Source organism: Eucalyptus grandis, chromosome 2 (genome assembly GCF_016545825.1).
Source record: "Eucalyptus grandis isolate ANBG69807.140 chromosome 2, ASM1654582v1, whole genome shotgun sequence".
Taxonomy (NCBI): Eukaryota; Viridiplantae; Streptophyta; class Magnoliopsida; order Myrtales; family Myrtaceae; genus Eucalyptus; species Eucalyptus grandis.
In genome coordinates, this window is record NC_052613.1 from 48,365,501 (window position 1) to 48,487,396 (window position 121,896).

Genomic DNA, 121,896 nt, shown 5'->3' on the forward strand with positions numbered 1-121,896 from the left:
TTCGAAACAAGATGAACGAGAAAGGAAAAGTTGTACGAAATAAAGCAAGACTCGTGGCCAAGGGATATACGCAAGAAGAAGGAATAGACTATGATGAGACTTACGCTCCAGTGGTAAGGTTAGAAGCTATTCGACTATTACTTGCGTTTGCTTGTTATAAGAATTTCAGGTTATTCCAAATGGACGTCAAAAGCGCCTTCCTAAATAGATTTATCCATGCGGAAGTTTATGTGGAACAACCACCGGGTTTGAAGACCCAAAGAAGCGACTCGCCTTCGACTGAAAAAGGCTTTGTATGGGTTAAAGCAAGCACCCCGAGCTTGGTACGACAGATTGAGTAAGTTTTTAATTCAAAATGGTTTTGTCAAAGGTAAAGTAGATACGACTTTATTTATCAAGAAGGAAAACAAAAGTTTCTTACTTGTTCAAATATATGTGGATGACATTATCTTCGGATCCTCTAATGAGAATCAGGCAAGAAATTTTCTAAGTCTATGCAGATGAATTTGAAATGAGTATGATGGGAGAATTAACATTCTTTCTTGGTCTTCAAGTAAAACAATTGGAGGAAGGAACTTTTATTTATCAAGAAAAATATGCTAATGATCTTGTCAAAAGGTTTGGACTGGAAAAATGCAAAAAGGTCGATATTCCAATGTCAAGTTCTTTAAAGATAGACAAAGATGAAGAAGGGAAGAAAGTTGATCAAAAGCTGTATGCAGAGCATTATTGGATCACTTTTTATCTTACTGCCTCTAGACCTGATATTTTGTTGAGTGTTTGCATCTGTGCTAGGTTTCAATCGATCCTAGAGAATCTCATCTCGGTCTGCCGCGAAACGCATCATTAAATACGTCGCTTCATCATCAAGCATCGGTCTTTGGTATCCTAAGAAGGAGACTTTAATCTTCCGGGATATTCGACGACGCAGATCTGGCCGGTTGCGAGAGTTGATAGAAAGAGCACTTCAGAACTTGCCGCTTGCTTGAAGCATGACAAAGGTGTCTTGGTTTCAAGGAAACAAAGCACCGTGTCTCTTTCAACAACGAAGCGAGTATATAGCTCTTGGAAGCTGTTTCGCAAATTTTATGGATAAAACAACAGCTAAGAGACTTTGAAATTGAAGACTCATGCACGGAGATTAATTGCGACAACACCAGCGCTATCAATCTCACCAAAAATCCAATTCTCCACTCAAGAGCAAAGCATATAGAGATTCGACATCACTTTATTAGAGACCATGTTCAAAATGGAGATGTTTCAATTCAATTTGTTGACTCAAAGAATCAACGGCGGATATATTCACAAAGCCTTTGGAGAAAAATCAATTTGAGTCTATACGATCCAGACTCAACATTTTGAGGTATGAGGATATCAAAGTCTAAAGACTTTCAGACTCAGGCTTACAAGACTTTATCTACTGTCTTGGCTCGACCGTCAGACTGTAAGTCTTTCTCTCTCCAATCTTATCTTGAAAAGGTACGATCATCGATCAGTGTTTAAATTGTTGCTATATTTAATTAACGTAAATATTGCAACGATTCATTTTCAAAAGGGAAGTTATTTTTGAAATAACTATTTTTGCGGATAAAGACAGATTATTTTGAAAAGGCATATTTTTATTTCCTTTGTGACATTCGTTTACTCTTCGTTTTAACCGATTGTGCACCGTCGATTTCTCTTCACTTTTCTATTCACTTTTCTCTCAAAAACCCTAGAAAGCATCGATCCTCAATTCCCGTTTGTCTTCTTCGTTCAATCTTCAAAAAGTTGTCATCTTTTCTGGGAAAGACAAGCAAGGAATCTTCTAAACACTGAGAAAGATGTCATCTTCACGAAAGTCCTCAAGAATCGCAAGCAGGGGACCACAGAGAATGAGTGAGGGGCCTATGCACTTCGATCTTACTTGAAGATGAAGTTACTCCCGGATCAGAACCGAGCCCACAACATTCTCGCGCGTCGCTTCTCCATCTAGTCCTCAAGGCGGTGTTCATCAGCATCAAGAAGAAAACATCGAGGATGCGGACTCGTAAGAGTTCAAAAGCCCGCTTTTATTTACAAGCTATATCGTGCTTTAAAAGGAATTCGTACTCCTTTGAACTATGTTGATGAGTTTCTTAGAGACAAAGGATATAGGAACGAATATATCTTTCGCAAAATGGAAAGTTTGGGAATCGCTCGTAGAGGGTGGTGAGGAAACCCTTGCGAATATCCCAAGTGATCCTCGTGGATGGGGACCGAATCCCATAGATGGGAATGACGATGACAATTTGTTCAGTCTATTTCAACCAAAAATGGGTATTGCGGCTGAAATTCAAGGAAAAAGGGGAGATTTGTTCAAATCAAAGGAACAAAAGGATCTCGTACTCAAATTGGCAAGCGTGGGGTAATAAACCTAGGAGTGTGGACTTTGATTTTCTGGATGCTTGTGAAAGTGAACTTGAGGGAAAAGTTCAGTTATCTTCAACTTGAAAAGTTTTGCTCGACTCAACCGAGGCTTATGCTGAATTGATCGCATATTTTTATTCAAATCTTAGCTTTTTGGATGTGAATAGATTCTCCTTCAAAGTTAAAGAACAAGACTATGTTGTGGATATGAATATGCTAGCGATGTGTTAGAAGTTGAGAGAGCGGATATCAACCAATCAAAGTTTCCATTGCTTTGGGCCACACTTGAACCGGTGAAGGACAGGAGAACAGATGAGAAGATCACCTACTCACGGATGAATGCATTCAACATCTTGCTTCATAAGATTGTGATCAATTGCCTTCGGCCGAAATCAACTTCCAAAACTGATGTTTCAAGCTCTGAGGCAAAGTTGATGTATGCCATCCTCTGTGGTAAGAAGTTTTCTCTCCCTCATACTGTTATGTTTCACATGTATAGAGCAAAGTGATGAAGGACGAGAGTCAACTCCTTACCCAAGCCTTGTTACGAAGTTATTCGGACATCCGAATATTCAGCCTCCACAAATCTTTTGTGTTCGATCATGCGATCATATGGTGGTAGGACTGAAAATGGTGACCAAAATGCGTCCGAAGGAACTAAGCAAGGAATTGGAGAAATTCAAGGAGAAGACTCTGCCAAATCTCATCAACTCTCTTCGCTAAGAGAAAAGGGAAGGAGCCCATGGCTGCTTCATCAAAGAAGAAGAAGAGCTCTCCTCGTTGAGGATGAAGATGATGACGAAGACATCACCATCTTTGCACTGGCTTTGAAGAATTTAGGTCGTCCTGTTCCACAGAAAGAATCGGAACAAAAGACGAAAGAAGCAGAGGAGAAGGAAGAAGAAGAAAGAGAAGCAGAGGAGAAGGAAGAAGAAGAAAGAGAAGCAGAGCAAGAAGTAGAGGAAGAAAGACCAAGAAGAAAGAAGAGAAGAAGGACAACTCGAGGAAATCTCTTCTCCACCTGTAGGCATGGAAACGGGGGAGATCGGGAGAAAGGAATGACGTCTTCATATCCCGATGCAAGTGAAGGAGTCGGTCGTTCGCTGACGGGCACCCGAAGATGTTTATACATCTCGGTTTCCAGAAGAAGGTCACGAAGTGTCATCGCCAAATCTGCAAGATTATGCTGATCTACCATCTTCTGCAGATCGAGCCGAAGCAAGTACTCAAACTGATAATGGAGCAGATTTTCGCAGAATCATGGATATTCTCTTGGAGATGAAAGGTCAGATTTATGCCTTGGGAAGTGAAGTTCAAAGTTTGAAGAATGAAAGTAAAGCTTCTTCCCCGTTCATTGAATGATAAGATGCAAGCCCTCTCTATTCGAATCGAGGCCAATGCCAAGAGTGAGGAGGTTGTGCAGTGAAGGAAGACTTTAAAAGGCCGGAAGGCATCGTTCGTCTATGGAAGATTTCTAGCTTGTCCGCATTCCCAAGACTTCATCTCATCCTTTTTAATGATGACAAAAAGGGGGAGAGATGCATGATTTGATCAAAAACTTTCAATCATTTTTTAACTGTTTGTTGGATTGTGTTGTTGTTTAACTGTTTTTGACAGACTTTGACTTTGTTTTGTGTCTGGATGAGATCTGAACTAGACTTGGATTTGACTGCTTCTATTAACAAGTATTGATATCTTATGGATGGTTTTATTATATACTAGACTAACCTATTTTCTGTGGTTGCAGATTCTAGTGTTAATCTTTTAGCCATTCATCTCTATAAGATATGCATATGTGTTTGAGAAATGTTTTGCGTCAAAGTTATCCAAATCTGCAGGAAGGTTTTGTCACCATCAAAAAGGGGGAGATTGTTGGAGAAATCTTCATGAAGTGTTTTGAAGTTGTCAAAACGTTTCCATCGAGTCTAGTCGAAGGTCGCGGACTCGTCGGCGGACTCGTTAGTTAAAGTCCAAGACTTCCGGACAGCCGACTCAAGACTCAAAGTCTATCCTCATTGACAGTTTCTAATCCGTTGAAGAAAGGTTATCCCGAACTGGATGTTTTGTTCAGATTTAACCTTATCATCTGGAGAAGATCTCGTGGTTGGAGAAGACGTATAAGAATCCTTTGATTGATCAAGATTGATTCAATGATGAAGATTCGATGATTATCTAAATATTATTGGAAGGTTCTACTTATGGAAACCGAGATCCCGATTGTATGGGCGAACAGATTGATGGGCTATCAACACGTTCCTTTAATAGCTCGAACAATCTTCCTAATTGATTCCGTCCAACGGGTAGATTGGAGGAATTCCTTTGGTAAGTGCCAACGGATATGATGGCATAAAGGAGTATATAAGGAATACGTTCTTAGTTGTTCGAGGTGTGCGATAGAAGAATTCCAAAGTCTCAAGCTCCTATTTGTTTAGATAAATCTTTTGAGCGAATACTTGTTTACAAAAGAGAGAGTCTATATTTGTGAGAGACCTTGAGGAGGTGTGGTAAAACATCTACACTTTGTGGAATCAAGGCAAAGGCGTGCTGTAACTCCTCTTTTGATCATAGTGAAATCCAGCCGGTGGGCTGTCGGTGCGGAAGAGTGGACGTAGGCTTGGAATAAGCCGAACCACTATAAATCCCGTGTTCAATTTTCTCTTCCTCACTCTCTACCTCAATCGTATTTCATTTTGTTAATTAAGAGAGAATTTACTTTCTATCATATGTTAAGAATCGCTTCCGTATATCGATAAATTGTTTCGGAACCTATTCACCCCCTCTAGGTACTCATACTAGCAATATCACCTACCACGCCCAGCTTCGCTTGGGCGTCTAGTCCATCGAGTAAGGCAGCAGTTCTCTTTAGGCACAACAACTGGTTTCAGCCTGCCATGACCTTGTCAGGAGAACGGCATCAGCTCCCGACCAGTTTGTACACGGGAGGCCTACCCCGTATTCAGAGCTCCTAAGTGATGTAATCCTTCTATCCTAGAACTCCTAGCACCAACCGTCTTGACGCCACTCCCACGGACCAGTTGTGTTCTACCCTTCTGCCTCACACTCTTCACCAGATAATCCCAAGCGCCACTCACAAGTGTCACGAGTACGGGAGGATTCACGGACCGTGACACCTCCCTCTCTCCCTCTCTTTCTCTCTCTCTCTCTATCCATCCCCCATATATATATATATATATATATTTATTTTATGATAACCCGAAATCCCCGTATAGCCGGTAGCTGGTGAGGTAAATCAGGGGCGGCACTAGCCCATGACTCACCATCAGGGCACCACACTCCCCTCTTTTTCTCCCTCTCCCATATGAGAAGTGAAAATCATGAAGAAGGGGTCCCACCACCCAGTCGGAAGAAGAGAGACCACACTACCAATCAATCTGCTCCGCTTCCCTCACTCCACTTCTCCCATAATTAGCATAAGACAGATTTTGTACCTTGTGCTTTTGTGGAGGATCGCTCCTGTTCGTCCAACCTACCGAAGGAGACGTCGTGGAAAGAGCAGATCCTGATTCTTTCTTTGGCCGTGGCTGCCGCCCGCGGATTCGGCTCGTCGATGGCGACTTTCTTACTCACGGTCGACGTTATGGACATCTGCTTATCCAATGACAATGCTTCGGAGGAGGCGATGGCTACGGCCAGTCTTGAACATGGCTCCAACCATGACAGTTAACCTATGTTAACCTATGTTATTCAATCCATGAAAGCATGTAGAATTATATATTTATTTTAGTGGGTTATCTCAATGAATGACGTGCAGCATTTGTTAAGCATACTTAATATGTAATAGTTCGACAATAGAATATTAATTACCCATGACACAAAAAAATTTAGTGTTGAGAATTGTAAGATTTTTTTTTTTTTTAATAATCTTTGAATAAATACCTTAGCACGCAGTGAACAAAATCCATCCTTAACCATTCATTGTGCACGTTGCTCAATCAAGCCATCTAAACTAAAACAAGCATAGCCTTTGCAACAATTAATAAGCTTTGATGGCGTACGACTTGCCCAACAACTTGCGTGGTGATAATCATGTGGTTATCACAAAAATATATTGGTCATGATCGCGCACGACTCGTCCTCTTTCTAGAAGATCAGCGGACATCTATAGCAGCGCTGCACGGGTTCCGCCAACATCATAGGCGGAGCTCGTTTTTCCGTCGCCAGCGACCTGGCGCTCCACAGGAACCATGCGGCATGATTTGCTTTTGATTTATGTGTATCCTATGTTTTGGAGCTATTGAGTCACAGCTCTGGCTGGTCGGTCCATGAGGAAGGAAATAAGTGCTGAACGATAAAATCTCCTTCAATTAGTGAAAGAGAAAAAAAAAAAAATCTCGATGTCCTAACTGTTTCCATGATAGGCACAGGCAAAGCATTGAATTGGTGATAAGCCCTAGACTTTTCAGCACATCTTTTTGGTCCTACGTGTGTCTTCATGTACTGAAAATGAAAGGAGAGAGCGCACGTGTCCCCTCATCGTCCCTAATATAGCACCGGTTCGGGCACTTATCACCGAGTTCGAACAATTGCTAGTGGACTTCACGGATCTGAAACTGGCTCATTACAGCAGAGAATCCAATAAGGTCGCAGACCGGATCGCCAAAATTCACAGAGGAATAGGCTTTTGCTTCCCAATTTGGTTGCTTAATCCCATGAAGCCTTACTATATTTTGAATCCCATCTCTTCTGTTGAACACTTTGAGTTAGCATGCGAGAAACCTTTTTTCCGACAAAAGAAGAAGAAGATGTCTACACGATCGACAAGATTCGTAGCGGCTCATCACCTTTGGAATCGAGCATGCTTTGAGTTTTCAATTGGCATGTTTCAATGCCACTCGTTCGTTCGCATTTGTGATCTTTTGAACAATTGGCATATGTCAATGCCCCCGTTTGGATCATTGAGACAAACAGGAATCTTTTAAGTCTAGTCATAGTGATAAATAAAGTCATTGACCGAATGAGGTCGGGACTGATTGTGGGGATTGATCGAGTAAGAGAAAATGTTGAGCTAAATAGGGGAGTAGATAATGCGGGCCAACCGTGCAATCCGATATTGACTGTGAAGTAGTCAAATGCTAGCATTAATTGTGAGAATCTTATAGAATCAAGTCGGCCGCACAATAACATTTATCTCAATTGATAGCCGAGTTGACGTTAGTTAAGTCAATGTTAGTCGAGTCGAAAAGAAATGATATCACCTCACCAAGTTTGATTGAAATCAAATTGAATATAAGTAGGATAAAAGAGCGGGAAAGGTTATTGCAATCAAACTGTTAGGCAAGAATATTTATCGCAGGTCTCCATTGACAGTTGCTGTCAAGCAGTTGTCGCAATTGAATCAAGCCAACATATGGAGACACGAAAAATTCGTCCTCCTCCTACGAGAGATCAAGCCAACATCTCTAGCGTTGCAAAGCGTGATCCACCGGCATTAAAGACGGAACTTGCTTTTCCGTCGCCAGCGACTCGGCCCTCAGCAAGAAGGACACAGTTGTGCCTTATCATCGTCACATAATATGCTTTCTATTCATGTGTATCGTAGGTTTTGGAGCTGTTAAGCCACACGACTGACCAGTCGTTCCATGAGGAAGGAAAGATAAAATGTTGATTAATCAATTCACCCTCCATTATCATACATAGGTAAGATAAGGAAAATATGCAAAAACATCCATATTTTGATGATTAATTGATACGAGAAGCATAATCAAAGTGAATATTTATATAGACTTCGACTAACCATTCGCCATTAACTAGCTGCAATGCTTTAAAACAGAATTCCCGGAGTGGTCCCCCCCCCTCTCTCTCAATTCCTGGCGATTCTTCACCATGCCGAAGTTGTTCTGGAGTCGCCTAGTCCTATCCGTCGTCCGTGCTTGCCGGCCTCGTCTCTCACGGCCACCAGCGAACTTCTTGATTCCATCAGAGTCTCTACTGATCCACCGGTTTCCGATTTGCTCTAATCAACGATAGGCCCTCTCCATTGTTGACCAAAACTCATAGGATCGTCCTATGAGTCCTAGTAGTAAGTCGAAGGGTTATTTTCAACCGATGATTGATAGTTTTGGAGAGGATGTGATGAGTTCTTATGGGATCCTGGCTAGAATTTGTTCTAGAATAATAAATGAAAATAAGTGTCTAGCACAACTTAGCTACCCTCAAGCTTGCTAGGTGATATATTGTTTTGAATTTCCTATTTTGATTTGAGTCCAATTTTGATGATCAAACCTCTTGCATGCTCCAATTAGGTTATTAGAGTGAATTGATTTCAATGTGGTATCACGATGTTCCAATCCGTTCATGTGCTATGATAATTGATGTTTGAGGGTATCGTTTTGTAGTGTTCCAAGCTTGTTCGAACATGATGTGATGGTTAGAACACTTGTGGATGAGTTTAGATGCAAGTTAGAGAATTCTAGAAATTTGGAAAATTCTAGGGTGGAAATGGAGGGTGACGGATGGGGCTTCAGGAGGAGGCGGCAAAGTTCGTCCGACGAATCGAGAGAAGCTCGAGGGAAGAGGGAGAGGTCTTCCCTCTGTTAAATTCTTTTAGAAAACGTAAAGAGGAAGATGAAATTTTCTCGCAAGGGAGGGAGAGCAGAGACTGGAAGGAAGAGAGTTGCCTGCCTTTCTTCTCTAAAACTTCTAGAAAACGTGAAGGGGAGGACGAAAGTTTTCTCGGGAGGAAGAGAGGAAGGGCAGTGAAAGTCAGGAACGGAGGAGATGATGGAAAAGTAACGAAGGGAGAGAGGAGAATGTTTTGAAATTTCTGCAAAATGGGACCCGTATGGTACCCGTGATGAGATTTAAAGCTGAGTTGATCGCATCAAGATAAAATTTAGAAGTGAATAAATTTATCATATTTTGTTTTTGATACTCGCTTAAAACAAGATAAAGTTAAATATAAGATAATATAAGTTGGATAAAATTATTCTAATGAAAATGTGGGACACAGGTAAATAAGATTTTTAATATTCATAATGGAAAAAGTTATTTTTTCCAAATGACAAATTTCTTAAATTAACAAATTCAAAATTATATTGCAATATTGAATTCCAATATAATAAATTCAAAATAACAAAGAATAATAATTTAGTATTTTTAATTTAATCTTATTTTTATTTATGTATTCGAATTTATCTTATAATATAAATTCAAAATATAAATAATGTACACGCTACCAAATAATGTACATTATATGATGTGAATATATCCTATTTTATTACTGGAATCACCAAACATGAGATAGCAAAATCTTTTAATTTCATATCTTATCTTATGGTGTCTAGATAATGATATCTTAACTAAAAATTCATACCACAATGTTGCGGATTTGGCAGGACACTTCTGTACAAAACTCCTAAACACCCATCTCTCCGCCGCCCATAGACACTCCCCTCTTTTTCTCCCTCACCAATCTGAGAAGTGAAAATCATGAAGGAGGGGTCCCACCGCCCAGTCGGAAGAAGAGAGACCACAGTACCCATCGATCTGCTCCGCCTCCTCCACTCCACTTCTTCTCCCATAATTAGCATAAGACAGATTTTGTACCTTGTGCTTTTGTGGAGGATCGCTCCTGTTCGTCCAACCTACCGAAGGAGACGTCGTGAAAAGAGCAGATCCTGATTCTTTCTTTGGCCGCGGCTGCCGCCCTCGGATTCGGCTCCTCGTCGGCGACTTTCTTACTCACGGTCGACGTTATGGACATCTGCTTATCCAACGACAACGCTTCGGAGGAGGCGACGGCTAGTCTTGAACATGGCTCCAACCACCTCTCGGTCAAGGGCATCCACCGTCGCAGCCACAGATCAAGCGACGCGAGCAGCGGTCGCTCTTTGGGAACGGTATGCCATGAACCTTTTTCTTTTGTTTTCTTTTCCTTTTCGTTTAAAATTATTAAAAAAAATAAAAATAAAATCTCACTGCTGCAGGCCATCGGCCGCGACGAAGATGAATTGCATTCTACTTATGGCGCTAATACAGACGAAGAGGACCTCGAGTCCGACCCCCAGGTGCCGAGAGTGGGGATGGAGTTCGATTCGGAAGTGGCCGTGTATAATTTTTACAGCAGCTACGCTAAACAAACCGGTTTCAACGTGAGAAGGGGAAAAGCAGAATACTCTGGATCCGCCAAGGGCGTCGTCAGGGCGAAGTCCTTCTTATGCTCTTGCGGAGGCCACAAGTCCAAAGAGCAGATCGCCAACGCGATGTGGTACAAAAGACGGGACGCGAGAACAGGTTGTGACGCTAAGATCGAATGCGCGGTCAATGATGGAACGTGGAAGATCTCCGAGGTAGTTCTCGAGCATAATCACGTTACGACGGCTCTTTCGACGGGCAGGATTGCTTACCAAGTTAGGGCGGTCGGAGAGCGGGCTCTTGATTCCGACGCGGACCCCACATGGGAGGATCGCCCAAGACCCGCGCCTGAGGAGACTCAGGACTTGATTGATCACTTCAGGCGTCTGGCGAGGTTAGATTGTTGTTCCTGTTACTCGTTGCGAGTGGCGGAGGCACGCGGCATGGAGAATTTTTTCTGGAGAGATAGCCGGTCCAAGGTCGATTATGAGCATTTTAGCGATCTTCTAGTCCTGGACACAAGAACTTGGATCAGCAAGTATGGCATGATATTTGCAATGTTTTGGGGACTCAATCATCATCGGAAGCCCACCATATTCGGACACGGTCTCTTGGTCGATCGAACGGTGGGTTCATTTCATTGGTTGCTCGATACTTTCCTTCAATCCATGAACTGGCGGAAACCACAGACAATCATTACTGAAGTCGGCGAAGAAATCGCCGAAGCCGTCTCTCTTGTGTTGCCAGAGACTCGCCATTGTCTGCCCGCTTGGTCTGTCTTGAACAGTTTCCGGAAGTACCTGTCTCCTTTGAGTGACCAACTCGACGTTGTCGAGCTCTTCAGGAAGTGCGTGTTCCTCCGCTCGCGAGAAGAATTCGAGTCGAAGTGGAATTCGTTTATAGGAAAGTACAAGCTGCGGGACAACTCGTGGCTTGCTTCTTTGTATAAAATGCACGAGAAATGGTCTCATGCGTTCACGAAGAACGTCTTCTCTGTCGGCCTACTCTCCATACAAAACGTCGAGGACGCTGGGAGTCTCTCCAAGATCAACGTCTTCTCTGTCGGCCTACTCTCCATACAAAACGTTGAGGACGCTGGGAGTCTCTCCTCCGAGACCATGACGCTAACCGAAATTGCATGGCGGTCTGAACAGGTGGCCAAGGAGGTGCGCGCAGAAGAATTTCGCGATGACATGCTCTGCGAGAAAAACACGGTGAATTTGAAAACCAGGAATCCGACGGAGAAAGAAGCTGGACGACTCTATACTCCAAGGATGTTCGAGATGTTCCAAAAGGAGTTCATCAATTGCCTAGGGCTGGCAATGGAAGAAATTAAGTGCTCGGAGACTCTCCGCATGTTCCAGTTGACAGAAGCAGGCGATACAAAGACACATACCGCCAGCAGCAGACAGATCGTCGAGTATGATTCTTCGGATTCGACATTGGCATGTAGCTGTGGGAAGTTCGAGTCGGTCGGTATTTTATGTGATCATGTCTTCAGAGTACTCAACTTCACGAATGTCGTCTGCGAGATACCGCCTCGCTACTTCTTGAAACGATGGACAAAATCTGCCAAAGACAGCGTGCCCGTGCCCGTGCCCACCCCCAGCGCAGCTGCGCGTGACAAAGGTCCGGTTGACTCGTTTACGGGCGAGTTCGTGCGAAAGGCTTTGCATGTGGCCCATATGTCTGTAAATAAGAAAAGGGAGAGAATAGCTACGAGCTTCATAGACTCGGCAGTGGAGCACATTGCAAAGGTGCTGAAAACGGAAGAAGTGGCAGCTGCTCTTGACCATCCAGACGTTACGGATGATAAGGATCGGACTATTTGTGAGTATGCCCTCGAAACACAACTCGACCAAGAGAATGCAGCTAAACCTGGGATGGGATGTCCGAGAGTGAAACGCAAGGTTGAATTCAGCTCTCGACCAGCGGGGAAACGGGTTAGTCTCTTCCTCACCGCACTTCCACATTAGAATGCATTATCTATCGCACTGGGATTAGTCTTCTCTCGTATTAACCATTATTACCGTTCGCCGCGGAAGTGTGGGGGAAAACTATGGCTTTAGATTTAAATGCAACATATTTAGAGAACGAATCTGACGCCAGTAATGTGACGTGTGCCTCGCAAAATACTAGTGTTGACATCCCTAACTTGAACTCAGTCTTGAATGAACGCAGGGACGTATTAGCTGAATTGCACCAGGTGAGGATTAACGACTGAGCCCGTGTTCAGGGAACCAAATCAGTGTGCGTAAAGCTAGCAAAGATGAGACTGATGGCATCTCACGATATATCTACTTTCAAGTGCATTCCTTCTGAATTTGAAACTCCGGTTGTATTGGATAAGCAAAAGAGCAATACCCTCGGAGATTCAGACTAGGACTTGTTGGCCTTGATTTGTACTTCCTTATTCGGACATTTATATAAGAATTGTTCCAGTTGAACCGCGTCTACGTTATTCAATTCACGAAAACACGTAATCCTACCCTTTGGTAAATCAGTAACCAGTTTCACGTGTAGAATTTCTATCACACAACGGTTATGTATTTATTTTGATAAATCAGTAATCGGTTTCGCGTGTAGAATTTCTATCGTACAACGGTTATATATTTATTTCGACGAGTTATGTCAATGAATTTCTCGAGGCAATTGCCGTGCATGCTTAATATGCAACAGTACGCGAGGATTTTTAGTGTCGGCAGCAGATAGAATTTTTTTTTCAATTGATCTTTAAATAAATATCTTACCTCCGTTTTAACCATTCTCCTTGCTTAATCAAGCCAACGACCTAAGCTAACACAAGCATATCCTCCGCAATAACTAATCAGCTTTAATGACGTACGACTTGCCCGAACCTACATCTGGGTAGTCCAAAATATATTGATCGTGATCGCGCACGATTCGTCCTTCCTCTGAAAAGATCGGCAAACATTTCTAGCGCCGCCGCGCGGGTTCCGCCAACATTATGGGCGGAGCTCCCTTTTCCATCGCCGATGACCTAGCCCTCCACAAAAACGACGCAGCACGATTTGCTTTTGATTTGTGTGTATTTTCGTTTTGGAGCTATTAAGTCACAGAACTGGCCAGTCGGTCCATGAGGAAGAAGCTAAATGTTGATTAATAAATTCACCTTCCTTCAGAGGAAGACGAAAAATATAATCTCGATCAAATATTCCCCCGTAATTAATTCACATTCAATATGAACCGCACCGGAAATTGATGGGTGAGGCAAGAGCAAAAGAGGAGATTATTGGGACGAATCGATGGGAATTTTTTTTTAAAGGTATATTATGCTTAAGAAAGATAAGGAGTTATGCAAAAATATCCATATTTTAATAATTAATTAATATGATAAGCATCGTGTATTGAATGCATATACGTACATATATGTATAAATGTGTGTATATACACACACACATATTTGTATGTGTATACCACTTGAAATTTGCTTGACGGAGGTTGTGCTGGAGTACTAAACGTTGGCGAATTAATTACGAATTATTAAGTAATGGAAAGACATTATTGGCACGGTACTTGAAGAAATTGCGCATACTTGTGCGAAAAGAGATAATTTGTTAAAGATTGACTTTTTTTTTTTGGGGGTAAGATTCGAACTTTAAAACAATTAAATTATGTGGTGTGAAATAGACCTCTAGTGTCACTTTTTATCGAGATCATCTTTTAGTGTTGCAGCACAACCATAATCAATCAAATTTCAAATATAAATATATATATTTTCAATTTGACCATGGAGGCTAGGTTAGCCGAAAGATGGTTATCGGTTCAAGGACGCAAGGTGCCCTTGCCTTTTCAAGGTAAGAAGGGGTAGAGAAAATGCCCCGAGCCAATGTTCGAGTACCAGGCGCTACGGTGCTGAAGTAACCCATGCTATACTCCCAGGAAAAGCTCGAACGACCTTCAACAAAAGGGTACCTGTACCCGAAACCGACACAGGTGGGTAGGTAGAGAATACCTAGGGGCGCGAGACAACTCTCTCTAAGGAACTCGGCAAAATAGCCCCGTAACTTCGGGAGAAGGGATGCCTCCTCACAAATCGTATTAATTAATTAGTAATATGTGGATTTTTTGCATATCACCCTCGTCTTACTTTTTGTCAAATATTCCTTCTTTAAAAAATTAAATCTGTTCGCCACCATAATTTCCTCTTTTTGTTTATGCCACACCCGTCAATTTCTAGAGGACGGAAGAATTCTATTGATTGGGATTTTACTGTACCCCTTCCCCTAATGGAAGGTGAATTAGTTAATCAACATTTATTTCCTTCTTCGTGGACCGACTAGCAAGTTGCGTGACTTACTAGCTCAAAAACATAGGGTCCATGCTGATGAAAAGATTTCTCCAGTTTGAGATCGAAGAGGAAAGTTCTCTAATTCAAGCGGGCTTCCTCTTTTGAATAGGGTTTCCGGTTGAATGGTTTCCTATCTGAGAAGATTTCCTAAAAAGTGATTTCCTCTTACAGTTGTCTCATATATATATATATAAAAGGAGTGGATGTTGTTTGTGAATGTTATTAGAGAGGAACTTCTACTTGTGAATTACACCCCGAAGAGACGAAAGAGAAAGTCTTGTCAGAGAGGTGAGGTCCAAGAGCCACCCAAACCCTCGAGGTAAGCTCCCCTTTTAATTGTGTATTTTATACTTTCATCTTCTGAGAGGAAATCAAAAGGGATTGTTGTTATCATCATCATCGCCGTTGTTGTTCTTATTATTATTATTTTTATTTTTATTATTACTACCCCTTTTTCTTTTGGAAATCAACAGTTTCATATTTTAGTTTTTTTTTTATTAATTGAAATTTCACAAACCTTTTCCAAACCCAAGTTATTAAAACCATTCAAATCACTCGAATATTAATTATATAGATTCTTCATGTACTATTTCCAATTTTCTCTGAAATTGAAATAATAGTATAAACTTCGGGTAAGTAAAAATATACTACTATCCTTTTACTTATTTTTAAGCATAAAAATAAACCGGCGAGGTGATGTGCAAGGTTTCTAATAAGGATCATAATTAGAATCCAGATAGTTTTCTTTGATTAGAATTAGTCTTTTCTTTTTTCCTCTCCCCCGAAACACACCGGTAGTTCATTGTGTTCTGCGCTCAAGTTTTTCAGGATTTTCAAGAAATGAATTCCTTGGACTCCAATCACGGAGGCGACGAGGTGGAAACGCAGCCTCATCCTTCTGGGGCCGCATTCCCCCAGCGGCGGCGGCGGCGGCGGCCCAAGCATTAGATCAGTGCGACTTCTATCTGAACGACATGGCTGTGTGGGACTTCCTTGTGGGAGGGAACGTCGTGGAAAGAGCCCAGCGGAGTCTTCTGCAGCTGCGGCCCAGAGCGCTCTCCGCCTCAGCGACTGCATATTGCCCCCCAACCCGGCCAATGTTATGGAGGCCGCGGATCCACGTCCCAATTCTCAATGCCTCAACACTTATCCAAGGACGACCACCCGAAGGAGGCGACGACGGATCTTGAACACGGGCCCTCAATGGGCCTCTCGGTCTCCGGCACCCACCCTCCCGAGCACGCAGAGGTGAAGCCGAGGCGATGGCCTCGAGGCAGCCAGGCAGCGGTCACCCTTCTGTGGTATGTGATGCCGTTTCTTTATTATTTTATTCCCAAGATTTTCCGCATTTACGTATGAATCTAATTCAATCTTGTCCACAGGAACACGACTGGACCAAGAACAAATCGAATCAGGGAGCGTCTTGCTTGACATTGCCGCAGGATATAGGATACAGAGATGGAATACAGTCTACTTCTGGTGCTAATATAGAAAGAGAGGAGCTTGAGTCCGACCCCGGGGAGCCGAGAGAGGGGATGGAGTTCGATTCAGAAGGGGCGGTATATGATTTTTATAGCAAGTACGCGAAACAAACCGGTTTCAAGATGAAAAGGGGAAACGCAACATACTTGGCATCGAACAAGGCCGTCATCAAGGAGAAGTACTTCGTGTGCTCTTCCCAAGAGCACAAGTCCAAGGAGCGGATCGACAAGCCGACGCAGGACAGGAGAAGAGCTTGTGAGGCTAAGATCAAGTGCACGGTCGGGGATGGAAAGTGGAAGATCTCGAAGGCCGTTCTCAAGCATAATCACGGTCTCAAGGGATGTCTCGCTGGCGCCCAGGAGGGAGCGGAAGATTCGACCGCCACGAGGGCTCTTTCGACCGGCAAGAATGCGGACGAACTCACTCTTATATCGAACGTGGATCGCAGTGACGTCCCGCGAGGCGCAGGGAAGAATCACTCAGTGCCTCAAGACTTAATCGATCACTTCAAGGATATGCAGATCTAAGATCCTTCCTTTTTCTACACAGAACAAGTAGAAGCGGCACGAGGCATGGCGAATTTTTTCTGGAGGGATGGCCGGTCCCTGGTAGATTACGAGCATTTCGGGGATGTTCTGGTCCTGGACACAAGAACTAGGATCGACATCTACGACATGATCTGCACAGCGTTCTGGGGTGTTAAAATTTTTTGGATGTGCGTATACGGAAGCATGGTTTTGATATTAGTCGTAGATTTTGGTTAGTGACTTTGTGTGCAAGTGTATAGTATAATTTGTAGTGGATGGACAAGAGATAAATTGAGATAATTGAATGATAAAGAACATGAGATATGGAAAATAGTTTTATTAATTTATGAAAATAATTTTACAATAGTTGAAAGAAGTAGTTTGATGGAGATTGGTGGAGGTCTAATTACAACTTTGTTTCTTTATCTCCTGCTCGTGCGGCTTCTTCGGATCTTCCGGTGGCTTCTCCATTTTTCTTCATTTTTCTAATCTCAGCAGCTTTTGTTGACTTTTCTTTCAAGATTTCCCATGCACAAATTTCCCATGCACGTAGAGCTTGTTCTCTTGAAAACTGCAGCAACTACTATAATATTATTTTATTGTGTGCTCCTCTTTTCTTGATCAACTTGGGCTTCTTCACGTAGTAGTAGAAGCTTCTTCAACATTTAAGAGTCTTCAAGTTTATTCTTCATTAAGCTAGTAGCTTCTAGATTTTGTTGAAAATGGATCACCAATTTCCAACACTCCCCCTTGATCCATTTTCGAGATAATTCGGACTTGTGTTGTAAAGTATCGGACATACCTTGAAATTTTCACGTGTGAGGTGAACCCTCCACCATGAGAGGTCATAGATCTTTACCATACCTCCATCAAACTATTTTGTTCAACTAATGAAACTATTTCCCCCATGTCCTATATCCCTCAATTATGCTAGTTGATCCATTGTCCATCATCTATAAACTACACCATACATTTGCACACAACATCACTAACAAAAATTATAACTAATACCAAAACCATGCTTCCGCAGCGCACACATCCAAAAAATTTTAACAGTCTGTCTTGAAGAGTGACCAGATAGGCGTCGGCAACCTCTTCAGCGATTGCGTCTTCCGCGTCCACTCGCAGGAAGAATTCGAGTAGCAGTGGAATGCCCTTGTAGCGAAGCACAAGCTGCACGAAAATGCGTGGGTGGCTTCTTTGTATGGAGTGCGCGAGAAATGGTCTCGTGCGTTCACGAAGAACGTGTTCTCGGCCGGTCTACTCTCGATACGAAACGATGAGGACGCTCGTGCCGTTTTTGGGAATCTCTCCTGCGAGACGATGACGCTATCCCAAATTGCACGCCGATGTGGAAAGGTGGCCGAGCACATGCGGAGGCAAGAATTTCTGGAAGACGAGTTCGGTGAGAGGAACGCGGCGGATTTGATAACGAGGAGTCCGCTGGAGAAAGAGGCCGGATGCCTGTACACCAGACCGATTCTCAAGATGTTCCAAAGGGAGCTGATGGATTCCTTATCACCGCTGATAAAAGAAAGCGCGGGCGCGGCGACTCTTCGTGAGTTTAAGTTGACCGATAGCATGTAGCTGTGGGAAGTTCGAGTCGGTAGGTATCTTGTGTTCTCATGCCTTGAGAGTATTCAATTCGACGGGTGTCTCCGAGATACCGACCCGCTACGTGCTGAAACGATGGACGAAATCCGCCAAAGACAGCTTGCCGGTCGACACCCCCAGTGCGGAGACAGCACGTGAGAGCGGTCCGGCGAGTTCGTTTATGGGGGAGTTTATGCGAAAGGCTTTGCATGTGGCCCATAGATGTGGAACCAAGAAGAGGGAGAGGATAGCATTGAGGTGCATAGATCGGGCGCTGGAGAACGTCGCGAAGGCTTCGAGAAAGGAAGAAAAAGAAGGCCATTCGGAGGGCATCGATGATGATGCTGTCGAACCAGGACGAGACTGAAACGCCAAGGTCCATCCGGAAACCGGCCACTTATCTCTCTCTCTGCTTTGTTTTGGTTGCGTGGTAGGGTAAAAGAGATGGACGTACAAAGTCATACTTGCAAGTCATTGCGATATGGTGTTTTTAGTATGTTCGAACGCGGTTCGTTCTTTTAAATCTCTAGTTGAAGTATTCTTTTACATCGGGTTGGACTTCCTGCGACCACATTCGGCAAGTGATTTGCGTGCTGTTGTGCGATTTGCGCTTCGGAAAACCGCGAGTGAGAAACCATCAACGCACATCTTGGTGCATTACTTCGCATCCTCGACAACCTGTGAGGGTATGGGTTCCAATGCGATGGTATGTGCGGCCTCGTTTCCGCCTGGTTTGTCTGTCTTTTGCCAATGTCTACAACTCATATTTGGCAAAGTAAATTAATGCGGCGCGGCGTTTATACTGCATAACGGGAATAGTGCACTGACAGAGGCAGCGTTCTTGAAGCCTCCCTGTTTTAGTATTCTATTAGGATCCGATGAAATTAATCGAGTAGTTTCGGAGACTTAACGTTCGGCCTCCATACAGATTCAAGAAAGAAAAAAGACTATGCCATATAATATATAAAGGATGTGCATCTTTGCCAGCATCGGTATTACGATCGTCCGTACTATTCACGAGATGGCGACATAGTCATTTTCAAAATAGCGTTGAATATACCTATTACTCGTAAAAATCTCCCACGCACTCTCTCCTCCAATCGGGCCTACCTACACAACTCCTAGTCCGGCCCGTGGCATGTCCGAGGGTGAAAGGCAAAGCTGAAGGCCATCGACCAGTTGGGAAACCGAATACAGGGTCAGCCTCTTCCTTAAACCGTTTCTTAAGCTCGCTGCAACGTGTGCGCACTTCCACATTGGAATGCATTCTCTCAGTAGGATTAGTCTTCTCTTGTGGCAACTATTATTTTCGATTACGGACGACAAATAGAAATATTGCTCCTTAGTCCAAAACATGAACTCTTTCTTTTGCGTTAAACTAGATATGCTCGACAATCGAACTGAGTGCCTATGTATGCTCGACAATCGAAACATGCAAATTGACGCAAAAGAGGTAATTGGCATATCGATATTTAGCATCGCGGTTAGTGCAACAATTCAATAGCCAATCATTAAGTTTCTGTGGCCGCCCTCAACAAATCATCCAACTTCATAAATCGTGAATCATGTCCTAAACACTTCTGGCCCTACCCAGGGCCGTCAAATAATGTAAATGAGTTGATGTGCTTTATTACTGAAATCATCAAATAGTAAATGAGACATTAGCCAAATCTCGGATTTTATAGTTTATCCTATCCAGTCAAATCTTGATTAGAAATCTAGAAGACCAAAGATAGCCTAACTGGACTGACTTCTTACTGACTTTTTTTCGACCAAACTCTTGCTGACTTGGCAAGACAAGCCTATACAATATTGTCTCTCTCTATTCCGTTAGACACACGGACGGTCTCTCTCTCCTATCTCTCGCTTACTTTTCCACCGTCTCCCTCTTTTCTTTTTAGGAAATTTTAGAGAAGGAAGGCCATTGCCTCTTCCCTCTTGCGAAGGCTTGTCTCTATTTGTCGGGCGAACCATGCGGCCGCCTCCACCCCGCCGTCTCCTCCCCGAGCCCGCCGATGGCGCCAACCGATGGAAAAAGAAGAAGCAAATGTCAGAATAGATAGTTGCACTAGACTACCGATATAAATTTGTTCACCCTCTAAAAAGGAAACTATTTAAATTTTCATATGTCTGAAAATTGAAACATTTATGACCCAATATATAATAAATTTCTATTTAATGGTCGTTAGTTAGATTGTCTTAAGCCAAATCGAAATATCGTTTGTTGTTTAATTTTATTAGGAGGATCTAGAATATTTGAGGTGCTCCGATTGGAAATAAAAATTGTAAATTTAAGACTCTAGAGTAAGAATAACAATAATTAGAAGTGGAAATCATATAATCACTCGTTCAGATTTTCAATATGCAAATTCAATTAACTTAAAATTAATATTTTCCGACATGTTTGGATTTATTATTTCGATCCGCCTTCCCAAGTAAGTCGATTTTAGCGGTGAATCTCTTGTTTGGCTATTGTCTCAAATTTTGGCTCGCATTTTATCCGATCTCCTATGAATATCTCCTCGATTATTTAAAGAAGCTAATTCATGTCTTTTGTGAATTAAGAGTATTTTAAGTGTGCATCGTTCTAGTTGAAACATTTAACCTATGTTATTCAATCCACGAAAGCAACATAATTCCATCTCTTGGTAAATCCTTAATCGGTATCACTCGTAGAATTATATATTTATTTGAGCGGGTTATCTCAATGAATGTCGCGCAGCATTTGTTAAGCATACTTAATATGTAATAGTTCAACGATAGAATATTAATTACCCACGACACGAAAAAAATTAGTGTTGAGAATTGTAAACTTTGTTTTTATTTTTATTTTAATAATCTTTGAATAAATACCTTCACACTCAGTGAACAAAATCCTTCCCTAACCATTCACTGTGCACGTTGCTCAATCAAGCCAATAATCTAAACTAAAACAAGCATAGCCTTTGCAACAATTAATAAGCTTTGATGGGGTACGACTTGCCCGAACTTGCGTGGTGATAATCATGTGGTTATCAGAAAAATATATTGGTCATGATCGCGCACGATTCGTCCTCTTTCTAGAAGATCAGCGGACATCTATAGCAGCGCTGCACGGGTTCCGCCAACATCATAGGCGGAGCTCGTTTTTCCGTCGCCAGCGACCTGGCGCTCCACCGGAACCATGCGGCATGATTTGTTTTTGATTTATGCGTATCCTATGTTTTGGAGCTATTGAGTCACAGCTCTGGCTGGTCGGTCCATGAGGAAGGAAATAAGTGCTGAACGATAAAATCTCCTTCCATTAGTGAAAGAGAAAAAAAAAAGAAAATCTCGATGTGTTTCCGTGATATGCACAGGCAAAGCATTGAATTGGTGATAAGCCCTAGACTTTTCAGCACATCTTTTTGGTCCTACGCGTGTCTTCATATACTGAAAATGAAAGGAGAGAGCGCACGTGTCCCCTCATCGTCCCTAATATAGCACCGGTTCGGGCACTTATCACCGAGTTCGAACAATTGCTAATGGACTTCACGGATCTGAAACTGACTCGCTACAGCAGAGAATCCAACAAGGTCGCAGACCGGATCGCCAAAACTCAGAGGAATAGGCTTTTGCTTCCCAATTTGGTTGCTTAATCCCATGAAGCCTTACTATATTTTGAATCCCATCTCTTCTGTTGAACACTTTGAGTTAGCATGCGAGAAACCTTTTTTCCGACAAAAAAAGAAGAAGATGTCTACACGATCGACAAGATTCGTACCGGCTCATCACCTTTGGAATCGAGCATGCTTTGAGTTTTCAATTGGCATGTTTCAATGCCACTCGTTGGTTCGCATTTGTGATCTTTTGAACAATTGGCATATTTCAATGCCCCTGTTTGGATCATTGAGACAAACAGGAATCTTTCAAGTCTAGTCATAGTGATAAGGTAAAGTCACTGACCGAATGAGGTCGGGATTCGGTCAGTGACTGATTGTGGGGATTGATCGAGTAAGAGAACTTGTTGAGCTAAATAGGGGAATAGATAATGCGGGCCAACTGTGCAATCCGATATTGACTGTGAATATAGTCGGTAGTCAAATGCTAGCATTAATTGTGAGAATCTTATAGAATGGAGTCGGCCGCACAATAACATTTATCTCAATTGATAGCCAAGTTGACGTTAGTTAAGTCAATGTCAGTCGAGTCGAAAAGAAATGATATCACCCCACCAAGTTTGGTTGAAATCAAATTGAATATAAGAAGGATAAAAGAGTGGGAAAGGTTATTGCAATCAAACTGTTAGGCACAAATATTTATCGTAGGTCTCCATTGACAGTTGCTGTCAAGCAGCTGTCAAGCAGCTGTCGTAATTGAATCAAGCCAACATATGGAGACACGAAAAATCCGTCCTCCTCCTACGGGAGATCAAGCCAACATCTCTAAAGTTGCAAAGCGTGATCCACCGGCATTGTAGACGGAACTTGCTTTTCCGTCGCCAGCGACTCGGCCCGCAGCAAGAAGGACGCAGTTGTGCCTTATCATCGTCACATAATATGCTTTCTCTTCATGTGCATCCTAGATTTTGGAGCTGTTAAGCCACACAACTGACCAGTCGTTCCATGAGGAAGGAAAGATAAAATGTTGATTAATCAAGTCACCCTCCATTGTCAAAGTGAATATTTATATAGACTTCGACTAACCTTTCGCCATTAACTAACTGCATTGCTTTAAAACAGAATTCCTGGAGTGTGCCCCCCCCTCCCCCTCTCTCTCTCTCTCTCTCTCTCTCTCTTAATTCCTGGCGATTCTTCACAATGCCGAAGTTGTTCTAGAGTCACCTAGTCCTATCCGTCGTCCATGCTTGCCGGCCTCGTCTCTCACGGCCACCGGCGAACTTCTTGATTCCACGAGAGTCTCTACAGATCCACCGGTTTCCGATTTGCTCTAATCAATGATAGGCCCTCTCCATTTGTTGACCGAAACTCATAGGGTCGTCCTATGAGTCCTAGTAGTAAGTCGAAGGGTTATTTTCAACCGATGATTGATAGTTTTGGAGAGGATGTGATGAGTTCTTATGGGATCCTGGCTAGAATTTGTTCTAGAATAATAAATGAAAATAAGTGTCTAGCACAACTTAGCTACCCTCAAGCTTGCTGGGTGATATATTGTTTTGAATTTCCTATGTTGATTTGAGTCCAATTTTGATGATCAAACCTCTTGCGTGCTCCAATTAGGTTATTAGAGTGAATTGATTTCAATGTGGTATCACAATGTTCCAATCCGTTCATGTGCTATGATAATTGATGTTTGAGGGTATCGGTTTGTAGTGTTCCAAGCTTGTTCGAACATGATGTGATGGTTAGAACACTTGTGGATGAGTTTAGATGCAAGTTAGAGAGTTCTAGAAATTTGGAATTCTAGGGTTGAAATGGAGGATGACGGATGGGGCTTCAGGAGGAGGCGGCAAAGTTCGTCCGACGAATCGAGAGAAGCTCGAGGGAAGAGGGAGAGGTCTTCCTTCTGTTAAATTCTTTTAGAAAAAGTAAAGAGGAAGATGGAATTTTCTCGCAAGGGAGGGAGAGCAGAGACCGGAAGGAAGAGAGTTGCCTTTCTTCTCTAAAACTTCTAGAAAACATGAAGGGGAGGACGAAAGTTTTCTCGGGAGGAAGAGAGGAAGGGCAGAGAATGTCAGGAACGGAGGAGACGATGGAAAAGTAACGAAGGGAGAGAGGAGAACGTTTTGAAATTTTTGCAAAATGGACCGTGTGGTACACGTGATGAGATTTAAGGCCGTGTTGATCGTCGAGATAAAATTTAGAAGTGAATAAATTTCTCATATCTTGTTTTTGATACTTGCTCAAAACAAGATAAAGTTAGATATAAGAGAATATAAGTTGGATAAAATTATTCTAAGGACAATATGGGACAAAGGTGAATAAGATTTTTAATATCCATATTGAAAAAAGTTATTTTTTTCCGAATGACAAATTTCTTAAATTAACAAATTCAAAATTATATTGCAATATAAACAATATTTGAATTCCAATATAAGAAATTCAAAATAACAAAGAATAACAATTTAGTATTTTTAATTTAATCTTATTTTTATTTATGTATTCAAATTTATCTTATAATATAAATTCAAAATATAAATAATGCACACGCTACTAAATAATGTATATTATATGATGTGAATATATCATATTTTGTTATTGGAATCACCAAACATGAGATAGCAAAATCTTTTGATTTCACATTTTATGGTGTCGAGATAATGATATCTTAATTAAAAATTCATACCACAAAAGCTAGCCTAAGTAGGCTAATCTCTCGCTGACTTTTTTTGACCAAACTGTCGCGGATTTGGCAGGACACTTCTATACAAAGTTTTCTCTTTTTCATCTATTTTCAGTTGGAATATTTTTTAATTTTCATGATCTCCTAATTCCGTACATTCTCTCTTTTCTCTCTCGCCTCCTAAACACCCATCTCTCTGCCACCCTCTCTCCCCCCAAAAAAAAAAATCTTTCTCGTATCTCTCTCTCGTCTCTCTCATCCGCCCATAGACACTCTCCTCTCTTTTTTTTTTTTTTGGTGACTGACGCTCCCCCTTTTTTTTTTGGTGACTGACGCTCCCCTCGTTTTTTTTTGGTGACTGAACCTCCCATCCTTTTTTTTTTTTTTTGGTGACTGACGCTCCCTCTTTTTTTTTTTTTTTTTGTGACCGGCACTCTCCTCTTTTTTTTTTTTTTGGTAAAAGGTAATAGTTATATAAACTTTTGTACAAAAACCTATACAGTTGTGCAGCAAAGGGAGAGGATCCGGCACCAGCTCAGACTCAGAAGGACAACAAATCCAAACGAGTGGAAGGGGGCCGGGGCCAAGGGGAAAAAAGGGGAGGGAAGAGCTGCAAGAGAGATACATTGCAGATAAAAGCAACTGCAAAAGAAGGCCAAAACAGTGGCCAAGGGCAAAGAGCACACAACACTGTGGCCCGCACAAGAAAAAGACACAAAGAGGAGAAGAATAGGAGAGACACCAAGATGGGAACCCAAGCCGCAACATCAGGATAGATTCGGGAGAGATCCATCAGAAGTATCAACCAGCAACAGCGAGATGGGCAGCACTATCAGGCCGAGATGGGCAGCACTATAGGAGAGACACCAAGATGGGCACTCCCCTCTTTTTATCCCTCTCCAATCTGAGAAGTGAAAATCATGAAGGAGGGGTCTCACCGCCCAGTCGGAAGAAGAGAGACCACACTACCCATCGATCTGCTCTGCTTCCCCCACTCCACTTCTCCCATAAATAGCATAAGACAGATTTTGTACCTTGTGCTTTTGTGGAGGATCGCTTCTGTTCGTCCAACCTACCGAAGGAGACGTCGTGGAAAGAGCAGATCCTTATTCTTTCTTCGGCCGCAGCTGACGCCCTCCGATTCGGCTCCTCGACGGCGACTTTCTTACTCACGGTCGACGTTATGGACATCTGCTTATCCAACAACAACGCTTCGGAGGAGGCGACGGCTAGTCTTGAACATGGCTCCAACCATCTCTCGGTCAACGGCATCCACCGTCGCAGCCACAGATCAAGCGACGCGAGCAGCGATCGCTCTTTGGGAATGGTATGCCATGAACCTTTTTCTTTTGTTTTCTTTACCTTTTCTTTAAAATTCTTTTTTTTTTTTTTTAAAAAAAATCTCACTGCTGCAGGCCATCGGCCGCGACGAAGATGAATTGCATTCTACTTATGGCGCTAATACAGACGGAGAGGACCTCGAGTCCGACCCCCTGGTGCCGAGAGTGGGGATGGATTTCGATTCGGAAGCGGCCGTGTATAATTTTTACAGCAGCTACGCTAAACAAACCGGTTTCAACGTGAGAAGGGGAAAAGCAGAATACTCTGGATCCGACAAGGGCGTCGTCAGGGCGAAGTCCTTCTTATGCTCTTGCGGAGGCCACAAGTCCAAAGAGCAGATCGCCAACGCGATGCGGTACAAAAGACGGGACACGAGAACAGGTTGTGACGCTAAGATCGAATGCGTGGTCAATGATGGAACGTGGAAGATCTCCTGGGTAGTCCTCGAGCATAATCACGTTACGACGGCTCTTTCGACGGGCAGGATTGCTTACCGAGTTAGGGCGGTCGGAGAGCGGGCTCTTGATTCCGACGCGGACCTCACCTGGGAGGATCGCCCAAGACCCGCGCCGGAGGAGACTCAGGACTTGATTGATCACTTCAGGCGTCTGGCGAGGTTAGATTGTTGTTCCTGTTACTCGTTGCGAGTGGTGGAGGCACGCGGCATGGAGAATTTTTTCTGGAGGGATAGCCGGTCCAAGGTCGATTATGAGCATTTTAGCGATCTTCTAGTCCTGGACACGAGAACTTGGATCAGCAAGTATGGCATGATATTTGCAGTGTTTTGGGGACTCAATCATCATCGGAAGCCCACCATATTCGGACACGGTCTCTTGGTCGATCGAACGGTGGGTTCATTTCATTGGTTGCTCGATACTTTCCTTCAATCCATGAACTGGCGGAAACCACAGACAATCATTACTGAAGTCGGCGAAGAAATCGCCGAAGCCGTCTCTCTTGTCTTGCCAGAGACCCGCCATTGTCTGCCCGCTTGGTCCGTCTTGAACAGTTTCCGGAAGTACCTGTCTCCTTTGAGTGACCAACTCGACGTCGTCGAGCTCTTCAGGGAGTGCGTGTTCCTCCACTCGCGAGAAGAATTCGAGTCCAAGTGGAATTCGTTTATAGGAAAGTACAAGCTGCGGGACAACTCGTGGCTTGCTTCTTTGTATAAAATGCGCGAGAAATGGTCTCATGCGTTCACGAAGAACGTCTTCTCTGCCGGCCTACTCTCCATACAAAACGTTGAGGACGCTGGGAGTCTCTCCTCCGAGACCAACGTCTTCTCTGTCGGCCAACTCTCCATACCAAACGTTGAGAACGCTGGGAGTCTCTCCTCCGAGACCATGACGCTAACCGAAATTGCATGGCGGTCTGAACAGGTGGCCAAGGAGGTGCGCGCAGAAGAATTTCGCGATGACATGCTCTGCGAGAAAAACACGGTTAATTTGAAAACCGGGAATCCGATGGAGAAAGAAGCTGGACGACTCTATACTCGAAGGATGTTGGAGATGTTCCAAGAGGAGTTCATCAATTGCCTAGGGCTGGCAGTGGAAGAAATTAAGTGCTCGGAGACTCTCCGCATGTTCCAGTTGACAGAAGCAGGCGGCACGGAGACACATACCGCCAGCAGCAGACAGATCGTCAAGTATGATCCTTCGGATTCGACATTGGCATGTAGCTGTGGGAAGTTCGAGTCGGTCGGTATTTTATGTGATCATGTCTTCGGAGTACTCAACTTCACGACGAATGTCGTCAGCGAGATACCGCCTCGCTACTTCTTGAAACGATGGACAAAATCTGCCAAAGACAACGTGCCCGTGCCCGTGCCCACCCCCAGCGCAGCTGCGCGTGACAAAGGTCCGGTTGACTCGTTTACGGGCGAGTTCGTGCGAAAGGCTTTGCATGTGGCCCATATGTCTGTAAATAAGAAAAGGAAGAGAATAGCTATGAGCTTCATAGACTCGGCAGTGGAGCACACTGCAAAGGTGCTGAAGACGGAAGAAGTGGCAGCTGCTCTTGACCATCCAGACGTTACGGATGAGAAGGATCGGACTATTTGTGAGTATGCCCTCGAAACACAACTCGACCAAGAGAATGCAGCTAAACTTGGGATGGGATGTCCGAGAGTGAAACGCAAGGTTGAATTTAGCTCTCGACCAGCGGGGAAACGGGTTAGCCTCTTCCTCACCGCACTTCCACATTAGAATGCATTATCTATCTCATTAGGATTAGTCTTCTCTCGTATTAATCATTATTACCGTTCGCCGCGGAAGTGCGGGGGAAACTATTGCTTTAGATTTAAATGCAACATATTTAGAGAACGAATGTGACGCCAGTAATGTGACGCGTGCCTCGCCAAATACTAGTGTTGACATCCCTAACTTGAACTCAGTCTTGAATGAACGCAGGGACGTATTAGCTGAATTGCACCAGGTGAGGATTAACGACTGAGCCCGTGTTCAGGGAACCAAGTCAGTGTGCGTAAAGATAGCAAAGATGAGATTGATGGCATCACGATATATCTACTTTGAAGTGCATTCCTTCTGAATTTGAAACTTCGGTTGTATTGGATAAGCAAAAGAGCAATACCCCCGAAGATTCAGACTAGGGCTTGTCGGCTTTGATTTGTATTTCCTTATTCGGAGTATTTATATAAGAATTGTTCCAGTTGAACCACGTCTACGTTATTCAATCCACGAAAACACGTAATCCTACCCTTTGGTAAATCAGTAATCAGTTTCACATGTAGAATTTCTATCACACAACGGTTATATTTTTATTTCGATGAGTTATGTCAATGAATTTCTCGAGGCAATTGCCGTGCATGCTTAATACGCAACAGTCGAATGGTAAAAATATTAATTATCCATGACGCGAGAAATTTTAGTGTTGGCAGCTGATATAATTTTTTTTCAATTAATCTTTAAATAAATATCTTACCACCGTTTTAACCATTCTCCATGCCCGTTGCTTAATCAAGCCAACGACCTAAGATAAAACAAGCATATTCTCCGCAATAACTAATCAGCTTTACTGACGTACGACTTGCCCGAACATATTGATCGTGATCGCGCACGATTCGTCCTTCTTCTGAAAGATCGGCAAACATTTCTAGCACTGCCGCGCCGGTTCCGCCAACATTATGGGCGGAGCTCCCTTTTCCATCGCCGATGACCTAGCCCTCCACAAAAAACGACGCAGCATGATTTGCTTTTGATTAGTGTGTATTTTTGTTTTGGAGCTATTAAGTCACAGAACTGGCCAGTCGGTCCATGAGGAAGGAAATAAATGTTGATCAATAACTTCACCTTCCTTTAGGGGAAGACAAAAAATAAAATCTCGATCAAATATTTTTTCTGTAATTAATTCACATTCAATATGAACCGCGCCGGAAATTGATGGGTGAGGCAAGAGCAAAAGAGGAAATTACCGGGACGAATAGATGAATTTTTTTTTTTAAAGATATATTATGCTTAAGAAAGATAAGGAGTTATGCAAAAATATCCGTATTTTAATAATTAATTCATACGATAAGAATGGTTGTATTGAATACATATACGTACATATATGTATATATCTGTACATATGTGTGTACATATATATATATGTATATACATATGTATGTATATACCATTTGAAATTTGCTTGACTGAGGTTGTGTTGGAGTACTAAACGTTGGTGAATTAATTATGAATTATTAAGTAATGGAAAGACATTATTGGCACGGTACTTGAAGAAATTGCGCATACTCGTGTGAAAAGAGATAATTTGTTAAAGTTTGATTTTTTTTTTTTTTTTTTTTGGGTAAGATTCGAACTTTAAAACAATTAAATAATGTGGTGTGAAATAGACCTCTAGTATCGCTTTTTATCAAGATCATCGTTTAGTGTTGCAGCACAACCATAGTCAATCAAATTGAAAATATATTATAAATATAAATATATATTTTCAATTTGACCATGCTTCTCGTATTAATTAATTAGTAAAATATGAATTTTTTTTGCATATCACCTCGTCTTACTTTTGTCAAATATTCATTTTTAAAAAAATCAAATCTGTTCGCCACCATAATTTCCTCTTTTTTGTTTTTGCCACACCCGTCAAATTCTAGAGGATGGAAGAATTTTATTGATCGGGATTTTACTGTACCCCTTCCCCTAATGGAAGGTGAATTACTTATTCATCATTTACTTCCTTGTTCGTGGACCGACTAGCAAGTTGCGTGACTTAATAGCTCAAAAACGTTGTTGAAAAAATTTCTCCAATTTGAGACCGAAAAAGAAAATTTCCTAATTCAAGCAGGCTTCCTGTTTTGAATAGGGTTCTTAGTTGAATGGTTTTCTATTTGAGAAGATTTCTTAAAAGGTGATTTCCTCTTTTGAAATACAATTGTCTCCTATATATAAGTAGTGGATATTTTTTGTGAATGTTATTAGAGACAAACTTCTACTTGTGAATTACATCTCGAAGGGACGAAGAAGAGTTATCATTATTATTTTTATTATTACTATTACCCTTTTCTTTTGGAAATCAAAAGCTTCCTATTTTATTTTATTTTATTAATTTAAATTTCACAAACCTTTTCCAAACTTAATTTATTTAAACCATTCAAATCACTAGAATGTTAATTATATAGATTCTTCATGTACTATTTCCAATTTTCTTTGAAATTTAAATAATAGTATAAACTTCGGGTAAGTAAAAATATACTCCTATCTTTTTACTTATTTTTAAGTATAAACAAACCGGCGAGGTGATGTCCAAAGTTTCTAATAAGGATCATATTTAGAATGTCTTAGCAGATAGTTTTTTTTTATTAGAATTAGTCTTTTCTTTTTTTCTCTCCCTCCCGAAACACATCGGTAGTTTGTAGTGTTCTAGTGAGAAGGTGTGCCCAAATTTTTCAGGATTTTCAAGAAATGGATCCCTTCGACTCCAATTATGGAGGCAACGTGGTGGAAATACAGTCTCATCCTTTTGGGCGGCGGCGGCCCAAGAAATAGATCAGTGGGACTTCTATTGGGGAGGGAACATAGATATGTGGGACTTGGAGGGAATGTCGTGGAAGGAGCCACAGTAGAGTCTTCTGTGGCTGCAGCCCAGCACGCTTGGCCTTAGCGACTGCGAATTGTTCCTCAACTCAGCCGATGTTATGAAGGCCGTGGACCCACATTCCAACCCTCAATGCCTCAAACCAGGTGACCACGAATCTTGAACACGGGTCCTCAATGGGCCTCTCGGTCTCCGGCACCCACCCTCCCAAGCACACAGGAGATGAAGCTGAGGCGATGGCCTCTAGCCAGCCGGACAGCAGTCACCCTTCTAGAATGGTATGTGATGCACCGTTTCTTTATTGTTTTATTCCCAACATTTCCCGCATTTACGTATGAATGTGGTTCTCCTCTAGCCATGTTTGGATTTCTCGGGAGAGAAGATAAAATCATACACTAGCCATTCAGTCATTTCCTTCTGTCAAAACTCCGTTGAGTGCTTTTTGTCCATATCTAATTCAATCTTGTCCTTGAAACCATAGGAACACGACTGCCTAAATTCTGTTTAGATTTGGAATGCAATTGACAAGTTGGATACAAACATGAATTGGAGCTAAAGAAGGCCAAAAATGAGGTTCCTTCCCTTCCCCTGATTCCTTGCCATCCCTCCCATCTCACCCTATGGTCGAGCAGCCAATACAGAAAGATGAGTTTTTGGGTGACAAGAGAAGATATTGGCAAGTCTCGAGATTGATGAAAAAAAAATTGTAACAATGTAGTGAAGTTACTCATGCGAAATGGACCTATTAGATTCTATGTAGAGGCAGTGCAAGGTTCAGCTGGGCTTCAGAATTTGAGGCGAGTCAATCAAGAGCTTGTGGTTCAAACTGAAGAACGCCTGCAAACCTATATTGAGCATTTAGTAAATTATCATTTATCACTTATTGAGCATTTAGTAAATTATCGTTTACCACTTGTGTCAATTCTTGATTGGGAGAGCTGATTTAATTTGGAAAAAGGGAAGAGGAGACAAAGTCATCATAAATTTGGATGAAAACAGAAAGAAAACTCCATTTACACAAAGCTCAAACTTTTTTTTATAAAAAGAAAAAAGAAAAAGAAAGCTCTTGGCTGACAATCAAGAATTGACACGAGTGGTAAATGATAATTCACTAAATGCTCAATATAGGTTTGTAGGCATTCTTCAATTTGAACCACAAGCTCTTGATTGATTCGCCACAAAACCTGAAGCATCTGTAATTCAGATTCAACCAGCTGAACCCCTACACTGCCTCTACATAGAATCTAATAGGTCCATTTCGCACAGGTAACTTCACTACATTGCTATAAAAAAAATTTCATCAATCTCGAGACTTGCCAACATCTTCTCTTGTTACCCAAAAACTCATCTTTCTATATTGGCTGCTCGACCATAGAGTGAGATGGGAGGGATGGCAAGGAATAGGGGGAAGGGGAAGGAACCTCCTTTTTGGCCTTTTTAGCTCCGATTCATATTTGTATCCAACTTGGGCAAAAAAACGGATCACTTGAGTGCCACTCCGGCCAAAATCCGGCCAAAATGCCAATGTGGCGTTTTTCCGGCGAAGCGCGCCCAAAACGACGTCGTTTTGGGTTGACGTGGTAAAAAAAATTACAAAATTAATTAAATTAAATTAAATTTAAATTTAGTTAAAATATTTAAAATAATAATTTTAAAATTAAATTTAGTTAAAATCTTAGCCGCCACCCCCCGCCGCCATCGGGAAGGGCCGACGGCGGGGGGGTCGGCCGGGGTCGCCGGGCCTTGGCTAAGGGCCGGCGACCTCGGCCGACCAGCGGCGAGGGCTCACGAGCCCTCACCCCGATCCGGGCGAGGGTCGCAGCCCTCCCCGCATCCGGCGAGGGTCGGCGGCCCTCGCTCGGCCGGCCTAGGGCCGCCACCCATCGGGGCGCGAGCCCCCGGATCCGGCGGCTCGCGGCCCTCGCCCGAGCCCGGCGGCGAGGGCTCGCGACCCTCGCCTGCATCCCTCGCCACCGGTCGGCCGGGGTCGTTGACCCCGGCCAAGGCTCGGCAACCTCGGCCGACCCTCCCCCGCCGTCGCCGGCCCTTCTCAACGGCGGCGGGCGCGCGGCGCGGCTAAGGGCCCTCGCCGCCTCCCCCGTTGCCTTTTTTTTTTAAACTTTTTTTAAACTTTTTAAAACTTTTTTAAAAATTTTTAATTATTTTTTTAATATTTTGACTAAATTTAATTTTAAATTTAATTTAATTTTTATTATTTATTTTTTTCCACGTCAATCCAAGACAACGTCATTTTGGCCACGTCAGCGTGCAAAACGGCGTCGTTTTGGGTGCGCTTTGCCGGAAAAACGCCACGTTAGCATTTTGGCCGGATTTTGGCCGAAGTGGCACTCAAGTGATCCATTTTACTCCGATTTTGGCACTTAAGTGTACATTTCGTAAGTTATGGCACTTAAGTGTCCATTTGGCCAAAGTTGTGGCACTTGAGGGGTCCGCACATCATCCAACTTGTCAATTGCATCCCAAATCTAAACGGAGTTTAGGCAATCGTGTTTCTATGGTTTCGAGGACAAGATTGAATTGGATATGGACGAAAAGAACTAAACAGAGTTTCAGCAAAAGGAAATGACTGAATGGCTAGTCTATGATTTTATCTTTCTCTCCCGAGAAATCCAAATATGGCATTCATATGCAAATGCGGGAATATCGAGAATAAAACAATAAAGAAATGGTGCATCACATACCATTCCAAAAGGGTGACCGCTATCTGGCTGGCTAGAAACCATCGCCTCGGCTTCACCTCCTGTGTGCTTGGGAGGGTGGGTGCCAGAGACCAAGAGGCCCAGAGACTGAGAGGCCCATTGAGGGCCAGTGTTCAAGATTTGTTGTCTCCTCTTTCAAGTGGTCGTCCTTGGTAAGTGTTGAGGCATTGAGAGTTGGAACGTGGGTCCCACGACCTTCATAACATTGATAACATCGGCCGAGTTGAGGAACAAGCTGCAGACTCCGCTGTGGCTCCTTCCACAACGTTCCTATAGAAGTCCCACATATCTATGTTCCCTCCCCAATAATAGAAGTCCCACTGATCTATTTCTTGGGCCACCACGGGGATCCATTTTTTGAAAATCCTGAAAATCTTGGGTGCACCTTCTCATTAGAACACTATGAACTACCGATGTGTTTCGGGAGGGGATTCTAATTATGATCCTTATTAGAAACCTTGGACATCACCTCGCCTCGCCGGTTTGTTTATACTAAAAAATATGTAAAAAGATAGTAGTATATTTTTACTTACCCGAAGTTTATACTATTATTCAAATTTCAGAGAAAATTGAAAATAGTACATGAAGAATCTATATAATTAACATTCGAGTGATTTAGTTTGTGAAATTTAAATTAATAAAAAAAACTAAAATATGAAGCTGTTGATTTCCAAAAGGAAAAATAATAATAATAACTCTCCTTCGTCTCTTTGGGATGTAATTCACAAGTAGAAGTTCTCTCTAATGACATTCACAAAGAACATCCACTCCTTATATTTAGGAGACAACTATATTTCAAAAGAGGAAATCACTTTTTAGGAAATCTTTTCAAATAAGAAACCATTTAACTAGAAACCCTATTCAAAACAGGAAGCCCGCTTGAATTAGAAAACTTTCTTTTTTGGTCTCAATCTGGAGAAATTTTTTCAACAACGTGTACTCTTTTTTGAGCTATTAAGTTAGGCAATTTGCTAGTCAGTCCACGAAGAAGGAAATAAATGTTGATTAATTAATTCACCTTCCATTAGGGGAAGGGATATAGTAAAATTCCAATCAATAAAATTCTTCCGTCCTCTAGAATTTGTCTGTTGTGACAAAAACAAAAAGATGAAATTATGGTGGCGAACAGATTTGATATTTTAAAGAAGGAATATTTGACAAAATTAAGACGATGTGATATGCAAAAATCCATATTTTACTAATTAATTAATACGAGAAGCATGGTCAAATTGAAAATATATATTTATATTTGAAATTTGATTGACTATGGTTGTGCTTCAACACTAAACGATGATCTCAAAAAAAGCAGGTCTATTTCACACCACATAATTTAATTGTTTTAAAGTTCGAATCTTACCTAAAAACAAATATTCAATCTTTAACAAATTATCTCTTTTCACACGAGTATCCACAATTTCTTCAAATACCGTGCCAATAATGTCTTTCCATTACTTAATAATTCGTAATTAATTCGCCAACGTTTAGTACTCCAGCACAACCTCAATCAAGCAAATTTAGCACAACCTCAATCAAGCAAATTTTTCCTGCAAACCTAAAGAAGAGCTTGGTAATTTTGTCTCTCGTGCTCACTCACTCACCTGATCCGGCTCACCCAAATCGTAGAGGGAGAAGGCTCACTCGCTTTGATCGCTCACTTGCTCACCCAGATCGGGAGAAGGCTCACTTGCTCACCCGGATCATAGAGGGAAAAGGGAGAAAGTTTCTTAGAGAAAATCTTAGAGAAAAGAGCTTTGATGTTGGATGGATGGATGGATGTATATAAGGGGAGGACGCTCTTCTTATATTTGAGGCTCTCAGATTATAATCATTGATCAAGATTTCATCCGGCGAACGAGATCATACCGCCCAACCTACCAACTACCTGGCAAGAAAGTTCTAGACCTTGATGCAATTACCATATCGCCCACGGTTGGATCATTCTAGAAGCTCTCTTGTGGGAAACCCTAGTGATCTCAAGAGGTTTTTCTCAAAAATGCATGTGCCTTTAGTTGCAGGAATCTCGTGATCATGACAATATATATGCTCAATGATATGTGATTTTCTTTCATTGTTACCATAATTATATTCTTTCATGGATTGTTCTCTTCAGGGAGAATTGAAAATAGCATATTTGCTTGAATCGTTCTTGTCTCCTTTGTCACCCACTTTATTCTCTTCAATCAACCATCTTTAAATAAGAACCCATCCATTTGGACGAGATGAAGGAAAATGAAGCACCGTATGGATAAAATATATACATTGACAAATATCGATTAAAATTCAGCATTAATAAATACCTCTTAGTTTTTTACAATCTAAATAAGCAAAGACTTTCCTCACAGATATGTGTTAATTGATCGCAAAATCCAAAAATAATGGGAAGTTGAAAACATGCTAGATATTCACTTTCCTACTTTTCTAAGTTCTTAAACAAATTTTTTTTTTTTTTTTTTTTTTTTATAGTTAAGAGCCATATCCACCAAATCCTTTTTTTTCTGCCAAAGAACAATATCCATTATATTTAAAATTCAGTTGAATCCTTCATTAATTGCTTTGTTTGAATATCATCACTTAGGTTTGTTTCTTTGAGTAAAATGAAGAAATAGATCTCATCATCACACCAAGTGAGAATTTCGCCTTGGAATTGGTGGTTCTTAGGCCTTTTTATATCCTCCAAATCCTTAATTAAGCCAAAGAAAAAGGAAATAAAGGAAAGTTATAAAAAATACGAAGCTGCGCAACCTAATTTCCTCTGTTCAATATAGTGGCTGACGTTAGACCGTCAATCTTGCAAAGTATCGCACGGTTATGTAATCATTCGGCCATGCACATAGTACATGTCTTTTTGTGAAATAAAATGTTCCAAACTGAGTAAGATGGTTTAGTATGTTCTCGGAGGATAAATCAATCCAATGGTTCCAAGGTACTTGCTTATTGTATGGATAATCGATGTTTACATCACCTTTTCCCTGCTCATTTGGATTTGCCATTGTTATCTATCGTATCTCTCCTCCTTCGAAATGGGCATTTGTACAACTTTTTCCTTAATCGTTGAGTTTTCAACTCCGCAATTCTACCCAAACTAATTTTTCTGGTGCAATGTCTCATTAACTTGAGCGGTCGTCCTTTCATTTTTTCATAAAATAGGAGTTTGGCTTTTTTTTCTTTTCTTTTTCCCCTTGAGTACACGAGAATATAGTATCTTCAGAAGTGCTATTTTTCTTTTCTGAAAATAGCCCGGATATTCTTGTTTAAAAGATAATCATCTCGATTGCTGGTGATTAGGGTGAAATCCAGGGGAATAGATAATTTGGGTCCTTAGCAAGATATATGCATTAATTTCTCCCCTGAAATTTAACAGTTACTCTGATGTTAGACTAAGTAATAACGCCCTTAGTTTCCCTCTGACAGAGCATTATTGCTTTTAGATGCACTCGACTGAGACTACTTTTATGTGTATTTGCATGGGATTATATCCAACCGAAGTTTTTGGCATCAACAGGCCCTCAGGAAGACCTCTTTAAGAAGGAGACATCGAAGTATGAATGTACTTGTAATGAAATTGACCAAAATATTGAGGCGAGAGAGTAATTATTGTTGCAAATCTAGGTTTCTTGCAAACCATTTAGGGCCTGCATGGTAATGTTTTTATTTTTCTTGATTTATGTTCTTTTGTTCCCTGAAAAAAAAAAAAAAAAAAAAAAAAAAAAAAAAACGGAAATTTGTTTGGTAATGCCAACTCATTTTCTATTCTTTGGTTGGGGAATAGATTTGGAACAGAAACAAAAAAAAAAAAAAAAAGGAACAATTTTTAGAAAGTAGCTTCTTATTTCTAGGAACAATTTTTAGAAATAAGTTTTTTTTTCTTTTCTATTTTTCTTTTGTTCTTCTTCCTTGTTGCGGCCACCGCCGGACACCCGCCAACCATTGGCTACCTCCTATCGCCCGTGGTCACCTTCGGCAACCGATCGCCAGCAATTGTTGGCGACGGTTGCCGCCGTCGTAGCCCATCAGTTGCCGCCCACGGCTCACCAGCCAACAACCGCCACCGTCCATCGGCAACCCGCCGTCGCCAACCGCCGCACAACCGTCACTGTCGCCACATGACCGCCGACCATTGCTGCTGGACCGTCGCCCACAGCTCATCGACCATCACCCCCTCCCGTGGCCAATGGGCTATGGGTGGCAATCTTGTGCAGCGGTTGGCGGCGACGGTCGGTGGTCGTGTGACGATTGTGCAGTGATCGTGCGGCAGTCGTGCAACGGTCGTGCGACAGCAAGTGGTGGTCGGCAGTCCGTGCATAAGAAGAAAAAATAAATAAATTCAAAAATTTATAAATTTTTACTGAACGTATTTCTATTCTTTTTTTATTCAAAAATTATAAATTTTGTATAATTGCCATACACCTTATTTTAATCAGAAATTGTTCCTGGAGTAGAAATAGAAAAAAACAATTTCTAAAAAGAAATAGTTCCCCGAAATAAAAACGTTGCCATGCGCACCCTTAGTATTCATGATCCAGATGCTGTGAGAATGGTTTCGTTGCCTTGTTCTTAGTATAATGTTTGCGTTGTTACACAGGATCAAAATGACCAATTGTCTTCTTTTTTCAACCTTGAGGAGTATAAAGGTGAGTTATGACCGTTTCAAATTGATCAATCCCTTGCTCATCTTCACTGTTAGTGAATGATGAGCAAAACACCTTTTGGGGTAACATAATTTTCTTCAATCCTTACGAATTTGTTTGTTTAGTAAAATTGATCTTCCTACTTTTTTGAGGGAAAACTCGAAAGGCCTGAAGGAAGTTGACAATGTTGACATCCTTTTCCTCACTCTATGGAATGTCCAAAATTTTTATTTTTATTTTTGTGGTCCCAGATTCAATTTTTTTAGCCTTCGCTTTTTTTTTTTTTTTTCTTTTTTCCTTTGAAAGCTCAAACAACTACTGATTTGGGGAGACCCAGATTCAATTATTTTAGCCTTCGCTTTTTTTTTTCCCCTTTTTCCTTTGAAAGCTCAAACAACTACTGATTTTGGGAGACCCTGTGAGACTTGTACATTTTTATTCTTTTCGCCGTAAGTGTAATCTTTTACTTTGCCTTTGTAGCAGCTCTCTAAAAGCCCTCAATTTTGCTTAGTGGTTGCCAACGGTATTTTCTCCTTGATTAAGATATTATATCACTATTTTTTGGAGATATTTTCAGGAGATATAATATAGATTTGTTAGTGATGTTTGCCTGCAGTGTGCACATTTTGTCCAAGTTAATTTATTAATTGCATATATTTGTGAATGCTCCCTTTCAATTTTTCAGCATCACGCCGGAAAACTTATGAGGAAATTCGAGTTGCCATAGCTAAATATCGAAAAATCAAGGAGAAGATCGATCAGGCGAAAAATTTCTACGTCACTCTTCAGGTAAGACATGCTCATTTTTGGGTGGCTTGATAATTACATATTATTTCATTTGTTAGGCAAGGTCTTTTTGAGGATGCACTATGGCTTAAGTTTGATGTTTGTTAATCATCGATATGGTTTATATCAATGAGCTAAGTACGTCCAAATGATTCTGGACAAAATATATGGTTCATCTGGGTGAGTTTTAAGTGTAAGAGTTTTCATAATGTAAACTACATTAATTGATATTGTAATTTATCATTTTACAATTATTGTAAAATAGGATTTGGTCTAAGGTAAGATAGAAGGTTTCTTAATTAGTCTAATATGGGGCTAACTAGTGTGAGCCGAGTTAAGCTTGACCCATAATAAGGGGACTTGGTTGGAAACTCTATAAATAGTGCTCAAGTCTCTCCTCTAACCCTAATTCTCACATGTATCATCACATGAGAAGCATTAACCTAGCACTAAAGGCTAGGGGGCCGTTTCATTGAGCCAGTGATACAGAGGGTAATAGAAGAGAATGACTTGATGTGTGGATCATCGCTTTTCGCTTCCGCGTCAAGAACGATGGATCCCAAAACAGGTACGTTAATCTTTCTACTCAATTGTGCATATTCTTGTTCTGGTTATGGAGATCTTGAGATTGCGCAATTTGCATCCAACATTAAGCACCGGTATCCTTTTTTATTTGACGGAAAACGGTTAAATACGTAAAGTGGCAGTTCAACGAATTTGTGATGACAAGAAACATCGAGTGCCCTAAAATGATTGGGTAAGTGTTATGTCTTACATGTCTGTGTTTGTGGGAAGACATTTGGATGGTTACAATTACAATTCCTTGTTTTTATCTCATTCATCCAACATGCTCTTGATGTCGTTGCCTGGTGCTTCCACCCAATTGAGCTCTTAGCGTAATTTTCCCCCCTCAGTCCTATTTTATCTTGCCTAATGACTTAATGTATTTTCAGGTTGGAGTTTGATGTTTGTGGCCAAGCAACATCTAATTTTGTCACCGGAGGCGATAAGGAGGAAGCAATCCAAGAAATATTGGAGATGGGTGGAGGGATTTGGGACGAGGACACTGTTGTTCGTGCTCTTGGTGCGGCTTACAACAATCCAGAGAGAGCTGTTGAAAATTTATACTCGGTCTGTGAATGTTGTTATCTTTTTCGACTTCTTGAATTTGGATTCACTGTCTTCTGTTTCAAGTGACCTTGTTCTTGATACTTAAATGTTGGGTCTTGGCACTTTATGACTTCAAAAAATTGCAAAGACAAGTGCCAACAGATGCTCATTATTCGTGTACTTGCACCTTTTATTTCGAGCAGTTACAACTTGTAAAGTTTTTACTTCACCTGTTAGTTTTGTTATGAAATAAATATTCATTATACATTTGTATCATATATTCTAAGTACATCTCTCTATATAATGAACGTTTATCTCCCTATCCAATAGATGTATCATTCGATACATTGATATTAATGATAAGTATATTCTTGTTGTAGATATAACAGTAATACACTGAAAATAAACTTCTCTCCTCCAACTTTCTCTACGATTTCTGGTGTCTAATTTTCTTTACTCAATCTCTCTATTCTCTCTATTATATATTTGCAACGTAATATTTTACAATACGTTATCAGCACGAAGATCTACTGACTAAGTAAATAATTTTTGCAATGTGGGTATTCTTTTTATTAATCAAATTATACTTCATCTTATTCTATCAATTCTTCATTTTTATTTTTCTTGGCTCGGAGCCAAATTTCAATTTTAAAAGTATCTTTCTGCTCCTAAAGTGGTAGTGGATATTTGGAAATTTTTTTAATTAATAAGAATTTATTTTTACAAGGATTATGGCAAATATTGAAAAGCTCAAATTCCACATCCGGGAAGTGAGTGAAAAAAATCATCTATCCTAGTGCCTTGACATGAAAATACACCTCCAAGGGTAAGGTCTCGCTAATGCAATTATAAAAGACGGAACCTCAAATGAAAAGGATAAAGAAAATGCGCTAATTTTTATTCACTGTCATTTGCATGAGAGCCTGTAGACTCAATATTTATCCGTTCGAGACCCTCAAATCCTGTGGAGGAGCTTGAAGGATAAGTATGATCATACCAAAACTGTTATCTTACCTCAAGCACAATATTACTGGCAAAATCTCAGACTGCAAGATTTTAAATCAACGTCTAACTATAATTCCGCTTTATTTGATATTATTTTTCGGCTTAAATTATACGTATGAAACTCGTTGATGTGGAATTATTAGAGAATCTTACCTTTCATGTTTCGAATATTGTATTGCAACAACAATACCGGCAGTATCAATTTGCCACATACTCTGAATTAATAATTGTGCTTCTTACTACCGAGCAAACTAATGAATTGCTACTAAAAAATCATGATCTTAGACCTGCTGGCTCAAAAGCATTGCTTGAAACACATGCTAATTTTGAGAAAAATACTGGCCATTTTAAGGGCCATAAGCACAAGCAAGAACATAATCCTAAAAGGGATGGGAGGAAATTTAATTACCCTAGGAAATCTAACTTTGGCCTGAATCATGGTAAAGAAAATAAGGCAAAGAATGTGATTAATGAAAGTATTTGTCATCGATGTGGCATGACTGGGCACTAGTCACGTACTTGTCGTACACCAAAGTACTTTATTGACCTATACCAGGCATCTTTAAAAAATACAGGCAAACATGATGAATCTCATGCTATTGAAATCAAGCCTATTTCCATAACCACTATTGAAACCAATAATATTTCCGTTGGTGGGACTCCTCTTGCTCTTGAAGTAGCAAATGCATCCCTGGATATCTCTGATTTCTTTGAAGACCTCTGATTACTTTGATGAGGCATCAAATTGGTAGATAATAATTTGAACTTCGAATTTTATGATTCTAATAATTTCTTTTTAGTTGTTTTGCTTTAAATGTATTACTTTTTATTGTTCTTTCATATGGTTATGAAATGCTTATGAACCTTATATAATATTTATTTGATTTATAAGATGCAATATTAATTAGCCCCAGAAGTGGTTATATGGCTCAATTGAGGGGGAAATATTATGAACTATGCATTGCAGCATTGGTTTTGGCCAGTTCACAAGATGCAAGATTGATTAGCCTCAACAATGGCTATATGGCTCAATTGAGGGGAAGATATTATGAACTATGCATTACACTCTTTTTTTCTTTTTGTCCGATTTTTTCCCAGAGGGTTTTTCCGACTTAAAGTTTTTAACGAGGCAATTAATGTATCCATAAAAGGGAAAGATCATAAAATTTGTACTTTGCACTCTTTTTACCTTTTGTACAGTTTTTGTCCTAATAAGTTTTTTCGGCTTAAGGTTTTTAATGAAGCAGTATCATTCGATGCGCATTTGTAATGAATACATGAATGAATATTCATTATATTTATCTTATCTAATGTACTTATTATGGTACATTTGTATCATATATTCTAAGTACATCTCCCTATACAATGAACGTTCATCTTCATATCCAATACATGTATCATTTGATACATTGATATTAATGATAAGTACATTATTGTTTTTCTATAAATATGAGTTTAATTTTTGTTGTAGATACAGTGATACACTGGAAATAAAATTCTCTCCTCTGACTTTCTCTACGATTTCTTGGTGTCTAATTTTCTCTACTCAATCTCTCTATTCTTTCTATTATATATTGGAATAAGTGTTCCAGAAGTCCTAAAACTTGTTGCGAAATTTTTTAACTTTTTTTTTTAGTGATACACTAGAAATAAATTTTTTAATTTTTTTTTTTAGTTTTTAGTGAAAAAAAAGATAAAATGAATAAATCTAATCTTTTTAATTTTTAAATCTAATTTTTTTTAAAATAATTTAAAAACTTTAAAAAAATCCACGCGGAAAATAAAAATTATTTAAAATACCAACGTCAGCATTTTTAATGGAAAAAGCTAACGGTGTCGATTTTAGGACTTGTTTGAAACAATTTGACAAGTTTTAAGACTTAAATGTACTTTTTATAAGTTTTAGGACTGAAATGCATTTTCGTGACAAGTTTTAGGACTTTTGGAAACTTATCCCTTATATATTTGCAACGCAATATTTTACAACAAGTTTAAATTAGTAATCATTTATATTTGCCATCACTTATCATGGCATCCCTAAGCAAGCTAAAGTTCCACATGCCGCTCAAGTTCCTCCTGGTGCACAAGCTGCAAATCCACCTACCCAACCTGCAACTAGGCTATTGCCATTAGCCATGCCAAATGCAGTAACTTTCACACCCAAGGAAGCAATAGAGAGGATAAGTTTTTCTTTTCTATTATCTGACTACCCGTCCTTGTGTAGGGACCCTCCTTCCTACCTTTTTTTCCTCCTTTCATCAGTTGGGATTCAACTAGTATCTATTAATTCATTCTAAGCCATTGAAAATAAAAAAACATTTGTAGTGAAAGAAAGTAATGTTTTCCATTATTGATATCTGAGGTTTTTGGATAGTTTACTAACGAGTACTTTGTGGACCAATTTATTAAACTAACTTGTGATTCTATGAATGTAATTACCTCGAAGGAAGTTGAGCTTGGTGGATTCATGTGAATGGTTTAATAGCCTATCTCAAACCTTGTTTTTGTTTTTATGACCACATTCAATGTCTTTCCTGTGGTCTTTTCATTGTGGGAGGTGCTTGAATCTTGTTGAACTATGCATGAACACTTCCATCAATGCTATGATGGTACACCTGCCCATGCATGCTCTGTTACATGGTTGCAGCAAATGGTTTAGTTGATGGTAGTTTATGCTATTTATGGTTGTTAACTCGCTTTGTGTTATTAATTGGTTTTATATATAGCCATTTGATGCCATTCAATTATTGCGTTGTTGGAAAGATCGGGTAAGCGTAGCTCAAAATCTTAGCTTGCTTCAACTAGAAGCTTTTAGATTTCACAGTCAAAACTGCATAAGTTGATGCCATTCAATTATTAAGTTGTTGGAAAGATCGGGTAAACATAACTCAAAATCTCAGCTTCCTTCAAGGCTTTTAGATTTTACAGTCAATACTACATAAGTTAATGCCATTCAATTATTGGGTTGTTGGAAACATCAAGTAAAGATGGCTCAAAATCTCAGCTTGCTTTAACTAGAAGCTTTTAGATTTCATAGTCAAGACTGCATAAGTTGCTCCTTTTCCACCTTTCATGTAGCTTAGGTGGAGTTTTCATCCGGATGGACTTCATTTTTGTTCTGCACGTTCTTTGTTTGTTTTTCCTTTTTCTAGTAGATAGTGTTTGTCTTCATTGCGGTTAGTAATATTATTTTCTTGACTCAGCTGGAAGCGATGGGATTTGATCGAGAAAGTGTTCAAGAGGCGTATTTGGCTTGCAACAAGAATGAATAGTCGGTTGCTAATTACCTTCTGGACCCCATACATGACTCCGAGGACTGATTCAAGGAAATAAGATGGTTCATTTGTTCTCTTTATATTGTGCCTTCAATGTCTACCAGGTTTCCTCCCCCAATTCCCCACCGCCTCTCCTCTTTTCAAGTGGCATCTTTTATAAAAAAAAAAAAAATTTAAAAAGCAAAACAAAATGAACATTACTGCCTTGATATTCATTAACAAACATGCGGATATCATAGTGGTTAAAGCCGGCAGGTAATGCGGATGATGTATTTTTCTTTCTCTAAACCTTTCTAGTCTTTCAAACTCCATTGGTTGTTGTGAATGTTTGTATTCTATATATTGTTGTTGATGGGTTTTTTCTATGTGTTGATGGGCCTAAGTAGACCCGTCTGCCTATATTGGGCCTAAAAATTCGGCCTGCAAGTTAAGGACTCGTGGAGGAACAGTTGAGATATGAAATGGTACGTTGAGGGGTTACGCTGTTTTGTTGTGGCGTTTTAAGAGATAGAGAAAGAATATACTCTTATCACATATGTTTTCAGAAGTTTCTCCCCCAAGGGAGAATAGTACGCTCCTTGGTAGAAAATGATTAGGATTCTTCCTTGAACTTCAATGTTGGTGTTTAATCTGTGAAAGATAATGTACGTTCGACTCCGTAATGTACTTTTTGATCGGTGATACATGTGTTTCCTAGGCTCACTTTCTGCATTCGTCGTTTTTTGGGTTCGATTGAGTGCCGGATCACTTTTAGGGAATCTGTTTTTCCCAACATTGGTATCAGAGCGTTGTTCATGTTTCCCGATCCCCTTTTCATTTTAATAAAAAAAAATTGATTGAATTTCATGAAAAGCCGCCGTCAATCGATCGAGGACAGAAAGTCCCGACATTGCATACTGTTCACCCCCGTTTATGATTTTATGTTAATTGAAGTTCGTTTTTAATAGCATAGGGTCGAAACTCTCGTCGATACCAGAAAATCGAGTGGCGAATCGCTGCTGGAGGCCATCGCACGCACTGCCGTGCGTGGCCAAAAGGAACCGGCGTCGTTGACACGTGCAACGCAAGCGCCGATTTGATTCCCAGGCACGTGCACCCGCGCACCCGCTAACGTCATCGTGATGTTAGCTCGCGGTTGCCCTTGCAAACGCATGGCCTGTGCCGGGTCACCCGACTCGACCCGACCCAACCCGACCCAACCCTACTGACCTTGACCTGTCGACCATTGACCGTTGACCTCTAAAAAAAAATGTGTTTCTTTTTTTAATTAACTTTATGTGGATTGTATATAATTTCTTTTTTGTTTTGCATTTGTTGCAAGAACAATGCCTCATCATCAGGCGCGCATACCTATTCGCGCAATTACAAATGAACAAAAAGAAAGGCTTTCTAGGTTGATGAATGAGTTGAATAATGATCAATGGGAGAGTAGCGGCTTAATTGATCATGTTCTCGAGGTTAACAAGAAAATACAATAGGTCATATGGAAGGGTTATCCCATGCTACATTCTGAGATGGTGCAATTCTTCATGAACACTCTTCCATCAATATGACAATGAGTGTTAAATCGCATATGGGAAGTCAACAGAGCTATTAAGTATAGGAGGCTTGTAATGACTTTTATAAATGAACTTTATCGGATTGAAGCCACAATGACTGTGACCCAAGGAATGACTTCAATCCGACAGGGAATGAATGTGCAAAAGAGAAATCCTAAGGGATATCCGTTTGTTTCTCTGTGGCTGCCGAGAATGCCTGAGGAATTTACAAAAGAAAAGCTCAAGAAATTGAACCAAAAAGAATCTTTCCCAATTCATATATTGTCTTGGCGTTAGATGTTTCGAGTAGCCTTTAATTTGGTATGCTTAATGGACATCTTATGTAAATATTTTCTACCTAGTTGATGTCGGTATAGCAACTAATATGTTAGTTGCATTATGTAGAAATATTATTATTTTATTATTATTGGATGTCAATATCATTTGCTTCTATTATTATTAACTATTATAGGTAGTTCATAGAAGTTTTTGTAGTTTCAAAGAATTTATTTTGCATAGAAATTATATTAATAATAATTCCGAGCAAGAATTTTTGGATGATGATTGAAAACATGATGATATTTTGATTTTGAAACCTTACTTGAAATTATTCATTAATATGATAGGTTTGTACAAAATTGATGCATAAATGATAGGCATTAATGATTTATGCATATGTGTCTGATATGTTCAGATCGATGGCTTCAGCTGCAAAGAGCATAGTCGTTGAATTAAACAAAAGTGAGAAGCTTAACGACGATAATTATGAAAATGACATAAAAATCCAATATGTATTGAAAGAGCAAGAGGTACTAGAAGCTCTTAACCTAACTATGGAAGAACCTGAAGATGGAAACACTGCACAACATAAGAGAGATAATGATGCATTTGCTGCATGAAAGAGAAAAACTCTTTGCTCGCATTACGTTGCTGAGTAGCATGGAGAATGATGTCATGTGAGAGTTCAAGCGTTTTGAGAATGCCAATGAAATGTGGGAAGCGTTGGCAGCAAGATTTGGTCATACTTCGGTGACTAGACTGAGGCAGCTCACTATTAGGTTTGACTCTTACAAGAAACCTCATAGTCAGACCATGAAGCAACACCGAAGAAAGATGTCAAATATAATTAATGAGCTGAAAGATACTAGTCATGTTCTGACTAACGAGCAGCAAGTGCAAGCAGTGATTCGTTCTTTGCCTCAGAGTTGGAAGCATATAAAGGTGCACCTTACCACAATGAGAATATCAAAATCTTTGAGAATGTTGTGTCATCTTGAGCTAGAAGAGACCGCCTCTTGACGACTAAGCCAAAAACTGAAATTTATCATGCTGGTTCCAACTCACATGGAGCTTCGAGCTCCAAGCGCAAACGTCCTGATTGGTTCACAAAGTGGAAAGGCAATGGAGCAAGTTCTTTAGGGAAGAAACCAAAAGTTGACCAACATGAAAAGGAAAGGGTTCTCGAATGAAGAAGCTATCAAGAGTCAAGTGTTACAATTGTGACAAGAAATGTCACTATGCTCGCAGCTATCGCGAGCTAAAGAATGTATACACCCCTTGTACTTTTGAAAACTTTGCTTATGTGTCAAGTTCTGTATTCTTAACTAAGTCTAATCCTTTGTGAACTATAGATTTGGGAGCAACAGACCATGTAGCGAAAGATAGAAAATCCTTCGTGGAATTCCGACGAGTACCAACTGGAACTAATTGGATCTATGTAGGAAATAACTCCAAAGCTGAAATAAAATGAATTAGCACCTGCCAATTGAACATGTGTAATGGACGCACTTTGTTCCTACATTATGTATTATATACTCTGAAGATTCGTCGGAATTTAGTGTCTGTTTTATTGTTGGTTAAGCTTAGTTTTAATATAAACTTCCATAATAGTAATGTGATTTTATATTTTGATATAAACTATTATGGTTGTGGTTATTTTCTAGATGGTTTTATTATATTAAATATCGACTGTAGTAATGTCAATGTTTGTTATTCCCTTTTCACATCTCCTAATTTATATGATGATGATGTGAATGTGTGACATGTTAGACTTGGTCATATTGGCCAATAACATATGAATAGGCTAGCCAAAGAGGACTTGTTGGGCAACATTGAAAAAGTTGATTTGCCCAAATGTGAGCATTGCCTAGTAAAGAAAACAACAATGAAACCATTTGAAAAATGTAAAATAGCTTAATTTCTTTTATATTTAATCCATTCTGACGTCTATGGTTCAATGAATATGAGAATAATGTATGGGGCTGTTTATTTAATCACATTTATAGATAATTATACTCGATTCGGATGTCTATTTGATTTCTCATAAATCTGAAGCATTGAATTGTTTCAAAAAGTTTATGAACTTGGTAGAAAATCAATTAGACAAGAAAATAAAAGTATTAAGATCCAATCGAAGTCAAGAATATTTATGTGATGAAAAAGGAATAGAAAGACGGTTGTTTATTACATATACTCTTCAACAAAATGGTGTTGCGGAGAGAAGGAACAGAATCCTACTGGAAATAATTAGGTTCATGTTAGCACATGCTAACTTACCTATCACTTTTTGGAGTGATACGTTATTGACTGCTGTCTATATACTTAACCGGATGCCTTCCAAATCAGTTATTTCCACTCCATATGAGTTATGGATAGGTAAAAAATCGGACTTAAGTTTTCTTAAAATATGAGGTTGTGCTGCCTATACTCATAAGCCCTCTCACAAGTTATTTTCATAAGATATTTTGAACACTCGATAGGGTATGTGTTTATAGGTGAGCAGAAAATTGGAAGTATAACTTAATTCGAATCACGAGATGTCACATTCTTAGAGAATGAATTTCCTAAGAAATGCGAAATAGGTAAGAATTACTTCGTATTTGAAATCTTGGATCAAGATAATGAACTTAGTGGAGTTCGTCCAAGTGGGAGTAACATGAGAAGTGATGAATTTAATTCAACCCACTCTCGATTACAACCACATGATGAGACGATAACGTCATTATCTAATCCGAGTGGGTGCATGATAGGGAATGATGTGCAAAATGTACAATCTCCCGTACGGCGAACAAGTCGCAAAAGTATTCCCCGTCGACATTTTGACATTGAAGGGGAAACTTTTATAGTTGCTCCATAAAATGAAGATGAGCCAAGAAATGTACATGATGCTCTAAATTTCCCTAGTAAACATAAAATGGATGCATGTAATGAAAGAGGAAATTGAGTCAATGAAGTCAAACCATGTTCTGGTTAATCTTCCTAAAGGACGCAAAGCCATTGGGAACAAGTGGGTTCTCACAATAAAGCGTAAAGCTGATGACTCAATAGAAAGACATAAAGCTCGTCTTGTGACAAAATGGTATAATCAATAGGAAGGAATTGATTATGATAAAATATTTTCTTCTATTGTGAGATTTATCTCGATTCACATTATTCTGGCAATAGTGGCTAGTATGGATCTTGAGTTATATCAAATGGATGTAAAAACTGTTTTTTTCAATGGAGAATTAGAGGAAGAAATATATATGAAACAACCTGCTAGTTTCATTATGAAATGCCAAAAAGCAAAAGTATGTCGACTTTTGAGATTGATATATGACCTCAAGCAGTCGTCGAGACAATGGTATATACATTTTCATAATGTCATAATGGCATATGATTTTACAATGATTGATGAGGAGGATCATTGTGTATATATCAAAAGATCTAAAAATTAATTTGTGATCATATCATTATATGTTGATGATATACTAATTGCCGGAAGTAATATGGAGTTTATTAATAATGTCAAAAGTTGGTTATCTTCCAACTTTGAGATAAAAGATATGGGTGAGGTTGCATACATTCTTGAAGTTAAGATTTTAAAAGATCGTTCGAATATGTCATTATCTCTTTCGCAAGAAACATACATAAATAAGGTTCTTGAACTATTTCGTATTCAAGATTATAAACCCATAGATACTCCTATTACAAAAGGTGATGGATTGAGCCATAGATTGTGTCCAAAAACTCCACAAGAGAAGGAACAAATGCAACATATTCCTTATGCTAGTGCTGTTGAGAGCTTGATGTACGCTATGATGTGTACAAGACCTAACATATGTTTTGCAGTTGAAATGGTGAGTGGATACCAATCCAATCCAAGTCAAACACATTGGAAAGCCGTTAAAAGAATACTGAGGTATCTGAAAGGAACTGCTGATTATATATTGAGTTACCAAAGAAAAGATCTACGACTTGAAGACTATTCAAATGCTGATTGGGAAAGAGATTTAGATGAAAGGAAATCTACCTTTGGATTTGTTTTCTTACTGAATAATGGCATCATATCTTGGAGTAGTAAGAAACAAACGTATATAGTCTTGTCCACGATGGAAGCTGAGTTCGTGGTATTATCAGTAACAATACAAGAAAGTGTTTGACTTAAGAGATTTTTAGATCATTTAGGTGTTATTAAGAATGCTGCAAATGCATTATTAGTTAACTGTGATAACCAAGCAACAATAGCGCACGCCAAAAATCCAAAATATCATAGCAATGCCAAACATATAGATATCAATTATAATTTTGTCAAAAATATAGTTGCACAAAAAGATATGAACTTACAATACATATCTACGTATAGAATAGTAGTAGATCCTATGACGAAGCTAATACCTAAAGATGTGTTTTGTGGTCATGTGAAATCTCTAAGACTGTGTAGAGACTTATGTACTAAATATTGTAATTTCCCTTAAGTGTTCACATTTAATGAATTTGTGTTTTCATTATTAATACTTATGAATCTTTGTTTAACATTTATGCATGTTAATGCTAAATGTAGTATATAAAATTAAGAAAGTATGTCGGACAGATAAAAGATTAGCCCACTCACACGAATAATCACTTCTATTTACCATGTGATAAATAGAGATGAGATGATTTTTAAGCTTATTATCTAGGTGATAATCGAGAGCTCAAGTTTAAAATATATATGTCACCTTTAACTGAGTGTTAAGATGATGACATAATATTCATTATATCCGAAAGTAAAATAACCTACATATTTTACTTTATCTGTCTATGATACCAGATGTGAGTTCTAATAAATTATGTGAATGAGTAAATATGCGAACTCAAGTTAGACATTAGGTATGTTTGAACTATCATCTGTACGATATTAAAAATGTAGACATACGCTCCATGGGAAATGACTTAATACCATAATACGTATTTCATACTACGTATGCATGAAACGACCAATAAGAGTGGCAAAAGTTTTGATCTCAACTTCTATACTGTGTGAAACTCTTGAGGAAAAGAGTTCCTTAATTTAGTGCTTTCATGACTCTTACTTATTCTCAAGATTTCTATTCAGCGTTTGCTATCTTAGAATATTGCCAATGATCATAGATTGATTAAATCTAATGGGACATTTCTAGAAAAGCAAGTTGAACTGAAATTGAGAATTTCAAGGAAAGAGGAAGATCGAATTTGAAGAATCACATTGTAATTTTGTATTCACTGATCGACCAATTATGATTGTTTTTGGAATAATCATAATTGTGAATATAATATATCATTGTTTAAAAAGAGATCAAGAAATATATAAATGTGATCAATCGATCTAAGGTACTGCATACTAAATCTACTCAAATTGTGGTACCCATTATGAGCTGTTATATATTCCTAATAAATGTATAGCAATGAGCTCTCAAAGTATGCTGGTCGCACGGATTATTCATCAATATAAATGTTGCAGAGAAATAAAGAGGTTTCTGTTTCGGCCCACCATATGCGAGTAAAAAATGATGGGTTTATTCTATGTGTTGATGGGCCTAAGTAGGCTCGTCCACCCATGTTGGGCCTAAAAACCCGGCCCGCACAACTCGCAAGTTAAGGCCCATGGAGAAACGGTTGAGATATGAAAGGGTACGTTGAGGGGTTATGCTATTTCGTTGTGGCGTTTTAAAAGATAGAGAAAGAATGTACTCTTATTATGTACATTTTCAGAAGTTTCTCCCCCAAGAAAGAATAGTACTCTCCTCGGTAGAAAATGATCAGGATTCTTTCTCGAACTTCAATATTAGTGTTTAATCTATGAAAGACAAGGTACATTCGACTCTGTAATATACTTTTTAATCGGTGATACATGTGTTTCATGGGCTCGCTTTCCGCATTTGTCATTTTGGGGTTCGATTAAGTGTCAAATCGCTTTTTAGGGAATCCGTTTTTCCCAACAGTTGTCTTGACTATTCATTGTAATGATGTACTTGCTTTCCTTTTCATTGCCTTTGTGATTTTACAAGTTTCGTGCTGCAATGTGTTGCCCTTTTGATTGTATACGAATTGGTTTGTTCACGAGAGGCTCGGCAATAGATGATCTTAGTCTCGTTGCAATCCATTGTAATATTTTACCAAGCAAAATTTAGGAGAGATGGTATGCTATTTATAGGTGGGACATAGATGCCATGCAATTTTAGAGTAGTCTGCCCAATAAAAGAAGCTTAGGAGTTTCGTCTTGTCTTGAGGAGCCTTGATGTATCAAGTACATAAATGCTCGGATCACATTTAATTTCATTACATTTTTTAAGCTTAGAATATATAGTTATCTAGAATTGAGTCAATTATTTGATAATTCATTTTATGATCAAGAAACAACGTAAAATATAGTTGACCCTCGAGTCACAAGAGTTATGGCTGTTCTACTGGGCAAAGTGTGAGGTAGTCACGTATCATGTGACTTACTTTTTACTGGCTGACGAGTTTTCTAGCAAATTGAATGTTCCTTTTTGAGATAATCTTTGTTTTTTTTTGGTCGAAAAGAGATAATCTTTGTTCATATGTTCTCCATGTATGTAAAACGCGGATGTTTTCTTGGAAGCATCTGTCGATGGGATAGGCGTTGGTGAAAGCCTGGGCCTTTTGCAAAGGCAGTAGAGTTAACCGAACAAGACACTGGGCTTGAAAACCCGGACGAGGCCGCAATAGTCGGGCAGGGGTAGGCTCGGGCTTAGTTACCGGGAACGAATGATTGTTTTAAACCAGGCTGGTTCAGGTGGGCTATAAGGGTCGAAAACCCAAATGTTCGGCTTAGGGGTGGGCCAAAATTTGGGCAGGAGCCTTCCCGACTCGGCCCATGCCCACCCCTATCAAGGAGGGGTCTCGAGTTCAAGCTATGCTGTCTCCAACTCTTTGGGCCACTCTCAAAAGTCACAGACTCGTGTGACTTCGTAATTAATCCGTATAGTCGAGATGGGGAGGAGTTTTTTAACGCTCTAGTGGGTTGTCAGTTGACATTGGGTATTTTCAATTGCTACTGAGACGGATCTTGTTTTGAAAAGTGCTCTTTGGGGGGCCTCTTAAACACCCACTTAAGGAAATTGGTTGTTTTCAATAAACTATTTTCTCGTGTTAGGCATAACCGACGCATTAAAAATATGAAAATATCTACTTATTAAGTATGACTATAGAATATTTTGGAGGTGCTCATTAACAAAGCCCATTTAAAAATGCTCGTAATTTGAATGAACTTTGTCCATACACGAGTTTTTATAAAGTTTGATCTCCCCTAGAAATGATACCATGCAGTCATTTTTGGAGTTTAAAATCTTTTCTACAAGATGTGTACGTAATAAAGACTTTTCATGTAAAAGTTGCTATGAGCAAAGCAATCCAATGTCTAGTAATATATACAATCCAAACATCGTGAACTTTGCTCCTCAATGACAATAAGCACTATAAGAGATTAATGGCCGACCAACAGCTGTCTAATCTGCAAAAAGATTAGATAAGTTGATAATCACCAAACAAGGATCGACTGAAGAGCTGTCAATACGATTGGAGATCCGGACATAATGCATTCATGACCACCAATCCTGTTCGTCTAAGATTGGCATGCATCTGTTTGATCTGATCTTATTGGTTCAATCGTTATTGTGCATCATAAGCCTCCTTTTGCAGTCACAATTATAAGTGGGAACGTTGTCTAATCATTAATAAAAGGTATCTAGGGTGCTTTGCATACCTAACCTATCTAGCTGATCTATCTTGCGTAACTTCTACCTTGACTTGATCAAAGCGTAGCGGCCTGCGATGCTCACCGAGACTCCCCATAAGTAGACGAGTCGGCCGAATTTATTAGGCCTGTAAAAAGAAAATAAAAAAAAATTCCATGCTAGGTAAGTGAGTGAGCAGGGCCTCGCCCCACCCACCCCCCCAATATATTTATAATATAGATTATTGCTAATTTTACTTGGATATTTAGTAATGAATACAAGTAAGATAAAATAAGCCAAAATTTCTAATATGGTAGAGAAAAATAATACAAAACTCTTAGATAAAGTAGCAGCATAATAACACTAAACCTTAAAACTATTTTTCATTCTTTTTTTTTTTTCATTTCTATATATTTATTTAACTGAAATATTTAAAAGGAAAAAAAAAAAAAAAAAGAAAGGTGGCCTGTCCTACTTCTACTGATGGGTGAACTTTGAATACGATCATAAAAAGAATGATTTGCCCTTTTTTAAATAACACTAATGCAAACCCCCCATCATAATATCTTTTAGATAGTCCTTGTACATTCTAGAACATTACTTTCTTGTTAGGTATAATGTGTTTCAATCTTTGGTTTTTTCATCACGATGTCACCATAGAAAGTAGGCCAAAGGAAAACAAAAGGGAAGGTCGCCATAGAATAGTTTAAAGGCAAAGGATGAATATCTTGGGACTACGTGCCATTATTATAAGAGGAATCTTATGCTCATGTCGTTGCATGTGCTCTGACCTCAAAGATAAGAAGGAAGTAAGTTTCGTTGGCCTTTCAAGGGCCGTGACAATTACATGGAAGTTTTATCATTAGGGCCATTCAAGTGTTGCATTTCTTCCAAGGTCCCACTTATATCATACCCTGCCGCATTTCAAAGACGATGATTGAATTTTGTGTATGATTTTCACACTACTTTCGCGAATGATGATTGAGATCTATCCCGCATTTTTCCCCCTCGGAAGAAAGGACGCAATGTTTTACTATATAGACTAGTTTAGATGAATTTATGTCAAGTTAACTGCTGAGAAGAAAGACCCAGTCTACATTCGTGCAGATCCTTAGACTCCTAAATCATCAATTCCTAATTCCTGAAAGCTCTACTTCTCCATGTGTTGTCGTAGCAACCCTTTGGACAGCAGATGGCAGGTGGAAACGGCAACGAGGGTAGCAGTGTCGATACTTGGATTGGGGCTTTTGCCTTTTGGTATGGAAGTTTCTAGCGGGTTTGGAATTTAAAATTGTCATGGGAATAATTCAAGAGGAAAAGTGATGATTCTATAAAAATAAAGGCACGACGGTGGCTGATACCAAATAAAATTCATGGTCTAATGCAAAATTCAGGATGCAAATTAATTGTTATATAAAAAGTAGGAGAAATACAAGTCGAATTGATTTGAGAAGTATGTAGGAAGTTTTAGATCACAATGTAAACTACAAAATTAATGGAAAAGGCTAGGGCATCGGAAAAAAAATCCGAACATCTTTTTTCGTTCAGTTGCTTAACAAATGCTTTAGAGAGAGACATTCTTTTTTCAACAAAATATTGTTACTTATTATTGAAAGAGGGAAGTGCATGCAAAATCAATAATCTCTTGTATGGCATATGACCAGGCCTAGATCTTTTTTATTGGTCCAATCAAGTTCTAAATATTTTCTATAAAGTCAAATCATGTATTTCCATGAATAGTAATAAAAAATCATATACATGGTACTTGAAATTTGCATTCATAATAGCTTTAAATCGCATTTGCAATATATGTTTGGAATTTGATTGCACTTCTAAGGAAAGCATTAATATCTAATTGCACTACTTAAAAATTTTGTAGCTTAATTGAACCAAATAAAATTTGAAGTTGAAATCGTATTCTTTACATAAGTTTTGAGATTTTATGTAATTTTCCTTGTTTAAAAGAACTTTTGGACCTGGAGGGGCTGGAACACCACAAACCCTCTTAGGTTCGTTAATTACCACATCAATTGGCATGTTAATTCAGCAAATCTTTTTTATTGTACTCAATTGATAATGGATCGCGAGAGAGAGAGAGAGAGAGAGAGACTGGCGGGTGCGTGGCCGGTGGAAAGTATGATCATCTTGACAAGATTCCACATGAACTTGCTGGGCACGTGGCTTACAGATCAACCGCTAAAATTAGGCAGTGATGGACGGTATGGACATGACACCTACGGGAAGAAGACAAAATGCTTTGAAGTTTTGATTTGTTCGTCAACTGAGTGATTCAATCATCGAAATCCGTGACCTAGTGTCAGGTGTAGTGCTCTTCCTTTTTCGATCGTCTTTCGTTCTTCCCTTTGATTACATCATCTCTAGCGTCATTTCCCATGTAGTTTCATCGCTATCTTTTGTTTTTGGTCCCTATCATTTGGTTGATCTTAACTTGTTTTCGTTCGTGTTGGAAACGCGCGGCCTCGGCCACATGGGGTCCTTTGGAGGGAAATAAAAGTATTTATGCGATATTTGCTCATCAGTTCGTGCAGGCAAGGTTGTCATGACACGATCAAATGATGTGTCCAGACGATGAAAACTTGATATCTTCATCTTAAAAATTAATAAGAGAGAATTCACGTCCGAGCATGTCAACATCACCAATTAGAAGGAATGTAGGTTTGAATCCATTAACATATTCAAACAAATCTAAATCCACTCAAAATTTTAGCGGTGAAATGTAAAAAGAAACCATTTACCTTGTCAATTAGAGAGTCACAACTAAGATGTAATAGAAATTTCATATCTATATATAGAAATCTAGATCGAAATTCATCAATATATTTAATTGATCCATGTTTTCTCAAAAATGTAAACTAATGAATTATGGGTAATTAATAGCTCCATCTTACATTGTAGTTTCGATGTAGGGTTTCATTCTCACATGTATACCTTAACATGAACCAATCTCATAGTTATGATGGGAGAGTAACATAATTATCAACTAAATTATGCTTTTTTGAATTGGAAAGGTATCTTCGAGGGCCGACCAGTGATATGACTGCCACTAAAAATACTCTCTTTTGCGTCACGCTTGTTTTTCCCGCAATCGTGGCGTGTAGTTTGAGGCCAAAGGCAAGGGAGATGCGGTTCACACGATCTTTGTCAGACCCTAAACGCCACCAACGGAAAAGAAAAAGGATTCGAATGCTGTGAGTGTATCACTCTGTCCTGGTAGCCTGTAAAAGTACAGACAATACCCACAACGAAAATGTAGGGGCATTGCATTTCATGCCGCGTTGCAAATTCCATTGTATCAAAGTCATTACAACAATGAGATTGAAATTCCAAAACTTTTTTGAAGGGAGTAAATTGAGTAGTCCACACGTCCTTGTTCAATAATATACATCCATTTAGGTCCGACAAGGGCCACGATGCCTTTGCATGTGACCAGTTATCTCTGCCGGTCATCATCAGGCCTCAATGACGCAAAAGAAAATAGGAAAAGAAAAATGAAAAAAATTGCAAAGATCGTTAATGTCAGCATCAGTTGTGTCACTAAAATAGTTGTCCATGTCCCATTATCGATATCTCGCTCAATTTGATCAAAATTACTATATTGAAAACTTCTCAAAAGATTTAAAATTAAATTGACTAAATTAAAATGGTTAGTACTTTCTTCCACCCAAATTTCACCTCTAATCCCTCGATAGATACTTTCATTCTTTTCTATAAAAATTTCAGGCCATTGACCTGCTCAGCTGAACGTCATGCACGAGAATGTGCGAGTAAGGCTAATGCTTCGTTCTTTTCTACCAAAAATCTGGATATATCTGATCTTTTCAGCTAAATGACAAGTACACGACCAGTTAAGTTTTGCGCTGTTCATTTGGAAATTCAAAATTGGTAAAAAGTTGTTCTTGGTGGCCCGCAAATTTTGACTCCTCTATTGAGGTGGCGACTGTTTCTTTTTGGTAGAAAGCGGGAGAGAGATATTTATGGACAAATAAAAAAAAAATATTAAAACATATTATTGTTTCAATCCAAAATTACGGCTTAAGCGTACTACTCGCACCCTTGATATGAGATTATTATGGTCGGCAAAAGCTCCTAAAAGTGAATTGCTCAGACCTAGGAACCAAGTTTTTCCAAGTTGGTTTACCAGAAATGCGTGTTGAGCTACTTTCTCGTCAAAAATGGTTATTCGGAAAAGAAGTATATCTTGTCAAAATGTCAAGTTCCCGCGCAAAAAAAAGTGCTCTTGGGCACAAAGATTGATAACTCGCAATCTCCCGTTCTGATATTAGAATGAAATTGATGGAGCGAATTCGCAATCATTAATTTGAAAGGCAGTGATATTTCTTTTCCCAATTTTCTCTAATTTTGGCATGCATACCATAAAGCCTTGGCAAAGTTTTATTAGGTCCAAATAAAGGAACGGATTATAGGCATTAAATGGTAAGAAAAAGTGCTTATTTTGTGTTAAGTAGGATTAAGAAGGCAATGGTAATGGTAACGTAGAGAAAAAATACGTTACCACAAGAAGAAATTCCTTAAGCAGCAGGATATGGGACAGTGCCTATTAGACCTAGGAAATACTGTCGATAATACGTAAATATCTTACAAGCAAACATTGATTTTCTTATGGAATAAAGACAATCCTTAGGGCACAACTCAACTCAGCCCTGCTTATGTTCACACACACACGCCAAAAAAAAAAAAAAACTCAACCCTGCTTGTGGCCTTTTTTTCTTTTCTGTACCGTCAAAGTAAGAATGAAAATATTCAATTAGATGAATAACTTAAGTGCTTTAGTTTCTTGATCGAACCCCTTTTAACAATTTGGCACTAATCATTTAATTTTAAAAAAGTTTGTGTAAGAAGCTTTTAAACAACCGGATTCTCTCCGTCTTTGATTAGAAGAAAATTGCTTAGACCTTACTTATAATTGGGGAGTTGCACCCTTTTACATAACCCCTATAAAAATGACATGTAAACCTAGCATCGAACAATGTAATGAAATGAAAACGAGCCCAACCTTCCCCTACTCCTGCTGTATCCGTAATTGGCACGCCCTTGCCCTTGCCCCTCCATCTTGCTCTCTCGCAAGCACGCTTCCGCACAAGGATCGTGTTCCCGGGGGGCAAAAGTCCTCCAAAGCGACCTCAGTGTAGAAATTCGACCCTCAACCTCAAATCTAAGGTCACTTGAAATTGTATAGAGGTATCGTGACCTCTCAATTGCTATACGAGAGAGAGAGAGCGAGCTTTGAGGATTGCGATAATTCAAACATGGTCAATAATACTAGTGGCATAATTTGAGGAGGGCCAAGAGAGAGAATATGTTGAGGAGGAGAAAAATGCGGATGTGCATTTTTCTTTTCTAAGATCAATCAAAGATTGGCAGGAAGAAAATACCTCCGAATAAGAATGGAAGGAAACACGAGTCCGTTTTCAAAACTCATTGGTTTTTCAGCAATATAAATTCATTTCATAAGTATAGATACGGATTTGAAGCTAAGAGGGAGGAAAAAGTTAAAAACGTTACACGACACACCGAACGAAACTGTGGTTCATTGGCCTTGATGTGTCCACCGCGAAGGATTTTTGAGAATCTGCACCGCCATCTATCGGACGACGGGGGTAGCTAAGCTAAAGCTATCTGTCACGTTTTGATCCCTCGATCCCACACATTATCACACGACACAAATTGCCAATTTCTGCATTCTAACTTTTTCCCCGAACATTCTGCAAAATGCGGATAGCTGGCCTGCCCTTTAAGTCTTATCAAACGCACAACGCGTGCATCACTTGTCTTTTCTCGTACTCGTACAGGTGTCTCTTCGAACAAGTGAATCCTAGCCTAGCATTAGCACTTTAGCTTCATTGAAGCCGGACCACTTACCAACCTCCTTACCCCAACAAAAGAAATACATACGTACGTACGTACATATATATATATAAATCTAAAAGAGAAAGTGAAGCGAAACCAACAACACTTTGCCCTGGCAAATACATATATACAAATTAAAAAAAAAGATATTTGCTATCTATGCCTACCAACATTGTGGCTTGATTTCATCAGCTATAAGCGTTTAGCAACTTGCTCACAGATTGAAGTTCGTACCATAGCTATTGAAGCTGGAAATTTCTTAGATCTATGCGATTGACTAAGATATTAACTTTCTTGCATACAAATTAAAGTTGGTATAATAACTTTTTAATTGTGTCAATTTAACTCTGAACTTTTTGATAATTTGTCAATTTAATTCTTTTGGCTAATTTGGCCGAAAATCGCAGTATGTCAATCTAATCAACATATCCACATCATAGATTTTTGGCTAAAATTAGTCGAAATAAGTAAATTGGCAAACTGTTAAAATGTTTAAAACTAAATTGACCGAATTAAAAAAATTATGATTGAATTAGCACAAACGCATCAAGTTTTAAAAAAAAAAAATTGGTAATTTCTCCAATATTTATTTAGGAAGCTAAAAAATCAGAAGTTAAACTAGACATCTGGTTAGTCACCTAATTACAAGCATCCACCTCCACAAACCAAAAGGTAACATATTTTCATTGCATAATTAACACCACCAACACAGCACTTGCTCATTTATTTTGATATATTGAGGAGATAGAAAGGAAAGCTTATGATACCAATCTCTACTCCTAACTTTCGGCTCACCGTGAGCTGATTTTCACTCCCTTTGAAAAAAAAGCGGAAGATCAAGACGAATTAGTCTGATATCTATTGAATCCCGACTGCACTTAAAAAAAAGAAGAGAGCACTCATACGATGCTGTGTTATATAAGAGAAGTCATAAGAATAATGTCAGGTTTGTTGAGGCCGGTTTAGTAAATCTGTATAATAAGCTATGAGAGGACTTTCATTGGATTGTAAGTATAGATCATTTTTTTGAAGGCTGGTATAGTTGGCAAGTCTGTCACCTAGTACACCAATTTAATGAGTAGATTAATCATAAGTGCGGGCATTATTCAAAGGGCAATTTAGGCTTGGCTCCGGCTCCACTTGCAAAACTTTTATCAGAACGAGTCATATCCACTAATTAGGAGAGAGGGTTTTGCGAGAGGGGCAAAAAAAAAAAGTTAAAACGTTACACGGCGCACTTGAACAAAACTGTGGTCCATTGGGGCGTGATTTGTCAACCGCATGGATTTCGGAGAATCCGCATTGCTATCCATCGTCGGAGGAGGAGGAGGATGGGGGTAGCTTTAGCTATTTGTCACATTTAGCCCCTCGATTTCCACACATTTCATCGCGCCACACAATTCACCAGTTGCTGTATTTAACTTTTTCCCCCGCCAACATTCTGCAAAATGCAAGTGGCCGACCTGCCCCCTAAGGCTTATCAAAAGCTTGACGCCTGCATCGCTTGTCTTTTCCCGTACTCGTGCAAATGTCTCTTCGGACAATGGAGTCCTACTCCAGCACTACCACTATGTAGCTTCAGTGAAAACAACAACTCTTTGCTATCACATGTATGGTTAACTTGAAGAAAAGATCTTCGCTATCTATGCCTATCAACAATACCGCTTGATCTCACCAGCTATATGTGTTTACCAAATTGCATACAGATTAAAGCGTACACAGCTTTTTAAGTTTGGAATTTTTTGGACCCATGCAGTTGAACAAGGGATAATATTTATTTATGAAACTGAAACATTAACGAGTTAATTAAACATTTTGTTAGGCACCCATCAAACCTTTAATTTGCATGATTAACACCGCTAGCATCCTAGGGGGTGCATGACAACCTCTAATTTCTGTTTCAGAAGCAATTTTTCTATTCTAGACCTGTTTCTGGAATAGAAATCCGTTTAATAAACTTATTCAATTTTTCTATTTCTGGAATAGATTTCTATTTCATAAATAGGTTTGAATAGAAATCAGAAGTAGAAATTTTCTACTTCTCTATTCCATAAATAATTTTTTTTCTCATCGTTCATCAACCGGTCCTTCATCCGTTGCCTTCGACCATCGTCCGCCGGTTGCCAGGCGCTTGCTGGCTCCCGCCGTCGCCACTATCCGCTAGTCCGCCACCGTTCAAAATAAATAAATTTTGTGTCATTATCAAACGATTATTTTTTCTTAGAAACTCTTCTAGAAATAGAAATAGAAAAATCTTTTTCTATTCCAGAAACTATTTCTGAAACAGAATAGTTGTTATGCGCGTCCCTAGTCGCTCACTTATTTTGATTGATTGCCTAGATGGAAAGATGAGTTTATAATATCGAATCCTACTCCTAACTCTTGGGTCTCCATGAGCTGGTTTTCACTTTTATAATATCATGTTACAAATCACAGGACTAATGTCGAGTGTTTTGAGGTTCATTTTTATATAATTATATGATAAGTAATGGGGGACTTTCATTGGATGGTAAATATAACTCATTTGTTTGAAGGCTCGTTTAGCAAATGATCACTCGGTTCACCAATTTAATTAGTAGATTAATCTTAGATACTTGCATTATTCAAATGGCAATTTGGGCTTGGAACCAACTCCACTTGCAAAAACTTTTACCAGAATATGTCATATCCACTAACTAGGAGAGAAGGTTTTGCGAGAGAAAAGCTTGTCTCAAGACGGAACGCTATAAATAGTGGTCGTGAGGGGAGACAGACACACATATGAATGATCCTTCCTTCATCGTAAGAAACTGAGCAAAACAAAGTTAAAGCCAAGCTGAGAAGATATGGAGGAGAGAGATCAGAAACATGGCACGAAGCGAAAAGGAGGGATGGTCACAATGCCCTTCATCTTTGGTAGGCCTTCTTCTCGTTCTTCTTCTTCTGCTTACTGAGGCTTATCTATGGAGGACTCATTATATGCTTCTCTTGGGTGATTATTTATACGTAAAAATCAGCAAATGAAGTGTGCGATAAGTTGGCTGTGGTGGGATTCAACGCCAACATGATAAATTACCTGACCACGAAAATCCACATGCCCATGACCAAAGCTGCCAACACTCTCACCAACTTCGGCGGTACCGCCAGTTTGACGCCGCTGCTCGGTGCTTACGTTGCGGACGCCTATGCCGGCCGTTTCTGGACCATTACAGTCGCTTCCGTCGTCTATGTTGTGGTATGCATACATATATCTGACCCCTTACAACCTCTCTCTCTCTCTCTCTCTCTCTCTCTCTCTCTCAACTGGTCTATCTAGACTAACATCGCAATACCAGATTTGAGAATTCAGATGGACGTCGAGTCTGCACGCTGACGGTAGAAAGAATTTCTGCTGTGAGTGACTAGGAAAATTAATGCTCAGCAGTGTTACTATTGAATGATGATGAGGGGCCGCTTTTGTCTTTTTTTGTTTGGTAGATAATAATCAAATCTAATGTGCTAGTTAACTTTAATTTCTTGTTGTACTGAAGAACGTCACCCGGGGTCAACTGAACTTTAGTCTAGGATCCATCAACTTCCTAGGATAAGAGATATGCTACAAATGCAAAGTAACCATATAATAAGTAGAAATACAGCAATGTAATCTAGCTTGAATTCCAAAAGGCTGGACATGTACTCAATCTCACTTTCCTTTATGTAATTTAGCATTAAATTTCATTTTCACTATGTTCGACTATATATGTGACTGGCGCCTTAATTACTATCTCCTTGCTAATTTGCTCGTTAAACTAAAATTACATGTAGGGAATGACACTCTTGACCCTATCAGCCGTGATCCCCCAACTCCTGCCGCCCCCATGCAACCCCTCTACCTCGTCAACGCCGTGCCAAGAAGCCAACGGAGGCCAGCTCGCGGTCCTATACGTGGCTCTCCTGCTCGGGGCCATTGGGTCGGGTGGGATCCGACCATGTGTGGTCGCATTCGGGGCTGACCAATTCGACGAGACCGACCCAAAGCAATCTACCAAGACGTGGAAGTACTTCAACTGGTACTACTTCGTGATGGGGGTTTCGATACTGGTGGCGTTGACGGTGGTGGTATACGTGCAGGAAGATGTGGGGTGGGGCTTAGGGCTCGGGATCCCGACCGTGCTCATGTTCTTGTCGGTGATCGCACTGGTTTGTGGGTTCCGATTGTACCGAATCCTTGACCCGGCAGGTAGCCCGTTTACCCGACTATTGCAGGTGTTGGTTGCCGCGTTTAGGAAGAGGAAGGTGAGGGTCAGTCGGGACGGTAAGGCCGTAGAGCTATACCGCAACGACGAGCTTGACGCGGCGATTTCCTTGGGCGGGAGGCTCGTGCACACCAAGCATATGGAGTGAGTCTCCCTCTTTTTCTCTCTCTCTCAAATGTTATCGCATAATTTCCATAAATCAAGAAAGGATTCGAGTTGTAAAGGATCATATCCGTTTGGTTTAATAATCCCGTCACTCAAATCAACCATAAGATAAATATATTTGAATCATCTTTCATTTCAATTGATGTTAGATTAGTCATATGTATGCTTAACATAATTAAGTTCATTGATGTATGAAATGTAAGTGAACTCGTATGCTTCTCATGTTAGGTTGGCGGCGGAATACATATATTAAATATAGGCAACATAAAGTCAATGATGTTTCATATTTATCTTTGAAAATCTTGCCCGAATGCCATACCCATCCAAAATTTTCATGTCCGGGCAGATTCTTTTTTTGTCCTTCTCTCGTTCAATAGGAAAGAGCGGATAAAGATGAACCCGTATGAAGATCATCCTCACCGCTCCACCACGTCACCTCCTTTCTTCTTCACGAAGACAAAAGGAACAGAAGAATACGAATACTTAACGTATTGGAAGCAATTATAATTGTTGTCGTTTCGGTGCAAGTGCAAGGGTGACTCAATACATTTGTCCGCATGCGCACGAAGAGACCGTGCCCGAAAGAGCACATTACGCGTTCCTTGTCAGAGAGATCTGTGTCCTTTGGCCGAGAGATTTGTGTCCTTTTGCCATTCTGTCTTAGCCTATCTTTCGTTTTGAACAAATATGATCCCGTGCCGAGGTTTGCATTTTCCAATGGCCCCTCCTGGCTAGGAAACCTTTATTGCTCTACAACATCCTAGAGGGTTGCCTAACTCCCATTTACTGTCATAATAGGATTTATATGTTAGGTGGTCTTAAGCATTTTTCCACTCAAAAGCTAGTTCAAAGGGTGTCCCAACACATATTTAGGCCCTAGGTCAGAGTCACAATAACTTATAACTTTTTTGGGTCCAAACTTGTTGGCAACTAAGCTCTATTATTAGTGATAGGTAGTTTTAAACCTCTCTCACCCCCCCAAACTAATTTATAAAGTGATTTTCCCTCATATTTACAAACCGACTGCTAGTCACTTCTATAACCACTATGAGACAACCTCAATATTATGCGTGTTGAATATAAGTCAAAGGCGGCAAAAAATCTTGAATTTCGATATGTTTGTTGCTAATCATTCAAATCTCGAAATTCTCTGGTTCATGGAGGAAAAGGAGTACTTCAAATGAGAAACGCTAGATAAACTAATGAGGTGATTAACAAAATATTGGGAACCAAATGAGGAGACGTCATTTGACTGTATTTATTTTGTTTCTTGGTCGAATTTGACTCTATATTCAAAGAAGTGGTTGTAAAGCATGGTAAACATGGGCTAAAATGTGCAGATTCCTGGATAAAGCGGCGATCGTGACCCAAGAAGACAACCCGAAGTCGCCGGACCTGTGGAGGCTGAGCACGGTCCACCGGGTGGAGGAGCTCAAGTCCGTGATCCGAATGGGCCCGATTTGGGCCGCCGGGATTCTGCTCTTCACGGCCTATGCCCAGCAAAACACCTTCTCCATCCAGCAGGCTAAGACCATGGACCGACACCTCTCCCGGTCCTTCCAAGTGCCGTCCGGGTCGATGCAGGTGTTCACCACGATCAGCATGCTCGCCACCATCGCCTTCTACGACCGCGTCTTCGTCCCGGTGGCCAGCCGGTTCACGGGCCTCGAGCGCGGCATCACCTTCCTCCACCGCATGGGCATCGGCTTCGCCATCTCAATCCTCGCCACTCTCGTCGCAGGTATATCGATCGGTCCTCAAGATTTGCGTATTGGGTTGAGGGTTAAAAAAGCGATTCTCTGGTTTGTCGATTGATTTACTTGCTCTCTATAGGTCTTGTTGAAGTGAAGCGAAAGCAAGCCGCGGCGCAACACGGCCTCACCGACTCTCCGCACTCGGTCATCCCCATCTCCGCCTTCTGGCTGGTGCCCCAGTACAGCCTCCACGGGATCGCGGAGGCCTTCATGTCGATCGGGCACCTCGAGTTCTTCTACGACCAGGCGCCAGAGAGCATGAGGAGCACAGCCACCGCGCTGTTCTGGACCACCATCTCGGCCGGCAACTACCTGAGCACCCTCCTGGTGAGCGTCGTCCACCGGGTCACTGCAGGGGACGACGGGTCGAACTGGCTCCCCGACAACAACCTCAACCGGGGCAAGCTGGAGTACTTCTACTGGCTGCTCACCCTGCTGCAGACCGTGAACTTCGTCTACTACGTATGTTGCGCCAGGTTCTACACGTTCAAGCCGGTTCAGGTCCACGGGGCGGGAGATGGCGACAAGTCCGAGGAAGATGAAGTCGAGCTTGCGAGGAGAGTTTAGGAGTTAGTCGTGGTTGGACAGGGTTTCATCACTGTCCACTTGAGCTTTAGTGTGTAGGATTTTAGGTCCAAATTCCTGGCCGTGCAACCGTCTCCGACATCACTCAAGAATCGGAATTTCTGGACTCTTTTGTACCCCTGCCTCTCGGGATGCTTTGAATAACTCCTCTTCCTTCCTCTATATGCCTCAGATCATCTTGAACTTACTCGATTTCACCTTCCTATCGAGTTTATGATGCCTCGCATCTTGTCTACTCCAAATCCTCTCTTCTTCAAACTCACTATAGCACTCATCACTGGGATATCACTAGCGCTTGACTTCTTCTCTTTCCTCTCCTCATCATCACAGGAGCGAGAGTGGGCATGCTTCCTACGTTTCCTCTGGGAACGCCTCAACTCTTTTTCTGCTACTTATCGTCGGGACCGCTATAAGTACCACTGTCACAGGCCGAAGCAGATCTCCTTTTCTGTTTTGCAGCCTTCAACTTCCTCCTCAGCTTCAACATCAGCCTTTGCCTTGGGAGCAGCTTCAGGCTCCTGTTCCCATTTCATAGGGGCTTTCCTTATTGGGAGTTTGTTGGTAAAATAAACTCAACGACTCAAAAATCAAATTTCACGGCTCGATTTTTATAAAATTTTGAATATGCAATCTAATTCCAAAAAATACTCTCGTGTTTCTTGTCCCACATAAGAAAAATGTGATTGGGCGGGCCACTTAATAAGTATGGGCCTTTTTTAGTGCATATAAATAAAAAAATTAGATATGAGCTAGATCTCATTATACCCGTGTGCGGGTACACGAATAATTGCGCAATTATTAGGCACACTTAGCAAACTCCTAGATCTATAGGACATACACAAACACATACTTCACAAGTAATGCGTTTATCAAATTCAAAATGGATTCAACCATAGAAACGCTCGAATGTAATTAAATTTTTTTTTTTGGTAAAGAACGAATGTAATTAATTTTTCATAAGGATAATCTACCCGAATATCACCGTCCACATTTTTCCTTTTTCTCATCAATGAATAGATCTCTTTACTTGTATGACTTGGACGTCTAGTCTTTGTTGTTGCATCGAAGCATATAAATATTGACTAGAATTTTCTATTCCTAATTATTCTAAATTTTTCTTCTTTAACCAATATTTCAAATATTCAAATCAAGAAGTTAGAATTGGTCAATTGGTCAAATGATATGAATATGATCAAGTTGCTATTAATATTTAGAAACAAAAAAGGGTAGAAGTGTGCATCAGAACTGCCCGGACCGAACCGGACCATCCGGTTTTGGGCGATTCCCACAATCGGCGGTCCAGTTCCTGATTCCTAATCTTGGGTAGGAACAGGACCGACCAGACTGAAACAATTTTTTTATATATAATTATACACATGTAATGTATATAATATAAAAACATTATATATAATATATGAAACTTATTGCAACCGAAATTGCAATTAAGGTAACAGCCTCTTATGTGATCAAAAAACCACCAAAACTTTTGTTGTCACTTTTTATTTATAAAGAAAACCTAGTTATTAGTTTCATCTTTTACTTGACATGGGACTAAGACTCAAGAGACCCCCATTTCTCATGCTCACACTCTCTCTCTTGCTCCCCTCACTTGGAAAAGACAAGGCACTTCAAGCCTCCAAGAGTCCCATGTCAACTAAACATTAAAGAGATGTCTATAAAACCTAAGCCAAACATAACCTTTAGCCAAATTGTTCGTGGCTTTTATGTAGATTAAGCGCAAAACACACGAAGTGTGATTGATATTCACGCAAGTGAAGTTTGAATATTTTATACGTGGAAACATGTGTAATTAGTTTTATTGGATCGCTCGATAACTGAATTGAATTAATCATTCCGGAACACAGTTACTCTTTAGTGAAAAAAAAAAAGGTCCGGTTCCTAGTCCTAGGACCAAACGGTCTGGTCCATGGTTCCCAATTTTGGGCTCTAGTTCTCCCGGTCCGGTTCCCAGTTCCACCATGAAATCGGACCGAACCGAGAATCAATCACCCCTAAAAAGAGGAGGGGATTTTTTTGGTTATCAAATTATACATAGTGCGATATAGTCAAAATAAGGTATTGCGCACTCGCAATTTGATTAGCACTAACCTCTTTATTTTTTTTTATTTTATTACATACAATTATCTTATTAACTCTCATTAGGTCAGAATTTTTAAGATTTATGAAAATTTGAAATTTTATTTATTACAAAAATATTTTTTTTTTATTTTTCCGAATTTTTATATTTGTGTCTTTTTAAGGATTGTTTCGATTGTAGAAATGCTAAACTTCGGGCTTTCAATTGTGGTGGTTTAGGCTGTGTAGCAGGTATTTTGAACCGACTGATGGTATTATTCGAACTCACGAAGAGAAGTTGCATCTGTGCAAGGCTCAAGGAAATGGACTTAGGCACCTCTTTCTTCCAACGAATCTGTGGAGGAAGTGTAGATCCAAGCACTTGACAAAGAGCTCGCAAGATTAGTTAAATACAATAATCGAAGATCTGAAGCAAGCAGGATGCCCATATTGAGTGTTTTGTGAATGATCATTCAGCATGCATGTCAATTCTTGATGGTCAGCTAGAAAGAGCTTCATCATTTTCATGGTTATATTGACTAGGGGGCTGCATGGTAACATTCTTGTTCTTTTTTTGTTCCCGGGGAACAGAAATAAAAAAAAAAGTGTTTTACGTTCCTAAACAGTTTTGAACAAAAGAACGCGTTTGGTAACGTTTGTTCCGAGAATAAAAAATGAATAGAAACACGTTTGGTAGATTTTATTCTTTTTTTGTTTCTTTTAATTTTTTATATTTTTATTTTATTTTTTATTTCTTTTTATTTTTCTTCTTTCGGCGGTCACCTCGCCGGATCTCGGGCGAGCTCGAGCTCGCCCAGCCATGGCGAGGCTCGGCCTCGCCGGATCTGGGCGAGCCCGAGCTCGCCCGGCCAAGGCAAGGCTCGGCGTCGCCGGCGCGACCGAGGCCGAGCCTCGCGGGGGCCGACGACGCTCCGCGAGGTCGCCGACCCTCGACGGCGTCGCCGGCCATGGCGAGGCCGGCGACCAGCCAAAAAAGAAGAAGAAAAGAGAAGAGAGAGAAGAAAGTGTTTCTTCAAAATTGTTTCGAACAAGAAGTAACTTTTTTGTGTTTCTTTTTTTTTTGCTCCAATTTTGTTCCAGAACAAAAACAAAAAGAACAGAAAAGCAACCAAACACGTTTACTTCTTTTTTTGTTCCCAGGAACAAAAAAACAAAAAAAGTGTTCAGAAACATAAACGAGAAACATTTCCATGCAGGCCCTAGGTTGCTGACTTTTATGTGGTATGAGAAATAATAGTTTGCGAGATGTATTTAGCCGGTACAGTTATGATGTGTCATAGGTCAATCATTTGGGATCGAAATTGTGCGGCAACTTAGGCTTCTTGGATCGCTTAGGATTATTGGAGCACATAAGCCAAGCCTTTCTTGGGATTGATTGCCTAAGCCAAGCTTTGCTTGGGATTGATTGCTCACTTGCTCACTCACCCGAATTGCCTAAGCCAAGCCTTGCTTGGGATTGATCACTTACTTGCTCACTCACCCGAATCTTTAGAGAAAGAAAGTTTCTTTAGAGAAAGAAAATTTTTAGAGAGAGAAGCTCTGAAAAATAGAACTTAAATTATGAAATAGTTAGATAATTACAATGAGGGAGGGCATCCCTTCTTATACTTGTGGCCCTCGGACTATAATCATTGATTGCCTTCTGATCCGGTGGTAGGGATCGTATCTTATAACCTACCACCTACCAGCATATATATCAAGAGAGTTCTAGATTTTCAGTGCAATTATATCCTCACCCATCTCTAGGAATATTCCAAAAGCTCTTGTGGAAATCTTACCTTGTGAGGTTTTCCTCAATCATGTACGGTCCCTTGGTCGTGGGAACCTTGTGATCCTAACACATGCACCAAATTTTTGGCCTAATTCCTAAATAAATTTCCAACTTTAGCTTCAATCCAAATTTTGCCCCGAAGCCTTTTTTGTCTATAAAGATCTCCAAATTTCACTTTAGTCCCAAATCTAACAGCATATTCAAAAATTGCCACTAATTTCTATGAAATTATCAACATTAGAGCCAGTTGGAGGTTAATAATCATAACCTACGTCTTGATTGATACCATCACCTTCATATGGAATAACAGCCTTATAATATCGATAATTTTGAAGAAATCAAGTGGCTGACATTAGATCAGAACTTCTTCTTCTTCTTCTTATGATAAATTACCTGACCACGAAGCTACCTGAGCACCCTCCTGGTGAGCGTCGTCCACCAGGTCACCACGGGGGACGACCGGTCGAACTGGCTCCCCGACGACAACCTCAACCGGGGCAAGCTGGAGTACTTCTACTGGCTGCTCACCCTGCTGCAGACCGTGAACTTCGTCTACTACGTATGTTGCGCCAAGTTCTACACGTTCAAGCCGGTTCAGGTCCATGGGGCGGGAGGTGGCGACAAGTCCGAGGAAGATGAAGTCGAGCTTGCGAGCAGAGTTTAGGAGTTAGCCAGCTGCGATGTATATCGGTCTCTCGATACGAAGGTGACTTTGTCCGCGCACTTTTTTCAATATCTGACTAAATTGCAGTTTTAAATACTTTATTCTGGTGCACTTTTTTTATTTCGTCCTCCAGCTTTCTGATTTCCTGCGTGTTCAATTCGAGCAACCAAGCGCTATATACACAGCGATAGATATTAGATATTGATTCCGTCGCATCGTTAATATTACAAATTTTGACTGGTGCCCAAATTGACAGCGTAAACCAAAATGGAGTGCTAGGCACTCCTTAGCCAGCACAACTTTACTTGTTACCACCATGGGACACCGGCCTCCTCAAAGGGTTGCGATTTGCAAATCTTGTCGAGTTTTGTTTTCAATTAGTGACCAAAGTGCAATTCGGGATGTTCTATGACCTATTGAAGTGTCGAATTTTGACTTCTAATCAAAAGTATAGGGATCTTAATTTACCTTGAAGTCTCGAGAACTTTGTAGAGATCAAATAATATAAGGGGTCATTAGATGGAAAATAAATAAGAAAGTTATGCAAAACTCTATTGAATCACAACGGATTGCTTACGTTCTCGAATATCACTGCTGCTCGATGACCGAAATTGAACGCACACTTGTTAATGGAGATGACCGGAGTGCATAAAGAAGGTGAGAACTTTCAAAATACGGCTGGAAAGCTTTTGTAATCTAAGATAAATACTGATATTAGTAAACCTTCGAATTTCAAACTCAAACTCAGAGAAAGCATATCCTAAATTAAGTTGTTGCAAATGATCCCCTTATTTTCAAAATTTGACGTGTTCTTCGTGATTTTTGAGGTCTTGACTGCTTTTATGTTGATTGGTCAAACTACATTGTTTGCGTTTACTTTGATTCCTCCCATATCTTTAAAGTCTTAGCTCGTGCGCAACTTTATAAATGATTTGTTCATGATTTCCTAGCTACGTTATCATTTGGTCAATGGTTTCTCCTAGACTAAATATTTAACTTTTGTTCATACTCCGAGTCAATTGATCATGGTTACATGTCATATACTTCACTAAAATTCTGTTTACTAGGAACTCATTGTCAATTGTACGGATGTGGCCTTCATGGTTGATGATCTTCTTTCTTAGGCAATATACCAATTGGACCAAGGGGATGATTATATGTACCATATCTTGATTGGAGCAATTAACCACTTTAGTTATGTTTGGCAGTCAAGATAAAATTCAAGATACAATAAAATTTATCATATCTTACTTTTAATGCTTACTCAATACATGATAAAGTTAGTATAAGAAAGATATAAACTAGATAAAATTATCACATAAGAGAAGTGGGATAAAGGTGGATAGTATTTCTACTATTCATAAAAGGGAAGTTATTTTTCTCACATAATAAGCTTCTTAAATTAATAAAATTAAAATTATATTTCAATATAAATAACATTTGAATTCTAGTATAAGAAATTCAAAATAACAATTTTGTTTTTTAATTTAATCTTATTTTTATTTATATATTCAAATTTAATACTATCTTATAATCTAAATTCAACGGATAAAGGGAAAAAAAGAAATAAAAAGGAAAATAATTAAAGAAAGAGAGGAAAAAAAGGCAAATAGAAATAAAGTAAGCACAAGTGCCGCGAATGATTTTTATATTCTCCATATTTGAACTTTTATGTTCTTTTACATTGATGTGCCATTACACCAAATAATATACATAATATAATATGAATATATCCAACTTTAAATTTATAGTTCACTAAACAGTCGATAAAATCATATCCAATTATATCCTATTTAAAAATTTAAATGACTAATCGCATTTATGTTTGGACATAGTGTCAACCTCCACGCAATCTCTATATGGGTCATGTTATCACTCTGCAATACTAGATAACAGTGACCGCGGTTGTGGAAGGTTCCCGGTTTCTAAAACGTGAAACTTGTGAAAATTGGTTTAGTTCTCATTTTTAGGTATGGACTGAACCCAACAGTTTTTTTTTTTAATAAATAATTCTTATGATTACAAAATATCAGGGGTCGTAAGTGTAATTACGCACTTTTCTCAAAACCCTTATTGCCTATTTCCATCTCACCTCTTAAGGCTCACGCGCAGTCCCTCCCTGTCTTAGCCCATTTGCAATCCCTCTTTGCTCAATGGTCGACACCTCCCTCCTCAGTCCCTCTCGGTCGACGCTCAACGCCTCCTTCTGTCCTCGCTCGATGCCATCTGTCCTCGCTCGATGCCGTGTCAAGTCTCGACTCTCACCTCACAGTAGAAACAAAGTATAATGTGAAAGGAGCATTCGAAGCGGGTCCTTTTTAGCATCTATAATTGTGATGCCAAAATGCCATATCAGCCACGCTCTAATGCTTTTCTTGTTCTCGTGTTCTATTTAGAGCCAATCAATAAGACCAAGAGATGAGACTCTTTCTTCTTCTCTCACAACTCTCTGAAAGGCAGTCTTGTAGGAAATGAAATAAAATAAAATAAAAAATTAAACACAACCTTTACCTAGACCTATCTAAAAATTTAACCAGATTAATTCCAGGATCAGATAAGCCGGTTCCCAATTCTTGAAATCGGAAACCGATCACGCTTAGTAGCAGGGCAATCTTTTGTTAATGACAACACTAAAACGATATCATCTTTCCATAATATCATATGGATAAAAGCTCTTGAAACACAAAAGATTAGACATTGTCACTCCAGTTCTCGATGGCTGAGTTAAACATGTCCAACGCGACAAATCTTTGAGCCGCATCAAATCTCGTCACGCTGAGGCAGCGTTATTCGTTAAATCTTCCCACTCACCGCAAGTAGAAGTAGACTTTTGTTTACGGAACTGTCGCATATATTCTCCCAGGCACCGCTGCTTTACCTCGGAATCATCATCCTGAGCCGGACACGTAAAACCCCAACAAGTTCCTCTCGGGCGGACACGCAAGTCCCCAGATTTTTTATTTTGTTTTGGTCGGTAAAAGTCCCCAGATTCGCCCGCCTCTCTTTTCTCTTTCCCACCCTCACTTTCCATTTCCACGGAGAAACCGCGACCTCCGAAAAGTCTTGGTCCCCTCTTTATTCCCTCCGCACTACGAAATATCCAAGTTCCAACCTTTATTCCCTCCCGGCATCGACCATCCCGTGTTATGGGGTGCTCCGGAGAGTAGCCGTCTTCTTCACGATCACCCCATGGACGCGACGCAGAGGAGCGACGGCGACCGCGAACCCTCCAAGGAGGACGCCGCGGCGGCGGTGGCGGTGGCGGTGGCGGTGGCGACGCCTCTATCGGGGATCGCCGACGCGTTCGAGAAGCTGGCCGGCTCGCTGAGCGGCGACCGCGCGGGGCTCCAGCTGGACGCACTCTGCGACGCCTGCGCTCCCGTCTCGGTCCTCTTCGGTTGCCTCGGGATCGCCTTCAAGTTCGCCGAGATGGAGTTCGTCTCCAAGGTGAGTCTTTTCCTCGTAATCGTGTCTCCTGCGGAATTCGACTCTGGCCCTGCCTGCCATCGCGAGATTGGTTCTTCGATTGATTCGTAGTCGCGGTTTTCGCGCGAGTGTGTTCGCTTGTTGGAGAGTGCACGTTTTGCCTTGGTGTGGATGATCGATGCTGCTCGAGAAAGAGCTTGCGTGTGGACTTGTATGGCTACTGCTGACACTTTTGTTAGCTTTTCACTGCTATGATAAAATGGGCAAAAGAGAAAAGATATGACATGATTTCCCTGATTATTGGATTCGCCACCGGCATGATGGGCCGAGGCGGCGGCCAAGGTCGATGGAAAGAAACGCGAGACTCTCGACTGTAGCGAGGCCATCACCAGTGTCCGTAGCGTGTAGTATTTGTTGCATTTGTCTCTGTCTTGATCGCTTCGTGTCTGAATTTGGCCATGCACCACCATATCAACCCAATAACTATCAAGACAGAGTTCATAACTACTCCTACTCTTGATTCCTGCTTAGTTTTCTTTAATTTCCATGATGGCAATTAGCCAACGTGCCCGCATTCCCTGTTACCATGAGATGATGCAATGCATCCCCTTCGTAGTCAACTCTCTTCCATCTGTTTGACGTATTGAAGCTATAGCGGTCTCAGTACTTGTGATTATCTTTGTTTCTTGTGGCTCTGGAATTATCATCCTTTTCTTTCCTTTGCACATGCAGATTAAGTTTGGTCGTTTTCATAGTTTTATAGGGGTAGATTAACTTAGTTGTTCTTGAATAAGTGAGGCAAATGTTTGATGAACACCAGAGGGAAAAAACAGAAGAAGAGGTTTTCTTGTTTTCTCTGGATGTCTGTCCTTCAGTCCTTCTTTGCTGCTCGAATTCCCTGAACCTGCTATACCCTAAAAAAATTGGCTGGGGATCAGCTACCTTTGCTTTAGATTTGCACTTCCATGCCTTTTAGGTTCTTCCATAGAATCAATTGCTCAACCTCTCTAACATGGGTTCCCAACGAATCAAGAGATCTACTTTAGGAATCTTGATACTCTAAATGAACTATTTATTGGAACTATGGACACCAATCTAATTCCCTTATGTCGAATTGTGACTAGCACAAGAACTTGTTAAAACATCAGAATTAATTGCAAAAATATTCCACATGCTAAATACATGCTAAATATGGGTGGTGCTTCTGCTTTATTTTTATTTTTCAATTTTCTATTGAAGAACTAAAGTTTTTTCCCTTGAGCCTTGTTATTTAAATCCTTTTGGGAAAAAATATATGAACGGATTGAGATTTACGATCAACACATGTATCTGTTTTCGTTTTATTTCCACGTTTACTTTGGGCTCTATTTGCAGCACTAACACTCAGCTTGGATGGAGTGATACAAAGGGAAAAAAAGAGGGATTTAATTAATGATGACGGAAAAGAAGAGAAATTATTCAATAATTGAGTTGTGATGTTGTTTGGATGCTTGTTAGGGACAAAAGGGAAAAAGGCATTATGACATAAATGTCATTTTACAAATAGGTGTAATAAGAGTATAAGAGAGAAAGACAAATAGATCTGTATATTAATACACGAATCCCTCAAACTCTTTGAAACCCTTTATGTTTAGAGGGATTTAAATGTACATAAAATTGACAAGACCAATCTCTATTAATCTCCGCTAATCCCTTCTAATCATTTCTCTCTATCTCTTTCCCTCCACCCAAACATGATTGTGTTTATTAAACCCTTCTCTTCTCTCCCAGCTTCTCCTAACAAACATACTGTAAAGACATGAGAAAATTAGACCCTTTGGTTCTCCATTTAGTAATTGAGAACATGTCGAATTTCTGCACATTTTGCTAGGTAGCCTGTAGCTGATTTGCAGCTCATGAGCATCCATGACCGATAGCTGTGCCTAATTTATTTTCATATCATCAGTGCCTCTAATACAGAGAAAATGCATGTATCTGATGCTGACTTGCTTTACAGGTGTCTAATCTAGTGGAGGCATCAAAAAAATATTGCACTTTAGAGAAAATAATTGATGTTGATGTTGCCAATCGCACAGTGAAGAAGCAAGGAAGCCACACACGAAATCTTCGTCGGGTTAGGCTAGGTCTCGACCTCATCAGAGCTTTATTTGAGCAATTTCTGTCTTCTCAGTGAGTATGGCTTTTCTATTCTAGCTGTTTTATCTGATTACCTGTTGAAACAGCATAGGATAATAAAATGGAGCTTACTTCAGATTCACATGCTATATATTGTTCCCCTTTTGAATCTATGGTGAAGTTTCACTCACTATTATGTTCTGACTGGGGATGCTAAAATTCCTCCTGTAGTTTCTCAAATTTGAAGGAATCTTATTATATGTAAGGAAAAGACATAAGTAAGGAATTCTTATAAAATATTACAAGGAGGAGGACTAAAGTTGGAGATATGGTTTATGTGCTTTTCTCGCGAGTACCGCTCTTATCATAACTTGATATGGCTCTATGGATGGAGGGTCCATTAGTAACACTAACAGTCTCTTCAGCTCATTGAGATGGTTACTAAACGAGCCAACTTCTATGTATATATGATGAGCTTCCAGCTTGAAAGAGGTTGAATTGATATTTCCTGATTACTCTCATTCCCAGGGACAACTCCTTGAAGGCAGCAGCTACCACCGCTTATTCTCAGGTTTGTGCACCATATCACTCGTGGGCAGTCCGGACAGCAGCTTATGCAGGCATGTATGCCCTCCCGTCAAGGGATCAGCTTCTGCTAAAGCTCAATGAGAATGGTAATTTTTCTTTTTCTTAGAATGGTAATTTGTTTGCATGATTTTATATTTGGCATGGACTGTACGGTCTGCTACATCTGTTTTTTATATGTTTCTTTCCTGAAAACATATGCCTTCGAGTTAAACTCACTGTAAGCAAGACTTTTGATGAATTAACAATACTTCAATATATCTTTTAAAGAAAGTAAACTAACCATTGTTTCCAGGATTTCCTTCAACTTGCATAAAAAGTTCTCGTGCAGCCACAGCTATCCCAGAGTGCCCATAATGGGGGAAAGAGGTTTCGATGTTTTGCATTATGTCAGAGCAAGGATGACTGCAGTTTCAGTTCAGTGTCAACTTGTTTCACGAGAATGAGAGAAAGAAACCAAGATAGGTTTAGAGCAATCAACATTTTCCACTACAAGCAGAGATTTTGGACCCTAATAGATTTAGAAATATTACTAAAAACGGACTGATTTGAGGCCTAACTTTCATGAATGAGTGAATGGATAGTTTGATGCTTTGAAATAGTCTAATCTTTATCTTGCTGCTGTCAGAAACCTTTCCTGTTCAATTTTGTTGAAATACTCAACTCGGGTAGGAGTAACAACCAAGATGAACGCATAACGTATATCTGTTGGTTCTTTGTAAAGTTTTAGTCGCTTGAGCTTATCTGTGTCAAATCCAAACCAATCCATGCATTGTTTTATCATTTTCTGGCAAAATTACGAATCATGCTTGTGCGCTTAAGTTCGAAGAGAATTGCGTATGTGGTTTGGTGTTTCTGGAGTGTCCTCACAATTGAGACTTTCTTTAGGAGTACAGAGGACAAACCACGATCCTGTAATTAGTATATTCTGCAAAACGTGAGTTGGAATCAAATAATCAGAAAATGCCAGTGAACTGCAAATGGGGTTCTTTATGTTGTCATTTGCATATCTCAAGTATGTCTTCTGTGGTTGCAGTTCATAGCGCGGAAAAGAAGATGAGAAGGTACATGGACGCCGTCGTCCCAGTGATCGAGTACATCGATAAGCTTTACCTATCTAGGGACATAAGATTAGATTGGTGATCCAATGTGCATTCACGCCAAACACGTGATAGATCGCAAAGCATATGCTGATCTCACCAGCAGCTCCTAGATAACCCAACCGTCGAAGGGATCATTCATCTAACACTCAGTTATTAGCGCAGGACTTGCTTTCTTCTAGTATGTAATGGACCTGCTTCTAAGTATCGGCAGGTCTGGGTTTTATCAGTTATATTCACCATTTTCTTTTCGTTTTCCTCCCTTGGCCGTAAGCATCGTAGGAGGATTATTATGTGGCCCAAATGCCATCTTGCGGGAGCGCTAGTGCTCTAGGAAAAGGCTGCATCTTTGCGATTTAGGGGATAATGCCACTAATACTCAATGCTCTTAAAATTCAGAATTTTACTGGGTACTGTTTCATTCGAATTATCCGTAATGGGTCTATCTGCTCGAGTGCTCTGTCCTTATATGTTGATTTGGTGTGTGGCAATGTGGGAAGAGAACCTCCCAATCACCTTTGATTTGAATATTCCTTTGTGGGATATGTTTATTAAAAGTTTTAAAATTTATCATAAAAATTCAATTGATTCCTAAAAACTTTCAAAAAAGTGTAATCGAGCTCTTTCATTAATTCTGTCTAATTTTAGCTAACGAAAATTTTAGCTTGTTGACTTGGCTTTTATATTACTTTCTCTCTCCTATATGGCGCTAAGGTGACTAAAATAAGAAAGATAACTCCAAAACGATTTCCTTTTAGATCAAATTAATTTTTTTATAAATATTAATTTAATTTAATTTAAAAAACTAAATTTATAATTGAAAAAAAAAATACAAAAGCTAAGGGAGCAAATTAGCATCACTCCACCGTTCCTGCTAAGAGTCGGTGATGGTGTGGCGATGGTTGTCTAAGGTCCCTAGTCGACTGCAAACGAGGGTCGTTGGCAATATGGGCGAGGTCGCACGCCCTTGCCCAAATAAAGTCAAGCCGTTGCTAGTTGAGGCAAGGGTGTTGGCCATTAATTGGGGCTTGACTGACCCTCGGGCCACCATTGTTAACCCTTTTCAACGATAGGTGAGGCATCGGCGATGAGGGCCTATGCCCTCCTCTAGTTTATTGCCTTTTTTTAATTTAGTTATTTTTAAACTTAATTTAATGAATATTCATATTAAAAATCAAATTTGCACAAAAAAAAATGACGTTGTTTTGAGCTTATCTTTCTTGTTTTAGCCACATTAATACCACGTAGGAGATAGAAAGTTATGAATAAAATAAATAAATAAATAAAAGATGTAGTATTTTCTATTAGTTGAATAAAACGGAATTAATCGAGGGATTTGATTGTACTAATCTAATGAATTTTAAAATTTAATTGTAATTTCTAAAAAATTTAGAACACAATTATAATTTTCTGACAAGTTTCGTGAATTCTGATGAACACATCCTTCTTCATTTGACTTGAGCGGTCGTCGCCAACCCTCGTGGGAGGGTTTCAAATTTTCAATCATGGGTTTGTAAACCCCACTGGGGGGGCCGCCTGTCTCAGGATTCGAATCCGATCACCTCGCAAAGTCAAGTCGCACCACGGTTGTCGTGGCTCAGGCAACCCCCGGAAGGAGGTCGCACGAGAAAATCGAAACAATGGCGCAGGCACACGGCAAGATGCCATGAGGCACGGAAACGCTACCAAATCAGCCGCTGGTCAAGAGGCGGCTACCGGCAAAAGCCGGTTGACCGGTGGACGCGCACGGGGTGCGCGCTGAAGGAGGCAACTGGTGGGCAATTTAAATAAACAGAAAAGAAAAAAAGGAAAAGGAAAAGGCAAAAAAGCGGGCGGTCGCTATCTCTCCGGCTGGCCGGCCTTAGCTGTCGTCTGGACCCATTCCAACCCCACCTCCCCGGATTACGTCACCTCCCCTTTTCCTTGTTTTTTGCTTTTTATTGATTTTTTTTTTTTTTTTTGGGTTTTGCCTTTTATTGATGACCCCCGACCGCTTTATTGACAAAAATACTAATTTTTTAAATCGATTTTTCCTCTCTTCCGTTAGTCGAGCACCGCTAATCATTGCGACGGGCTGGGGCCCGAACGTGCCGGGATGGTCAAGTGGTGCTGGGGGGCGCGAAGCTTTGGGGGCCCCATCTTTTGATTCTCCGTATCTCTCCGTGCCCTCCTCTAACTTGGAATTCACCCACGTGCGGATTTGCGTGTTACATAAATTTCGTCTTGATTTAGGAGAATCCTTCGAGTCGGATCCCTCGATTTTGAGGATTCGTTCCACCATGTAGAATGCGCACGAAAGAAAAAATAAAATTGTAGCAAGGAGGAGGGTGGTGCCAGGAAATAAAAGCTTAGGAATTCAAGTATATGAGATTTAACGGTCATTTTGTGAATACAAATAAAAGGCTTTACACAAACTTACCTATTTTGACATCATGTTTTATTTGATGTCGATGTATCCATAAATTCTTTGCTATTTATAAGGGGAGATATTTGAAAAGCATTGTCTCGCAATTACCCTTTTTAGTGACATTTTCTTTAAATTCCATTCTTGACTTTCCCATTTTGTTTTTTACACTTAATTTTTATTCTTTTTTTCACTGTATGCCTAGACTATTATTTAAAAGCACAAGCTATTAAAAGAAAGTCTTTAAAAAGATTCGAATGTAGACCTTCCTATTCTAATATCATGCCATTTTTCCTATGGATTCTATGCTATTTACAACGGAAGAGATTTGAAGAGCGTGGTCTCGCAAAAGTGACTCTTTCACTCTTTTCCGATGACTTTTTAAAATTTCACTTCTAGTCTCAACTTTCCCATTTTGTTTTGTGCCCTTGATATTCTTTCTTTCATTGTTAATATATGTTGTCAAGAGAATCACCAATTATGCCAGGACTATTGCACTATATTTAAAAGCGTAACTTATTGAATGGTGTGCTCTTTTTAAATTCATTAATCAGTCGACTTTAAATGTTGGTGGGATGCTCAAACACTTATAAAATTGGATTTCGAGGGATCAGACGATGCATGACCATGGACTTGGTTCCGGCGCCGGGCATCTCGAACATTGGACGAAAGCATATTCTTCTGCTCCTTCTAGCAAAATGGTATCGAGATATTTATTTGGACTTGAGCAATCGCTCGTCGTGGAGGTCCGGTTTTGGACGTTTGTGGTCAGAAAGAAAAGGACGTAAATCACATTAAAAGTGCCTCGAAACGACGCGAAAGCGAGCGCCACAGACTAGCATTTTGGCAGTTGGCCCGAAACCCGAAATTGGGGAAAAAATCAGATGCGGAGAAATTTAGAAGAACAGATGAATCAGATCACCTTATGAAAGCGATGCGAAGTCGTCGGCTAGAGAAAGTGACTGTTACAGTTGAGTTCATCGTTGTTCGCGAAGCAAACCCTTTTTGTCGCTAGGACTAGAAAGACGGTGAACACATTCATTTCATGTGACGTGATTCATTTCCGTCTCGAAATCATCTATTTAGAATTTTAGGATAAGTATATTAATTTGATTATATTTGTGATAAGTTTAAAAACTTGATTACACTTTTTAAAAAAAATTGAAATTTAATTGTACTTTCATAACAAATTTTTAAGACTTTCATTGCATTTTTACCTAAAATTTAACAATTTATAATGTATAAAACAACATTCATAAATTTTAAAAGAGTTTTTATTTTGATTCTCGATAAATGATAAATAAAAAAAAGAGACCAAATTATGTAAGGGCAAGGTTGAGATGTTATGTAATTTGCAAGAGTTTAGAATCGGACTTGCAACTAGGAGAAAAATGTATTGAGACTTCGAAATGATTGATGTGAGGAACACAATATATGTAACCAATTAACATGATTTCTCTCGTCCGATCAAACATCATGTCTTTTAACAAGCATTCCCATAAGCACACGTGATGATATAAATGACTACCGATTGATATGTTAATGCTGAGCAACACGAATCTGGTATGAAAAATGAGTAATGCTTATTGCTAGATAAAATGAGATCGATCTAGTAAAATTGATATCTAAATAACGCAACGCATTATAAACAAGTCCTGTCGAACGTTGAAAGAGGTTTTATCGACGTCACTTTGATATTGGGATTCTACGTCTCGATTTCAGGACTCTTGTGCATTGTTTATTCTTGGGAGAACGAATTTCCGGATATCTAGTGGAATAATTTTGTTTGGACTAGGCGATTGGTTCGGCACGCCAACCTTCCTGCCTCGGGCGGCTGCTTTGACTTTGTCGCGAGTTGCCACCACGATGTTTCCCGGTCGTCTCTCCGCACTCCATCCCGTCAAAGTTTGAATCTTTGATCCGGCCGTTGTCGTACCTCCGAATTTGGACTTTAATCTCTGTCCCCATGGAAACGAGAGGAGAGCATGCTGTTCTTATTGTTCACGTGCTCATCCTCAGCTTACACCCAATGATGTATCATCGGGATCTTCTAAGGAAGCCAAGGATAAGTCGTGTTAAAAAGTTCAACCAAGTTTATGCTATCGATTGGAGAGAAACCGCCTTTATATAAAGAGTATATAAGGTCTGTTGTTAATGAGATTAGTCATTCGAAAAATTATAAATCTATTATACTTTTGTCAATTCACTTAAAAAAAATTATTATGTCAATTAAGTTCAAACATCTTCATATTTTGCGAACTAACTTTCTATGATTAGTTTTGATTAGAAATCGCTTCACATGGATGATATCAACTTTACGTTGCATAACCGACGCTGATGCAACAATTTGTAATTATATTTTTTTGAATTTTATTTTTTAAATTTGTTTATCTTCTCTTCTACTTCTTCTTCTTTTTTTTTTTCTTTTTTTTCCATTCTTCCTCCTTTAGCCGGTCGTTGGGCCTTGTCAACCTTTGATAAAGCTGGCCATTGGCAAGGTCAACCTCACCGTCGTTGGGCAAGACTCGACCCTCACTAGATCCAATGATAGCAAGAGTGAGCCTCGCCCAACCACTAGAGAGGCCAACTGAGGCCCAACAACTCGTTAGAGGAATAAGAGGGGGAAAAAAGGATAAATAAAAAAAAAATCACAAAATATTAAAAATTGTTCATATTAGTGTTGGTCATATGTCATGTAGGATAATCAATGACTATGTTAATGATTTTCGGCTAAAATTGACAAAACAGACTTGATTGACAAAATGTGAAAATTTTGGATACTTAATTAATACAATTAAAAGGTCACCGTATTTGGAACTTTTCGACAGTATTGCCCATTACTGTGAAATAATATTTCAACATAATGCTTGACATCCTTAAGGTTACTCTCGCCGAGAGAAGATATGATTAAAACACCAGATTTGCCACATCCGAACAAAGCGATCTATTATTTAGTCAAGTTCTTCGGAAATATTGGATACCGACTGCTAAATTTATCACGAAGCTCCAATTTATGAATTACTTATCTACCTTTTGAAAAGTCTTTTAGTAAGATTTTATGTTTTGTGATTCATTGAGCAGATGGTATTGTGATACTAATTCTCTCAAAATAAATCTAAAATTCTCTAATATCGTGGGCTTATTTTTTTTAGGGTTAATATCCCGAAAAACCAAAAATTGGTATATCCGTGACAAATTTACCAAAAATTAATTTTTTTACCACCAAAAACTTTAAACCGATACACTTTTGACAATTTTACCCTAAACTAGTACATTTATGACAAATTTACCCTCTATTAGTTTCCGTTGAATTTTATTGTCGAATTATTGAATGAAATGACACGTGACAATTGAATGATATGCCAATTTGAGATTTTACTCATCATTTGTCACAATTTACTTTTGTGATTTATTTTTTTTTATTAATCCAATTTAACATGGGGTATATTTGTTACAAATATATCAGTTTAGGATTTCTGACGGTCGAATAAATTAGTTTTGGGTAAATTTCCAGTTTAGGGTTTTTTTATAATCGGTCAAGGTAAATTTGTCACTAGTGTACTGGTTTTGGGTTTTTCATGATAAAAAAAATAGTTTTTGTAAATTTGTCATACGTGTATTAGTTTAGAGTTTTTCAAGATATTAACGATTTTTTTCTAATATTTGGCAATGTTTTGCTTGGATCTGAGATCTACATCGTCCCGGTATATATTAAATTGAATCACGGGATCTCGTGAATAGGTACCGCACAGTCAAAGCCAACATTGAATCTACAAGCCAAAAATGGATACTAAACCCATCAAAAATGAGGAAAATAATTTTAACATAATTCATTTCTTATAAGATAAACACACCACTAATTACAAATGATTTTATAAATTGCTTCAAATTCGGAATCATACTTCCGTATATTCATTATATGCCTGCTTTAAAAATGATATGCACCTTCCGGACAACGGCAGACTCTAGATCAGATACATCGGATATATGTGTATGTTGGATATATTCATGATAATTAGGAAGGCTCTATGGTTAATTTCCATCTCATCTTTTTTTTTTAATTCAAAAAGAAAGATTCTTATGAAAAATATTATTTTAACTAAACTTGGCTAGAGAACGTAAGGATGGATTTAGCCGGTTGCATATTAGATCAAATTCAATCAATTCTAATTCACATTAACTCATTTTCTAGCAATGCTATATGAAAATTCTGTACTCATTTTGCTACATTCGAATGATTCGCACTCGCCCCTAGGGACGTCGGCAGTGTCCCTCGACAGCCTCGACAGAGTGCATTATGGTGATCGAAGGGGACAACGACGATAGCAAGTCAAAAGATATGTCATCTTTTTGCTATTAGTCTAAGCACGTGATATGTGCATGCTTGGCTTTTTTCTCGTAGAATATAATTGATAAGAAATGACCAAAGATCAATTAAATTTGCATAGCAAAAGCTGGTCATGTCATACTAATGGAAATTACTACTTTATCCTCCTTTCCTATTAAGAAAATAATTGCCATCGGAAGTTTTTATTTGTCGTACATGATATGAAACTCTTGGCGGGCGGATAATGATTTAGAAGCTAGCACCATAATAAAAGATGTACAGTCAGTCAGCGCACGTTCAAGACCATTATATTATTATTATTATGTAGAAGTCTACCAATTTGAGCATTTCTTGATCGAGTTATTGAATATTTAATTTGTCCAATCGACTCTGGTTGAATGGAGCTGACATGTCCGTTGGATCTAGCAAAAGTATAATTTGGAAAACTCTAGTATAGAGCTTGTCTCGAGAACTCTCGTTTTCAAGATTTAAACAGCGTTTTATATTTATTACTACCACACAAAAACTGATAGTTCATAGCAGCAAAGCTCCAATGAATAAGTCATTCCAATAAACTAGATTTGGAGTTAGAAAGACTTGATTTAAAAAATTTAAAATGTCAAGATTTGATTAAAAAATATGTATAAGTTCACATATAGAAGGATGCATTCTTATAAGTAAGGGAGCATTTTAATTTTTATTTATTTATCAAGGTAACATTTCATTAATTTCACAAAAATACAATTAAAAAACATTGCAGTCTAACTGCAAATCAAAACAAATTTCAAGTAACTTTGAACAAGATGAGCTCTAGATAACAAGGGGAATCATTGAAAAAAGCATAGAGTCACTTGCTTAAGGTGCGTTTAATAACGATTCTGTTCCTAATAACAAATTCTGATTAGAAATTATTCTTTTTTATTCTATTTAGGAATAATTTTTAAACATTTTAAACCGTTTGGTAACTGTTTAAAGTTTATAATTCCGTAATAGAATTACATTTGATATCGTGTTCAAAATTTATACTCCAAATCATTTTCTTTTAATTTTTAAATATCTGTTTTCTTCTTTTTTCCTTTCTTTCTCTTGTTGTTCTTTTTCAAGTGACCGGTTGTTGGTCGACAATTGGCCAGATGAGGGCCAGTGACCTCACCGAAGCATCGCGGCCCTCGTTGGCTAAGCCTCATTGGGGCTGGGCGAGGCCTGCTTGGCCACTAGCGAGGCTCGCCCAACTTCGCCGAGGCTTAGCCTCTCTGGTGGCTGGGCTTGCCTTCGGCAAACTTGTCAAACCTCACATTGGCCTGACAAGCCTCTGGCGAGCTCGCGGGACTGATTGCCGGTAACTGGCAGTGGTGTGCAGCGGATGGTGGCGGACGGCAACCGTGGGATGGTGGTAGATGAAGAAGAAAATGGAATAAGAAGAAAAATATGGTATTGATTCTTAGATTTGTTTTTGGGAACAATAATCATTTTTTTTAGTGATTCTATTCCAAGTCTACTTCTGGAAATAAAAAAATATAAATTTGTTATCAGGAACAAAATTTTTATCAAACACGATTCTATTCCCAAATTACTCCCGGGAATAAAAAATCAAAATCAAACACTATTTTGATAGTCAACAAACAAGCCCTTAAAGAGCATATTTGAGATTTTTGAATTAAAATTGGTTGCCGATCACCGAATCCGTATTCAATAATAACCACATGGCAACTTTGCCTTTTGCAATGCACTTAAGTTCAGCATTCTCAACATATCGCCCTTTAGAGAAATACGATTGAACAAGCATAGATCTAACATTTGCGAGAGTAAAGCTTTCACGAAACTCCTCTAGTCTCATTCACAACTGGATTTACGCACCAATGAAACCCGAGAGAAGTGAAAACCCAAAATTATACTCTCAAAATCCCCAAATCTAGACTAGAATGGGATAGAAATTTCTTTGAAGAGAGAAGCTTCAAATTTAAACTAAAAGCTCTGCAGAATGGGAGGAAAGCAAGAAAAGGAAAACAGAGAACCAAATCAACAAAAGAAAAAGAAAAAAATGAAGCGAAGGGAGAAAATCTAGCTCAAACCTTCCCATTACTTTATTCCCCGCAACTTTGGTGCTAGTGTAAATTAAATCCCGAACTTTAAAACATTACATTTGACTGCATTACATAACTCCCTTTAACGTTTTCGTTAATGTGTCACGAAAATGCATTTTTAGGGGGCGAAGGGCAATTTTTTCTTCAAATTCTATCAAACGCACTATTTGCCCTCAATTCAAGCAAACAATGATAAAAATAAAAATCAATACCACAAACCTCGAATTTATTGGGGTAATATATCTTAATTAGGAAAATATCATGAAATATTTAATGGAAAAATTTAAAATAAATAAACAGATACGAAAAACTAATCGTTATAAATTAGAAACAACCGCAAGATTTCTCAACCGTTTGAAATGATTGTTAATTGCACAATTAGCTTATTATCACTGCTAAACCATATATTTTCACTGATTTGATGCGTGAAATTTGAGAAAAAAGTTAAATTTCGGAAAATTTCGGAAAACAAAGATGCCAAATTATCCAAGTCAAATCATTTGAACTCCATTGCAACTCATGGATCAATTTCGAGTCTCTTAAAGTTTTTCTTAACTTACAATTTAAAATAGTTATTTTCTTAATTCTTCACATTAAACAAGTTTTTTTGTAACGTCTTACAAAAAAAAAACCAGCTTTTGTAACGTTCTATTTATTTAAACCTTTTCTTAATTGAGAAGATTTAACGAGTAGCATTTAAATTGAATGGTGGCAATTTACCTTCTTATACATTTTAGGTATTATGTATATGGATCGAGGGCCAAAAGGACAATCGAGGCAAAATCGAAGAAAATTTTACACATTAAATGCCTACATATAGCCACTTCTTCTTAATGTAATCATATGGTTAGATATATCTAATTAAAAAATAGATTGATACTATAAAAATCACTAACCATACCTATTGCGATATAAATATTCAAATTTTTCTATGTCGCTAAATATTTTAAATTTGCCGATTGTAATGCAACCATCTCAATTTTTTTAATGTTTTGGTATTAACGTGACAAACCCTAAGGTGATGTAACTCTTTGTACGTCACGTTGTCTTGCATCGTTGTTTCGCGAGATGAAAATTTAAACTACGACGGCCAAGAGGCTTAATCTAAAGTTAAATATTTCGATAACGTTGAGTAAGATTCATATATTTTGAACGAAAAAAGAAAAAAAAGAAAAAGAAAAAGAAAGAAAAAAAAAAAGGAGGGAGATTTGCTAGTCAATGACAGCTGGCGAACAGGAAAGAGCGAGTCGTCTCATTCCCAGCCGCGGCAATTGCGGGCGCCACTTTTCCTCAGATCTTCCTCCCCTCTCCCCCACTTGCCCTCCACCGGGCGATCGCCTTGATTGGGGATAAGCATGGCCCCGCCCGTCATTTCGCGAGCCCCGGGGGCAATCCCGACAACTCACATCCCCCACCCCCCATCGGGCAATTTCCTGCTCACCTTCCTCGCGCGTCGCCCTCGCCGATCCAATCTCGGCCGTCCGTTCCTCCCCCTCCACGTCCGCGATCCCCAATCTCGAAACCCTAGCTTCCCCCCTCTCTCTCTCTTCCCCGCGGATATATTAATCCGTTTCAAAAAAAAAAAAAAAAATCCCTGCGTTCGAAAAATAAATTTATCCCTCTCTCTCGTTCCACGCCATCGAAGACAGAAGGCGCAGACCCAAGGCACGCAGGCGGGCGGCTGCGAATTCCTGTAGATTGAAGGAGGAGGCTTTCTCGCCGGAGATTCGTGTCGTCCGGCGGCTTCTGTGACGGGAGGTTCGTCTTTCTTGGCGGTTGCGTCGAGTCGGGATTCTTTCCGGGCGGGAGAGGCAGAGATGGAGAAACCGGTGGCTGCGGCGGCGGCGGCTTCTTCCTCGAGCGCGGCGTCGTCCGGGTACGAGGCGTGGGAGGAGGTGGCCGTGTCGACCGACCGGGGGCGGAGGGAGGTCCACTTCTTCCTGAGGCGGAGGGACGGGGCCAAAGATCTGGCCGTGGTGGGGCGGGAGCGGACCCTGCGGTACATGTCCTACCACTGCGCGCTGCGGAGCCGGTCGGCGATTGGGCTCGGCGATTACGCGCTGGTCTCGAGCCTCAAGTCCCGGAGGGAGGTCGTCGACTGGCTGAATTCCGTCATTCAAGGTGCGTTGGGGCTTTCTTTTTTCTTCCCTCGTCTTCGTCGCTATGTTCATTTGGATGAAGGTTTTCCGTGGGGCACGGTTGGCGTTCTCTGGTGTTGGGTTCTTCTTTTCCGTTTCTGAACAATCGAACCGGAGATTTGATTCTCCTCTCTTCTGTGCTTCGTTTGATTTGATACGGTTTTGCTTCTTGTTGCTTTTATCCAAAATATCTCATCCATTTCTTTTCTTGGAACGAGATTCTGTGGTTTTCTCCGGCCTCCTTCTCCGGATTTAATCGCGAAACGGCCTCTTGGATAATTATCAGTGCCGTCGACAATTCGAGTATATTTTTCATCCGTTTCTTGTTGGAATTTGCGCCCTTTGAGGTTGAGCTGGTCATTTCCTTGCGCGCAGGAGAAATTAATATCGACGTGTTATCTGCAACCTTCTGTTTTCTCGTGTCCTTCGTACGCATCTGCGAAAGATGGGTCCTTTCTTTTGGTTTAGAGACGGATGCCGGCGAAAGATTTGAGGCTGATATGAGATTAAATTGGGCGGTGTAATTATTGTCTACCATTTGTTTCACTTGGAAGAAGATCCTGTGTTTGAAGTTTCTTCTTCTGTTATTTTGAAATTTTTTGCGAACTCGCAAAACTTTTTTTATTTTTTTATTTGGCTTTTAAGCTGAGAATTATGACTTCTTATTTCTTGGATGCAGCCCAAAGATTCTACTCCCGTAATTGATTGCTTTTGTAGCAGTTTTTTTTTTTTTTTTTTTTCTATGAAGATTTTCCTGTCTCCCACCGCCTTTATGATCTTAGAAAATGAAAATGTCTAGTTCCTTACGTTTTCAGTGTCCTCGAGATGTTCTTGTTTCCGTTTGGAAATTGCTTGCCATGGCTGTGTGTTTATTGTGGTTCTGCTGTTCATGTTATTGCAAACTGATGATGATCTGGGCTGCAGGAATGCCTTTTCAAATTTTAAAGAGCTGGTTGAGAGCATCGGAATCGAAATGCCCTCAAATAATCTAGGTTATAACCTTTCATGGCCGAACTTGTCATTTTGTTAATGGATTGGGCTTTCCTTAGATGTATTCCGGCCCATTATCACTATTCGCCTGTTCTCTCTAAGAACAGTTTGAGCCCTGATGATCTTCTGTGTGATGCAATTCTTCTGAATCTTTGGATGTTTGGATATCATTGTTTTGCACCACTCCTGATCGATTCATTACTTCCCCTTCGATTTAGTGTCCTTTTATCAAGGAATAGAATGTGTTGTTGATTTCAGTTTCGTGAATATATTTTTGCAGGTCGGTCATCTGAACAGCAGCATCATGCAGACAGTGGCTTTTTGGCTAGGGAAGGTGCACAGAAGCTGGATGTTGGTTTCCCTAGGGTTTGTACCCATCTTTCCTATTAACATATTTTCTATCCTGTAGTCTTTTTTCTGAAGTTGAGACTTTTGGATCTGTGCTAAATGATTTTGCGCCCTTCCAATTGGACTTTTATTTTATTTGGAACCTATTTTTTGTATTAATTTTTCAAAATTGGGTTTGTTGACCCGAGTGTATCTTATCTTGTAGCCTTTTACCATTCTTGTGTGATTTGGGAATGAAAGGCCTTAGTATTGCCAAATAGCTTTAATGTTTGATTTTCTTTCGGGTTTTCTGTCAAACGTCCTTATAAGTCAGGGTCATAAGACTGATGTAAAACTTGCTAAAAAGGTAATTACTTGGCCGGATTCAGAGTGAAAGTGATGGGAGATCTAGTTTTTCGGTTGCTTGATGTGGTTTTTGTTAGTAGTTATGACCACTTATATGTGTATTTATTCTCTTTTTCTGTTGCTCTGTTTAGTTATTTATTGCTTCCGCAATTCTTTTTCCCCCTGTTCAGGATTCTCAAACTGCGAAACTGGGTCATTCTTCCAAGGAGATCCAGTGGGTAGGCCAACCATGGATATGCAAAAAAAAGCGGAACCACTTCCCTTCTTTTCTCCGTAGAGGTGTCAAAGTCTCTGTAAGTTCTATTTTGATCTCGGTTTCTTTTTCATTTTATGGGGAATTTTCACTAGTTATTCTTTCCCTTTGTTTGGCATGAATGTTATGCTGTGTCTCACTATTTTCTCAATAATTTCAGGTTCATGACTTTGTATACGTTCTTGCTGAAGAGGATAAGCGACTGGTTGCTTACTTAAATGATATGTTCGAGGATTCCAAGGGCAACAAGATGGTTGTAGTACAATGGTTTCACAAAATTGATGAGGTTGGGATTGATTTGCCTCGCGATTTTAGTGACCGAGAGATTTTTTTTTCTCTTTGTCATCAAGATCTCAGCATTGAATGTATAGATGGGTTGGCTACTGTCCTCAGTCCCCAGCATTTCGAGAAATACATGAATGAGGCAAGCAAATCTTCATTGGAAATATTTGTTTGCCACAACCTCTTCGAAGAAGATGATGTTAAGCCTTTTGACATTACTCAAGTTGAAGGTTACTGGAATCAGGATGTCCTGAAACGTATGAATCCTTTTCCTCTACCGAAACCTCCTCTAAGATGTCGGTCAAGTGAACTTCCACGAGATGTGAAATGCAATGTTGATGAAGATGGTGGGATCAGACCTAGAAAGAAGCAACGCTATGTGAATGAAAGTGATGCTGTTGAGATGCATGGCTTGAAAGAAGGCTCTGAGCATGAAATCGTGAAGAAAAGCCCTCCACATCATTTGATTGTAGGTTCTGAAGTCGAGGTGCTATCTCAAGACAGTGGCTTGAGGGGGTGTTGGTTCAGAGCTTCAATCATTAAGGCATCCAAAGCCAAGGTTAAGGTTCGTTATCAGGACATTCTGGATGCAGATGATGAAACAAAGAAGCTTGAGGTACACATTCTCTTCTCTATACCACTTACTGTGTTTTTTGGTTGAGATATTTTACACACGGTGTTACAACAGTAGTCATTTGCTAATTTCATGTTCTACTGGTTGGACGTTGCAGGAGTGGATTCCAGCATGTAGAGTGGCTGCTCCTGATGAAATTGGTCTCAGAATTCTTGGAAGGTCAATGATTCGGCCATCCCAACAGTCTAGAGAATGTGAAGTTCCAAAGGAGGTTGACGTTGGGACTGTTGTGGATGCTTGGTGGAATGAAGGGTGGTGGGAGGGCATTGTGGTCCGTAGAGAATCTGAAGGCAGACTTGGTGTCTATTTCCCAGGTTTGAAAGAGATCATGCTTTCTTGAATTTTCCACCTGTTGTACAGATTCTCATATCAGATTTTCACTTTGCTTCTCCCCCTCTTGTTCTTAATATTCACTTATTACTTTATGCAGGAGAAAAACGGGAATTAGTCTTTCCACTCGGGGACTTGAGACATTCCCGAGAATGGTCAGAAAATAGATGGATTCATATACAGAAAAGAGCAGATTTCGTCAATGCAATATTGCCTCACTTGCGGGTGGATCAACATGTGGAGGAACATTACAGTAATGAGGCTGCTGAAGCTGCAATTAAGGACTGTAAGACATTAAGAAACAATGAGGCTGGTATTGAGAATCCTCTGAATTATCGGTCATGCTCTCAGTATGATGGGGTAGATGAGTCACGGGCTGTTCCAGATCTTCTGAAGGATGATTCTCTTGCTCATTTGAAATGGAAGGTTTCAAGGAAGAGAAGTCGAAGTGGTGGAAGCACTTCCCTGAAGGTACAGTTTGATAATGACTGTATGAGCTCGCCGAAGATGGGAATCTGTACCCGTGCGAGGTTTATGATAGATGCCACCCTGAAAGTTGATCACGAGAACTGCAAGTTTGCGGGTGATTCACTTTTCAGTTCTTCAGTAGTGCCGACGCTGACAAGCTTGGTCATGTCCAGGTGAAAGACCACTTGGACAGTGATCTATCACCTGGTTATGAAAATTTAGTTGAGGTGCAGGGATGTTGTGAGGGTGATATTAAGTCGCCATTGTTGTGGAAAGTACGAGGGAGGAGAAGTCACCGAAGATGGCGCAATAACAGAGCAGCTGGTAATGAAAATTTAGTTGAGGTGCAGGGACGTCGTGAGGGTGATATCATGTTGCCATTGGAGTGGAAAGGACGAGGGAGGAGAAGTCAACGAAGACGGCGCAATAACTGAGCAGGTAAAGGATGGTGATACCACCAGCAGCCTCTCACTAGGTTTGTGATTACTGAAGTTTTGCTTCGGACAAAGTCGATGAAAAGTGATTTAATCTCTTGGGACTTTGGTCTCGTTTGCTGCTCTGGGTTTGAATTCCATGCCACAATCTCGTGGGTCACTAAGTAGGTCTAGATTTTTAATCCTTGTTCCGTGCTGTGCATCATTTCGATGCAGCTCCACTGTCCTTGACTTAGGTTGTTAATAGGAAAAGTAACCGCATCCAAGTCCTTTTTGGTCACATTTTATATTTTACATGTAACCACAGCCTGAGGGTGCCATAGCCCAGGCAACAATTTTGGGTGCAGTAGGGGTAACCGTTAGGACTGACTTTTTGAGTCTCTGTTGAGGATGTTGTGCAGGGGAGTTTATCCTTTTTCTTGCAATCTTGTACATGACCTTTCTGTTAATAAGATTTGATGTTGGGGTGATCGAACTAAATTTTGTATTGCAATGGAATGAAACAGACATGAAACAGACACACGTAACATCGGTGCGGATTGTACGGTACACCATGTTATTGTTTGCAAGGGTTTTAGAAAAGGAAAGTGTAGAAAAGGAATTCCTTATTGGGAGGTAAAAAGGAATGATGTCTAAATTCTCATGCTAAAAAGATTTTTTCATTGTTCACCATGTTATTTTTCATTTTTAATTTGAGGGAACGCTGGAAGAGTTTGAAAATCTTCCACTTCCCTTCTCAATTCATCCATGAAATTTGGATGATCAAGAATTTAGTAGATATGGAGTTTGTTCTCTCCTCAAAATAAGCACTTCCATTTTCTGTCTCCCAAACAAAGGAATGCTCTGGCGACATGCCTTCGTGAAAATCCTCTCCATACTTAACACTGGTTGGAGAGACGACAGGCTTGTTTTTGCGTGTGATTTTGACTTATACCGTTACAGATCTTCGGCAGATGCTCAGAGATGTTAGTGCCATTGCCCGAAATTTGTTTCAAGCTAATCGAAAATACCGCATCTCACTATTCAGATTTGCCGGGAGAATAGGCTGTGCAGTGTTTATGATATGCGAATCCTTGTGCAAGTATCTACGCAATGCACGTCCGCATAGCCTAGGGGCAAAGCAAGCGATGCTTCATGCGCAGGTTGCGGTTTGGTAGAGAATGATGCTTCTCGCGGGCTCAAGCCACGACCCACAAAGAAAGAAAGCTTGGAATTTGCCGCGAGGACAGCTTTTGTTCACTGAGAACAAGAAAGCCAACTTCCTCTTTCTTTGCCTGCAAGAATCAGATCCCAACACGACGGACAAAAAGAAAGGATTTCCCAAAAGCAGAACTTTGGAAATATTCTCGCTCGACGCGTCTTCATATCCCCCATCATCCCATGTCCTCTTCCCATAATCTCTTTAAACTCCATAATTGATTTCATCATTCGCTTGCAAAATCATGTGTAGAATAAACTCCGCCAGGTTCATGCCCCCAAAGGCAAGATTGCTCCCATACTCGTGTCAGCCATGTAATTCTACCGGTTTTGCCTTTTACCTTTTTAAGTCTTCTGACCCCTTTGCAGGTTTGCTGCCTGACACTGAGGATGAGCCTAGATTGTAATGCTTGTTGCAGGAAACTTAAAAGAATCCTCGTGAGCATGAAAGGTACTGGGGACTCCTCCCTTCCTCTCTCTTTTCCTTACGAACCCATCTTGCTAGTCTGAGTTTCTAGACCAAAATCCATTAGTTCGTGACGAGATTATGTTGTCTTGAAGAGATCGAGACGCACTTGATCGAGAAACCGCACAACCGAGTTTACGTGTGCGGGAGGCTTAGGCCATCCGATGTGGCAATTAAGTTGAGGAAGAAGATGAACCGTCGAGTTGAAATATTGGAGATTCAGGATCTTGATGGCGGTGACGAACATTTGGAGCACAACCCTCAGGTGATCGAACATGTCGAGCCGAGGCAATCGATGATCGGCCATCAAGTGCACCCGATGGACTTCCATGGCCAATGCATGCCCGATGGCAATATTGGACTTTGTGGTTGATTGATGTGATCATGCAAATCAATAAAAATTGCCGCATCGTCATTTGTAAATTGACCGCACGGGCCATTAAAGGGAATTCGCAGAAATGAATTCCAAGGATTTTAGCAAGTAGAGATATGTACATATAGATCATATTAATTTCAATCATGATTTAAATGGATCGCGTGGAAGGTCATGGAGATTCATATAATTTATTTCAAACAGTACTTTTCATATAAACCATGCGACATATGTTGGAAGAGGACATAATTACGATAATATAGAAAATCTACTAGAACTTATCAATATCGAAAGGTTGCCATCTGATTTCTCATTAATTCTAGGAGTCAAGACTCAACGTGGTCATCTATTCGAGAGCATGACATTACACTTGCACCTTCATATGCGCAATTAAAGCTATTCAAATCTATCATCGAGCTCAATAAATGTAACGGTACGGATGATCATAATATCTATGCATCTCCTTAAAGGAAAGCCTGGGTCAATAACACAAACATCTTTTTCGAGAAAGGGAGGCGCTACTAATTCGTGCGCTCTCTAGGACGTCGATCATGGTGGCCTTTTAACTCTTGCTCTTTCGGTTCCGTATCGAATTTCGTTGCGGGGCTTGAAATCGGAGCGCACGCGGTCGGGATTGATTCTTGCTGATTGAATTTCCTCTTCCTTTCTCGTTCCATAATTTAATCAAGAAAAAAACTTACAAAAAAACTTCAAATTTTACTCAAAGTGACAAATTTATCTAAAACATTTTTATAACATGAAAATCCCAAACTTTATTAATCAAGACACATTTATCCCACCAAAAGTATTTTCATCTTTTTTCATTTTTTTCTTTTTCTTCCTCGGCTAGCCATGGCAAAGGAAGCCGGACTCAAGTGAGGGTGGCTCCCGCTAAATCTGCGAGGGCGACCTTTTGCCCGGCCGGATCTGCGAGGACACCTTGCCCGATGTCAAGCAAGGGCTACCCTAGCCAACCTAGGCAAGGGCGACCTTGCCCGACGTAGGAGAGGGCAACCCTCATCTGAGTCCGGCTTCCCTCTATAAGCCATCGTAGAGGGAAAAAAAGGAGAAGAAAAGAAAGGAAAGAAAAAAGAAGATGAAAATGCTCTATAGTTAGGGTAAATATGTTACGATTGATAAAATTTGAAATTTTCATATTAAAAAAAATTTTTAGGTAAATTTATCACTTTGATCAAATTTGGGGTTTTTTAGTATTATCCTTTTAATTAATTAAAATGAAAGTTTCAAAAAAATAAAAAATAAAAAATCGGAAGGGACTGTTTATAAAATCGCCGAGGAAATCCCGAGTTCCCAAAATCCAGCGCGTCATCGTAAGCTCGAGCCCTTCCCTCTCCTCCCCTCTCTCTCTCTCCGGGGCCCGATAAACAAAACCGAGGCGCTACCCGAACTTGGAATCCTTCGAATCGAAACCTCACCTGGCCTCGCCTCACTCTTCTTTCCTCTCCGATTCCGCACCTCTTAAAATTCCTCTCCCCCTCTCTCCCCGCTCGCCGCCGCGTACCGATCGGTGCGATTCATTCCGGCGCGCGCGACCGCGGAACCCTAGCTCCGACCCCGGCCCCCTCTCCCCCCGAATCCGATTCCCGACCGCCGTCCCCCTCTCCCCCCGAATCCGATTCCCGACCGCCGTCCCCATGGCGAGCGGCGCCGCCGAGGGCGAGCCCCGCCGCAGCAAGCACCGCCGCTCCCCCTCCTCCCCCTCCTCCCCCCGCGGCGGCGGTGGCGGCGGCGGCGACGAGGAGGACGCGGATAGGGCCTCGAAGAGGCACAAGCACCGCCACCACCGGGGGCATCGACACGGCCGCGGCCACCGCCACGCCGGCAAGAAGGCCGAGGAGGAGGCCGGTTCCGGAGGCGACGGCGTCGATTCTCCTTCCCCTCCTCCTCCACCTCCTTCACCGCCTGCTCCTGATACTGCTGTTGCCTTGCCTCCTCCTCCGCCGCGGCCGCCGGCCTCTTCGAGGCGCGATGACGACGTGGAGGAAGGAGAGATTCTCGACGAAGAGGGTTCTGAGCCTGCCGAGGAGCTTGACTGCAAGAATCTGGTGTGCTCTATGGCCTTCTCCTGTTTTTTTCTTTTTTTACAGTTATTTGTAGTTGTTGCGGTCGGTTAGTTTTCTCCAAATGGCTTTTTACGGGGTTGATTGTAAGCTTTTCCTGGTGATAGAGATGGAGATTTCTAGTCTGCCTAGCTATGATGTTATTGCATTTGTGATATGACGAGTTTTGTTTTTGGTTGATGAGTGCCTCCTTAGAGAACCTGATAAGCTGAGTGAGTGTTGCCGTGCCTGTGTAAGATCCTGCTTGCTCTGCTCGTGCATGACTGAAAAATTGCAAAAAAATAAACAAAGAAGTTTGGTCGAGACGTTTACATTGAAGACTGATGGCTTGCTATTGATTCGTAAGAGCTGGTTATATTTTGTTTTTCTTCAGCATGTTCTTGCACGTTGAGTGCAAACTAACATTTGGTTTTATCTTGTGGCTTTAAGGTAAATGAATCCGAATCTGGTGTGCCGCCTGCCGAAAGAAGCGATGGAGTTGTTTCTGGAAATTCAAAGTTGATGGTTGATGAACTCCAGTCAGCAGTTGCCAATGATAGTAAAGTAAATGGCGGAATAGGTCACGAGTCTTTTAGGAAGGATAAGAGTCATGGACCTAGATTCCACTCTGAAGGTAACGACAAGGCTAAGAACTTGTATAGTGCTGACACTGCAGAGAGTGGAGAGAGTGATGTAAATGATCCTGCCGATAGGCATAAGACATCCCCCTGCTCACCAAGTTCTGATAGATATAGAGATGATGGATTTGTGAGGGAAAGATCTCCGTCACAGAGCAGTTTACCCTATGGAGGCTCACCTTTAAAACGAAGAAACCATATGGAAAGGGAGTCCTTATATTTTTCCGAGAAAAGCAAGATTGAATATGATTCCGATGATCATAATATGACTCGGCGAAGCAAGGATAAATTGCATAGCACTGGAGATATTGTGAAGGACAAGGAAAGGGAAAGGATTTACTCTAACAGAAGGTATGGTGGCATGGAGGATCAGCATTACAGCAGGGAGAGGAGCATCGAAGATAAAAGCATGGGGAGTGCTTATGACGCAGTAGATAGGAGGAGGGAAGAACGAGAAAAAAGCAAAGATAGGGATGTGGACCGGGCCCATAGAAGGAGAAGTGAACGTGAAAGGAGCAAAGATAGGGATGTTGACAGGGACTATAGAAAGAAAAGTGCACGAGAACGGAGCATTGGCAGGGAGGTTGAGTGGGATAGGGGAAGAGACAGAGAAAGAGAAATGAGCAGGGAGAGGGACTTGGAGAGGGATAGGAGAAGAGATAGAGAAAGAGAAATGAGCAGGGAGAGGGATAGGGATAGGAGAAGAGAGAGAGAAAGAGAAATGAGCTGGGAGACTGACATTGATAGGGATAGAAGAAGAGAAATAGAAAGAGAAAGGAGCTGGGAGAGGGACATGGATAGGGATAGAAGAAGAGAGAAGAAGAGGGAGAGGAGTACAGAGAGGGATAGAGAGAGAGATAGAAGAAGGGAAAGAGAAAGAGAAAGAGAAAGGAGCTGGGATAGGCCCGGAGATGGTAGGAGAGACAAGGACAGAGAGAGAATCAGAGAGAGGAGTAGGGATAGGAGTTGGAAATCAGAGCGGTTGGATGATGGAAAGAGGGAGGAACGTAGGGATGGCCGGAGTGGTGACAAGTATGAAAATGCTGAAGATAATTATTTTGATAAGCATGGATATTCAAAGCACCCAAGACGAAATGAAGTGAAAGATGACATTGATAGAATAAGTAGAGGGGTTTCAACAAAAATGAGCGCTGCAAGAGCTAGCACTATGGATGGTGATAAAGAAGCACACAATAGGTAATTTTTTATTTTTGTCTATGGTTTCAGCTTGGAATACTCATTAGCTCTACTTCTCTGTAATAATTGAGTTTCTTCTGGCTGTTATAGTGATGAGCTTGAACAGGATGACCTCGATGGAAAGTTTTCATTTGAGATAGCTGAGCAGGAAGAGGAGGATGTGAATAGAATTAAGGAAGAAAGTAGAAGACGAAGGCAAGCCATTATGGAGAAGTACAAGAATTTGCAGCAGCAGCAGCAGGAGCAGCAGCAGCAGCAGCAGCAGGAGGAGCAGCAGCAGCAGCAGGAGCAGCAGCAGCAGCAGCAACAAGAAGAGCATGTCCAGCCTCAAGTGGAGGATGCGGTGGAAGGTAATTGTTTATGACAAACTGTGCTTGGGTATCCAATTATCAAGTTGTATGCTTCCCATTTGACTAATCCAAGGGAAACAAAAAGTTTGTTCATTTATTACTGCAAATTTTATTTGTTTATTGATGTAGTCATTAGTTTTTTCTTTTCTTTTTTTTCTTCTCTGGGTGTGTGGGGGTTGGGGAAGGTTTGTAAAGTGCCTGGTGGCACTGAGATTAGCATATGAGGGTTAGCAATAATCTAATGGGAAATCATCTAGCTGTACTTGTTTTACTACTAAACAGCCAAACTGTTGAGCGCTTTAAAGGAATGCAAACTTTAGTCATTTGCAGCTGGTTGGGAGGAAACCGTGTTCGGTGGAACCTGGAAACTGCACACATTTGATACTCCTTTTAGTTGACTTATGCACAGCCTCATATATGTTATGTTTCAGAGGCCATATAATGCTGTTGATTATGCATTCTAGTCTTATTGTTTGAATTTTTCCTTTCAAATTTTTTATCCTTACTGTAATTTTTGATTTAGAATTTTCTTGTATTTTGTAGACAATGCACATCCAGAAAAATCAACAGCAGAAGTTCGTGGTAGTACTGCTGAAAATGCAGATGCATCTGCTGCCGAACCGTCATTTGCTATTGGAAAATCACCTCTTGGAAATGGAGTTACTGCTAATGACAGGACCTCTGGTGAAAGAGGTCTAGGAGAGGGAACACCGAAGGTGTGTCCATCAATTTTTTTTATTCTGTTTATACAAATAAGCATCCTGTTGAGGTTCTTGGTTCTTGTCTACTTGGTATTCTGTTCACTTAGAATGCCTACTGAGCTCTGAATTTCCAAGTACCTAACTTTACCAAACTATGTGACCGTTCTTACTTTACATGAGCAGAGTGAGGGATCTGATGACATCTTCTGTGATGATATATTTGGAGATTCACCCGCTGGGGCACGTAAGATGGTAAGTTAGAGTTTATTTTCTACTAAGATACTATGATTGCATCATCCGCGATGAAAAACTTACATAAAACACATTTTGGCCAGTGTGTTTGTTAATGTGCATACTATACATGTTGATTCTGTCCTTTTGAGGTAAATATGTTTTTAGTGTGAATAATTTGACATTCCTGGTGGTGACCTCCTCCGTCAATATTCTGTGTAGAGTAGATTGATTTCTGGGTTCCACTTTTAGGACATTCTCTTCTGAGATATCCGTTGCACAAATTTTCATTTGTACTGCTTTTGAGCTTTTGATATTTTTTTTTTGGGTAAGGGTTGATAGTGGTACGAAAATAACACCCAGGCAGATCTCTGTGTAGAGTAGATTGATTTCTGGGTTCCACTTTTTAGGACATTTTCCTGAGAGATATCCTTTGCACTAATTTTCATTTGTAGTGGTCTTGATATTTTGATATCTCTTTTTGGTAAGGGTTGATAGGGTTACTAAAATATCACCCTGCCAGATCCATTAAGGTCTCGTAGAACTGTTCTCTCGAGATTGAAATATTTTTAGTGTGCTCCTTGCTTCCTTATATTGATCAGTTGAACATGTGATTCCCCGTTCATTTCAAGTTGATGGGAGATTCTTGCAAATTGTACCCAAACTACTTAGAATTGGGTTATTCTCAATTTTCTCGATCGTAATTACAAAATATTTATGTTTTCCTACATTTAAGCTGGTTTTGTTTGTTTGTCGACCGAAAAAAGAGAAAAAAAATGCTGGTTCTGTTTGATGAAAGTTGGACCTTGACATGGTGTTGCTTCTCATGTAGCTAGAGCATTGATTGCTTTTAGTGCTAACATGTAATGAATTTTGCAGTTGTCCTTAGACCTTGTACTTTCTGTGTTTTGCAGGGTAAAGGAGGTGGTTTACCTGTCGAAAGGAGTGGTCTCCATGACAATTGGGATGATGCTGAGGGATACTATAGTAAGTCATGGAGCAATTCGTTCATCTTGACCTTCTTTCTAGTTCCATTATACACATGAAATTCTTGATCAGAGTGCTTTAGATTGTGCTCATTTATCAGCTTAATTAAAGACTTTTTCTTGTGTTAAAAGATGAATGGTGTCTCTGAGACCAAATATTTGCTTGGTGATAAGGACACAACATTTACCACGACTTGTCCTGGTTCAGTTTCTCTCTTCTCACTTAATTACCTGTAAGAACCAAGAAAGAGAGGCTGCATGTCAACTGTTGACTTTTGAGTACTTCTTGGTTGTTTATGGCTGTTTTCAAAATCTTGTTTTATGGAATGTGACTTTTTTTACTGAGTTTTTATGAACGTGTTATGTGTCAAGTAACTATTTGTCCCTTGATGACTATGGTTTAAAACCTGTGTCCTTTTGCAAGATGTTCTCTCTGTTTCATATTGCTTGACTAACTCCTGTCAATTTATATTACTTGCATGCTTTAATCTGGAAATAGTTGAGACGTTATCAGTGGAATGATCTGAATGGTTTATGATCATGTATTCAACAGTCTGTGTAAATGTTCTCCATGTTATTAGCTGAATCAAGAGAACTTGGAGATTATGTAAATGGGATAAATATTTCTGAAAAGAAAAAAATTAAGCAACTTATAGCTGATTTAGATTTTAGTGAGTGCTGATTACTTAGCTAAATTCTTTCTGATTTACTTTCTAATTTAACTGCTGCAGGCTATCGATTTGGTGAGATACTTGATGGCCGATATGAAGTTATTGCTGCACATGGGAAGGGAGTTTTTTCGACTGTAGTTCGTGCGAAAGATTTGAAGGCTGGCATTGGTGAACCAGAAGAAGTGGCAATAAAAATACTGCGAAATAAGGAGGCCATGTAAGTGGCCAGGCTACTTTATTGGGGATTGTGTGAATTATATTTTGTATTTTCTCTAATTAAATATATATCAAATTCCTGACCTTAGTTGTGTCCATGTTGCTTATATATGTGTCTAGGTACAAGGCTGGTGTCGAGGAGCTTGGCATATTGAAAAAATTAGTAGGTGCAGATCCTGAAGACAAGCGGCACTGCGTTCGTTTACTTTCCAGTTTTAAATACCGCAATCATCTTTGCCTAGTTTTTGAATCTCTTAATATGAACCTGCGTGAAGTTTTAAAGAAGTTTGGTCGCAATATTGGTCTTAAATTAACTGCTGTTAGGGCTTATGCGAAGCAACTCTTTATTGCTCTGAAGCATCTCCGAAACTGTGGTGTTCTTCATTGTGATATAAAGCCTGATAACGTGCTGGTAGGTTCTCGTATCTTCTTTTTGGTGTGGTATTCAAGTGTTATTGTTTCTCGTTTTTCTTTATAACTTACACGTTTTACTTCAGGTTAACGAGGCAAAAAATGTGTTGAAGCTTTGTGATTTTGGAAATGCCATGTATGCTGGGAAGAATGAAATCACACCATATCTTGTGAGTCGCTTTTATCGTGCCCCAGAAATCAGTAAGTCTTCTTCAATAAAGTGATTTAATCTTTACATAGTTCTATGATTAGTCTTACTGAGTTTTCCTTTTTCCCTGCATTATAAATCATATTTCATTCAGACTTGGCTGAATTCCTGTTGCAGTTCTTGGCTTGCCTTACGATCATCCATTGGATATGTGGTCTGTGGGTTGCTGTTTATATGAGCTTTATGCTGGGAAAGTTCTTTTTCCTGGCCCTACCAACAATGACATGCTTCGTCTACACATGGAATTGAAAGGCCCTTTTCCAAAGAAACTGCTTCGAAAGGTATAATGAGAGCATAACCCACTTGTTGTGCATTATCAATTGTTCCCCATTTTTATTTAATCTGCTGCTATATGTGGGATCTCTCTCTCTCTCTCTCCCTCTCTCTTCTCTCAGGGCGTGTGTATATGTACAAAGCCTAACATATACATACAGCATTTGCATGGTCACCTACATAACAATGTATATGGACACATTCGTGCATGCACAATGTCTTTATTTTCTACATATATTACCTGTTTTTGACATGGTTTATGTGCATCTGTGGGTGCTGTTGGCTTGTCGTGATTCTGTTAGTATTGATTTTTATTGCAGGCAGCATTTGCAGACCAGCATTTTGATGCAGACCTGAATTTCCTTGCTATAGAAGAGGATTCTGTCACCAAAAAGGTCTGTATCTTGATTCAATGTGGCTTTGATGTGTAACAATGTGGTGCTTTTAAAATTTCACAACCGATATATTGCATTTTCTGTTGATTGAGTCTTCAACATTGTCCATGCAGAGCATAAGGAGAATGATTCTCAACATCAAGCCTAAGGATATTGGGTCGATTATCAAGGGTTCTTCTGGTGAGGATCCAAAGATGTTAGCAAACTTCAAGGATCTTCTAGACAAAATTTTTGTATTGGATCCGGACAAGAGGATGACCGTACAACAAGCTTTGAATCATCCTTTCATCACTGGCAAGTGAAACATGTTGCTGATTTTTGACTCAGAATGCTGTTGCACTTGATAATTGTCTTTGGAAGATAATTCTCATTCAGAATATCTAATCGTTCCGGCATTATCTTTGCTTAATTGCCTGTGCTGGAAGAAGCGCTTCAAGGGGGGTTTATGCCATTATTGAAGGGGGATGACATTTGTTCAAGAATACACTTTACTGGCGGTTCTTTCAGTGGAATGTACTGTTCCTATTGTAAGATACTTGCTGAAGGCGTTCTTTTACTAGTTATCAAGTTCATTATATTTGTTTTCATTGTAATTCCAATTTATGTTAGCGTTCAATCTGGAGATCAATAACAGGAAAATAATTGGGTTGTGTGTATAGTCCTTGAGAAATGGTAGCGAAGGTCCTCTGTGGACTCCCTTTTTTCATCTTTTGACTTTGCCAGACGTCTGGCTTTCGAACTCCAGGCTGGCTACCTATGTCATGCTAGTGTGGCAGTTCTTTACTCTTAGTGTTCATCATGTAAATTGCCTGGATTATCTCGTGTCTAATAGAATTTTTGGTTCAGGATCTCTCCCACTGCTTTGAGGCAACCTTCCAGTGTTTAATTGCTTTACAAAGGCACCCTGGAGAAGGTACCTTGGTTTGTTGATTGGGAGCTTGTTGTGAAACCTTGAAACTACTAATTAGTGCTCTTTGCTATATATTGTACCCACTTTGCCTAAGCCATCATGATTGTGAGTCACATGAGCTGTGCGGGCTTGATAAATGTCATCGTATAGGGAAAATTGAAAAGGTTTTATTTCGATGCTATATCATGATCCCTTATATATAATCGCTCTAATTGTTAGGGGGTCATTGAAAGTGGATGTGACAATTCCCTCTTAGTGTTTGTAATTTGCATCAAACTGATGTCTTTGTTATCTGTTTCTCTAATTATAAGTGAGGAGATTTTATTAGCCATTCTTTTTTGTGTGATTTTCCCTTGCTTTTTGTATCATATATGTACATAGCCTAATCAAGTTATGTTACATCTGATCCATGGACTAATGCTCTGGAGGCTATTACGCTGGAGACATATCGCAGCAGCCTTCAAAGTGGAAGGATGCGTCCGTGAGTAGTAATATCTAAAATTTGGGCTATTATTCTAGTTTTAGTGTAGCTTTGAGGCAACGTGAAGATTAGATGGCCCCTGATGTGATCTTTTTGTCTTTTTAGGGCACAGGTTCCATGCTTCTGCGAGTCTCGTAAGTATCTTCCTATCCTGTAGGTAATCATCACCCGTGCCAGTTAAGATTCCTCTCTTTCTTCTTTCCCTCGCTAGTATTAGATTCTTCTGTCAGTCTATATTTTAGTCTTTTAAATGCTCTATGTTTAACATATGTTAGCAGTTAGTAAGGTGTCATTGCTGGCCTTCATATGGGGAATGAGAATGTGGGGTTGATTTTGTAGTCCCTGCTAGCTGAGTTGTGATCCCAAAATTACGGGGCTGTAAGCAACTCGATTGGGTGAATGAGTATTGAAAGTTTAGAGAAAAATACATCCATTTAGAGTAATGGACTTTTACTGGACATCTTATGACAAAAGCAGTTTTACTTTGTGTGTGAATAACTGAACTTTTTATTACTTGGCAAAGGGTTATAAGTCGTCTAGTTTGAATGGTGCAACTTTTTTTATTACTGTACTGTACTGGACTGCAAATGTGCATGGATCTCTACATGTTGTCATTTATCATCCCTCTGTTTTTGATTTTCAAAGGATCATTCTGTACTGGACTTCCTTTTTTGTAGCGAGACATGGTGAATACTTGAGGCTCTTTATGAGCACTTGAGCATTCTTATTTGTCCTGTAAGCCAAGTGTTAGGTGGGTCTTATGCAGGGTGTTAAGGAAAAATGTAATGGACAATGGATAGTGACTTGCCTTTGTGTTTAGGTGGACTGTTCTTACTAAGATCCTAGAGGTCCTGGTCTCGAATCATACCTTCCAGACCCCTTCACAAAAAGAGAGAGTTGGTTAAATGAATTTGGGTAATTTTGGAGAATGATACTGGCAATTAACAATGTTAATGTAAAGGGGGTTCATTAATGCAATAGAGGGTTTGAGAAGATGTCCTGTCCTGAACAAAATACAAACTTCTCTGCAGTTGCAGACTTTACAGACAAGTGTTTCACAGTTTAAGAGACAGCTAAATCATTGCCTTTGTATGAAATAAAAATTCCCTGCTGACAAGCTTAGAAGAGGAAAGATAGCAACCTATTGAAACATAAGACTTTGGACAGTCTGGTGGCGATGTCTATGCTGCTTATTTGTCATCCATATCACTGGGCATTACAAATTTTACATCATTATAAACTTGCTTCTGTTTCACTCCATCCTCTAACAACTGTGGCTCTGCATTTTCCCCCACCCCCTTGCCAATGTATTACTGGAGAGGTGAACACTAGATAAGGAAGATTTATAGACATCCACAGCAATTGCTTTAGAAGTGCTTCTTCTCCATTAGACTGCCAAACGTTTTCTGTGTGAAGAGCCAGGAGGTCATTGATTAATTTTACGAGAGTTATTTTGAATATATTTAGGCCGAGGGTTATAAGTTGTCCACCCAAAGAGAAAGGGAGGGAGGGTGGGGGCAGCATTTTATTTGCCTTCCACTGCATCTTAACATGCTTCATAGCAACATAGGGATAACTAGTCCGATAATGACAAGTTTAATTTGGAGATTCATTTCCAGTTTTATAACATTTAGGTCAATGGTAATGAGTTCTCCCCCTCCCTGCTCTCTCTGTCTGTGCGCTTGTGTGTGTGAGGGCATGCAAAGAAGATGCACTGCAACGATTTATGTGACTTAGTTTCTTCTTACACACGTCTTATCTGCACCAAGTGCAGATGATAAATTGTTTCCAATGGGTAGGGTCAAATACTCCTTGTCGTGTAGAGTCAGGGACTCAGGTTAGTCAAACTCAACAAAAATGGAACGAAGTCCTATAAGGGGAACTCTTGACCATGGATCACTTGGTTCATGGAAGAAAACTTGGATCTCGAACATCTGTAGTCTAATGTGCTCATTAGGTTAAGCTTCTAATTTGAATATGTATAGTGTCCATATAAATGTTTTAATCACAGTTCCGAAGATGGTTAAATTTAGACAAAAACCACAAATTACTAACCTTTATGTAACATTGTCGATTCTATTCTGTTCCTTCAATTGGTGCAATCAATTTGCTAAATAACTTCTCAAAAAATTGCACTGAAGTCCTCTCGAGAAATGGCTATTGCTACCATGCAGCTTAAAGAATCCTATAGTTTGCAATATACATTATTCCATGCGGTTTGGAAGGTGATCACTGTATCTGGTGAAGCATTTTGGGGGGTATTCACTCAGCCCTTGCTGGGAGATTCCAAATTTTGTCTGATCAAAACCACGACTTCACTTTTGCCGTCTACACGACATCCTTGAGATGGGAGATGAGTGGCCTTTGTTATTACATCATATTTGCTGAAAAGAAAAATCATAATTATCGAGAGTCAATCACCTGCAATATCTTGTGGTTTCCTTGCGTTGCTCATTGATTTATATATTAATGTTCATCTCTGCCTTTTTCTTGCTTTTTCTAACTGTTTTGGTGGATTAATATTTGAATTTGAGTGCCTGATGTTCTAATGAGGCAATTCACAATTATCAATATGTTTTCCTGGTCGATGGTTATAATGGAGGTGAGCTATGCTGGTTGTCATCTTGAATGTGCCGAAAGTGGTGCTTTATTTTATAGTACTCTGCAAGTAGTTGTGTCGCACAAGAGAAGCCATCTGTAAAGGCTCGTGAGTTAAGTTTTATAAGAAAAGAAAATCTGAGCCGGAGTCAAGTGTAATTGTATTGGCCGGGTAATTATATGTAAGTAATTTATCGTGTGGTACGCCTAAGGTACCCTTTGAAATATTTGTTGAGCTCTGCTTGGTTATGTCTCCGAGCATGGTTTTCTTTTCCTTTTTTCTCCTCTATTCAATGTATAGATTTTTCTAAAATCTGCTGCCTTCTGGATGATTGGAAGCAGCCTCGCAGCTTTTACTTTCCTGAACTTTAATATCAAATTTTCGTCCCTCGTGGAATATTTGACGTGGAAAGTTCGGTTGACAAATCACCTCGTCATTTTAACATTTATGACGTTAAATAATATTCATCGATTGTTCTTCTGGAATAAGTATATGTTCCAGCCAGTACTTTTATCAAATATTCGAGCAGAGACGATTGTAACCAGATGATAAAAAATTTCGGACAAGTTGCTTTTTGATAATTGGATGGTTCATGGTCCCACTGCTGACTAATTGGTTGGCTGGTTTGATATAACCTGCCTATATTCTCTAGATTTCTTCTAGAAATCAGTTATGATAACCCTCAAGAAACTCCACTGCAACCCCATGGTAATTGTTATGATACGCAGTGAGGCTCACGCCTGCGGTGGAGTACATGGTTTGACATTTCTGCGATTGGTTAACCGAGAAAAGGGAGGCGATGCCAAAAAATCTTTCTTGCTTCATTCCGCGGGTAGACACCAAAGGCTGTCAAGTCGAAGGTTTACGATTCCGGCTAAAGGGAATGTTGAATGTTTGTATCTGCAATTTCTCATCCGAAAATGCTGTTGGGGATTAGAAGTTTTGTGGGTAATTTGTCATTGGGACGCGAAAAATGGAGGATTTATAATGTAGTGTGAAAGATTTCGGTCAAAGGGTTGTTGCTCAACGTGGCTCTTAGTGTAGAACGATCGGTTGTTCGTCACGAACAATTACCTCCAACGAGATGTGAGATCCAGATTGGACATGAATCCATACGTGGATGGCCTGTTGCAGCCCGAGCTACGGTACTGGTTTGGTGCCGCTATGCGTGCCAGTGATAGGAAACATAGTTCCCACTGGGTAGCTATTCTATGTCCATCATTGCAGTTGATTGAGTGGTAATATCGTATCATGCGTTTGTTAAAAAGTAATCGGGATTTAAGAAAATCAAATGGTGCACCGAAGTAAATTACAATGGATTTTGGTCCAGTTTATTGAGAGTTGAAGAGGACGTCAAGGTTGTGGAAGATATAAATTTCCTATTTTTATCTTCTCAATCGACCATGGGAACAATTAGTAGAGCACGTCCACTGATGCTTCCGAAACAGGCTGTGGTACTATTTAATATGCTCCGTCAACCAAAATTGAACAAGAAGTTTCTACAAATTAAGGAGATGTCAACACAAGCTCGACAAGTCACCTGTTGCTGCGTCAGACGCGAATCTGATTCACGAATCTGCGTCCTTCGTTTCTTCTTCTGTCTTTAGGCTTTTGTTTTTGCAAATGTCCCTTTCGTCCTTTCTTGGGTTTATTGCAAAGCCTCGTTAAGCGGCATCGCAAAGTACAATACCTTCGATCCAGGTGGGGAGGAGCTCTGGGTTTTTATCTCCTCGAATGGGCTAGTACAGATTTTCACAACAACTTTCCTCCCAACCAATGAACGAGTCTCTTTCGTGTCAACTTAGGAAAACGAGCAAAAAGTCCCACTCTCTTACAAAACAGACGAAACGAGAAATAATGTGTATCATGGCCGCAAGAAAGTCGCCGTAACAGCAGACGTAAGCACTGACTGAGACCGGGAAGGCGGGCGCTAGGCCAGCGACCCTTCCCCCCTTTCCGTCCCCATCGTCATCGCATAAAGGAGAAAACCAGTGTCTTCTCTGTTGGCTCTTCTCTCTCTCTCTCTCTGTGGCAGAAAGGAAGTTGGCGTCGTAGACCCGCCATGGGTAGGAAGCTCGACCGCCTGCTGGGTAGATCCTTCAAGCCCTCCAAGTTCAAGCCCCTCGTCTCCCTCGCCGTCTCTCGCCTCCAGGTCCTCAGGAACCGCAGTCGGGCCCGGCTCTCGCAGGCTCGGTCCGACGTCGTCCAGCTTCTCGAGCTCGCGCACCATGACCGGGCTCTGCTCCGAGTGAGTCGACCTCTCTGTCTGGCGAGATGGGATTTTCTTGTTTTTCGCTTTGTCGGCTCCGTTCGTTCTTGGTGAGTAGTCTGCGAGTTGGGGTTGACTGGCGGGGCGTGTTTGTTTTTGTCCAGGTCGAGCAGGTGATGAGGGAGCAGAACATGTTGGATGTTTATGCCATGATCGAGAACTATTGCCATCTGTTGATCGAGAGGGTCAACCTTATTGAGCAGCACAAGTACTGCGTTTCTCTTTGGTCTTGTGTAGTCCCATTTACGTATCGAAAGATCATCCATTGAATTCTTATTTTCCAACCTTTTCTTTTGGTTGATGGCGTATTGGTCTGTTCTCGTGCTTGCATGCATGCGTGCGTGCAGAACTTGTCCGGATGAGCTGAAGGAGGCAGCCTCGAGTTTGCTATTCGCGTCGTCGAGGTGTGGAGAGTTCCCGGAGCTCTACGAGATGCGCTCGCTCCTCATCTCTCGTTATGGCAAGGAGTTTGCTGCTTCGGCTATTGAATTGAGGAACAACTGCGCAGTGAATCCTACGGTTTGTGTGTTATCCTATGCTTGCTGTCATTATTTACAGGATTAATATTTATGGTTTCGGACTGGTTTATGTATGAGAAATCTTAACTTGCTTTTTTGAACAAATAAATTGTAGTCGTGGAACCCGTGGTGAATTGAGACATAGAAAGTCAATTCCCCTCAACAATACAGAAGTAGAATATAAGTACAGATTGTATGGGCGGTATCACTGTTGAATTGTATAAACTAGAATCTGTGGGATCACAAGGCCACTACATCCGACATGATTGTGAGTGAGTTGGCAATAGGTTAATCGCGATGGTTAGTTGATTTATATGTCCTGATGGTGATGGCTGTTAAAGCAATAGACAATGTGGCTTGTTATTGTCTGGTTTGATGTCAGTAGTGGATGAGGGCAGGCAATAGCTTGGTTCGCCGAACGGCTTCCGCCAAACTGCCATTGGGTAGTAACTTAACATAAAAAAGAAGAAACTTTCCTGATCGATGCTTTTGTGCATCGTGTGAAATCTCGAATAGTTTGCTTGGTTGAATGTTCTCTGTTTGTCAATCTTATCTCAGCATGATTTAACTGATCAGTTTGTCAGCCTTTGTCGATTGACAAGTAAACTTGGATTTGTGCAGATGATAGAGAAGCTGTCGATCGGGCAGCCTAGCTTAGAAAGCAGAACAAAGGTGCTTGAAGAGATTGCTGCAACCAACCGCATAGGTCTGCATGTTGATGAACCCTTGGACCCCTTAGAGGTATGCTTGTTCCATGTTGAGCAGAGAAAAGATGATTTTACTTTTCCCAAATCCTTACGTAAGCGGTGTTATTTCATAAAATTGATTCAGGGAAACGCTGGTGTAAAGAATATGCCGGACCAACCTATCAGTTCTGTATATTCCATACCTGGGGCTGACAATAATATGGAAAGCACATCTAAAACAAGAGTGTTGGATGACTTCTCTGACTCGTTCGAGGCACAGAGCGAGTACAAGGATGTCGCTGAAGCAGCCCAAGCAGCTTTCGAGTCAGCTGCTTATGCGGCAGCAGCTGCAAGAGCTGCTGTGGAACTGTCTCGATCTGAATCTCGTGATCCCGATGATCAAAACAGTCCTAGTCCTAGTCCTAGTGCTCGAAGGTTAGAGGCAAAGCAGAAATTTGATCCCCCTGAAAAGCAACTCCAAAATGAATATGGAGCTCGAGGCTCTGTCAGGGGCAGAAATGCTGCGGAAACCAGACTTTCGACGTCTTCCTCGACTTCAGATTCAGGAGAATTGACCATGACTCCTCGGGTTGGAGCAGGCTGCTCTAATCACTCACAGGAGGAGACATATTTCAAGGAGAGCGACAACGAGGAGCGTGTTCAAAGTGGATCCCCATTTAATTTCTCATCTCCTATGCAGATTCCATCGAATTTCCAAGCTGGCGTGAGGGCGGAATCAGGTGCAGGAGGCCATGTAGCACACCCAGCTGAAGCGACGGGCATGAGTGTTGAAAAGACCCTGCACCTAGAGAGGAGACTGATGTCTGTGAGGAGTAGACATGTGCGTGGTTACTGAGCAGTTCTTTGGGAGCTACAGATGTGCAGTTTAGCCATATTGTTGTTCTTATCATGTAATTAGTATATGTGCTTTGGTTTCTGATCTGGGGGTTGTCTATAAATTTTTGAGGCAGAGAGAAGTTGTGAATTGTGGGGTTTTCGATTCGACTTTTCGCCATCTGTTGGCATAAATGGGATTTGGTTTGTACTGTACCATATTCATATTGTCTATAAATTTTCGAGGCAGAGAGAAGTTGCGATTTGGACTTTCCGCCATCCGATGGAAAAAATGGGATTAGTTTGTACTCTTACCATTGTCATATTGTTAATGTATTCTCAGTTGCATCATCTGTCTGAAATTTCAAGATCATGGGATCGTGTTACCCTTTTGACACTCTTTGAATGCTAAATATCAGTTCAGACAAATTTAAGTCAGTTTTCTCCATAAAGAATGGTTCAAAGAAGATCCATGCAAAAACTTCAACAACATTATGTTTTACTGGTGTTCATGATCTAGTGATGTTAATCAAAGTCCATTGCAAATGCTGAACCAAACACAGCCTAAATCACCCGAAGTCTATCAAATAAATATAAGGAACTAATCCAATGAATTTGGTTTGAATGAGTGAACTCATTAGATATGTTAAAATCTTATGAATAATCCAATGAATTTGCTAGCGTGTTATAGGCTTATATCTACCTATCCTTAGGAAGCTAAAGGAAACTAATGGACACCCTCTCTCCTATAAAGAATTTTTTCCAAAAAGTCTCAAACTTATTGGCGCTTTGATTAATTCAATCTTAAACTTTTCAATTTTATCAATTGAGTCTTATGTCTTTTTGCATTTTGCCAATAGAGTTCATTTGGTTAATTTTAGTTGGAAATATTTAAGGTGGGCATTGGCTGTCTTACATGATATAGTTGGAAGGATCGGTGTTGACGTGGATGGTTTTTAAGATTTTTAAAATAATTTAGCAAACCCTCGCCTGTCACAAGCAAGGGTCAGTTGACCCTCACTAGTCACTAGGTGTGCAAACTGTTGGTAGAGGAAAAAAGGAAAAGAAAGAAAGAAAAATAGAAAACAAGTTCAATTTTATGAAAAAAAAAATTCTAAAAATGACCTATGTCAGCTCCGATTGTGGTATTATCGGCGTCCACATTAGCGATTTCCAATTAAAATTGGTTATACGGACTCAATTGATATAATTAAAGTGTTTATAATTCAATTGCTCAAAATGCAATGATTTTAAGATTTTTTGAACAATTTTACTTATGACATAGACATGCCACATGTGTTGGACCATTCTTTTCATATCACAACAATCGGACCGTTTAGCATTTCCCCCTTTTAATCAATGTATAAAGTTCATAATCACAATCGACAAGGAAAAAGGTTGCTTTCTAGAGTGGCACATCAATTGCACCCTCAATAGCCTTTCTCGTTGGTTGCAGTTAAGAATTTGGTCCCTTCCGCAACTACTCTACTCTCTCCCTGTAGAAGATTACATATACACGTCGAAGAAGTAGACGGGATCGCACGGTCATCCCACCAACCGAACCTTTACCCTCCACAGCTCGAAGCCCAACGAGGCCCAGATCGGAGGAGCTCCCATCGGCCCATTACGCAGGAGCATTTGGGCCCTGGCCATTTGCTCGCGGCCCATAATCGGCCGCGGGGGACGAGGTGTCTATACATAGCACCGGCAGGAAAGGGCATTCTCCCTCTCCCCTCCTGTCGCAGGACCAGAGAAGCAGGGTGCCGTAAGTCGTTCCTAGTTTTGTTCGCTGTATTGGGCGGAGACAGATCTGCGTGAGTGTCCCCTTACCCCATTTTTCCCTTCTCATCTCCTCCTTCGGTTTTCGTTAATTGGACTGCGTCGGGGGTTTCCCCCGTTGACTGATTCGGGATTGGATTCGCGACGGCCGATTTGCGAAGTCTCTCTCGCCGTTCCTTCTTTCCGGGGGTCCTGTTGATTCGCGTAGGGCGGGGGAGGAGGAGGTGGGGGAAAAGATGGTTCTAACCTCGTATGTCGGGGACGTTTTGAGGTTTTAGTTTAGCTCAATTGAAGGTGCATGGGCGACCCGGGGTTTGGGGGGGGGTGGGTGGCGGTTTCGCTCGGATGAGATGGGTTTTGGTCGGGGGGATGATTTAGGGAAATTCGATGAAGGGGTGAAGAGTTGGAAAGGATTAGGATTTTGGGTCTTTCCCGATTTACCGGCGATCTGAGATCTGGGTTTCGATCCATGTTTGGGGGTATTATCTGTCGATTCGTTGATAGCATTTGTTTTCTGGAAGATCTTCTTGTATATAGATGACTCGCTCGTATGTAGTCCTTTATGTTCGGCTAGTCGAAAGATGGGTTGCTTGTTTATAGAGCTTATGGCAATTTCCGCTCTATCCGGCCATTCTCGGACTCTAGGCAACTAAGCTTTCGGTCTTTATCATTTTCATTTGTTGGCTTCTTTTTTGGGGGCTTTCTTAGCTTTTCTGGAAACACCCCCATATGAGTCATCAAAATCCAGTTTTGAATTTGTTAAAATTTATCGTGGGACATATAAACTTCTTTTATTATTTTCTTATGGTAGCTCTTGATGGGGAATGTTATGTGCTGCTGAAACTCTTTAGGGAGTTATCACTTTAATTGTCCTAGCTCCCATGGCTTTTAATGACACGCGTTGGATGCTTATACCTTTTGTTCCTGGCCTGTTGCAGATAGCTTCTGGAGCTGCTACTTACAGCTGAGTTACCATGTCTATGGTTGACGAGCCTCTTTATCCAATAGCGGTTCTCATAGATGAGCTCAAGAATGATGACATCCAGTTACGATTGAATTCTATTCGGAGACTATCGACAATTGCCCGTGCTCTCGGAGAAGAAAGGACGCGGAAGGAATTAATTCCTTTTTTAAGTGAGAACAATGACGACGACGACGAGGTGCTTCTTGCAATGGCGGAAGAACTGGGTGTGTTTATTCCTTATGTTGGTGGAGTCGAGCATGCCAATGTCCTGCTTCCACCATTGGAGACCCTCTGTGCTGTTGAGGAAACTTGTGTTAGGGACAAAGCAGTGGAATCCTTATGTAGAATTGGATCTCAAATGAGGGAGAGTGATTTGGTCGACCATTTCATTCCTTTGGTTAAGGTGAGGAGACCTTGGCAAACTGCTCCTGGACTACCTGAGAATCATCTTTGATGTCATTGATGCTCTTGCTGTTACTTATGCCCATTTATCCCTAATTAACCTTCATTCCCCAAATTTAATATCTTAAATCTGGTGAGATTTGACCAGCTTGTCAATTTTTAGAAGAACCTTAGATGGTTGTCTTTAATTTTGTAAATTTAACTAGCTTTCATGGAACATAGACTAGAGAAAAGAAAATAAATGATGATCGGGGATAACTTGGGAACATATGCTATACTAATTTGTGTCAAATGTGTGACAAAAAAAGTGCATGATAATGTACACTTCATTTTTTTCCCCTTTTCTGATAATACCTTACTTTCAGAGGTTGGCGGCCGGTGAGTGGTTTACTGCTCGAGTTTCTGCATGTGGGCTGTTTCATATTGTGTATCCTAGTGCCCCGGACATGTTGAAGACAGAGTTGCGTTCGATATACAACCAGCTATGCCAAGATGACATGCCCATGGTTAGGAGGTCCGCTGCATCGAATCTGGGAAAATTTGCTGCGACTGTTGAATACGCTCATCTGAAGACTGATATTATATCGATATTCGAGGACCTCACACAAGATGGTATTTTAAGTTCTCATCCTAATTTAGTTGTTACACTTTTTTTCTCTCATGTGATTTGAGTGTGTCTTTACTTTTGAGGACTTTGACAATGTTACTGTGTTGAATTTGGAATTTAACTGGCTGATGTCATCAAGACTTTCTTGTTAGAATGGATTCCCTAGTTGATGAAAATTATTCCAGGAACTATACAGATTTTTTATTTTTACATGTCGACATGGAGTAGTTACTTCTTTGGCTGTGCAAAGAATGTGACACGCCTCTTCATTGTTATGTCATGAGTTTATCTTCATTGCTATTTTTTCTTAAATTCTTTTTGTATCTCAGATCAGGATTCTGTTCGATTATTGGCCGTTGAGGGTTGTGCTGCTCTTGGGAAATTGTTGGAGGCCCAAGATTGTGTGCAACATATACTCCCCGTTATAGTTAATTTCTCTCAGGTACGTTTCTAGTCTACTTCTCCTGATAACTTTATTTATTTATTTATTTTGATTAGTAATTCCAAGCTTGAACTTTTGATACATTTTATGAGTTTGCGACAAGTGATTCGCAATTGGCATGTTTTTGTTGCTACATGCTGAGAGGCATGTGATTTCAGAGACTCATAAAGTGCTTTATTTCTTTCATGGTTGAAACTGTTTACTGATGCTTTTTCACCCCAAAAAAAGGGCTTAAGCTGAAAGTCAAGGCTCTGTAACTTAATGTATTGGGCTGAAGCTGAAAAGCAAGGTTCTATGACTTCATAAAATATGTGTTTAGATTGGTGATTATGGCTGTCTAAATACCTGAAGATATGGGAAATTCAACAAGTCCGGTGTAATAACATTGCCTCACTGACGCATTTTTTTGGTTGAACCACCCTGACGGTGGATCTGCTCTGTTGTATTGAGAGCTAACCCTTTGAGTCCCAGTCTGAGAAATGGTAATAAACCTTCTAATTTCTAATTAGGGAGCCCTCATGCTGTAGATAACTAGATAAGTCTTGCAAATGAGCTACACGCTACGATCTATTGGACTACTTATTGGAAGCCGAGTCTTTTTTACTAGGATGGACTTGAGATACAGACCAATTTTTGTTGCACAATTTGGCTCTTTGGAAAGTTGAGATATGTTCCTTCAAGTTCATAGTCATATATCCCGGGTGATTAGTAATTGGGATCTGTACGTATGTTTAAATATGCACTGGCAAAGATCTTAAAAAGTTATTTTCATCTCTTTGTGGTTTATTATTGAGGCGCTGTGAAATAAGTGTCAAGTGTCCTTCAACCATGTCTTGTACTGAACATTCTTTTGAAAATTCTTCTATCCTTTGGCTTTTTCAACGAGCATGCCTAGATATACTTGATAAGTAGCCAAAAGTTATTTGAGTGTTTTGCCAGAATACTATAAGCAAACAAACCTGATGCACTTTGGAGGACAGGTTGGGGAGAAAGCTGCAGCTTTCTTGATTGATATGGAACTGTGAATTAGTCACGCAAAAGCCTTTTTCCTTATTTGCGTTCAGATCTGACACAGCTTGCTTACTAAGATTTGGGGATAATTATTTTTGGCACCTTATGTTGAAAGATGGCGTAAAATGCTTTTGTCATTATATGTGGCTGAGGACATCAATTTTTGGAATTTGGGCTTCAGTTGATTTGTTGAAATGTTTCATAATATTTAGATTCACCCAATTAGTCATATATTGACATGTTGGAGGTGTTGTTAATCAGATGCTGCCAGTGAAACTTTTTGCAAATTATGTGTCTTACTCGCCTTTCCTGAACAGGATAAGTCTTGGCGAGTGCGCTACATGGTGGCTAATCAATTGTATGAGCTTTGCGAAGCTGTGGGACCAGAGCCTACGAGGTATTGATTTAATTCAAGCCATGGGATAGCCTTGTGCACTCGGGTTTTCTTACACTCACAAGCTAAAAGAATATCTTTATGGGAACCAATGCTTGTTGACTATAAGTTCCTTGACTATAAGTTCCTTTTTCTTTGCACTTTTGGGTCCCTATCATTTGGAACCAACGTTTTGAAAATCTGGTCATTTGAATTGTTACTACATTTGTTGGATTGGATTGGCTGCAAGGATGTTTCCCTCTCAGATATGAGAGAAATGAAAAATATAATTTCACCTTTTGTCATAATCTATTCCTGTATGTTACGATCCAATTTTGGTACTTCTTTCACAATGCTTGAGTAATTTCCAGGACGGACTTGGTCCCTGCATATGTGCGTTTACTTCGGGATAATGAGGCTGAAGTACGTATAGCAGCTGCTGGAAAAGTTACCAAGTTTTGTCGGATTCTGAACCCAGAACTTTCCATTCTACATATACTCCCATGTGTAAAGGTGTGAATGTCTATGAAAAGATAGCTTTGGCAAAGCTTTAATTTTGTTCTTCTGTGTCATATTATGCCACTCGCCTTCAGAATATCTCCATTAGTAATGAGTGGTGACCTTTTGCAGGAACTGTCGTCGGATTCTTCCCAACATGTTCGGTCAGCTTTAGCCTCAGTTATAATGGGAATGGCACCAGTCCTAGGGAAGGTAGGTGCCTTGTACAGTGGCTGGCAGTACACCTTTTCTTAACTATTCTGAAAGAAGCTAGAGAAAATTTTGGTTCTTACCTGTTTGGATGACCACAGGGGTATTATTATTTTTGAATGCCTTTGGTCCTGCAATGCACTACCTTTGGTCCTGCAACGGACTATAGTTACTATATGTTAGCTCCTTCATTTTCTTTTTCTTTGGCTTGACTTTAATGTTTGAGCCAAGTGAAAAGCAAGATGGGGGAAAAAAAGAAACAAGGCATTAGTCCAAGATCAATAGCATTTCCTTTTCTTATGAAACCCTAAAACAAATACTGTTGCATATTGTGATGCAGGATGCTACCATTGAGCAGCTTCTTCCAATATTTCTTTCCCTTCTGAAAGATGAATTTCCTGATGTGCGTCTCAACATTATTAGCAAGCTCGATCAAGTCAATCAGGTTTGCTTTAAACTTTAAAGATTCATCTGCATCTTTTTTTTTATTATGCACTTCAGATCTCCTTATTGGCTGGCTAGTGAACATCTCCTCACAACATTGTTGGTATTTATTATTAGTATCTGTGTTTTTGAATGAGATCTGATTCTATACAGGTTATTGGTATCGATCTTTTGTCACAATCGTTATTACCAGCAATCGTAGAGCTTGCCGAGGACAGACATTGGAGGGTCCGGCTTGCCATAATAGAGTACATACCTCTATTGGCCAGTCAATTGGGTGTAGGGTTTTTTGATGATAAGCTTGGCTCTCTTTGCATGCAATGGTTGCAAGATAAGGTTTGTTGGTTTCTAGTCTTACAGGAGAGCTCTGACATTTCTCCTTGATAGTGTTATGACAGTCGCGGACAACTAAAATTTGTCTCTATTTCTGTTTCTTTTTCATGCCTCAGAATCACCAACGTCTCTTTTAACTTTTTATGCCTGCCAAGTTATTAGTAAACAGCATTGAGGTTGTGGATGAGGAAGACAGGATTCCCATCTGATTGGAAATATTTCTTTTAAAACTGTTTATCGGAAGACCTCATTGTTAGTCACCGGCTGTCTGACTGCACTTTTGATTTTCTTAAATGCTAAACCTCAAATCGCTGTCTCAGCTTTTTGAAGTCGTTCTGAATGAATCTTTCTGCTGATATATCTTCATAAATTTTTTGCGTTATCTTCCATCGATATAGATTGTCAAGGAGTGAGCATTTACCAGACAGATGTCGCTAAAAGCAAATCTCCTGCAGGTTTACTCAATTCGTGATGCAGCGGCAAACAACTTGAAGCGCCTCGCCGAAGAATTCGGTCCTGACTGGGCAATGCAGCACATAATTCCCCAGGTATTTATATTGATTTTAACCGTTAATTACCAGCTTTTCTGTTCTAATTCTGTCATAGACATGTTAAAGTATTGTTTAATAAAACTGTGGGATGTGTTGATGGTAGTCCTCCTGCTGCTGCTTCCTATTTTTCCTCTTTGGTAAACTAGGCCCTTCCCGCTTCATTCCCAGATGAAGCCTTATTGCTTTCCTTTTGTTGCGGCACTATTGAATATTATTCTTTTTCACAAATTATGGCTTACTTTTCATATTGGGTGTTAAAATAATGGTTGATATGTTTTGTGTTACAGACATTGGAGATGATAAGTAATCCACACTACTTATACAGAATGACAATTCTGCGTGCAATTTCTCTTCTTGCCCCTGTGTTGGGGCCAGATATCACTTGCTCGAAGCTGCTGCCGGCGGTGGTTAATGCATCGAAAGACAGGTATCTTTAAGCTAATGAAATCTATGGTGTGTTTCATGAATGATTTATGACTGCTTGCTTGTGTTTTGCAATTGGCAGGGTGCCGAATATCAAGTTTAATGTGGCAAAAGTGCTTCAGTCCCTCATGCCAATAGTTGACCAGTCTGTAAGTAATCCATGGAGATCCTAAAATTTTCATTTCTCGATCTCTCTATGTTCATTTTTATACTTGCTGTTTTTGGTGAGTAAAAATTTCTTTCTAAGTTTCCCATTTAAACTTTTTGCCTTGTTTTCCTGCTGTTTCGGCATTCAGGCTTAGAATAATTTCTTTTGTCCCTTTTGAAGAAAGATATTCTGCTCTTGATATCTGAAGGCTTTTTCTCCCCTGGCAGACGGTGGAGAAAATGATTCGGCCCTGCTTAGTTGAGCTTAGCGAGGATCCTGATGTTGATGTCCGCTTTTTTGCCAATCAAGCTCTTCAGGCTATTGACCAGGTTATGATGACTAGCTAGAAATGCTACTCTTGATAGATTCAGGTTGACGCATGTATGTAAGCCAGTGTTTGATGTCTCTCTGGAATTGCTGTTACGTCACATTGGATTAATATACTTCTCACAGTTTGCGTGAGGTTTTAACATTGGATCCTTGATTTCTAATTCCGTTGAAGGAGTAGCTTTTGTACTGTTAAGTCAGATTAGAATATGTTCTGATTGAGGTTGTATGCCCTGTCTAAAGTATGCGATTTTATAGTGAGTTGCTCGTGTTCTGGAATGGTATGGTGATGAAAATAGTGATTCATTTTCCTTCTCCTATATCTGCACGTCCACCATGAATCTCAAAGAGCGGTTTCCCCTGCTGATTCGCCTTTTCACCGTTCTTTGTACGTTGGCTCAACATATTGCCTAGTATTTGTGGTTGGTGGATAAGAAATAACAAACAATCACATCTCTGATTTTAAGTTTCATAATGTGTTTTGATCTTGCAAAGCTAGCAGTAAAGTCAGGTAGGTTGGATTTGATCCGTATGAGAACATTCTCTCTGAGGTGGAGAAACAGATGTCTTCTTCGGCATCTCAGCTCAGGCGTTCGAGTTGCAGATGATATGCTTCCCAAGCTTAGTTGGTGGGGAGACATTTTATCAACTATCTATCATTTATATGGGTCTTTTCTTCGTCTTCCGACCGAGAGCTACCTAAAGCAACAAGCCGTCTAGCGAATTAAGTAGAGCTTCTATCGTTAGGGATTTTGATTTCTCTGTTTTTCAATTTTGGAAGCGGTCGCATCTTAATTGCTTCTCTCGTGCCCACATTGTAGTTCGGTTACCATCATGGTTCCACCTAGTCACTTTGGTTAAGCTCATTTTGGGACCAAAATTATCGAGAATATAGTTCCTACAGCAACGTGTAATGACAAGTAGGGGAAAAAAATCAAATGGGTGTGCCGGCACACGTCGGTTCCTTATGATGGTCCCTTCCGCTGCGTTCTTGTAAGGAGTTTAAAAAGTAAAGTACAGAAGTTTAGTCTTTTTCCCGGTTTATGCGTGGCTCTGGCTCTTGAGATTCGTAGCAGGAATGTATCACGTCGTATGTTTGGACAGAGCTGAACTGCTTTTGACCTTCATTCTCATTCGTGAGGATCCCTATCGACCTTACCCTGTAAAACTGACACTAAATATATTTAGAGTTAAATTTTCATGCGAACCTGGCGTTAGGCCAAT

At 40.1% G+C, this 121,896-nt stretch overlaps 9 protein-coding genes across 21 annotated transcripts; all 9 read left to right on the forward strand.

Moving 5' to 3' along the window:
* Nucleotides 1-10,103: 10,103 nt before the first annotated feature.
* LOC120290767 (protein FAR1-RELATED SEQUENCE 7-like) lies at nt 10,104-12,458 on the forward strand. The gene is made up of 2 exons (XM_039307171.1): nt 10,104-10,247; nt 10,335-12,458. Exons 1-2 carry the CDS (start codon nt 10,104-10,106, stop codon nt 12,456-12,458), a joined length of 2,268 nt encoding a protein of 755 aa, XP_039163105.1.
* A 13,382-nt stretch (nt 12,459-25,840) lies between these two features.
* On the forward strand, nt 25,841-27,850 carry LOC104435565 (protein FAR1-RELATED SEQUENCE 5-like). The gene is made up of 3 exons (XM_039307172.1): nt 25,841-25,984; nt 26,073-27,695; nt 27,755-27,850. The coding sequence occupies exons 1-3, from the start codon at nt 25,841-25,843 to the stop codon at nt 27,848-27,850; spliced, it is 1,863 nt and encodes a 620-aa protein (XP_039163106.1).
* Nucleotides 27,851-62,722: 34,872 nt separating this feature from the next.
* LOC104433283 (protein NRT1/ PTR FAMILY 3.1-like) lies at nt 62,723-66,882 on the forward strand. Its single transcript, XM_010045967.3, has 5 exons — nt 62,723-62,872; nt 62,974-63,191; nt 63,761-64,335; nt 65,697-66,097; nt 66,190-66,882. The coding sequence occupies exons 1-5, from the start codon at nt 62,803-62,805 to the stop codon at nt 66,675-66,677; spliced, it is 1,752 nt and encodes a 583-aa protein (XP_010044269.2). The 5' UTR covers nt 62,723-62,802; the 3' UTR covers nt 66,678-66,882.
* Nucleotides 66,883-74,204: 7,322 nt separating this feature from the next.
* LOC104433284 (ACD11 homolog protein-like) lies at nt 74,205-78,854 on the forward strand. 2 transcript variants are annotated; one of them, XM_010045969.3, is made up of 4 exons: nt 74,205-74,674; nt 76,650-76,822; nt 77,297-77,442; nt 77,649-78,327. In XM_010045969.3, exons 1-4 carry the CDS (start codon nt 74,417-74,419, stop codon nt 77,708-77,710), a joined length of 639 nt encoding a protein of 212 aa, XP_010044271.1. In that variant the 5' UTR covers nt 74,205-74,416; the 3' UTR covers nt 77,711-78,327. The 2 variants fall into 2 exon arrangements, with proteins under 2 accessions (XP_010044271.1, XP_010044270.1); XM_010045968.3 differs by lacking the exon at nt 77,649-78,327 and adding an exon at nt 78,390-78,854 and having other exon boundaries at nt 74,224-74,674.
* Nucleotides 78,855-88,849: 9,995 nt separating this feature from the next.
* LOC104433285 lies at nt 88,850-93,970 on the forward strand. 2 transcript variants are annotated; one of them, XM_010045971.3, is made up of 7 exons: nt 89,257-89,389; nt 90,331-90,398; nt 90,677-90,762; nt 91,260-91,382; nt 91,503-92,240; nt 92,356-92,572; nt 92,689-93,970. In XM_010045971.3, the coding sequence occupies exons 2-7, from the start codon at nt 90,380-90,382 to the stop codon at nt 93,231-93,233; spliced, it is 1,728 nt and encodes a 575-aa protein (XP_010044273.2). In that variant the 5' UTR covers nt 89,257-89,389; nt 90,331-90,379; the 3' UTR covers nt 93,234-93,970. The 2 variants fall into 2 exon arrangements, with proteins under 2 accessions (XP_010044272.2, XP_010044273.2); XM_010045970.3 differs by lacking the exon at nt 90,331-90,398 and having other exon boundaries at nt 88,850-89,389.
* A 700-nt stretch (nt 93,971-94,670) lies between these two features.
* Nucleotides 94,671-95,693, forward strand: LOC104433286. The gene is made up of 3 exons (XM_010045972.3): nt 94,671-94,971; nt 95,057-95,138; nt 95,249-95,693. Exons 1-3 carry the CDS (start codon nt 94,933-94,935, stop codon nt 95,524-95,526), a joined length of 399 nt encoding a protein of 132 aa, XP_010044274.2. The 5' UTR covers nt 94,671-94,932; the 3' UTR covers nt 95,527-95,693.
* A 1,161-nt stretch (nt 95,694-96,854) lies between these two features.
* Nucleotides 96,855-108,165, forward strand: LOC104435566 (serine/threonine-protein kinase prpf4B). Of its 10 annotated transcripts, none has more exons than XR_005548518.1 (16): nt 96,855-97,592; nt 98,037-99,421; nt 99,512-99,771; nt 100,315-100,487; nt 100,656-100,724; nt 101,618-101,690; nt 102,421-102,577; nt 102,697-102,988; nt 103,074-103,188; nt 103,313-103,476; nt 103,789-103,863; nt 103,977-104,157; nt 104,292-104,390; nt 104,710-104,776; nt 105,202-105,261; nt 105,360-108,165. XR_005548518.1 is itself a non-coding variant. In XM_039307344.1 (14 exons), exons 2-14 carry the CDS (start codon nt 97,182-97,184, stop codon nt 104,492-104,494), a joined length of 3,558 nt encoding a protein of 1,185 aa, XP_039163278.1. In that variant the 5' UTR covers nt 96,855-97,114; nt 97,150-97,181; the 3' UTR covers nt 104,495-104,569. The 10 variants fall into 10 exon arrangements, 4 of the variants coding, with proteins under 4 accessions (XP_039163278.1, XP_039163277.1, XP_039163279.1 ...); XR_005548520.1 differs by having other exon boundaries at nt 105,367-108,165; XR_005548517.1 differs by having other exon boundaries at nt 105,202-105,254.
* A 1,349-nt stretch (nt 108,166-109,514) lies between these two features.
* On the forward strand, nt 109,515-112,434 carry LOC104433287. The gene is made up of 5 exons (XM_010045973.3): nt 109,515-110,101; nt 110,227-110,330; nt 110,470-110,641; nt 111,262-111,381; nt 111,472-112,434. The coding sequence occupies exons 1-5, from the start codon at nt 109,916-109,918 to the stop codon at nt 112,180-112,182; spliced, it is 1,293 nt and encodes a 430-aa protein (XP_010044275.2). The 5' UTR covers nt 109,515-109,915; the 3' UTR covers nt 112,183-112,434.
* A 1,418-nt stretch (nt 112,435-113,852) lies between these two features.
* Nucleotides 113,853-120,983, forward strand: LOC104433288 (serine/threonine-protein phosphatase 2A 65 kDa regulatory subunit A beta isoform). 2 transcript variants are annotated; one of them, XM_010045975.3, is made up of 13 exons: nt 113,853-113,974; nt 114,878-115,306; nt 115,671-115,917; nt 116,242-116,354; nt 117,683-117,762; nt 118,110-118,251; nt 118,369-118,449; nt 118,787-118,891; nt 119,044-119,226; nt 119,679-119,771; nt 120,062-120,201; nt 120,280-120,346; nt 120,573-120,983. In XM_010045975.3, the coding sequence occupies exons 2-13, from the start codon at nt 114,914-114,916 to the stop codon at nt 120,690-120,692; spliced, it is 1,764 nt and encodes a 587-aa protein (XP_010044277.1). In that variant the 5' UTR covers nt 113,853-113,974; nt 114,878-114,913; the 3' UTR covers nt 120,693-120,983. The 2 variants fall into 2 exon arrangements, with proteins under 2 accessions (XP_010044277.1, XP_010044278.1); XM_010045976.3 differs by having other exon boundaries at nt 113,889-113,974; nt 114,882-115,306; nt 120,573-120,951.
* Nucleotides 120,984-121,896: the final 913 nt, after the last annotated feature.

Excerpts from the sequence above, each read along its gene's own strand:
- LOC120290767 (XM_039307171.1), top strand. The coding sequence starts at position 10,104 with ATGGACATCTGCTTATCCAACGACAACGCTTCGGAGGAGGCGACGGCT. Across the intron at positions 10,248-10,334 it reads GCGGTCGCTCTTTGGGAACG|GCCATCGGCCGCGACGAAGA; the intron begins GTATGCCATGAA and ends TCACTGCTGCAG.
- LOC104435565 (XM_039307172.1), top strand. The coding sequence starts at position 25,841 with ATGGACATCTGCTTATCCAACAACAACGCTTCGGAGGAGGCGACGGCT. Across the intron at positions 25,985-26,072 it reads GCGATCGCTCTTTGGGAATG|GCCATCGGCCGCGACGAAGA; the intron begins GTATGCCATGAA and ends TCACTGCTGCAG. Across the intron at positions 27,696-27,754 it reads GCTGTGGGAAGTTCGAGTCG|CGAGATACCGCCTCGCTACT; the intron begins GTCGGTATTTTA and ends GAATGTCGTCAG.
- LOC104433283 (XM_010045967.3), top strand. The coding sequence starts at position 62,803 with ATGGAGGAGAGAGATCAGAAACATGGCACGAAGCGAAAAGGAGGGATG. Across the intron at positions 63,192-63,760 it reads CTTCCGTCGTCTATGTTGTG|GGAATGACACTCTTGACCCT; the intron begins GTATGCATACAT and ends AATTACATGTAG. Across the intron at positions 66,098-66,189 it reads CCTCGCCACTCTCGTCGCAG|GTCTTGTTGAAGTGAAGCGA; the intron begins GTATATCGATCG and ends TGCTCTCTATAG.
- LOC104433284 (XM_010045968.3), top strand. The coding sequence starts at position 74,417 with ATGGACGCGACGCAGAGGAGCGACGGCGACCGCGAACCCTCCAAGGAG. Across the intron at positions 74,675-76,649 it reads AGATGGAGTTCGTCTCCAAG|GTGTCTAATCTAGTGGAGGC; the intron begins GTGAGTCTTTTC and ends CTTGCTTTACAG. Across the intron at positions 76,823-77,296 it reads GAGCAATTTCTGTCTTCTCA|GGACAACTCCTTGAAGGCAG; the intron begins GTGAGTATGGCT and ends TCTCATTCCCAG.
- LOC104433285 (XM_010045970.3), top strand. The coding sequence starts at position 89,086 with ATGGAGAAACCGGTGGCTGCGGCGGCGGCGGCTTCTTCCTCGAGCGCG. Across the intron at positions 91,383-91,502 it reads GTAGAGGTGTCAAAGTCTCT|GTTCATGACTTTGTATACGT; the intron begins GTAAGTTCTATT and ends CAATAATTTCAG. Across the intron at positions 92,241-92,355 it reads ATGAAACAAAGAAGCTTGAG|GAGTGGATTCCAGCATGTAG; the intron begins GTACACATTCTC and ends TGGACGTTGCAG.
- LOC104433286 (XM_010045972.3), top strand. The coding sequence starts at position 94,933 with ATGTGTAGAATAAACTCCGCCAGGTTCATGCCCCCAAAG. Across the intron at positions 94,972-95,056 it reads CCAGGTTCATGCCCCCAAAG|GTTTGCTGCCTGACACTGAG; the intron begins GCAAGATTGCTC and ends ACCCCTTTGCAG. Across the intron at positions 95,139-95,248 it reads AATCCTCGTGAGCATGAAAG|AGATCGAGACGCACTTGATC; the intron begins GTACTGGGGACT and ends GTTGTCTTGAAG.
- LOC104435566 (XM_039307343.1), top strand. The coding sequence starts at position 97,182 with ATGGCGAGCGGCGCCGCCGAGGGCGAGCCCCGCCGCAGCAAGCACCGC. Across the intron at positions 99,422-99,511 it reads GATAAAGAAGCACACAATAG|TGATGAGCTTGAACAGGATG; the intron begins GTAATTTTTTAT and ends TGGCTGTTATAG. Across the intron at positions 100,488-100,655 it reads TAGGAGAGGGAACACCGAAG|AGTGAGGGATCTGATGACAT; the intron begins GTGTGTCCATCA and ends TTACATGAGCAG.
- LOC104433287 (XM_010045973.3), top strand. The coding sequence starts at position 109,916 with ATGGGTAGGAAGCTCGACCGCCTGCTGGGTAGATCCTTCAAGCCCTCC. Across the intron at positions 110,331-110,469 it reads AACCTTATTGAGCAGCACAA|AACTTGTCCGGATGAGCTGA; the intron begins GTACTGCGTTTC and ends GCGTGCGTGCAG. Across the intron at positions 110,642-111,261 it reads ACTGCGCAGTGAATCCTACG|ATGATAGAGAAGCTGTCGAT; the intron begins GTTTGTGTGTTA and ends GGATTTGTGCAG.
- LOC104433288 (XM_010045975.3), top strand. The coding sequence starts at position 114,914 with ATGTCTATGGTTGACGAGCCTCTTTATCCAATAGCGGTTCTCATAGAT. Across the intron at positions 117,763-118,109 it reads GTGGGACCAGAGCCTACGAG|GACGGACTTGGTCCCTGCAT; the intron begins GTATTGATTTAA and ends AGTAATTTCCAG. Across the intron at positions 119,227-119,678 it reads TGCAATGGTTGCAAGATAAG|GTTTACTCAATTCGTGATGC; the intron begins GTTTGTTGGTTT and ends AATCTCCTGCAG.